The sequence below is a fragment of the Carya illinoinensis genome, chromosome 10 (genome assembly GCF_018687715.1).
Source record: "Carya illinoinensis cultivar Pawnee chromosome 10, C.illinoinensisPawnee_v1, whole genome shotgun sequence".
In the NCBI taxonomy this organism is placed as follows: domain Eukaryota; kingdom Viridiplantae; phylum Streptophyta; class Magnoliopsida; order Fagales; family Juglandaceae; genus Carya; species Carya illinoinensis.
In genome coordinates, this window is record NC_056761.1 from 487,953 (window position 1) to 616,091 (window position 128,139).

Consider the following 128,139-nt stretch of genomic DNA (forward strand, 5'->3'; position numbering starts at 1 on the left):
TCGTTCAAAAACAAATCTTCATTTTCCCAAAGTCCGAACAGATGGCACCATTGCTTGGCTGAAGCCTCATGCCCATGTTACCTCCGCTGTCACTCTCGATGACCCTTCATCTATCACTGAAGCTTCCAAGTTCCCTGAATGGAGAAAAGCTATACAGGTCGAGTTCGACGCTCTTCTTTCTAACAACACTTGGACACTTGTTCCACCCTCTTCTGCTCAGAATTTAGTGGGGTGTCGCTGGATATTCAAAACCAAGTACCTTGACAATGGCTCTGTCGAATGCCGGAAAGCACGGCTGGTCGCCAAGGGGTACAGCCAACTCGAAGGCTTGGACTACTCAGAGACCTTTAGCCCTGTGGTCTAGCCGACAACAATCAGGTTGGTCCTTTCTATTACTCAGTCTGCTAGATGGTCGGTTCATCAGTTGGATGTACAGAATGCGTTCTTGCATGGAACTTTAGATGAAACCGTGTTTATGTCTCAGCCTATGGGTTTTGTTCATCCTCAGTTTCCAAACTATGTGTGTAAATTAAATCGTGCATTATACGGCCTTAAACAGGCCCCTAGTGCGTGGTATGGTCGTCTGAGTCGTAAATTGGTGGAACTCGAATTTGTGATTTCTAAGTCTAATACCTCCTTATTTGTCTATCGGCATCACTCTACAGTCATTTATTTCTTGGTATATGTCGATGATGTTGTTCTCACTGGATCGGATCCCCACGCCATAACACAGCTTATTCAATTGTTAAGTGTTGAATTTCCTTTGAAGGACCTCGATGAACTTCACTATTTTCTTGGTATTGAGTGTCACCAAAATCCCAATGGCTTATTTTTGTCTCAGAAGAAATATGTCTTGGATCTTCTTAAGAAGACCAACATGACCAATTGTAAACCTGTTACCACTCCCATGTCCCCTTCCACAAAGTTATCTGCGTTTGACTCTACTTCCATGGAAGATCCCACACTGTACAGAAGTGTGGTAGGCAGCTTATAGTATCTACTCTTCACCCGACCTGATTTGGCATTCTCTGTCAATCGCGTATGTCAGTATATGCATGCTCCGTGCATTTCTCATTGGCAGGCTGTAAAGAGAATCTTACGGTACCTAAAACACACTTTGCATTATGGTCTGGTTATTTCGTCTTCCACTTCACCTGTTCTAGCTACCTTCTCGGATGCTGATTAGGCCAGGTCTCCAGATAATAGGAAATCTACTGGCAGTTATTGTATGTTTTATGGTGTTAATCTCATTTCTTAGGGTTCAAAGAAGCAGTCCACCATCGCAAGGTCCAGCACAGAGGTTGAATACAAAACATGGGGGCTACATACTTATCAGTAAATCCTATCATGCACTCTCGCACAAAGCATGTCGACATCGATTATCACTTTGTTCGGGACATAATTCACAATAAAACTCTTCAAGTTTCATTTCTATCAAGCAAGGATCAGATAGTAGATGTATTCACAAAGCCACTGAGCACAACTCGTTTTGGTACACTCAAGTCGAGCTTCACAGTCCTTCCAAGACTGTTGGACTTGCAGGGGGCTATAAGCAATATCACCACACCATCAGAAAATAAAGAAGGCACTTCAGCAAATGGACAACGCAACAAATGATGTCATTCGGAATAGTCTAGAATAGCTATATGTGTTTACGTGTCCCACGAATACCTTTCTGTTATAGAGAATATGTTGCACTCATTTGTGTATAAATAGACTACTGTGCACTGCAGAATAGATACGAAAAATACAATTGAATTGTTTCTCTCAAGTCTACTTTATTCTTTACTCTATTTCTCTCTGTTTGTCATTAGTTGGGAACCACCTCAGGGGAGGCAGAAGATGCCTACAATCCAAGCGGCATTGCTGGCGTGGAACTCACAGCAATGCCGTGAGCTTGTCGGGCACGTTGGTGCACATTTCTTGAATTGTGTGCATGGTCGACAACTGCTGGTAGCTGGCCGAAGCTAACAAAAGTTTTTGACCCTCCCAGTTTCAACCGTTAGAGGAGACATTAAACTCACAGTAGTTCTATAAACTTGTCGTGCATTGCTTGCGTGGTCAATAGCTACCATATGTTGGCTTTGGTGGTCTAGAACCATCCCAAGGGGGCAAACAACCTGGAGAGAGAGAGAGAGAGAGAGAGAGAGAGAGAGAGAGAGAGAGAGAGAGAGAGAGAGAGAGAGAGAGAGAGAGAGAGAGAGAGAGAGAGAGAGAGAGAGAGAGAGAGAGAGAGAGAGAGAGAGAGAGAGAGAGGTGCCACATCAATGTGTGGGATAATTTTGTAGAATTATTTTGGATCTCTAACGATTCTCTTTAAAAATAGAAATATACTCGGAACCAATTTCAAATTAAGATGGATAAATATTTGAAAAAAAAAAAAAAGCTTTAGAATCGATACAAGTGTAAAGATTATATTATATATGTGGACCACTAATATTGGAGGTCATTGCTGAGCAAAGCATAGCGCAGAGCTTGATCTTGAACTAATTAAGGTCCAAAAGGATAATAACAATAATAATCACCAAGATTAGCTCAAAAGAAAGCTGGATCCCCGTACAAGTGGGTCCATGAAAGCAACGGCCCAGCCGAAACGACTCAAAAATAATAGGCGTAAGGCAATGTATATCGAATTCGTACGTACATGAAATAAGAGGATCGATTATTAAACAAAATGTTTAGAAAATTAAAGAGATCGATGGGAACGTAGATGGGGTGAGCTGGCTAATCACGTAACCTTTTCCAAATTTCAATGGTCCCATGTAATAGGGATATGTTAAAAGATCTAATTATATTATATTATTAAAAAAATAATATTATGTATAATCTCTATTTAAATAACGGATTTAGATAATTTTATTTTTAAAATTTTTGATAAAAAGTCTACACGTACATGTCCTTCTTGAAAACTGCAAGTCTGCAAATATAATTTATCTTAAAAGAAATTAAGAATGGCTAGCTAGTCATCATCTGTACGGATAAGTTATATAAGTCATTTGTCAATGAGTGCGTATCGGATCGGATTATGTCTATATCCTATAGATATATATTAATTATACAGTCCCCACTCTCTCACATGTGCAAATGCAACCTCATTCCCTAGCTAGCTAATAAAACGCATTTTACATTAGCAATCATCGCGTACGTATAAACGTGACCATTAATTTAGAATGTCAAAAACGCATAATTTAATAAACATGCGCACTATTGAGAAGTCTCATATAGTTTAAAAACAAATTTATTTTAGATTTTATAAAAATTTACCATATTCCATTTATTAGGTCTTTTAAGAAGAGAAATTGATATTTCTATATAATATCAGACTAACCTAAGACTGATTATGGACTCATGCGACCTACCGACAATGATGATACCAGAAATATCGGCCCATACGTAAAAAAATGATTTGAGAAATCCCTCGTAACTTAGGAACAAATTCATCTTAAACTTTATAACGCTTTACCGTAATCCTCTTATTAAGTCTTTTAAAAGAAAAATTGGTTGTTTCTATACGCACCCACACAAGTTTTGTCCGTTAATTTCTTTCATTGCTATTAATTATACTCTTGCAAGAATGATTGGTCAAGAGTACTCAAGAAGTAAGCCCGAGAGGATGGTTTCGTTTATTATAAGAAAAGAAATAAAGCGCATGGATTTAGAGTCATGAAGACCGGGCCATGCATATATAATGCCATATAAATATATATATATATATATATATAATTTCAACTTGTCAGATGAAACTAGAAGACAGAGTGAACGAACCCTCATAAAATTTTGTAGAATCTACGCAAAAATATTTTAACAGATTTGTCACGTAACTAGCTAGGCCGAATTAAACTGCTATATAGACCGACCAGGCCAGGGCGCGAGTCATTGTGCAGGCAAGCCAGCAAACAATCCTGAAAAGGCACCTTAACATGGAGTATGAGGCGGCCACTGGGTTAGTCCTATCTATAATATTGCTATGTTTTGCATGGGTAATGATGACAAAGCTCCGACGCCGTCGATTGGAAGATCGACAAGGTAAGCTCCCACCAGGGCCGAGATGGTGGCCGGTGGTTGGAAACATTTTCCAACTGGGTTGGGCGCCACACGAGTCCTTTGTAAAGTTGGCTCGTAAGCACGGCCCCATCATGACCCTTTGGCTAGGGTCAATGAGCACGGTGGTGATCTCCTCCAGTGAAGTGGCTCGGGTCATGTTCAAAAATCATGATGCCGTTCTTGCGGGCAGGAAGATTTACGAATCTATGAAGGGGAATTATGGTAACGAGGGTTCCCTCGTTACCGCTCAATATGGACCTCACTGGCGCTTGTTGCGGCGCTTGTGCACCACCGAGTTTTTCGTCACAAATCGTCTTGAAGCAACGCGAGGTGGTATTCCTTTTTCTGTTTATTACCAACGCGGGTGTACTGGCTCGACCCCTAGAATGTTAATATTTGATCGTTAACTTCTATTAGCTGTAAAATCAGTGTAAGTTATTGTTTATATGTTTTCACAGCTGTACGCGGCAGGTGCATCGACGGCTTGGTGCAGTTCATAGAAGATGCTAGTGCAAATGGTACCGAAGGCATCGACGTTGGAAGGTTCTTCTTCTTGATGTCTTTCAATCTCATAGGAAATCTTATGTTCTCAAAAGATTTGCTGGATCCCAAATCGGAGAGAGGGGCCAAGTTTTTCTACCATGCAGGCAAGGTCATGGAGTTCGCTGGGAAGCCGAACGTGGCCGATTTCATGCCAATCCTAAGGTGGATGGACCCACAAGGTATACGGAGGAAGACCCAGTTCCACGTCGAACGTGCCTTTGAAATAGCAGGAGGGTTCATTGGAGAGAGGATGGAGAGCTTGGAGAATGAAAATAGCGAAGAGAAAAGAAAGGACTACCTAGACGTGCTTATGGAGTTTCGGGGTGATGGTGTGGAGGAGCCCTCGAGGTTTTCTCCAAGAACCATAAACGTTGTAGTCTTTGTAAGCAATTTCTTTTTCCTTTCATATACGCACAACATGCATATAATCCATATATAGATCGTTCACAGTTTCTTGAAGTGTGTCAAGATAGTTTGAATTAAATATATATATTCGTTTGATTCAACGCTTCATGATCAGGAGATGTTCACTGCGGGGACAGACACGACCACAAGCACACTGGAGTGGGCAATGGCTGAGATTCTCCACAACCCTGAAACTCTAAAGAAGGTCCAGGCTGAACTGAGGAGCACCATCAGCCCTGGTAAGAGGCTGGAAGAGAAGGACATCGAAAGCCTCCCGTACCTCAAAGCTGTCATAAAGGAAACCCTAAGGATACACCCACCACTCCCTTTCTTAGTCCCACATATGTCCATGGATTCGTGCAAAATGTTAGGCTATTATATCCCAAAGGATACACAGATTCTCGTAAATGTCTGGGCAATTGGACGGGACCCGACGACGTGGGATGAACCTTTGGTTTTCAAACCGGAGAGGTTCTTGGAGCCAAACACGGTGGATTTCAAGGGGCACCATTTTGAGTTCATACCATTTGGGTCTGGGCGACGAATTTGTCCAGCTATGCCTCTTGCTGCTCGTGTGCTTCCGCTGGCTTTAGGGTCTCTCTTACACAGGTTTGACTGGGTTTTGGCAGACGGCCTTAAGCCAGAGGAGATGGACATGACCGAGAGGATGGGGATAACACTCAGGAAAGCTGTCCCATTGAAGGCTATAGCGATGCCTTACAAATTAGGTGACCACGTCGGAAAGAAGTCGATGCGTTAAACAGGGCTCCTGGCCGAATTATGGTTTCATTAATTAATTAATTAGCACGTTTGGGGCGGGGGTTCATAATTTCCTAATTATGTAATTTTGGTCTTCCCTTAGTTACACCTTCTGATTGTAATATATTATTGGTGTGTGGTATTTGGCTTGGGACGCTCTAAGAATTTCCTACCTAGTTAATTAATGCTGCGAAAAATGAGGGCTGTGTACGTTAAGGTTAATATTATATCAGTATTTAGGTCTCAACGACTTAGAAAAGATGAAAAATTACGTACAAATTTTATATACAGTTATTTTTGTATATTTTTTTATATATTTTATTGATATAATTAATTATATATTAAAAAATATTGATACAGTTAATTATATCAATAAAATACACGATAAATTAAAAATATTTATTCGAACAAAGAATGATTGTCACGCAGTCCAGTTGTGCTGAGTATTGTTTGGGCCGGTCTGAGTCGTATTGGGCTATGAACATGGTATACGTACGTGATTCACAACTAGATATCTTGTTAGGCCGATTTAATGAATCATATGCCGTCGACTCGACATCCAGAGGCTTGGAAATTCTTTTATTAAGTAGATTGACTACTAGACTATGAATGGCGGCCCAAACAAGTCTGGCTACTTAATGAGTGCCAATAACTTGTACGGTTTTTAGATCAAAGTTTAGTTCAAGATCAAAAATATATATATATATAAATTCTTATCGATTTGAAATTTCCGTTGCATTTTAAAATTCTTAATGCGTTCCAATGAGAAACAGGTAGGTGCTCATTGCTAATTAAGCACTTGTCGGGCAAGAATGTCATGAGTCATATTTTGTACGGATCATCGTGCTTGCAAAACCTTATCGACACCTTTAGAATTATCTGGTATACACACAAATACATATAATAAGCCTTTAGAATGTTGTTTATGGCGGTCAAATTTCATACCAAACCTCATCATGTGGTATTGTGGTGTGTCAAATCGCATATTTTTCTCATGGAAAATGATATTTCTATCAAGAAAGGCTATTGACAAAATCTATCGATTATTTTTTTGATAATAATGTTAGTATGCTCTCTTATTTTGCATCTTTATTTTTTTAATTATTTTAAAATGTTTAAACATATTTAAAAAATATTTGAAATAAAAAGTAACAAAAAAATAAAAAAGAAAAAGTGCAATTTGCACTAGAGGGCACATTAAGTGGGTAAAGTGAGGAGATATAGTAGCACTAACATTTTTTTAACTTAATAATCAAGAATTTATTTTTTAATATGTTTGTGATTTTTAAAAAATATCTAAAGAGTTCAAAAAATATTTGGAAAAAAAAAATTACCCATTTCTGATAACCTTTCAGATTTCAAATATACCATTGGCCCGAATTTCAAGCTTAGCAACAATAGAATATCATTATAATGTTGCTACGTTTAGCAACCAATTCGACAGTCTAAATCATATTTTTTGGGGGGATAAGTAATCCGCATGATTGCTTCCTCTTGCGATAATCATTGTTGATTAAGTTTTCTAGAAGAGTAATGTTATACACCATGTTATCATCTTATTTTTATTCTATTATATAAAATATAGTATATTTATTATTATTAAATGATCATCTAATATTAATAAATATGTCATATTTTATATAATAAAGTGAGATAAAAATAAAATAGTGATGCGGTATATAAAATGTTGATTTGCAGAAAATTAGATGGCATTGTTTTGGACAGTTAAAAAAAAGTTCCATAGATTTATGGTAGATATTGTAAATTAGTACCATAAGGCCAACTACCCATGCATATATCTCTGTTTGGCATAGACTGAATTCGCAATTAACACCCTTCTACCTAACTCCTAACAATGGAATAACACCTACACAAAATGATTGTGGCCAAAACATCCCTGCTCCCCGTTTCTTGTTGTATACTTATATGATCCTAATTTAAGTGGCAAAATCGCAAAGACACGACTTTGACCATAACACATCCACAGAGTAACTGGAGTTCGATCGACATTTGTTTTGACATCGTGTCTAAAAAAACAAAAAAAGGAAGAATTGATCATATATCGAATAAATTTATAGAATATTGTTACTTACAAGTTTTAAATAAATAAATATGGTGTGGATTTTTTTGTAAAAATAAAGACTTTTAATAATTTTTTTTATAAAGAAGCATGCCTATTTAGAATTTAAACATTAAATATTTTTCAAATATGTATTGGCGAAGCATGCCTATTTGAGATTATTAGCGTATATAATGAACCCACATGGAGAGAAGCCGAAAGGGAAATCAATTCTGCATATAATATCACTTTAATTATAACTAAGCAGCTTTATTTTCATGCCGAGAGATGAATTGAAAACTGTGATCCGTGGTCCCCAAACACTTCCCCCCTTCCGCCAAATTCTAAAGTCACGACATGCACTAGAGTACTTCTTCTTCTTCTTCTTTTTCTTTCTTTTTTTTTTTTTTTTGGTAATTGGGACTCTGCAAGACCTTATAAACAATCTAGTGCATGCAAGGCGCTCGTTGGAAAACCCAGTACGCTGTTTAATTTCCTTAAAATAATGTGGAGCTAGCCTTGGCCCTTGGAACTCCATAAACCCACGTGATCATGATCACCGGAGCATCTTCCTCTTTTTCGACCTTCATGCCTTTCTGCCTCATATGAGCCAAATTCGCTGCATATATAATCGGATCGAAGTTTAAGATATTGGATCATGACTAGTTTTGAATATCTGCCTCATGTGCTGACTTTTTGTGGAACTATATATATATATATATATATGATGCTCAAATTTCCCACCTAGCCTTGAGGTATTTTTAAGGCAGAATGCTAGCTGTTGAGCAAGTCACAGTACACATATGGTCACATCTATTGCAAGTAGTTGAAAGTTTATTTAAAACAATTGATATGGGTTCTTTAGATGAACGAATGAATGAATGAATGGCATAGCCCTTCTTCTTTTTAATTATTATTCTTTAATTTTTAAATGCCCCGTGACATGCATCTATAGCTAAAGCTGCGTGTGTTAGGTGGAATTGGCCGGTTACCAATAAATATATTGGCTGAGCAACCACACCGTGGAAAGGATCGGCTGTTTCCACGAGTGGATTTTGATTTTACGAGTACAACGACTAGTTTTTGGGACTAAATGGAGTTTGACGGTGCCTACTCATTCACCATCGATCTCCAATATTCATAAGAAAAATTTATTAATTTGGAGGATTTGGGGACTGGCAAATTTATTACCGTTTCTTAATTTGGAGGATTGATAGCATGTTTAATTGATTCCATCATATCTGAGAATATCATTAAAATTGCAATTTATAATATTATTCACGAATATAGTTAATGTCCGTTTTTATATGAATTAATGTTTGAATTTATCTATTTTGGGCGCTCGTGATTTTGAAGCATAACGGATAACTAAATTAATTATTTTTATATGATGGATATTATTAACATCAATAATATTAGGCTGAAGCACCGTTTATTTAAAGAGTAATGCAAATGTGTCTCTAATTTGTATTACTCATTTTGTCTGTTGAACTTTCGCAGTGATAAAGACCTTCCTAATTTGTAATATTTTCCTACAACAGACTATGTATTTATCCTTTTTCTAATGAAGTAGTAAACTTGTCGAGTAAAAAAATAAAATACATGGTGAGACATGTTTTATTTGTCACCATGTATTTTATTAAAAAGATTATATATATATTATAATAAAATGGTATTCCAAAATATAAAAAGATTAAGATTAACAATTTATATTTACCCTAAAAATTTTTAATTTTTTAATAATAAATTTTAATTTTTTTTTAAATAATTGTACAAACTTTACGTATTAAATATGTACATAATATTACTCTGAATGGGAAATGGGAGGAGGCATTCGGTATCGTGGGTTTTTCAGTAAATTGCGAGTTCCGTTCCTGTGCGGTGCGGTCCTATAGTTAGCTAAATAGGAGGGCTACGTGGCAACCGCCCATTGAAAGATATTATTTAGTGAAAAACACCGCGACCCGCCAGAATTCTCTCTCTCTCTCTCTCTCTCTCTCTCTCTCTCTCTCTCTCTTAAAATGGCATCTACCTTCAAATACAGCTAGCGCTAAGCTTTTCAATTGAAGCACGGTTTATAGTTAACCGAGCGTGATTGGTCCTCGTCTTACTGACATATTTACTTTCTTTCAGTCTTTAGAGAATTGGACTTCCCTGCCTGCCTTTGTTTTATTTGGACAAAACTGATACGAGCGCCCTTTCTTTCTTTATTTTTTTTATTTATTTTTAGTTGTTGATATATATAATGAAAGGAGATTTTATCTAATCATATAACCTTTTTGTTTTTTAAACGCATATTATGAGTAACGGATCTCTTTTAAAAAGAAAGTAGTAAAGTAAAAAGGTAACGCATAATTTGTTTATTTGATTAATTATGGAATTGTTCATAATTTGTTTATATGAAATTATTTACAACAATTTTATTAAAGCATCGGTTACTGTGTCGATAATAATTCAAACTTCACAATTATTAAACGGAAAATCTCTTATAAACAGCTAATATAAATTTAAAAAAAAAAAACATAGAAATGTCTATGAAAAATCATTTTAAAAGTTTCTCTATTTTAAAGTTTGATTTTTTTTTAAAGCTTCAGTAAATAACAAGTGAAAAGTGACCTGATTACATGATATTTGAAAAAGAAAAAATATAATTACAAGTATAATTATGTAGTAATTTATGTACTAATTTAATATAATTGATTAAAAATAAATTTTATTAAAAATAATATTAATTTAAATTTTAAATATAAAAAATAATATTAATACGTATATTAATATACAACTTTATTTGTATATATCAAAACTATTTAAGAAATCAAACAATTGTGGATTCGGAAACGTTAAAGTTAGGGATGCGCACCCTTTTAAAAAAATAAAAATAAAAAACGGGTAGCTCAATAAAAATAAAAGCATTATTTATGGCGGATTTGCGGGTTTTAGAGCAGGATAGAGCAGAGGACCGGTCTTGGTTTGACCGGATATTTTTAATCCCGTTTTTTGGGACTCCCATAAAGCTTAGTTTGACCGGATATTTAATTCCGTTTATAGGATAATTTTTTATTTTTTAATAATAATAAATATATCATATTTTAAATAATACGATAACAAATTTTATATACTATATTATTATTTTATTTTTATTTCACTATACAAAATGTGGTATATTTAATAGTAATATTTTATTAAATGACTCTTAATTATTTAATAGTGATAAATATATCATATTTTACGTAAAGAGATAAAAAAGAAATGTTGTTTTAGTATATAACATTACTTTAGTATAATATATAACATTATTCGAAAAGTTTACATACCACACTACTATCTTATTTTCGTTCTACTATACTAGATGTGATATATTTATCACAATTGAATAATCTTTTATTAGATAATTTTTTATTAGATAATTATCATCTAATAATAATAAATATGTCACATTTTACAATTTACCTAATAAGATAAAAATAAAATAATAATATAGTGTATAACATTAATCATTATAATTACTCGGTTCTTCCTATACAAAAGATCCAATAGAGGAACTCTTATCACTATTATACCACTGCGCTTCAACACAAACTACTATTTTCCTATCTTAAATTCAATTGACCATGCTCTGTAAAAAGATATTACTATCATACTTTTTGCATGCTAAGATATTAACATTGACTCGTTATGCTTTGAAATTTTTTATATAAAAAAAATTAATAGTTTTCAATTTCATTAAATTCTTATTAATTAGTGACAAATAAATGATATAGCACAATCAGAATTTTATATTTGATGCCATTTCTAAATAAAATGCAGCAGTATTAATGAAATTTTGGCATTTTTATCGCTATTCTCGTCATGCAAACAATTGAGAGGGGGTAATTTGGGTATTATCCGTACCGGTAATCCTGCCTCTTAACTTATGTGGACTGTGGAGTATGTGGAGTCCAGTCAAGAAAACAGAAAATACCATGCCAGTTTTTTCCGGGTCATTTTCCTGCCTTCCAACCATTAATGGAGGGAACTTTTTACGAAATCTCCCACCAAAGCTAAGCTAAAAAGAGCTACAGCAAGCGGCCCTTCTTCCATACAATACGTTTGCCGCCATTTGAATGCACCCCTCCTCGTTCAAACTTCTCCTCCATCTTCCTCGATTCCTCTTCTAGAAGCATAAAACAAAACCTTCCCTATACAATCCGCTTTGTTTGTTTTTCCATTTAAAACACATTTTAAATGGAAGAGAAGGAGAGCACGGTTTCTGGATCACTCGGAAACTCGGACACAGACTCACCCCCAGCCACGTTGAGCAACGTGGCGCTACCCCAGGCGGTGCTGAACAGGCCCGGGGACATGAGTCTTGCAGTAAAAACAACCACAACCACAACCTCAACGATGCTAACATCAACAAGTACGACACCGGGGAGTGCTGAGTTGTTTGGGAAAAAGAAGAGAGGGAGGCCAAGGAAGTACGACGCAGATGGGAACCTGAGCCTGTCGTACACTGTGCCACCACCGCCAGGGTTTACCTTGTCGCCGTCTTCTCCTCCCGAGTTTTCTTCCAAAAGGGGACGAGGCAGGCCTTCTGGGTCTGGCAACTGGCAGCTTCTTGCTTCTTTAGGTGAGTTTGAGGAAGGTACAGCTGAGTTTGAGGCAGTCTTGTACTGTTTGGTTGCTGAGAAAACGCCTGAAAGAAAAGATTAGATTTTGTGGTTGGGGTCCTTGACTTTGCACCTTTCCTTTGTTGGTCAACAAAAATCGACTTTCTTTGGCTGTACTGTTTAACAGTACTGGGTTTATAGAAACTAGGACAAGTACCAAAGAGGTTCATTTTTTGCCCATTTTCTTACCATGCCGAGACCAGGTTAAATAAGGCTCATTTAAGGATTAGGAAAATTATTTCATTAGTGGGGGGGCTTTGGATCTTAATTTCAATTTTACATACTTATAAAAAAATATTCAATCCTACATAACCAGCATGGGGGAATTAAATAGATGGGGATTTATTTTTGAAATGCAAATTTGAGTTATGCTTTGTATGAAATATCTTGAGTGCTTGTGTAATATCAGTACAATTTTACGTGATAAACGTGATTACCTTGTGATGTTAAATGGGCATGCTGCTTTAGGTCTTTTTAGCTCAATTTATCTTACATGTGGTCCTGTGGATGTTCATCTGAGAAGGTGAATTGTTTGCGAACACGGCAGGAGGGGACTTCACACCGCACGTGGTCACTGTTAATACTGGGGAGGTAATGTATTAAAGATAAAATCATGTATTATGTGGCCACCCCCACACGAAATACCATCTCTGTCTTTCTGATCATTTTTCTATATAGTTTTTTTATTTTTTTAAACTATCAAAATAATAATCACAATAATAACGATAATAATACTTGAGGATCTTTGCGCCAATCCTGATGGTCTCGTGCTTACCCAATATAGATTCTACTTCATCTTATAGGATGTTGCAGGAAAAATTCTTTCATTTTCTCATAAGAGTCCTCGAGGAATATGCATTCTCTCTGCCAATGGAGCTGTTTCCAATGTTACTATTCGCCAACCGGGTTCTTCTGGTGGAATCTTGACCTACGAGGCATGTTCTGGGATTTGTGTGCGTGTGTATTTTTTATCACTATTGTTGTCAGTTTTTCTTGCATTTTCGGTGTCTTTTCGCACCTAAAAGGGTTCAGGTCGTTATCTTTTGTAAGAGTAGAGCAGAATTAGATGCATGATTTTAAGTATCGGTTTGTGCACCCTCAAGAACGATGTTGGTACCTGGAGTTTTCCCTTTGCTTACATTCAGGAGTCCCCTGTTTCATATTGTACGTTTGAGCAAGTACAGGCAAGTCTTCCATTGGTATATAATTTAAATACGAAGGTATGTTGCTCTCTTGAAAGGATGGTTGGGAGGAGTAGGGTTTTCTTGCTCCTTCATGTGTGAGTTGATAATTAGGTACCTTTCCGAGTACTCTGTCACCAGCTTTGACCATGCATACATGTTTCTAATTGACAATTTTGATCATACACAATATTCGTGGATAATAGACCTTTCTCTGTACCTGAAAATTACATAGTATATGATTTTTACCTATGCACTTGTTTCTCTCTGATGATTTTATACTTCTTATTGCCGTATATACCATCATGAAGTTCATTTTTTAACGTCTGTTTAATTCCACAACTTTCTTGCAGGGCCGCTTTGAGATATTGTCTTTATCTGGGTCGTTTACTGTCACTGATACCAGTGGTACAAGAAGTTGGACTGGTGGATTAAGCGTCTCATTGGCTGGTCCTGATGGTCGTGTAATAGGTGGGGGCATTGCTGGTTTGCTGGTGGCTGCTGGCCCTATCCAAGTGAGGCATTTCTTTTAATTTCACTTAATTCCGAAAATAGTTTGAATTATTCGAGTGTTGACTGCGTTTCCTGCTATGATTTGATAATTACGGACATTATATGGAGTTACCAACTTGTTTATTAGCTTTGACATTACTGTATTTGGGAAAGAAGCACTTTTTCAAGACACGGTTGCAATAATAGTGGGACTGTAAAAAACTGTTTACGATAACAAATAATGTGAAGAGATACTAGCCTTGTGCAATATGCACATTATGCAGTATCGATAAATTGCAGTAGCAATGCTCATGGCTGGAAGTATGCTGGATTGGACTGTTTTGGTTCTTTCTATGGTTGTGGATAGGATAATGGCGCTACATGTTGTTTCTGCCATGAATGAAATATGCAGTTTTCACGGCTCTCATGCAAGTTAATCTGTTTTTACACAGACAAAATACAACATTCCACTATTTTATTATTACCATCGGAGGAACTATAATTGTTCTGTTTAATTTGCCAGATTGTTGTTGGAAGCTTCATGCCAAATGGTTATAAGGCACATAAAAAGAAGTACCATCGAGAACAAACCATGTTGAGCCCATTCTCAGGTGCTCCAGACATGTTGACAAGGTCTATTACACCAACAAAACCTGAAGGGTCCCTTTTCAAGTCTGTAGAGCTGAAAGTTCAGAACAACGCAGAAGCAGAAGCAGATAATGGTGTGGATGTTAATCTGAATGCAAATGCCACACAGAATACTGCTATTCGGAATGGCTCAGAGCCAACCTCAGATCAGAGGCCATCTCCTGACATCAATGTCTCTGCTTTTGGTGAATAGAATTCTAGGTAGACATGTATTTTCATTACCTCTTCCTTCGATTGTTACTTAAGTCTGATGTGATTTTTGCCTTCCAGACCTAATTTTTGCTACCTTATTGATTTCATTTCAGGTGTATCTGGGATCACGGAGGATGAAGTAACAAGACGAGTTGGTTAATTTGATTAGTTACTGTGTTACGAATAGATTTAAAATTCTCAACATTTAAACCTAGGATTAGGAATTATTAACAAATTCAGACCAATTTTTGACAGCCTATGTATGGATTTTACTCGTGAGAATATTAGTACACTCTAAATTCATTGACTTATTTTAATCCTGTGCACATTTTCATATACTGTTCTTGATTGGCTGGCTATGCATGCAGTTGAAAATGTACAGCCTCCGCCAAATCCTGATATTAATGTCCTTGCGCCCGAACAAAGGCTCGCACACGTTGACATGAAAAATTTAAAGATGAATTCAGCTCGATAAAAAATTGAATTGATTTTATAGTATGCCTAGATTTCAAAAATATAATTAATGTCGGCAATCGGCATGTCTGAAATGTATTTTAAATCCCAGATGTGAAACAAAATGCTCAAAGAGAACGAAATGATGAACCGCTCGAACGAAACCAAACCAGAATGTAATTAATTAGACTAGAAGTAATTGTGTTCACTTTCACCTGAAGACAAATTATTCTCAAGTCTAAACGGCATCAGAAGCAAAGGTGTTTTGAAACTAATTTCCAAACTTAATTGGGATAGTTTATTTAGTCTGAAAACGGTCAGTGATTTTGGAATAGTATTCCCAGTCAGGATGTGATTTGGTTATTGCCGGCTGCCCAAATGGATGTCCTTTCACATAAGTAGGAACCTCCACTGCATCTGCCAGACCAACCAAGTACGCACGCAGCTGACCTTTTGGTCCTAATGGACAATATAACAACCAATGTTTAATTCAGAAATCATAATAAACTTTAATCTTCAAGGACTCGAGGGCTATAAATATTTGCTCTTTTTTAAGACATCATATGACTAAGAAATGGTCTTAAATCTCTCACCTAAAGAGACATCATTAATTTGATCGGCCTTATATTCATCATCAGGAAATATTGCTGTATGAGGCTGCACAAAAATAAATTAGAAACAAAATTAGAAACTCGAGCTATTGTGAAGTCTAGTACATCCTGAAGAATGTTGTCTGTCACATACAGGATTTAGTAGAGCCTTGTACGGCTTATCATCTATCAGCAATATGTTTGATGTAGAGTATTTCACTCCAAAAATCCCGAGTTTCTTGAAATCTTTAAAAAAGATGGGCTTGTTCCTATTCTCCAAGGTCTTGTATCCAGAATCAGTGCATCTTTCTTGGTCCTTAAAAACTCAAGGAGAAAAAAAATGTTTGCAGATGTAACCGAGGAGGAAGGAAGCTAAGAAAGGCACCAAGCAATTTCATAAATAGTTCTTGTTTCATTAAGAACGGAATTCATAAAATACAAAATATTTACTTACCCAAGCAAATAAAAGTTTGCTTTTCAACCCTTTCATTATACAATCCAAAGCGCTGTTTAAATACCATCTATTTACCATGAATTCGGATGAGGTTTTAAACCATTAGAACATCAAAATAAAGCAAAATATTATAAGAAACTTGGAGAGAAACACAATGAATTAGTTGGTGGAGCTTATGTATACTCACTCCCTTGCAGAAGACCATATCCCAACTTGAAATCTTTCAAGACAGAATCTCATGAATTCTTCACAATAAGGCCTCCTGTAAACTGATGAGAGAGGAATCGCCATATTGTGATGAATAATATTCTAAACATAACATATATAACAGACACGACATCATGACAAAAAAGACAAATCAAGAATTCTACCCAAAAAGCTTCCATAGGATGCATCAGGAATGCGGAATCTTGGAATGTTGGACTCCTCACGACGGCAGACTCTATGGCATAACAACCCTCCTAGGCCTAGAACAATGACTTTCTTTCTTGGACCAAGGTTCAACTTCTCCAGTGAGAGGCCGAAGTCTTCTTCTGCGTCGACGTTTTCATCTTCACTATAATCATAAGCAACGCATTTGTTTTTCAAGTTGGTAATCTTTTCGGCCATCTTAGTCAATAAACGAAAAGACAGATAGATGTTCAGAATTTACAAGTAATCGGCATATATAGTCGAAGGTCGCCTACTTTTGGGCTTCTGTTATTTATTACAACGCACGGTATTTCAGGGTTCGCGTATACCGAAGCCGAACCTATGCGATGGATTTTTACAGTTCGGTTGGTAATTCTACTTTGGAAATACTTCCCTCAGGCGGCAGATATATGAAGGCCTTGAATTTTATTTTGGTGACGGTTTCACTTAAAATATTAAAATGGAATATTTATATCATTTTGAAATAGTTGTTATCTATAAATTTAGAACATTTAAGTCTAATATAAGTTTTCTTAAAAAATGAGTGAATCCATGGGGAAAAAAAAATTTCATTTTATTGAAAATTTTAAAAATATTTTATATAATAACTTATATTTTAATATATTATAATTACGAATAATTAATTTAAATTCTACTTTAAACTTCAATTTATATTAAACCACCCCTACTTTCTTCGAAACGAGAGAGAGAGGATATAGGGAATGGGAAATGGGTAAAGATTCAATGTCAAAATGGGGTCGTTTTGATATTGGAGTTGGTTTAAAAACAACAAAAATACAGCATGCGGCTCAAGTGTACCCGAGTTTTGTTATACAGTTCCGACCCACGTTTATTCTGAGTCGGGTTTTATGAACTCTGCTACTATTGGTCATTTAAAAAGCATTTATAAGAGAATAAAACATTTTCTTTTTCCTTTTTACTTTCTCCAATCCAGATCATGATATATAACTAGGAAATTAATTCCTAGATCTAGATTACTTGTACATTTATGATAATGTTTGGAATTTTGATAATGGCTTTTGAGCATTTTTTATGATTATTTTTTCTTATATTATTAAGGGATTAATTGAATATTTTTTTTATAAATTTTTTAAAAATATATAAATATATATAAAATAATGAAAACAAAAAAGAGGACAAGCCGCCTTGTCGGAATTCTCGATGGCTAGCGTGCAAGTCGGTGCCACGCATATAACTCTCTCTTTTTCTCTTTACAAATCCTGCTTTATGCTTTATGCTTTTTCTGGCTAAATATATTAGACCACTCGTAATAAATTTTATAAGATACAAATTTTTATAAAATAAAATAAAAATAACCAAAATTTTATTAGATTATTTATTTTATTTTTATTCTACATTTATTTTCTATATATAGAGATTACTATTCATTTATTTAAATATTTTTTAATAATTCTCTCTCATTTCATTCTCTTTCTTTTTATCTTATTTTTATTTTAATTTTTTTTTTTATCACTTTCACACAGGCCCCACTCTCTTATCTCTCCTCTACTTTCTAACACTCCGTTTATAATCCATTCAACTTTTATGCATGTAAAATTTTTGATATTGTTAGTAATAAAGACAGATATAAAAAATGATCGAAAATAGATATTCTTTTAAAATATTTTGACATTATTTTTATTATATAATATCTTTTTTTTTTTATTTTTTAAATTAATTTATATTTTGGTTTAGCTTATAAATTTGGATTAATTTAAAATAAAACATAATTATATGACATTGTATATGGTGAGATATTGTAAATATTAAAAAATATGAGAATATCATTAGTCATTAGAGAAAATATTTCAAATGAATAAGAAAGATTAAAAAATATAATATTTAACTAATATGAAAAAAATATAAATAAATTGATCTATAGTATATTGTAAAAGTTAATATTTAAAATAAAAAAATAAATTTTAATGATATATTTTAAAGAATCTTATACATAAATTATTAGGAATGCTATTAAGAAGGTAAAGCAAGAAAAGAATAAAGATGACGACAGTCACGTAGTAATGAACACTCAAAGCATTTATAGACCAAATATACTAAAAAATTACCCTTTTCTATTTTAACAATTTATTTTTTCAAAATCTCCAACATCACACTTCCTATTTTTCCTTTATTTTATTAAAATAATATTTTTAGATTCTTTTTTATTATTTTTTCTACTATTTACTTTAACTACTCTGTTCTTTTGCCTTTCGGAAGAATCCATTTTTGTTGTGTCAGTATTTTCGACTTTTCATTTATAACAATATTTTTTTTTAAAACTATTTACCTCTCTAAATGGTAATGTTTTCAAAATCAGTGAGTTCATAAAAAAAAAAAAAAAAAAAAATTATGATAAAAATGGATGAACAAATATGATTTAAAAAAAAAAAGAGGGATCATCTTAATAATGTCATTTTTGTCAAATTTCAACTGTAATGAATAAGCGCATAAAAAATATAGATAATTAGAAGAAGAGTTTGTTTTTGTAAGACAAATAAAATATTTATAAAAAATAATTTATAGATAAACATGAGTAACTCTTAATATTTAGAGACTTACTGTTTAAATGTCAAAAGTTTCCTGAAAAATAGTCATGGAGAGGCTTTATGTCAAAAGTTAAATATTATTATTAAATGATCGTGCCAGTGGGCTGCCCAATGTTCATCGTTAGGTGTACCACTGGTTGTTTTGTTTTTATTTTTTTAAGTATGTTTTAAACATTCTTAATAACAAAAATATATAATTTAATTAATAATTACTTCTTTAATTATTAATAAACAGTAATATTAAGGAAGGAAACTCACCAGAATATCTAGCATTTTTCTTTTACTAAATCGGCAAGGAGCTCTTATCCTCAGCCATATGAGAATGCAATTAGAGCCATGCGAGCAAATAACTTCAAACCATCTCGAGACTTGCACATTCCGGCGAGATATATAGTCCATCGTTGCATATTCCCATGCTACTGGAGGTTGCATGGGTAATAAGTGCAAAACGGGTGAAATCTTGTTTTGGAATTTTGATTAGAAAGCTAATTTTACCTTAAATAAATAATGCCAAGGAATAAAAAGTATATGAATGGTGTTCATTTTAATTGAAATAGAAAGATCCTCTCTCTTTTCCTATATATATATATATATTTATAACGAAACATTCATTCATTAAAATCAAATAAAATCCTTAGAGCACCCAAATCCGATTCCTCATATCTTCTCTATCTTCAAAATTTAGGAAAAATTTTAGGGTTAACCCAAAAACCCCACTCTATCCGGTTGCCCATTATCCGGTTGCCGTTTACGACGTCATGACCGATTTCTCTTCTCCTCAAGTCTGTGAGGGATCTTTTTCGAATTGAAAAATTAAGGGCCGAGCTAGATCTTGGTCTGAATATTCTTTCACAGGTATGAATCTCGATCGATAGTTGAAGATTTGAGATTTTTTGCTGCAATGGCCAAATTCCTTTATCCTTGGTCCGAATCCTTGCATCATGATTTCTGATGTTTTGGAGATTTATTTGATGTTTTGGAGATTTATTTGATGGAATCGTTTATGCTTTCTATTTGAATCATATTATTGTTCACTTATTGCGTTTGAATACCTTGCGAAATCTATTGGGTTGTTGTTTTGGTATCTCTGTGCATTTTCTCGGTTGTTGTTTTAGTATCTCTGTGCATTTTCTCAGTTGTTGTTTTGGTATCTCTGTGCATACCGATTGTTTAGATTTTGGTTCACTGTAATTGTGAGATTGTGAGAAATTATAATAAATATGTTTGGGACTCTTGTGATTGTTGTTTCGATTATTTCCAATATGCAAGAATTTTTAGAACACTGCTATGTAAAATTTGTAGTTACTTTTCCATAAACTGTCAATGCTTTTTTGGTTGAGAAAATGCCACAATTATCAGCTATTACCACGAGAGTCTTGCCTGATTTTTGTTTTGCATATTTATCATTTTATTGTAAATGTACAAAGATAGATCATCAGCTATTGCTAGGACAGATCTTCTGTGAGGCTCCCCCGTGGGGCCAATATTGTTTCTTGGTTGGAATTTGATACTAGTATAAATGTTTTCATTTTTGTTGTTCTCATTTTTTTCCCTTTCATTGGTATTATTGTGGTGGATTGCTGCCATTGATGGCCATGAGACTGATTTCTGTTACAGGTCCCATTCCCAAAACTGTAACTTGTTTGGTAATTAAAAAAAATCTGTTATGTACTGTGATGTATAGACATTGAAAGAGGCAGAAAATTCTTTTGAAGGATCTTCCATATCTATGATTTAATGCTAGACCCATATACTATTGTGTAGGGATATTTTTTTGTACTTTTTGGTTGGTATTATTTTGCCGATCAGCCATTTAACATTTTATAAAATATTTCAATATGGTTTGAAACTAGTATAACACATTGGTTGTTAGTATTTAAGCTTGTGTGCACTGCCTCATAACAAGGTTTTCAATAATAGATTATTTTATCAAAATGGAACTTTATGAGTTGGTCTAATCACATATTCATTGGTCTAACCTTTTGTCACTTTGCTATTCCTTAACTATAATATTACCATTTGTTGGTCATTGAGTAATTTATTCGTTGTTGTTTGGTCATTTGCAGTGTTTCATGTCATTCGGGGGAGGGGTGAATATAATTAGGCTGTGATGATAGGATTAATTCATAAGTGTAATTGGGGCCCCATCGATATGGTGGGGTAATCGTTACTCGAATAGGCCAAGTTGCAGTTTGTGGTACTCTCCATAAACTGCAATCGGGGTTCGGGTGATGTTTTGCAGCCGATCGATGCTGGACTCCTTGATTATCCATGTTGTCAATATTTACACCATTCTGAGCCATTTATTGTCTTATTGTCTTACGTGAGTGGCTATTGTCATGCTGCCTCGATGACTGTCTATTGACCTCCTCGGTATGAACATCCCTATCATCTTCAGAGGATATGTATGTCAATAATTTGCGAAAGAAGGTACGTGCCATTTGATGAAGGCTGTGGGAGATCAAATGATAGAATAAAATCTCTGTTCTATAAATGAAATGAGAGTTGAGTTTGTAAGAATGTGAATGTTAGCAATATGCGTATTTATAGAGGAAAAAGTTACCGTTACACTATAAACAAAAAATGTTACCGTTTGAGAGAAGACAAAAAAAGTTACCGTTAGAGAAAAGACAAAAAATATTACCGTTGAAAAAATGACAAAAAATATTTCCGTTGTAAAAAAATAAAAAATATTACCGTTGAAGAAATGACAGGTAATATTACCGTTACAGCCAAGTAAAAAAATTATATCATCAATACGTGACTACGGATCCTCATTAATCTTTAATTGATAAAGAATACTCTTCTAAAAAAATTTGTCATCACGTTAGAAAATGTATTAATTTATTAATCAAATTTACTATTTTTATAATACGAATTTTGGTTTGAAAAAATACTGTATTGGTTAGTCAAAATTATATAAATATTTAGTAGAAAATGATATTTGAAAAAAAGATAATAAGACAAAAGAATTAGTAGTTAAGATTGTAATGGAAGAGAGAAAAAAATTAATAAAAAAAGAATAGAGAAATATTATTTAATAGAATAGAGATAAGGATGTGGAATGAGATGTAGAAAGTTTTTAGAAGATGAATAAAATTTAAAAAAAAATTTAAAAAAATATAATTTTAAATTAAATTATAAGAATAAAAATAGAAAATCAGATAGAGATGCTCTTACAAACATTATTGTTATCAAGCCAAATACCTTGAATTACAAAAACAAGCACACAAATCCCATCACATCTCTATATTATTAACACCTCATGCATGTCTTGTCAACTGATGCGTAGCCATATTTCACGGTCCATGCACATGCAAAGCTTGAACTTCTTGGGAAAGTCCCATTATTCTTCGAATATCTTGAGGTAGGAGTTCAGAATCTGTTAGAAACTTGGAGAAATTGTTCAAAACATTAACAAGAATTGAAGACTCCTTAATAAAGCTGTTGCCTCAATAAATTCGGCAGAAGAAACTTTCCCACTTTCCCACTTTGCTACAAGCTGATTGATAATGAAAAAAAGAAGCCCCATCCACATTTAGCTTCAAGAAATCTGTTGGGGTGGTTTCCAGCACACAGATTTAATTTTATCACAATGAGAAGCATAAAAAACTTGTAGCTGTTTATACTCAACCTGTAATGATAGTGCATGATTAACCACAACTCTATTTTGCAAGGTAGTCTGCTCATAGATAAATTTATTCCTTTTATGCCAAAGGCCTCAAGCAATACAAATAAATCTGATTAACACATCCTATATATACAACCTTATTTTCAAATTAATTTGTAACTCTTTTTACCATGGTTCTTTATAAAATTAAATCTAATTATAAAAAGAAATAGACACGTCATATGACAGTTATTTATACACATTCAAATTAAAAAATAGTCTTTCTCATAGGGAATGCATGAATTACTCATGTTAATGTTAAAACTCGCTTGTCGTTGGAGCTCTTGTCATGAGGTTGAATAAGATGAAGAAGTGGTCAAGTTCCCATAAATCATCTAATCATTTCTTTTTATATGCCTCCTCTTTTCATGTGTCTTTAAAGAGTGATGAAAATTAATTACATTTTCCTTATATGTCTAATATTTTTTATTTTATTCACTCTCTTTTAACTTTCGTGTCCACCTACCCTTTTATTCTAACGCCATCTTTCGTCTCCTCCTTGATACTCATTCATTTCATTTTCTTTGTTCTCAAGTGGTGAGAGTTGTGAACAATGTTTTAAAAATTGTACTGGCTGGTATATACTGTACTAGTCACTGGTCCGATTTAGGTATTATACATATTTTATATTGGCCTAAATATCGGCCATACCGGTTGGTACAACTATATCAATCAATATTTCGACATGTATCAGCATACGTACTGACTGATATTTCGACCTTTATTTTTTATTTATTTTTTAATTTTTCAAATTGAAAACTTATTTTTTAACTCTAAATTCAAAATAGACTATTTATGATTTATATATATGTATTTATATATAATTTATTCATATATAAATTATTATTTTAGAATATAATTCATATATATATTTATATATAATTTATTCATATATCAACTATTTTAAAACAGTATATAAAATAATATTAATCTCAAAATATTTCATCCTAATATTTTAACCTAATGTCAGGTATTCAAAACTTTGATCGTGAGACGGCTCTCCTTGGACTGAGCTTAGTGGGCTTACATACATTTTCCCATCAAACTGAGTTATGAAATACTTAAAATGTTATTTGTGCAGATTTTTTCAAACAACAGGAACTTATATAGGGTGTAATATTTGACCATTTAAATTGGTCTAATGTTAAATATAATTATTAATTATATAAATAATACATACTCAGCTTAAAAAAATTTATTATTAAAAATTTCATATTTTTATATAAATTTTATAGTTATTAACTATTTTTAAAAAATAACGATCCTTGCACACTGCAAATATCAATTTTTAATCACGTTTCTCTCGTACAGAAGTAATTCAAAGAGAAGTACGTGTATGGTTTAGTCGCTGCTGAGGTTCGTGAGAGAACCTTCTAGCACCACCTAGCAGGCCCATGCATCTCTTCGATCGTTTCCATCACCTTCTAGATATCCAGTTCAGCTAGCTGCTACCTCATATTAATATATATATATATATATATATATCTCACCTCATGATCGACCATCACACTTGACTCTGACCATTAAGATATAATCTAAGCATTCTTCAGCTGATCAGAGAAATGAAGCCCGTAGACGAGAAGATTAAGGAAACGGCGACGATCAGAGCCGTGAGCCACGACGAGGAAGGCCGAAAGAGGGTGGAGAAGACGGAGGCGAACATCCGCAAGATAGACACCCTCAAGTACATAGAGAAGAAGCTCATAGACAAGGGCGTGCAGCGCATGGACCGCCACCCTGTCGACGGCATGGGCGGCATAGCCAAGACACCGCCCAAGTCTGGCCACGGCGGTAAGTACACGTGGGAGGGCCCGAGCGACTTGGTCGAGGCCGAGTTGGAGGAGGTACCGCCGGCAATAGACGAGAAGGACCCCAATTACGTGGATGAGGAGGTGGAGGAGAGGATTTTGAGGGCAGAGGACAGCGACGTAGCGGGCTTGGTTGTGGGCAGGGTGGAGGTGCCGAAGGCTGCTGAGGCTAGAGAGGGTGTTGCTAGGATTGACGTTGATCCTCAACTCATTGTCTGATGCTGTGGCTTAATTTGCACGTTAAGTAGTTTCTCTTGCTAGCTTGTTGAACACGGGAACTGGGTTGCTAAGAAATGGGATCCTCTATGTTCAAATTATGTGTTAATCTTGTGTTAAATTCTAATAAAGTTTTTCGTCTTTCATTCAGGCTTCGGCACCTCCACCCTGCTCGTGTTACACTAATTATCATTGCTCTCTCTCTCTCTCTGTGTAATGATGGTTTCTTAATTTAAGAGTTTATCGGTGTCTGATCGTTCTATCTCATGAGCTCAGTTTCCAGTGCTAATCAGTTCTTTTATTTTTTTTGGTAAGCTTTGTAATTACTATCCATTTTATCAAAAATTAAATCAGGATTATTATTGGCACGTACTGGCAAATATAATTTTTTTTTTATAAATTTCCGTTATACAAATTCAGTGCAACTCAATGTCCAACTTGGGCTCTCATTCAATATTGGGCTTTGGTTTGCGGCTTTTAATCTGGACAAGCTCGTTGATTTACAAAAGAAAAATTTTAGTTATAAGTATAAATATATACTAATATCTGTATTAATTTAAAAAATTAGTGAGACAAACAGTATCTGACAGAGTGACATGGACTAGCTGACAATATATTCTACCTACTTTACTGTAAAAAATAAATTACGTAATATATTTAATTAGTTGAAATCTATACAATGATAAATTAAATGTTAAATTGAAATTTTATTATTTTTAATTCATATAATTGTTTTGTGACTTGAATCAATGGGGGAATGCTTGTAAAATTCTTTTTTTTACCATGAAAGCAAGATATGGAAATTAGTGTTGTTCTAAATTCTGCCTTGTTCCATTCTATGAAATTAAGGTCTTGCTGGTTTAAATATCCTACACAAAACGTTACCTTCTTTATCTCTAAAGATAAGGCTGTTTTGTGACTTAAATCAATGGTAGTGGTGTACAAAAGCAATAAATATATACTATTAACCCAAAATGGTAACACACATTGAAATGCGTAAGCAAAAGTGAAGATGAAAAGTATGAGCTTAATCAAGAAAATATCAAAGGTAGGTCGAAAATGATCAGCATGGCATCCGGTTTTGGAGTCTTGCATGGTCTTGCAGATAATGAGAATGATTAGGCACATAGAAACATTGAATGGATGTTAAAAAGGTGTCAACAAGTATCCAAAGCGAAGACCTCCAAATATGCTCAAAGGATTTGAATGAAAGCTAAAGGACTGGTCCCTAAAGCTGATATTTGTAACATAATTGTTATGGGGGATTGCAAACAACAGGAATTCAGCGCGGCATATAGTTGGTACAGAGAAAGTGGTGGATGAGGATTTCCTGCTTACAGTCTATATAATGCAGTGGGATCACTGCTGGTCTTCAGCGGGAGGCAAGAGGCCCAAAAACTCTGCTCCGAAATGAGCATTTGACTAAGTGATGATTGCAGAACTAATATGGATCTTTCCTTTCTTGCTGCCAAAATGCAGAGGGAGTCTTGGGCGCTAAACTAGTTAATGTAAGCTTGCATGATTGAACGTTGTTCCAAGAATTGCTTTGCTTCGTATTACGCTATTGTTTGAAAACAGAGCACTTTATGTGATTCGTGTTCAGAATATACTGCACTGTACGCATCTTAAGGTTTGGCAATGGGTTGCAAAATCTAGCACGCAAAACTCAAATGTGTCGTATCATAAGGTTAAATCCTACTAATTCAATGCATAGAACCTGTAATTAATCAGTGCCAACATTTTCCAGCAATGGCATAAATCACATTCTCAGGTCCCATAAGTTTTATTACCAAAAACAAGTCCAGCCACTGAACCAACAAGGAACAAGTGAGTCCCTAAAATGACGACAAAAAAACATCAGAGAGAGAGAGAGAATAAGGGGTTGCAAGCTGACCGGATTCAAAGAGCTTTGAGAATATCCTCAGCCCCGCTGAACGTAAACGCTCCGCCTTCCTCCAAATTCAAGAGCTTGACGATCCCATCTTCGGCTAAGAGCGCGTACCTTCTGGACCTCACACCCAACCCCACAGGCTTATCGCTCAAATCTAGTTCGCACCCAATAGCCTTGGTGAAATCCCCATTCCCATCGGACAGCAGGAGCACCTCGTCGTTGATCTTGAGGTCCTCTTTCCAGGCCTTCATGACGAATGCATCGTTGACCGAGATACAGGCGATGGTGTCTACGCCTTTGGCCTTGAGCTCTTGGGACTTCTCAACGAAGCCGGGAAGGTGCTTCTGGGAGCAGGTGGGGGTGAAGGCGCCGGGGACGGCGAAGAGGATGGCCTTCTTGTTCTTGGTAAGGTCGGAAATGGTGGTGGTCTGGAGCTCACCGGAGGCGTCAAAGTAGGACAGTGTGGCGTCGGGAAGCCTTTCGCCGACCGCGATAGAGGCGGAAATTGTGGATTTGGTGGTGGTGGAGAACTTGAGGGGTTTAGGGTGGTGATGGAGTTTGAGTGGGAGCGAAGTGAAAGATGGTTTGGAGGCGAGGGTTTTGGCGGTGGGGAAGAGAGAGGTATTGGTGGAAAGGGCGAGGGTGTTAGGGGAGGAGACGAGGAGTCTTGAGACGGAGAGAGAGGCGGCCATTGTTTTGTCTGTGTATGTGAGTTTGCTTGTGTTGTGATTGCGTTTGTATTAGAATTTAGAATACGCCAAGACGGAGAGAGAGAGAGAGAGAGAGAGAGAGAGAGAAGGGGGGTTTTGTTTGTTTGTTTGGTTGGCAGTTTGGGTTTGGGCGGAGGGAACAATGAGGGGCTGAGATTTGGGGAGTGATATTTCGAGGGTATTTTATTTTGTTTTATTCAAGGGCTGTTAGGCTTTTTGGGTCCAAAGTGGCAGACTGGCAGTGGAGTGGGAGTCGGGAATGTTAGATGAGATATTTTGGTTGGAAAGGCGTAAAGACACTTTGCCCAACAGACCATGGTTACTTACCACCATCACTTACCAGTCTGTACCTTTAAGAATTTCACTATTTAGTTTTAAATTGTTAATAGCCCAACCCAATCTACTTTGATATCAATATATTTTAAGGATCCATTAAGAAGGAAAGAAAAGGGAGTGGGCTTGAAGCCTTGTAGTTGAACAAATTCTTTTCATGAGCCGACCAAAGTTCTTTATGAACAAATTGGACTGTTTGCAGCCCAATAAGTACTCAGAAAAAAGAAGTGTTGTAGGATGACTACATTACCCATAATTTTTATTGCGTATTTGTATTTGTTAATGCAAATGGCATCTTTTTTAATGAAGGGTGGATTCATGCAATTGACTTATATTATGGTGACAGCATTTCTTACACGTACATGTTCAATCGAAGAAAAATAGAGAGTTCATAATGCCGTCCCATGCGCAGGGTCCAAACGTCATGCTTGCAATAATGTTTTTGTTTAAGGCATGCGATGAAACTATGACGACATTTTAGGCTTATTCAACATGTATTAATCTTGTTTAAGTATAGAACAATATAAAACGCCAGAAAAAAGAAAAAAAATATTCCTTATTTATGACGTACTTGATATTCTTATTTAGAAGCTCCAAATATTGCAGCAACTAATGAGATCCGTGACGTCTTATAACATAGACATTTTAGCAACTGCAAAATGTTGCTGTCATATGACAGTCAACTGTTAGCAGGTCTGAAGAGGTGCTCAAAAACCAATATATAACAATTAAAGTTAATTGAAAATGAAGGGTTGCACAAATGGAATATGCTGATTCTTTCTTTGTGGTCCTGTCCTCACATTAAGATCATACGGTCTTATGGCTTTCAAAATTGCAAATGTCAAGTCCTATCATCCGTTCTAGCTCTGTTGAAATGAAATTACAGATTGTAAGGAGAGTGGATTTCTCCGATGCTGTCTTGTCGTGGACTATTATGTTTCAACTTAAAACCAAATCATTAACAAATGCAAAATGCTTGGTACTCACGTCAACACTAAATAATATACGCATCTGTGTACACATCAAAACTCTTAACAAATAATAAATATACCACATTAAGAAATTTCCCTTCATTGTTTTGTCTTCGTTCCTGCTTGACTTCCTTTTTTTCATTTTCTTTTAATAATCGCGTGTGATATCTGAGAGTCCAGGAAAGTCAGTATTTAGTTAAGTACACCAATTATTTACTTATTCACGTGTTTCGGAGTTGGCTAATCGTCTAACATCTTGTTTGGATTCGAAACATTCCATTTTAATTTATTTTATCGTTATAATTTTTTTAAATTTTTATATAAAATATAATATATTTTTTATTTTATTTTATTAATATGATTAATTATATTTTAAAAAAATTTAACAAAATCAATCACATCAATATAATATATAAAATATATATAAAAATAACTATATATAATATTATTTAAATAATATTTTATTTAATTTTTATTTTTTTATCTACAATCATCTCATCCTATTTCTAGATTTAATTTGACTTTATAAAATTTTCATCTTTCTTAATTTTTTTAAATTTTAAAATAATAATAATATTTTACCTTAAAACATTTCCGTTTACCGAACCCAAGCTAATCCAAACCTAATTAATCGTACGGCTTCGATCGACCCATTCTGCTCTACAAATAAGTCAAACCAGCATCGTGGATTCACCAACTCCCTCAGCTAAGAATCACCGCCACTCTAGCTTCTCTCACTATCTCTCTCTCTCTCTCTCTCTCTCTCGGCTCACACACTCTCTCAGTCGCACAGATCTCAGCTATGGCCACCATCCAGCTCGTCAAGGCACGACAGATCTTCGACAGCCGTGGCAACCCGACCGTCGAGGTTTCATTCTCCTTGGATCATATCTCTCCGATATTCACTTTTGATAGTATTTTTATTAGGTTTTCGACTCCGTTTCCAATTCTCTGTTAACTTTCATGCAAATGAAACGTTTCCTTTGGTTATTATAAGATTGAGTGCTTTTCTTTTACTAATTAATTGATCCATGCTTCATATCCATTTATGTGACTTATTTTTGGATTTTCCAAGCTCCTTTCGTGATTTTTGAGGTATACGCGAGGTTCGAATGCGTTTTTAATATTTGTGCTTATCACTGTAGGTTGAAGTGACATGTTCACATGGCATTTTTGCTAGAGCCGCTGTTCCAAGTGGTGCATCCACTGGTATGTTTTTTTGTTCTCATACCGACACTGTTGATTGATCTTGGATGTTGCTGAGATGTTCGGAAAGTAGTTTAGGATCTGACGGCTTGTGTTATTGGTCAAAATTTTCCGACAACTTTTTGGTGGAAAAATAATGACTTTCCCGTTAATTGCATCTTTTTGATTCCCTTTTTAGGAGTTTACGAGGCCCTTGAACTAAGGGATGGAGGTTCAGACTACCTTGGAAAAGGGGTGTTGAAGGTGAGTTCCGATTTACCGCTTGGTGGGTTGACATATATATATATATTTCTATATTTTCTCATATACTGGTCCTCTGTATGTGTAGGCTGTTGAGAATGTCAACAAGATCATCGGCCCTGCCTTGATTGGAAAGGTTGGTTGGATCTCGTTCTTTCCCTGAATTTCACCCCTCTTGTTTGTTTTGTCAATCTGGTTGACTGCATATTAACAGCCGTATTCAATTAATTCTTTGGACAGGACCCAACTGAGCAGGTTGCTATCGATAACTTCATGGTTCAACAACTTGATGGAACTGTTAATGAGTGGGGTTGGTGCAAACAGAAGGTACAATACCAGATTGCTTTTGTAATTACTTCATAGTGTGAATCATATGAATCTAATGCCCCGTGTGGTGTTTTAGCTTGGAGCAAATGCCATACTTGCGGTGTCTCTTGCAGTCTGCAAAGCTGGGGCTATTGCTAAGAAAATACCTCTTTACCAGGTATATCTAAGTCTGTTGTTTAACCATGTATAGCTCTTGCATGCTTCTTTAACCACTTGTTATGGGTATATTAAGGTTTCGTACTTTCTACACCTCCATAATCTCCAAATTTGGCTCTTAAGTAATGTTCAGTGATATATATGCTGTTAATCAGCAGATAATCTTCTATGGTTTTTTTTTTTGGCTTAGCTTGAAGCCGAATTTGATCATTGTATTACTGCCTCTTCTGGATGCAGCATATCGCAAACCTCGCTGGCAACAAGAAGTTGGTGTTGCCTGTTCCTGCTTTCAATGTGATTAATGGTGGATCACATGCAGGAAACAAGCTTGCAATGCAGGCATGTTTCTTGAAATATTTTCCTGTTATATTGTAACAATGTTCATTGATTATGAGTTTCTGATCAATTTGCGTCTACAGGAGTTCATGATTCTTCCTGTAGGTGCTTCTTCTTTCAAGGAGGCAATGAAGATGGGTGTGGAAGTATATCACAATTTAAAGGTTGGTTATATTTATTTATTTTTTTTTTGGGGGGGGGGGGGGGGAGGGGATTGCATTTGCGTTTCTTTGGTTAATCACTCAGGAATCATGTAATGAGTCTCTTGTTATTCCAATTATTTTTTGTAATAAAAAGTGTTCTATCTGAATCACCTAAGTGAACTGATCCATATGGTCTTCTTGTTTCGTAATATTATAGTTTTTAATTGAACCGTTCCTTATACATGGAATGATTACCTTACATGCTCGCAAGGATTATAGCTGTTGCATACATAAAATCTGTCTTGTTAGTGGTCATACATAATTTCAAAATTCACTTCTACTCTCTCGTACTGACTATTTTGTCTTTTGCTTTTCAGGCTGTAATTAAGAAGAAATATGGTCAGGATGCGACAAATGTTGGTGATGAAGGTGGCTTCGCTCCTAATATTCAGGTGAACTTCATTGTTTGATAGACAGTCTGGGCATTTAATCATGTTGCTTGTTTAATTTTCATGGTTCTAGCTTTTTCACATTATTTTCTCTGCAAATCCAGGAAAACAAGGAGGGTCTTGAATTGCTCAAAATAGCCATTGCTAAAGCTGGTTACACAAGCCAAGTTAGTTTTTCTTTCTTTTTCGTTACAGTTGTTTTGAGGCTTCAATATATCAAGAGATTATAGCTTATTGACAATTTCCATGATTATATTAGGTTGTCATCGGTATGGATGTTGCTGCATCTGAATTTTATGGACAAGATAAAACATATGACCTGAACTTTAAGGAAGAGGTGAGTGGGTGTCATTCTCTAGGTGATTGCAATGTTTGAAATTTGGACTAAATCTGGTTATCAGTACATTTGAATCAGATTCAGAGCCAGACTCATTAGAGTCTAGAGACTTTAAATATTTGAGCAATGAGGTTTGAGAACTGAGTCTGTTAATAATATTTGGAGCTTTCTAGCTCGTGGACTTGTTTAAGCATAAATTCCTACATCCCATAGTTTACTTTTATATTTAGCTTATTACTGTATCCTGGATTTTTCAACACTTACTCCATGTTACCTGACTCTGTTTGCTTGACTTAGTAGGAAAAGGGCCATTAGGTTAAACTCCTGTAGGCTATATACAAATTGATCAATAATGGTTGGGTCTTACCTTTATCTGCTTTGATCAAATGCCTTTGTGGTTAAAAATCTATATACTAATTCTTATGTTTAACTGCACAGAACAATGATGGTTCACAAAAGATCTCAGGTGATGCTCTAATAAATCTGTACAAGTCATTTGTGTCTGAGTACCCTATTGTATCAATTGAAGATCCATTTGACCAAGATGACTGGGAACACTACTCAAAGCTAACTGCTGAAATTGGAGAGAAAGTGCAAATTGTTGGTGATGATCTTTTGGTCACCAATCCCAAGGTTAGTATGGTCTACTGATTTCCTAAAACCTTTTTTTTCTTCTTTTAAACTTATTTTGTAATGGTATAAGTGAACAAACTGCAAGGACCTTTTGGTTACCAATCCCTAGGTTAGTAATTATATTATGATATTACTAACTGGTGTAACTCTGAAATGAAAAACGCCTTTAATGCATGCAGAGGGTTGAGAAGGCAATCAAAGAAAAATCTTGCAATGCCCTTCTTCTCAAGGTGCCTTTTGAATCTCTCTCTCTCTCTCTCTCTCTCTCTCTCTCTCTCTCTCTCTCCAGTGGGATCATTGGGGTTTTTTTACGACCATTAACATATCTATGGATCACTCCCTAATGTGGTTTGGGAACAGGTCAATCAAATTGGATCTGTAACTGAGAGTATTGAAGCTGTAAAAATGTCCAAGCGAGCTGGTTGGGGAGTGATGGCTAGCCACCGCAGGTATGAAGTCGACCATGAATGTTGCAGAAGATAGTGTTATCCAATTGTCGTCATTGTATCCATTGAAGCAGTGACGAGCATACATTTTTTTTTTTATTTTTGGGTTTTTGGCGCCCCGGGGGGGGGGGGGGGGGAGAGCATGTTTAATGTGACACGAAAATATCTAGAGTTTACATAAAATTTAATAAACTAGCTTACACATTAGAATGAAAAATGACATTCTAAAAGATCACTTGATAGATTTTATGAATCAAATAAATTCTAGATATTTCATTATAAAAACAAAGAGTTATGCTATATACAACCATTGTTGCGTACTTCTTGCGCATTCTATTGATCTGATTGGACAAAACAGTTATTTTATATTAAAAATAAAGTGATACGTCAATCACATTAATTGAGTGTGTAAGGAGTACACAAAAGTGACTGCACATAGAGTTTTTACAAAAACAATAATGGATAAATATTATTTCATGATACATTATCGTAAAAAATCTGAAACATATAATAAAGACATTTTTAGAATTTTATTTCTGTGTATAGTGCAAATTATCGAGATCTAATTTTATATATAGTTATGTTTTTATGATTTTTAAATCTTAATGTATCACACATTAGAAAATTTGGCTCACTCTCAGAAAAATTGCTGGTTCCGCCACTGCATTGAAGTGGTAGTTACTAATATAGTTTACTCTATCCGATTGCAGTGGTGAGACTGAGGATACATTCATTGCTGATCTCTCTGTGGGTCTGGCCACGGTAATTATGTGCTCTGAGTTCTAATTCTGAGTACCTTGTATTGTTAAGAGTCTTGATTTGGCTCTCTATATAAGGATTTTCTTATGATATATATATATATATATATTTTTGACCAGGGTCAAATTAAGACAGGAGCCCCGTGCAGGTCAGAGCGTCTGGCAAAATATAACCAGGTTAGCATGCTGGGTTTGCACTACCAGTACTTTTTGCTTCTGATGTCACAATATTATACCATGTTTATATAATTTTCTGTAGAACTTGAACAAAATGTCTTGGGATGGTTCTTACGTTTCTATTTTATTGTGTTCTGTAGCTCTTGCGTATTGAAGAGGAGCTTGGTTCGGAAGCTGTCTATGCTGGAGCAAACTTCCGGAAGCCTGTTGAACCCTATTAGAATTTTCAGGGTGTTGGACGAGAAATTGGTGTTTACAACTTTACATGGGACTTGAGAGCAAATGGGAGTTCCCAATGCAGCGAATAAGTTTATACGTAGAATGGCTGTTTAGTCATATGAAACTTGTGACCTTTTTCTTAATAATTTTCACGGCTGTTTTGTTACGAGAGCCTGAAACAAATGCTGTACTGAGAAATCTACTTAAGTTGAAGCGTGTTTAATCATAACTAGATTTGGGTTTGCTTTGTTTGTTGGCCTCTTGTTAACTTTTTGGAAGTGTTTCGATATCCTATTAGCTTTCACTTCCTTGAGAGCTACTCTCCCAAACATGAAATGAAACATGCTCGAAACGTCATGGAAATCAGCTCACCTGGTGAATGCATCTGCAATCTGCATATTCTGTTGGCCTCAGAAAAAGCTTCGGCCATCTAAATTCCAAAGACAGATATGTTGTGAAATTTGTGATATTGATTGCACTTAATGAGACAAAGGATTTCTTTTGTCTGATTGCAATAACACTTAACACGGCACTATTGATTATAAGTGACAATTAACAGGCTCATTGAGTTGAATTATACATTATCTCGAGTAGGGGTGTGCATCCGAACCCATCCACCTTTACCATGACTACCAATATTTCTACCCTCGTATCAGCTAACTTGTTGATGCGCCATTGTCACCTCCTAACACTTGGAAGGGCAATTTTTGTTGCTTTGATCCATGTAGAGGTTGGGTTAGAGTACAAAGGTACACCATTTGACTAAGACCAATTAAGCTGCAAAGGGGGGGGGGGGGAGTGGAAAATTAGCTGAAGCTTTCACGATCTGTTCTGTTGTTTTACGTGAGTAATGTCAAAGTTGTCATTCATTCAAGTAAACCATGTACAATACATAAAAAATCGTAACAATTAAGAAAAACTCTATTCGGAGGAGAAAAAGAGAAGTATAGAATCTTTTCTAATTAGTTAATTGCAGGCTGTGGGGTTCGAACCCACGCGCACTTATGTGCAGCAGATCTTAAGTCTGCCCCCTTAACCTCTCGGGCAAACCTGCGGTTGTTGTCATTCTTGCCCATTTTATAATTAAACGTTAAAATAGTAAGTACAGTGTTTTTTCCTAAAAGGCTTGAGCGTTGGTTAATTATATAAAACCCTAGATCGATCGATCGACTAGAATTGACTCGTTGAGGGAAACGGGGAGAGACTATTAGAGAGAGACGAAAGCAGAATTGAAGAGTTCTTTTGGTTTTGGTATTTCTTTGTTTCAAGTCGGAAGAAAATCAATCAGAGCAGGGAGGATGGCGGAACACTTGGCTTCGATATTCGGGACTGAGAAGGACAGGGTGAATTGCCCCTTCTACTTCAAGATCGGGGCTTGCAGGCACGGCGACCGGTGCTCCAGGCTCCACACCAAGCCAACCATCAGCCCTACCCTCTGCCTCTCCAACATGTACCAGCGCCCCGACATGCTCACCAACCCTGCCCCACAGGCTCAGCCCAACCCCAACCTCGACCCCGCTCACATCCAAGAGCACTTCGATGATTTTTACCAGGACCTGTTTGACGAGCTCTCCAAGTACGGCCACATCGAGAGCTTGAACATCTGCGACAATTTGGCCGATCACATGGTCTCTCTCTGTCTCTCCCCCTCTGTATCTGTCTGTCTGTCTGTCTATCTTTTGGAAAATAAAATAAATTAATTTTAATTAAAAAACGTGTGTTTGTGGGCAGGTGGGCAATGTGTACGTTCAGTTTAGAGAGGAAGAAGACGCCGCCAACGCACTTCGGAATTTGACCGGAAGGTTTTACTCAGGTTTTTATTTATGCCCTAGGGTTTTCCTTTTCCTTTTCTGTTTAGTGTACGCAGACACGGATGATAGATTACTCAGTAGCGTGTAACATGGATGATGTATTAACTAATTGATGCTCGAATTACCTCACCTCGTTCACGATTCATGACTGGTGGACTGGTTTTGGAAATTCTTTTCGTCCTTCAAAATTTTCTTTTTGGACATTGTTATTTGTTCCTGTGGACGATAATTAATTAGAGATCTAATTATTAAAACGCTCGTTGTGTCTACTTTTTGTCAGTTTTTTTGTAAGTACTTTTTGTTAGTTTTTAAAACTTTTGATATCTGAAATTCCTCAACTACATGGGAGGAATTCCATGCTAAGAAGTTTGGCTGCAACTGTAAGTTATAGTTTGGCTCTAAAATGATTGAACGCGAGAACACACCACAGGGGAATCAGAGGGTTGAAAAAGAAAAGAAAAGAAAAAGGAAGCTGGAAATGCATACTTCTGATATATAGATATGAGTAATCGCTTATAAAAATTAAGTGGCTTAATTTTCTTGATTGGCCGTGGCTTTTGATGGCCTACAGAATGTCGGTGGTGGATCTAGGCCAATTCCCAAGTCCTCAAATTACGTGATCTACAGAAGTTTTTTCCTGCCCTCAAAATCTTTCAGTTATGTAATCTATAGAATGCCTTTTCAGCACTTGTTCTGGTTCACTTACTGGAAGATTGAGTTGTCTCATGGGATCTTCACCACTGTTCCTTAACTATTTCCCGCTCTTTACTTGGTTTTACTGTCATAATAATACTAGTACTATTATAAGTAGAAATATTCTGTTATTTTAATTTCGTAAAAATAGTATTTTGACAGTTTTGTTACTATCCAATGTACTAGGGCGCCCCATTATTGTGGACTTCTCTCCGGTCACAGATTTTCGTGAAGCTACATGTAGACAGTACGAGGAAAATGTTTGCAATCGTGGGGGCTACTGCAACTTCATGCATCTGAAGAAAATTAGCAAGTGAGTTTTTTTTGTTATAAAAAGAAGTATGTTGGTCTCTATACCTAGAAATTATTTCTTGTTGATTTGGTTGCTTATGTTTTTTTATTTATTTTTTTATTTTTTTAAATGTAAATTTTAGGGATCTGAGGAGGAAATTGTTTGGGAGAAACAGACGACGGCGTAGCCGCAGTCGAAGCAGGAGTCGCAGTCCTGCTAGGTACCGTGGTTATGAGGAACATCCTCGTGGCGGTCGTGGTTTTGGTAGAGGTGGCGGTCGTGGTTATGGTAGAAGAGACGAAGACAGAGATTTCCGCTACCATGATAGGGGGGGCAGGAGGCCTAGAAGCCGCAGTCCTGGACGTAGAGGGGAACGGAGTGGAAGCCCTGGGGGAAGGAGGAATAGGAGTCCGGTCAGGGAAAGTAGTGCTGAAAGAAGAGCTAAGATTGAGCAGTGGAATAGGGAAAGGGAACAGGTGGACTCTGGTCCGAAGAACAATGAAGGAAGAATTGACGATGACAGGAATGGCTTTGCACAGAACAGTGATGAGTATAATGACCCTGAGCAGCAGCAGCGTGGCCAATACGATTATTAGCCAAATTGGGCGTTTCTGGTTTGTTCCAGTTCTCTTTTTAAAGATTGATCAGAATTTTTGTTTCTTGGACATAGAATATTGTTTTATCTTATACAGCCTATTTAGAAAATGTAGCTTACTACCCATTTCCACTGTGCAGGCGGAGTACAGGTTCTCTGTCATGTGTTATTGAAAGTAGAATTCTGTTTCTTTTAAAGTTTTTCTCCCCCTTCTATACAAAAAACCAAAAAGAATCAAATAGGTGATAAAATATAGAATTATGATTTTGGTGCTGCAATGCGTTTGTTATGCTTTAAATTTCACTTCCAATCTTAATCAGGTAATTGCATTCGGTTTCTTCAGTTGAATGCTACTTTTATGCATGTTTTATGTGATTACAAAGTGATTTCCCCTCTAGCTTCCAAATCTTTTTACCCCTTGAATTCATTAGCTTCCCACCAGTGTTTTTTTTTTTTTTTTAAATGCTAAAGGGAATACATATGTTGCTAAGTAGGTTCTCTTCAAGATGGCCTCTGTTAAAAAAAAAGGATATAGTTCCTGGAGCAAAATGGAAAGCACTTTTCAAAGAATTATTGTTATTTTTTCCTGGTGTTAAGCCGTTACATGCGGGAAAATTTTATAAGGATTCTTTTTTTATTTCAGTGTGAAACTCTTCAAACAGACATTTATAAGGTTTTGAATTTTTGTCCACCCAAATGTACTCCTATGAAAATTTGCAATCTTACCACTTTACGAGTTTTGCAGGTTCAGGTGTTCCTGCTTCCCAGGACCGTGCCTCAGTTTTCTCAGGCTTACCATGATATTTGTATACAGGTTGGCTATTGTCTCGGGAGGATGTTTGCAGGACGTAAAGTATGTGATGTGGAAGCATTGCTGACTCTCTTGGAGCTTCTTACGAGAGAAGGCATGTTTTGTCAAGATTTCTATCTTTTGGAGAACAGACTTTTAAGTTATGTAGGACTTGGAAACAGCAATGGTTTAAATTTAATGGGAGGTCATTTGGCATAATGATTAGTTTTCTGACTATATATCGTGTATCTCTTCCAGTGATATTCTGTTGTTGACAAGAACTAAGAAGTATTGTTTTGTCAGGGAGATTTTCTTTGTTAAATTATCTTTACGTCCAGTATTATTAATTATATATTGCTTTAGAGGATGATGTATGGCTGGGGATAACCAAAGCTCCCAAACAGAGCCACCGTTTGGTGGTAGTAGATGGCTTGAAATCTGAAAGATAGACAGAAAGCTCTTATGTGGATGATTAATGATACATCTACATATCTTTTTTACAACTAGCCATCGGTGAATTCGGAAGTCATGAACGGAAATACAGCCTTCCCCGCTCGTAAGTTCTAGCGATGAGGAATCAATAATCAATCACCTTATTCTACTGCATATACTTTCAGCTTGCCGGTGTGCAGAGAATATAATAAAGTATTTATATTATATAATTTGAATTTTATAAATTAAATTATAGATAGTGAGTTATATATATTATCAATAGAATAACTCTTTTGGCAACAAGTAATGATACAATTTAAGAATGACCCGACCGAGAGGCGCTAAAGGAATACCAGGTCACTGCTGCTCTTCAGTCTACCACGCAGCTCCAGAAAACCAAACAGCCATTTGAATTTTGAAGTATACCAAAGCTCACAGTCTGCCTCATAGCACTCGGCATCAAGTAGGCGCAAAGTGGTGGTGTTTCAGTGCTATTCCCTTTGAAGAAAATCAACAAACACAGAACATGGATCTGGATTTTCTTCCCCACGCTCTAATTCCCTCATGGACCTCGTCACCTCAGTGAGTAACCCTTACTTTGAATCAACCGCCACAAGTTCGTAACATACCATATCTAATCCATTGATTATCTAATCGTTTTCTTATACGCTTGGGGCTTCAGGTCGCTATAGCTTCATTCTTTACGTACTTGGCCATCTTTGGATCTGTAGTAACTACTACCTAGAAAAGCTGTTCCCGGTGTGATTTTACAGAACGGCGCCCGTGATCACTATTGTTGCAATGGTCTGTGCTTACATACATATGCGTTTCCATCGGTGTATCTAATTTTTCTTGTGTCAAGATTCTGAGGTTCAGCGTGCCTGTTTATGAGTCTTTTTGCTATCCTTTTCGTCCCCGATCAAGGTTTGCTTTTGCTTATTGAGCTGGTTGGACTTCTTGCAATTGGTGCAAAAAAGAATTACATGTCACCCACTGTATGTGTTCATCGCTTTCAATTGGTTATTCGTTTTTTTTTTTCACCAAGTATCACTTCCAATTTCTTCACATCTGTCTTAGGACTAGAAGCATTTGACTAAGCTCTAGCTTCCCATGACGGGAAGAGAATATGTGGTTTTGTACCAGAAATAACTGTAGAGTTCTAAATCAAATTAAATTATTGCATAAAAAGAAAAGAAAAGAAAAGAAAATGCTCTCCACTGATGTGGTCCTGTTCTGATTTGTGAATTGTAGATGCCCAAAACCCTGCTGAAAAATCCAGTAGTGCATTATATGCATATTAGGCGTATCCCACTTCCAAATAACAATTAGGTTGTCAAGCAGTCGTCTACATTTTGTTTGCCATAAACTTCTATGGATATCTTGGTTGCTCGGATATACTAGGACCAATTCATAAGAAACCACTACTAATGCGTCATAGCGTCCAGTTTTGAATGCTTTGCAGGAATTTTTTTTGTTTGGTTTTCTTCTTCCCAAAGTTAAACATAAATTGAGATTACACTTTTTAACTTACTGTGCATGTGGATATAAACATGATAACAATGTTTGCCGGTGATATCATGCAGAGGGCATGAGCTGCTATCTGCAACTTTTGTGCTCAGTTTCTTTGCAAGTTAAAATTGAGAATTATTATTTTTTCCTATTCAGAGGCTGAATTTTTTTGAAACACTCATTGCAGCTCAGAGTGTTCAGCTGTGATAAACTTATATTACAGTTGTTGAATAGTACTTCTTCGATCTTCTAATGTCTATTTGTTCACACATGGAAGAGTCTTCATAGTTCATCTATATGGCCATGGGATCCTCAAATCCGTACAGACTATTGCTTTAGTTATATTTACCTCACCAGGTCAAAGATATACCTGTTATTTTGATATCAAGAGACACCAATGGGGGGAAAACCCTTTGCCCCTTGAATCTACATGTTGATTGAAAAAATAGCAGATAATGACAAATATAGTTTTACTCATTGAAGGTTACCAGCACTCATAAGTTCTGTTGTGGTCGTCATACACAGTAATTCAGAAACTCATCAGATGACCAGATGATTTTTTGAAGAATTGGGGTCCCTTGGGGTGCGGTGGGGGGTTGGGAGAGGGGTTTGGTCTTTATCTCATTCAGTCAATGGAAGTCCATCCCTTTATTGTTTTGATAAGTAATAATCTTTATTGAATAGAAAGAAACTAGGTAATGCCCAAGTACACAGGAAGTATACAAAGTGAGACACCTAATTACATTCTAGTAAGCTTGAAAGAAGATAAAAACTCATTAACATTCCCTCCCTTCAAAACAATAGCAGAAAACCATTGGAAAAGAGAGAATACAAAAAAATTCCAGATATCCCCCACTACACGCTCCTTCTTGTTAAAACACATATCATTCATTTCCGACCATAGACACCACATTAAACACAACGGTATCATCCTCCACACTGCTGCCAGTTGAATGCTATCGTGAGGCCTATTCCAGCATGCAAGTAGATCCGCCACACTCTTAGGCATAACCCAACTCAGCCCGGCCCTACTAAGGATACCAGCCCATAGCTCCCCAGCCACCTCACAATGTAAAAGCAAATGATCTATCGATTCCCCACTCTTTTTACACATGTAGCACCACTCCATGACAATCATACCTCGCTTTCTAAGATTATCAACCGTTAAAATCTTCCCATGTGCAGCTGTCCAGGTAAAGAAACCATCCCTTTATTGTCATTGCCATTCATGATGATTATTATTTGATTACATTGATGAAAAAGTACCGAAAACTCTTGCTCCTCATCTCTAGCCATTTAAATTATTTTTGCTCCTAATCTTTTAACATTGAGCTTTTTATTTTTTGTTTTATCTCATCTGTTCATGCATTTACATACTTTGTTTTTTTATTTTTATTTTTTGATGTTAGGTGACCTTTGTGCTCTATGCTGCTGGTTGCGAGTCAAGCAGTCTGGGTTCTTTCCCTGAAACCTTATCGTACTTTTGAAACCACTTATCTTTTTTGTAGATAAATCAATGTAGGTCTGAGGAGCTGTATATAATAAGGTAATAGACTCTGGGTTGGTAATGCCCATAAGTATTTTCTGGCCCATCGTCGTAGCTCTCTTACATGCAGTGAGTAAAAGTTACCAGCAATTTTTCCTCAGTAACAAAAGCTTTGTGTTAGGAAAAATTGGAACAATTAACTTTATGAAGGCATGCTAAACTTACAAAGTACGCTCTTATCCTCTCCTCAGATGTAATGGTTAAAAATCTATTAACTCTCTGGTTGCAGCGCCCAAGAAGAATAACATCCTGTGCTTTCATCCAAATTTGAATTTTTGAATCCTGCTTTAGCTATAGTAAATGAAAGTTAATTACATTCAGAAAAAGAAATATTGTACATGTGAGATTGAGGGGTAGGGTCGGTTTACCCATTTCCATAGGGTTGATTATTACATAAATTTTCAATTATATTAAGCTAATGAATACACAAGTGATCTTCCACCGGCCTCTTGGATGGCTTAATATATAGATGAGTACATAATTTTATCTTAATTGCATCATCTCAGCAACCATTGAGACACCAACCCCCCCCCCCCCCCCCCCCCCCAAAAAAAAAAAAAAAAAAAAAAACAGAATTACCATTTTTTAATGATGAAGGGTTAAGAGTCCATGTTGTTTGCTTCATTCCTTGGAGAAACGTTTTGAGTAATTATCTTATATTGCTATCCTTTATGTCATTGAATAGGTGGTTTTGAATTCAGTTGAATCCCTGGTTTATGGGCATTGACCTCAAGTACGTGATTTGGTTATCATTTTTCTGGGGATATTCTTCAATGGTCAACAAATGAGGTTTTTACTGTATACATATGAATTTGACTTTTGTAATGACTTTTTATTCTCCACGTATGATGGCGCTCTCTTTCTTGCCTGTGCACTTGAGAATTGGGCCTTTTTTAATTTCTTGCCAGTATGTGAGTTCATTATTCGTAATCAGTTAATAATAACATTTCGACTCAAGCCCCTTGTTCAACATCATGAGTACAATGGCTTAATTTCTGTTATTATGATCACTGGTGACCATAACATTATATGAGTACTGAAGGATTTCATGACATTATTTTAATCAACATTGTTATAATGTACAGTCTTTTTTGTTTTTGTTATTGTTTTCACACAATCTGATTCTCCTGTAGATTTTTCTTTGTTAGAGCTTGAATGATGGCTGGCTACTTATCAACCTATCAATTCTAGCAAGAAGCATTCATGATGCTACCATGGGTGGATCAATGATCCTCTACCAACTTTTCTGTACCAAAGAACAAGACAGAGTTAAGGACAGTTTTGGAGATTGAAACAATTTGTACAGTTGCTCTAATTGCTCCTTGGTAAAAGGTAATGCATCCAAGTTGGTAGAAAGCTACTGAAGCTCTTCAGCAGTGGTTTGGTAGGCGCAACCATCACGTTTGGATTTTGGCTTCCAATTTACTGGTTTACCATGAAGTTTCCAACACGTCTCCTTCTTATGCCACGGTTTTTTGCAGTGCTCGCACCATGGTTTATTACGCCTGTCATTTTCAGAATCAACACTTCTTGACATGAGCAGAATTCTCAGGTTCCAGGATTAAAGCAGTTTCGGTATTGCGCAGCATGATTGTTCTCCTTGACTCCTGATGTCTAACTTCAGAAAAAACTTCCCGAATAGAGGGCAATGGTTGCCTGCGGAGAATGTGGCCGTGAACCTCATCCAAACTTCGATTAAGTCCGGCTAAAAACATGTAAACCATCATTTTCCTCTCTCTTCTTGTGATGAGCACAGTCATTCAAATTTTCCCAAACATCATCATAACACTGATCAAGTTACTGCCATAACATTACCAATTCGTTATAATAAGTAGTAACACCGCGATCATTTTGCTTGGATTTCCAGAGTTGAGTTTTCAACTCAAATATTTGAGAAGAATTCTCCAAGTTCGAATAAAGATCTCAAACGGCCTCCCAGACAGCTTGAGCAGTGGGAAGAAATAGGTGAGGTTTTCCAATGGCAGGTTCCATGGAATTGATGAGCCAAGCAATAACAAGAGAATTTTCGGACTGCCATCTTTTTTTATTAGGGTCACCAGTAGCAGGTTTCGATATTTTGCCAGTCAAATGCCCAAATTTTCCTCTGCCATTGATTGCCAATTTTTAAGGATTGAGCCCACTTGAGATAGTTGTGCCCATTGAGTTTTGTAGCCGTAAGATAAAGGGCTGAATTCTGGGAATAGGAATCAGTAGATACAAGTGTGGGATTGGGATTGGGTAGAATGTTTTCTGAAGTACCAGACGAGTCAGAAGAGACGGTAGGATTTCTTTGGGCGCCGATCATCGCCGACTTATACAACATCATCAGAAGAAAGAAGAAAAAAGAGAGCATGAAGCTCTGATACCATGTACTTTTTTAGAGAAGAATTATCATTCTTATTAATCTCCAAGAGAAATGATTACAAGATAAATAGAAGAGGAAGGCCACCAAATCAGGAAGGCCATAAAATCAGCAAATCAAATTAGCAAATATCTAGGCTAGAAAACAGGAAACAGAAATATCTTAAAATCTGAAATAGTAATTCAAATTTTATCTAAAATAGGACTTCCTAATTTATCTCTTAGAAATCTGACAAAAACCTATGAAGATATTGATTTGGTATTCGCATATCATTTACTTCATGTATCTAACCTTCTTATACATTATTTTATTTTATTTTTATAGATGGGACTTTTTTTTAAAGACTTATCATACAGATCAGCTAATTGAAAAAGGGGAGGGGGGGGGGGGGGGGGATCTTTCCCACTGTGAAAATCTAATAAACATGATGGAATTTTTATAAGAGGGATTTTTCCAAACTTGTTATTGGAATATGCCCATTACGCAATGGAATGTGCACATCGATTTTGAGATCGATGTATCTTGATTGCTTTCCATGCTTCAAAATCTATTAATAGGAACCTTGTGTCTCTTGCTATGCCTTCTGTTTCCCAATTGTTTGCTTTGTGAGGTTGGTTTATACTTGAGATGGCATTTGAGGAGTTCCCTTCAAGAATGATTTTTTTTTTATCAGCTATGAATGTGCTTCTTGCACTCCTATGTAAGCCACCATTATCTTTCCTTGGTTGCGATTAGTGCTCCTCATGAATCTGGTTATCACAAATTGTATGGATCCACTATGAGATTTGCAAACTGCTGCTGATGTGTTGCCTTCCTTTCTAACTGCAACATCAAATGTGATAGAAAATGTGTCTTCTGATGCAGGTGGAATCCATTTGGGAGTGATTTTTGCAAATTTCCATGTCCAGGCTTTGCAATGCCCTTTATAGATATATATATGGCCTTTTTGACAAAACTGCTTTATGGTTGGGCTCTTGATATTGTGAGTTATCTGATTCCTAGTGAACTATATATTGTCCATTGCTAAAGTTGCAAAAATCTGTAAATGATGAGATTCACTGGCCAAGAGATTAGGACCCATTTGGATAGTGAAAGTGTTTTATCTCATCTCATCATTACAACTATCCCAAATTTTCACAAAAAATATAATAAACAATTCAACGTTTTCAAATACCAAAACAATAATAATATTAAAAATTAATATTCTAACAATATTTTATTTAACTTTCAACTTTCATCTAAAACCATCTCATCTCATCTCACTATCCAAAACTGCACATAAGCTTGCTTGTGGGTTTCAGAACCAGGTTTATCCAGTTATTGATGCCAAGTTGCAAGAATGAGGTGATGCCCAGAGGCCATGGAGATTGCCTCCACAGAATTCTTGAGAAGGGACAATTCAGGAAAAGATGATCTGTGGTTTCTACTTCCAACTGACAGGTGGGACAAAGTTTTTGGTCTTCTGAGAGTGAAATACAGTTATTAAGTAATGACTTAGTAGGCAAGATATCATTTAAGATTTTCCAGAGGAGTAGTTTTAAGTGATCTTGCATTTTTAAAGACTAGAGTTTTTTCCGAACAGGAGAGAGCTGGGCTGCATTTTGGTCAATTGATTGGACAGTGATTGCAGCATAGACTGACTTAACAGAGAATTTACCTGGAAAGTGATGAATCCATTCAGGGATGTCTGGTTGATTATGGAAATGATATCGAGTGAGATGGATTTTTTGGATTTCTGCTACTGGTTCTTGTGAGAACAATGCCTGAAGGAGGCGGGTGTTCCATCTCCTAAGTTTCTCCAAGGTTAGTTCTAAAGCTCTCAACTGAGAGTCTTGTATTGTGTGAGGGACTGTGGTGCAGGAGTTGATGAGTTTAGTGTGGGGATCCAGGGTCAACCCTGTTGTTAATCTAAAAACAGATACTAGAGATTTTGAAATCTTTTTGTTTGATCAGGCCTTTCCAGAGTCTGGATTCAGAAGGTTTTGCTGTGGCTGTTTGCCAAGAGGAATTGTTCAGATATTTTTGTGACAAAGCCTTTTTCCAGATGCTGTTTTCCCCACTAATGAGATGCCATCCTAGTTTGCTCAGTAGAGCTTTGTTGAAATTTTCTACTAATCTAATGCCTAGACCTCCTACTGACTTGGGTTTACAAACTGAGTTCCATGATTTTGGAGTGAAGTTATGGATGGGACATAACTGCTGAAAGGTTGGGCCTCACTTTGGTACTTGAAGATCTAGTGTGGATCCTTTTAACTTTTAGCATCAAGGCATGTGACCATGAGCTAAAGCTAAGATAATATGGAAGATTGTTTCTGTTTCTCTGTACAAGCAGATACGCAGCAGATAGTACTAGTGCTATTGGTTAAACTAGCAATTTTGAATTCAGATCAAATGATTGTTGTTAAAAACTACGTGGTACATACAGCCTAGTCAGATTAATTCTACATGGCAACTTAGGAAAAGAAACTAAAAAATAATGAATGGGAAGTGGAGATAGAAGTTTTGATGTTACTGTAACGAAGGAAAAGATATTCAAACTGCTTAATTGTTGAAAAGATATTCAAGAATGTTGCTTTTATTCCCAGGTCCCCAGAAAAAAAGCAGAACAGTCTTACATTTTGCCCATTGAACCAAAACAAAATCGTAATCCATTCATACCGTACAAAATTGAATGCGTCTAATGCTTTTATAAATGGGCACTTTGTTGATGGTTGGAATTTTGTCTTGCTTGATTATTATTATTGCTCCTGATAACCCATGTCTTTTCATTCTCTTTATAGCATTTTTCTTCATCTTTTTGCATGATCACCAATCGTAAATGTCAAGTCGCCTTGAAGCCTAAACTTTAGTGTACTTCTATGCATGCTTCAACCACACAACCACTTTTGCAAATATTCACATTATCATCAGATGCACATCTAATTACGAAGATCATTTAAACATTATTCATTTGATTCTGTGACAGGGTTGGTTGCTTATGATTAACAAGCCTGAGTTTATGACAGCTGCTGTAATAGCCAATTGCACTCCTTATAACCGGGCAGGTACATGGCATTTAGATGAGCTAACAAGCAAAAACATGTATTTAAGAAGAATTCCAAAGCACTTATATGAGGCAAGTCTCCAAAGGTCATTGGGGGGAAATTCCTTGCTTCCAGTTTCTGGTAAGACTGCTGTATGATTAAATTGCTTACCGTGGTATTGTTCTTTTCTCCTCATCACCAACTTTTTTACACCATTGATTTCAATTATTATCAATAAAAATCAAGGAGAAACTACTATCTATCATCGCTGGTGCAGGACCCATTATTGGAGTCAGCATTGTCTCTTACGTGTGGCATTGTTTCTAGCTAGGATATAGTGGACTATCCCTAAAGCTTAGAGATTTTTTTCATTGTTCCACCCCTCAAGGGACAGGAGAGGAGGTAAATAGAAAGAGTATATCGCATCGCATCACATCACATTTAATACTAGAGTATAGTATCTTCCCTTAAAGGGGACAGATTGAATTCGTGTGTCATACTGATATGTTCATGTTTAGTACATTAGTGTAGAAATCTCCATCTCCTTAATGGCGTTATGGAGATTAATCCTGATGCTTTATGTCTTAAAACTTCCCGACATTGTGATTGTTCTGTTGAAGGGGAGTTGCAAGGCACTGTAATTTCCTAGGGGATGTGCTGCTTGCTCTTCCTTCAATTTACCCTGTTGGAAAAGGTATTTCATGATTCCTTTACACAATGTCTTTCCTTGGAATATATTTGCATTTTGAGATATCTGTCACTTTGCAGCTCCCCAATTCCATACTTTTATCCCGTCTATCTTCTTATTCTGTTAATTTGGAGAGAAATGAGGGATGAACAAGTCTAGGCAGAATACTGTAGACTTGTTCCATGGAGAATATTACCAATTACTTCTACTAGCACTTGGAATTTTTGATCTATCAAATATTGCCGGGTGCATATTTTTATGTTGTTTTTATCCGTACTTTTTAGTTTTCCTCGTTTTCTTTTTCCGGCCTTTGAAAGTGGGACTACTAAATGAGAATGGTTCTTGTGAGTTTATTATATACGACACATTTGACTAAATTAGATCAAGGTATTAATGAATGTGTAGGTTATAAAAGGAGTGGAACTTCTTTTCCTTCTTCAAACCCCTCTTCCGTGGAGGTGTAGATGAGAAGACTTTACTACAAGCTTTCACATTCAAAATCCCACAAGTCTCTTTGGACGCGTAAAAACATATGCAAGCCATTTATGATCCGGATAATGTGTTAAGAGAGTATCTTGCAATTTTTTTCACTAAAAATAGTTTATAAACACGATATAAACATTCAGCCATGGCTCATGGTCATGAATCCCCAGACGGCCATGCGTGCCGCTGATTCAATTAAGTTTCATGCTAATTCCGTCCTGACAAAGCAAACATGAACCAAGCTAAGCTAGCTGGCAAAACTTGGATCTAATCCCACTTGGGGACTATGGTACAGAGAGACTATTCTCTATCAGAGCTCAGAATCTATGGGCCTCCTCAATAATGGTTTTTCTTGCTCCAATCAAATCCAGGGGAGGTTTTAAAATAATAAGGTTTATGGTTGGGAACGTGGATTAATACCGTATGTTTGGTCTGAGCTGCAAGACGGCTCCCATTCGGGGAGAATATTTGTCGTCTATCCAAGCCAAACCAACAACTGTGAGTTATATTTCATTTTCTATGGGGCACAAGTTCAACGAACATTGGCATTTGATCAGAGGAGCTACTTGCTCTTTTTTTATATAGTTATAATGGTACAAGACGGGCACGAGCAATAAAGCTTGCTTGATATCTGTTAGAAGATCCGTCCTTGCTTTGGAACTGACTCTAATATATAATCTACTTTATAATCAATCAAATTATCGAATACGAACGCGAAGGATAGAAAGGGGACAAAAATACATTGATTTACGATGTCAATATTAATTAGAATAACATTAAATTACACCTAGTTGGTGGTGTGTGGAGTTTAGATATTGTATCTGATATGATTCTAGTGCTCACCAAACAAACCCTTTCAAATTATAATTTCATACTTTATACTTTAAACAATAATGCTATTTTTTTTATTTTTATATATATATTAACGATTGATTTGAGAAGTCACTTAAAAGTACATCACATTAAACATTCTTGTATAATTGAAATATATTATTAAATTCACTATTTCATAATAAATTATTTTTAATTCAAAATAATTATAATCAGAAGAATTTTGCATTTCGTTATCGTAATCCAATGCTGGACTCGGAGTACTACAATGTTTTATGATCTACGAAATATTTATTTATTTAATGCTAACATGTATAGAAAAAAAAGGGTGTATCCCGATTAAAGACAAGATAATCTTCTTCCCGATTTGATTTTGTCATCGGGTAGATAAAGATGTTTTTTAATACAAGCACGCAGTACAGCCAAACCATACAGTGATGCGCTTCAATTGGGGTTTCAGCACTCACCGTCACCAGACTGTCAAAATAGTTTCTATTGCTTCGAAAAAAAAAAAAAAGAAGCTCAAAAAGAATATTACAGTTACGCCACCAGATAAAAGCGCACCGCTTTCATTTTCTCAATCCTGGCAATTGAATTCTAGAGAGAGAAACACCGAAATTCTAGAGAGTGAACCTTTACATCCTTTCCAGCAATGGCGGGTTCCAGGGTTTCTAATTCCAGGGTTTTGTGAGCGCCAGAGTCTGAAATATCTCGATGGACATGCCCGCTAGAAGATCGAACTACACGCTCTTGAGCCAAGTCCCCGACGACCAGTTCGGCGCCGTCCCCGGAGCTTCGACGACGTCGTTCTACGAGTCGTTGTCCGGAGAGGGCAAGAACAACAACAAGGGGAAGGTGGAGAGGGGGCTCGATTGGGACGCAGTTGGCGATCACAGGGGTAACCGGATCGGAAACGTCTACTCGTCGATCGGGTTGCAGAGGCAATCGAGCGGTAGCAGCTTCGGAGAGAGCTCTCTCTCCGGGGAGTACTACGCGCCGACTCCGTCTACTGCTGCGGTGGCGAACGAGATCGAAGGCTTCGGTTACTTTCAGGAGGACGTGCTGTCCAGGTTGGGCGGCGGCGGCGGAGAATTGAGAGCGAAGGCGGTGGGGACCACGGGAGGAGGGTCGTACTCTGGGAAGAGCTGGGCGCAGCAGACGGAGGAGAGTTACCAATTGCAACTGGCTCTGGCACTGAGGCTTTCGTCAGAGGCGACCTGTGTCGAGGATCCTAATTTCTTGGATCCTGTGCCGGACGAATCCGCCCCGAGGACGAGTTCGATCGAGGCCGTGTCTCATCGATTCTGGGTATGGTTTATCGTTTTTTTATTTTTCTTGTCTATAGTTTATGTTTTTTCGATTTGGGAATAAGGTTTCTGATTCATAGAGTTAGTGAAATCTATGCTTAGGGATTTCTGTTGACATGTTGAGGAGTATGCGCATTTTGTAGTAATTGATATGCCTATTTTTGAGAGTGGATTTTTTGATGACTTGCGATCAGTGGTTCCGTAATCGCTAGCTTACCTTTGATGCTCATCTAAATCCCGTCCTGGGATTTTACAACTAATATTGTTCCTCGTGTTGTTAAATCTTCATCATAGGTCTTCATCACCCATATTGTTCTCACAAGGGGAAGAGGTGCCATTTGAACCAGAGCTCGTTGGCAAATAATAATATAGATTATATCAATCTATATGGAATGAACCTATAAATCTGCCTGCTCTAGTTGAGTTGAGTTTCGGGATCTTAGGGTTAAAAACAAGCTTCTAAGTTCCATTTTCTTTTTTCTATATTTATTTGCAACCAAATGAGGGTAAGGATGCATGTATCTAATACTTAACAGATTTGTTTTGTTAATCTAATCTGCATCAGGTGAATGGCTGCCTGTCATACTTTGACAAAGTCCCTGATGGGTTTTATTTGATTCATGGGATGGATCCATATGTATGGACTGTTTGCACTGATCTTAAAGAGAGGGGTCGTATTCCATCAATTGAATCCCTAAAGTCTGTTGACTCAACCGCTGATTCATCAATTGAAGTGGTTTTGATTGATCGACGTAGTGATACAAGCTTAAAGGAACTCCAAAATAGGGTTCTTAGCATTTCTTGTAGCTGCATAACCACAAAAGAGGTTGTCGATCAGCTTGCAAAGCTCGTCTGCAACCGCATGGGGTGAGTTTGCTGATCACACTTTCTATCCACAAATTCCCAGAAGAACTCTTCCTATCATACTTTTGTAACCACAATTCTTTATTGCTGTTACAAGGGGTTCAGCCTCCACAGGAGAAAATGATTTTTTCCCCAAATGGAAAGAGTGCACTAATGATTTAAAGGATTGCTTGGGATCTGTTGTCATTCCAATAGGTAATCTATCTGTCGGCCTCTGCAGACATCGTGCTATATTGTTTAAGGTAAGGATCAAACGTATATCATTTATTCAATTTTCTATGTATCTTCATTTAATTTAAAATATATTTTTCTTCCCTCTGGTTACTCTGTGTACTTGTTCTCTGAGGACTTGTGGGGTCTTTTTTTAATTACTGTATGAAAGGATTTTTTAATACGATTCTGCAGTTGCTAGCTGACGCAATTGATCTACCATGTCGAATAGCCAAGGGCTGTAAATACTGCACAAGAGATGATGCTTCCTCTTGTCTTGTACGGTTTGGGCTCGACAGGTATGCTTTGTCTGTATCGTGTTACTTGATCGTATTATAAGAAGGGTTAAATACCTATGATCCATTTTTTGAAGTTATTTTTTCAAAAAATATTTTTGAAATTATTTAAAGGTGCTATTGCTCTAAGATTATTTATGCAGTGTTGTCCTACTTCAGTTTTTTGAGAATTAGATTTTGACTATGGTGGAAAACATCTCCTCTCCCCACCACCTAAAGAAAAGACTCACTTGGCCTGATTTAAGTTATGTGTTTTTGTTTATGGTTAAATACTCAATTGGTCCTTTTGTTTTTCCTTAAAATCAAATTCCTCTGTGTTCCTTCTGTGAATAAAACTTCTTGATTAACTATCAAAAAAATTCCTTGCCGCACAATCTTTTCGAAAGAGTGTAATCTACTATTAAAAAAATTAGATTTTTATCATGTGGGTCCCATATTTACTCAATTTTTTCAAAGGGATTGCGTGGCACTTGCACATTCCACGATTGTAAATATCATTTGTCTTCCCATTTTAAGAGTTGATCAAGTTGGATCCTATATCAAAATTCTGTTAGTAAACCAACTGCTAGACATGGTGATGTGGCATGCCACATGGCGAAAAAAAGTAAAAACTTTTTAATAAAAATACTCTAAATTATATATATATATGTTATTTTAATGATTTTGGAAAATTTATATTACTTTAATTTTTTCTTGGGGGGCTTGCCACATCAAATGTCGAATGGTTTACAAACAGAACTTTTAACAGAGGGACCAATTTGATCAATCTTAAAAGCATAAAGGGTGAAAATTTCAGTAAGTTGAAAAGCCTGAGTAATTTTATTTTAAAGCAAAGGACAGAGACCACTTTAGGATTTAACCCTTTGTTTAGTTATTTGATGCCATGGATTTATTATAACCTTTCTTATTGGTCCATTACTAATTGAAATCTATATTTTTACTTTCCTAACCCTATAATAATATATACAATATTCTTTATATATATTATGCAGGTATTTTTTTTTTTTTTGATAAGTTATGCAGGTATTTATTATATCTGCACACATGTGCAATCTATTTTATGACGCCTAATGAGGAGGCATATCTTTTTATATTTCAGGGAATATCTGGTTGATTTGATTGGGAAGCCAGGCTACTTATGCGAGCCAGATTCCTTGCTCAATGGTCCTTCTTCCATCTCAATTTCTTCGCCATTGCGCTTTCCACGACTTAAACCAGTTGACCATACCATTGATTTCAGGTCACTGGCCAAGCAGTTTTTCTCAGACTGCCAATCACTCAATATTGAATTTGATGATCCATCCACAGGTGGAGGTTGTCAAAGCACCAAATTAAATATATATGAGTGTGTGTATTTATATTTATTTATTAATTCTTCTTACCTATCCAAAATATATATATATATAAGCACACACTCATATCGTTGTATTCTAGCTGCTTTTCTTTGGATTTGGTATACTTTATAGAGACTTGTTTATTGCCTATAATGATCTGCTAATATTAAGAATGTTGTGGCTGTTCATATATGCTTTAGTTGTCTATATACTTGGTATTCCGATCAAACTGTAGTAAGCTAATTGTTTACAAAGGACTCCTCATATGGGCATAGAATTTTTTTTTATAAGTAAATATATGGACATATTTTCCCTAACATAGCAGGAAGAACTGAACCATTTATAGGTCATTTTCAAGTTAGCATCTAGGTTGTATTATTAGATTTGATATCCAGCTGTTCTGCTCAACCTTTTACCATGATTTATAACGTGTGTATGTTAGGGGCAGTAAAGTTTGAAATGGAATGAATAACTGTATAAGGTCATATGCCATATGGAAGGCACATGCATCACAACTACATATCATGTGCTTACATTTGAAACTTGTATTTACATTTATATAATTTATCTTCAGATTTTGGTTTCTTACGGCCATTTATTTATAAGATGAGAGGCATAGATGAAAACTTTTAGGTTTCTGGTGTGAGTGTGCTTGATATTCAACCCTGATGTCAACTTGCATTGACACTCGTGCTGGATAGCTTATGAGCCTAAGTTGATGGTTGTTAGGGAACTCAAATTTGAGCTCCAGATATGGGCTATTGGAGAGTGTCTGCTGGCTCACTTCATATATATATATTATAGAGTTTGTAGTAACCTTGTAATGACCATAATACTTGACTAAGCAATTGTCCACTATTAATTTACATTAGTTTGGTGTTTCCATAAGGTTAATTGATTCTCACTTTATTGATATCAATAATGTACAGAAATACTTGTAATTTCTCGTTAAAAATTTAACTTATGAAGTCCAATGAATGTAAATGAGCATGGTGGCCTCTGTACATAAGATATAAGTTTAAGATCCTTGCTCATTGACCATAGATGGACAATGCAGGCCTATGTGTTGCTCGGTCGCATTCTTTGATAATTCTACGCTTGTCTGTCATTTCAATTGTGTAAAGGCCTTGGGCTCAAGTGGTAAAGGCCTTGGGCTTGAGGGTATTCTCCCCCTAGGTCTAAGGTTCAAATTGCCTTGAGTGCAAACAATCTCTGGGGGTCATCTAATTGGGGGATTTTCCATTTGAATTACACGGGGTGCACTTGTAGGAAACTTTTTACCGAGGGCTTGTGCACTCCCGGGATTATTCAGGACGTTCCTGGACACCTTGTGCCAATCCAAATATATATATATATATATATAACTTTGACAATTACTATATTGTAGTTAAGTTTCCATAATTGATATTGTATTTTGGTTGATCTTGTTTAATGATTCCATTTCACAACCAATTGCCCTTTATCATCACAGGAACTGTTGTCGATGAAGATCCTGGGGTTTCCATGCGTCCCAAGCAGCATGATGTGAAGTACACTGATGGGAACGAGAATATGCTAATAACGAGTGATGATCGTGAAACTTCTCGTTTTAAGCTGCACCCTCCTCAGTCAAGTGCCGAGGATCAAGATTCTGAACTGTTCAAATCTTGTAATCCTGCTCAGAATATTACACACTTGACTACCATGGCCAAAGATACAGCCCATCTTAAAAATGTTCCACCAATTGGGCGGAGAGAGGTTCAACCACTTTTTGTATTGTCTAATTCAAGGCTGGATCCTGTTAAGGATTCAAGGTTCATTGAGGGAGGTCAGCTCGTTCCTGGTAAATCAAGTGCAGATCCTTCTCTTGATATAGAGGATTTCAACATACCATGGAGTGCTCTTGTTCTAAAAGAGAGAATTGGAGCAGGTATTTTTCTGACCTCATTTAAAGACAATCTCAAGTACAAACAATATAATTCTCTAATGCATGGAGAGGCCATATAGCCATCCTGCTATGCATTTGATTTTAACAATTTTGCACAAACAGCACTTAGATTAACTTGGTTTTCAGGTTCTTTTGGAACTGTCCATCGTGCTGATTGGAATGGTTCGGTAAGCAAATTATCCTTTCATTATTATATTTTATGTAAAATCTAGAGATGCAAAGACTGGTTTACATTAAATAAAGTTGATATCAAGGCTTATTTATTTCCTAGAATATTTTGTGTTATGTAAAATCTAGAGACGCAAAGACTGGTTTACATTAAATAAAGTTGATATCAAGGCTTATTTATGTCCTAGATTTTGTGTTTGCAATTCAAATGTGTAATTATGTTGACCATGCCTACTTTCTGTCATCAATAAAATTATTATTTACAGAAAAGAAAAATTATGTTGATTTTTGGGGTTTAGAGGTCCGGTTGAGGATCAAGATACTATTTCAATGAAGAACCATTTGTGTATGGAAGTGAACTTCTAGATGCATGCATGGCTGTTCAATTGATTCAGAGAAATTGTGAAAGTTTCAGGATTTCTATGTTTTTAATGAATATTATTAATTTAGGTGAAGACTTGTTAAGAAATAAATGAGATGAACGCCGTGATGGTTTGGGTTATTTGTTGTATAATTTTGTTGCTATGTCTACATTCTGTTGACAATAATCTGCACCTTTATAGTCAAATTTGTAGTTGTATCATTTAGCCATGTGATCTGTCATAAGTTACTAACTTTTGGAGTTAACAGTATTTCACTATATATATTGGCTATGCATCTATTTTTGCTGGGTGGCACATCCTGATGTTGTATAGGCTAACGGTTTGGTTTGATGGTGAAGATTGCATCTTCTTTTGCATGGCGAACATCCTATTTCAGCTTTTTCATGTTTGGGTTTTTTGACATGGACTCTGCTTTCAGTATTTTCCTGAAGTTCCATTTTAAGCTAATAATCGATATCTGATCCATTTTGTATTGTGTTTCCTGTATAAATTTGGTTGATAAATAGGGTTTGAAACTACATAGTTATTATCCTATCATATTTATCACATCAAATTCTACATTCCAGGAAGTTGCTGTGAAGATTCTCATGGAACAAGACTTTCATGCTGAACGATACAAAGAATTTTTGAGGGAGGTATGTGCTTCTAAAAGTTTGAACAGATTTTACTCTAATATTGAGAATTGCGTTATTAGCCTTGATTTGAGATATGAATTCTCTTCTTTTGTTTGTTAGGTTGCAATAATGAAACGCCTACGGCATCCGAATATTGTTCTTTTTATGGGTGCGGTCATTCAGCGCCCAAACTTGTCCATAGTCACAGAATATCTATCAAGGTTTTTTGAAGAGAGAGAATGAGAGAGAGGAGGGAATGTAAAGTTTGGTTAAAAGGCATCGATTGTTCAATGAACTAAAATATTGACTTTAAATTGCAGAGGTAGCTTGTATAGACTTTTGCATAAGCCTGGGGCTAGAGAGATGTTGGATGAGAGGCGTCGGTTGAGCATGGCTTATGATGTGGTAGGCATTTCCAAAGATTGGCATTTGCTGTTCTTAAGTTCTGTATATTCTTCTGTTATCTCTATAAGCTCCTGATAATCATTGGTATGCTGTCAAATACAGGCAAAAGGAATGAATTATCTTCATAAAAGCAACCCTCCAATTGTTCATCGAGATTTAAAATCACCCAATCTTCTAGTTGACAAAAAGTACACAGTAAAGGTAGGAGTGAAAAAGTATTGAAGCTTGCCAATCTTCGCGCCAATGATTAATCAGCTTGGCAATATAACTTTAATTCTCTTGTTTTCCTTTGGCTTCGAGTTATTTTTTGTTGATATGAGCTTGTATGAATGAGATGCAGAATATTCAGAGCCATATCTGTTATCTGCCATTTTATGTCTTCCTGTTTACACTATCTTTTCTAGTTTGGGTGCTTTCTCTTATTTACACCTTGTATTTGGGCTTCAGCCCTCTGCACTTTTAATAAAATCGACTGACTTATCAATAAACTTGTTATCTGCTTGGTTCTATATTACCGTTTGTTGATATTGGTCATCAGTGCTTTCTCTTATTTACACCTTGTATTTGGGCTTCAGCCCTCTGCACTTTTAATAAAATCGACTGACTTATCAATAAACTTGTTATCTGCTTGGTTCTATATTACCGTTTGTTGATATTGGTCATCAGTGTTGTCTTTGGTTACCATCCCTGGCTTCTATCTTTTAGGTTTAGAGCCACAGTTTGCAGAGAAGTTTTTGTCTTTGTTGCTTCCACTTTCCACTTTTTCCTCACGTTGTTTGTATGATTCTTTTTGGTTAGGTTTGCGATTTTGGTCTTTCCCGACTAAAGGCAAACACATTTTTGTCATCGAAGTCAGCCGCTGGTACTGTAAGTTCTATTGAACTTGATAACAATACTTTAGCTGATTATTATTATAAAGTCACATAAGCCATATGGCTGTAATATGTAAAGTGTAACGATCCTTTTTATGTGTTACTAGCCTGAGTGGATGGCCCCAGAGGTTCTTCGTGATGAGCCATCAAATGAAAAATCCGATGTTTACAGCTTTGGTGTAATCTTATGGGAGCTTGCAACATTGCAGCAGCCATGGAGTAATTTGAATCCAGCACAGGTCCGTAATATGTATGTTGTTGCCAAGATAGATTGTGGAAAGTGAATTCGTGGAAAGTCTATATTAAGCTATAGTTTCTGTACTTCTGAGTCAGATGAATCTATAAATAATCAATTTGTCCCTAAAGTTGATATTAAGGAGGTTGGCTGTGATGCTCTATTCCTTTGGACATCTTCTGTAGATTTTAATGGGTTCAATTTCCATGATTTTTTTTTCTCTTTTTCTATCTCTAATTAGGTGTTTCTCTTGCGTTGTGCCTGTTGTTTTTTAAGTAAAATCTTTGATCATGTGTTTTTTAAAAAATCTTTTCAAAGGATAAATTTGTTATCAAATAAAAGCACACATTGGGTCTACTAATCATGTGGCTTAACTTGCGATACCTCTTGCATTTTTTTTCCAATTAAATGATTTAAATCTGCACTCACTTGCAAGATGTTTGCCTGAGCTCATTTGTTTGATTATTCATGGCTTAATGTTTACTGCTTTGCAGGTTGTGGCAGCAGTCGGCTTTAAGGGGAAAAGGCTTGAAATTCCACGTGATTTAAATCCTCAAGTGGCTTCAATAATTGAGGCGTCCTGGGCCAAGTAAGTTCAGCATTTACTTGCTAAATGCTTAGTGCTTCAATTTTCCTTCGCTTCTTCATTAATAAATGGTTTTGCAGTGAACCCTGGAAACGACCATCCTTTTCCAGTATCATGGAATCTTTGAGGCCATTGATTAAACCTTCCACGCCTCAACCAGGTCCATTAAGTACCTGAAGGGGCAAAAGATGTGAGAGGACTTATTCATGCACATAATACAGCATTCTTTTGACTTTTGATGTCTGCCAGGCAATACAAGCTCTTCATATAGTCTCAGGTCAGGTGCACCTAAAACTTCAGCTTTTGGTTTCCAAAATTTAGTGGTGCCCAAGATTTTGACCTCCCTGTAGCATATAGATATTATCAGGTGGAAAAGGGGGCCGAAGGCCTTGGAATCTTAAGCAGCCTTAAAATATCAACTTTATGTGAGATTCCAGGTCTGCATTTTCTTTTGCCTCTGAAGTTCTTGGCAATTAGTGAAGTGGAACCGTGTAGCTTACAAGGAACTGCCTGAACTTGAGGTTTCCTCTTCAAGTGATGTGTGACACATCTTATTTGGGAATGGCTCATGCAGATGGGTAATTGTTTGTTGTACTCGTACCTGTGGAAGCCACCTGGCAGTGGCTGCAATGTTGAATGAAATCTAGGAATGGCATATGCATGTTGTAGGGGTTTGAATTTCATTGTTGGTTCTTGAGAATAGTAAATGTTGGCAGTCTTAAGGCAATATGATAACGGTTATTTTCCTCTGCCGCCGTAGGGTCGGGTTGGGTGTTGAGCGAGTATATCCTGGTTGTCATTTATTTTTGTTTATGCTTAATGGCCATTTTTTAAATTCCTGATGGATTGTATTGGTTTGATTGTTTGCAGAATCTCTGTTGTACATGTCTTCTAATTGGTAATTGAGAACCCCGATTTTTTTACGCAAAGCAAGGAACTGCCATCTACATATTATTGTTTGCAAGGTCATTCTGTTGTGCCATAATGGAAAACTGTACAAATACTTTCATAATTTTGTATGTAAAGAGTTAGAATTAGTTGATGGGAAGCGACTTTGCCGGCGTTGTACACCAGATGAGCTTCTTAACATGTATTTACTACCAATTGTGAAATGCAGTCAATTGGTTAGCAGATCTTCCATGTTTTTTCCCTATAGCACTGCCTTCTAACTATAAAATTATCGCCAAGTCTTTATCAGCATATTTCATAAGGCTGATTGCCACATATGCACTGTGAACGTAAGCATCTTTTAAACGCTTCCTTTTTGGGCAACTGCAAGGTCGTAAAATTTCGTGGAAACAATATTCCATGATGAACATCATCCTGTCTCGTGGCTCAGGAGACAGGACGATGTCGCAGCTTCCGAGTCATGAGGGTGTGAGCCCAAGTGAAATTTGGCGTGGATGCGGCAGAAAACAAATGTTGGCATGGCTGCGACAAAGACAGAGTGGGACAGGCTGAAAGGAGCGAGAGGAGCTGTAGTTGCTGTATGTTTTATCACCCACGGAACCTTTTTACGTGATATGTACTATATAGCTTCCGACTAAGCAAAGGGCAAACCTGACTGACTAGCTTCTTGGCGGCTTTCTACGTACTAATTAATATTTTTAGATACAAACAACGATACGAGATTGCCCAACAAATTTGAAATTATATATATATACACATACATTGCAGTAAAAATTCTCTAATTATCCGACTGAGTTTGATGGTCTAGATATAAATCAATAGATGTTTGTCGCATTTACATTATAAAAAACTAGACACAAACGACATTATTGCGTCTATCTCTTATCCAAATTAGTCCATCTAAGTCGAACAAGCAATTAAGAAATATTTCTATTGTATTATAAGATATGTTTATTTATTTATTTAAAGAAAGGTATCATGCCATTATTTCCCAATTATATACAAGTCTTGAAACTCACATACATTAAATTTTTTGAAGTAACCTTTTACATTAATTTATTATTGTTTCAAGAAAAACAAACATTGGGTGTCTCTTCTTTACAAAGGACGCTGCGTTAGGGGATGGGGGACTGATTTTGATCAGGTGCATACGTGCCTTAAGATTAAAAATCCAATTCCATGTCTTCTTGAACAAAACTTTCTTCTGCATTTTTAAATCACAATTAATATGATAGTAAGAACCCAAATTCTTGAATTGAAAACTATTAAGACACATTAAAAAGAGAGAGAGAGAGAGAGAGAGAGAGAGAGAGAGAGAGAGAGAGAGAGAGAGAGAGAGAGAGAGAGAGAGAGAGAGAGAGAGAAAATCTCGAAGATTTGATCACGACCATCGAATCTCAATTTCTTACCTTTGACGCGGGTAAGTGCGGGCAATCAATATGCTGGCTTTTTTCCTTTTAATGATTGGTTGGACCTGAGGTCATACTGACGCGGCAACAGCGTTGTGTGAGTCGAAGTCCCCAATCTCAAATGGACTCTCTTCCCATTTCCATTGGCCACTGAGTTCGCTTCGTTCCCAAGCAATTTCAGCTCAGACTCTCAACAGTAAAACCGGCCTACACAGCCGCAGAAAAAAAAAAAAAAAAGGAAGCAACAGTGACAAAAATATCTATGGAGGTCTGGGCCCCAACTATCTCTTTCCACCAGATGTCCACACGGGAACGACCTTTCAACGAGCGGAACTGCCTGGAAACCTTCCCAGCTCCCTCAAAAGGTCGGTGCTCTCTCTCTCTCTCTCTCTCTCTCAACTAGAAGCAAAAATCAATGGCCCGGAAATACCGACGAGACAACCATAGCCGTAGAACTAGAAGACGAAGAAGCAGAGGCCAACCTCCACCGCCTTTCGACTCTTCCAAGATTTTTTTATGTAGGTATAATCCCCCGACTCCCCTTATAAACCCTTCTACAACCCTCATTTCTCATTCTCTCGCCGACTACACAATTTCTCATCCCTCAACAGAAACGTGTTCTCTGTGGACCATATCAACCTTATACGCACATATATATATATATATATATGCACACATACATATGGATTCGATTGGCGGACCTTTATCAAAATCTCCACCCAGAACTCCCGTTAAATCCACGGGTAAAGCTTCCGTTGGTGCATCCTTGTCTTCTTCAGCCCAACCGGAATCTGAGACTCCTGGAATCTCTCCTCTACCATCCGAAATAACGTCGCAACCTCTTTTGCCCGGGTCTTTCTTTATGGACGCTGAAGCTGGTTTTTTCATGGAGAACATTGGGTTCTCGGCATCTCCTCCCCTGACGGAATTCGAAGCCTTCTCAACCATAAGCCCATCGTCTTCTTTCTGCGAAATACCCCGAACGGTACCGTCGAGTACTGGAGGAGGAGGAGACGCGGAGAATATCGCCGTGCCTCAGCCGCTCGAGCGCTTACAGGGCAATCCTACCCCGCCATTTCTGTCGAAGACGTTCGACCTCGTGGAAGACCCGGCGCTTGACGCGATCATATCATGGGGCGTCAGCGGAGAGAGTTTCGTGGTGTGGGACCCGGTGGACTTTGCGAAACTGGTCCTTCCTTTGAATTTCAAGCACAACAACTTCTCGAGTTTTGTTCGCCAGCTTAATACTTACGTGGGTATTACGGTAACACCGCCTGTAATGGTTGGTGTGATCTGTATGTAAAATGTTTTTACCTGTTTTCTGTTTCCTACTGTTTTCGATTGTATTTTTCTCTTCTTTCTTTTTAGTATTTTGTTTTTCTTTTAGCTGATGTTTACTCTGTAATTAGGTGTGTAACTGGATTCAAATGTGTAAATAATCTCCTTTTAAATCTGTTGGCTTTCCTATCTGGAGGATCTGCTGCTGTACATTTGTTTGTTCTTAATTCGTTGTATCGGATTTTGGATTGAACTAGTTTCTGTTGTATAATTTATAATGTCTTGCATTTAAATTATTTATCCTTATTGTTTATTTTGTACCGTTGAAAGGATGAAGATGCGGTATTCTTGTGATCTCCGATAAATATTTTCTGATTTAGATTAGTCTACTCTACTGTTTGGAGTTTGTGTATGGTGGATTTATCTAAGAAAAATGTTATCTCGAGGTGTACTTTCTAAGGATCGTGTTCATGTAGACTTTAATTATCTGTTTATGAAACTTAATATGGTGAAGACTGAAGGTCTTAGTAATGGTAAAAAGGTTAATCCTTCATCGGCTCATAATTAGGGCTGAGAGGCGGCATGCTCTAGTCTTCATTCCGCCAACAAAGAACATCTTCCCCTCGTGTGTACCAGAGTGGGGTGTTCTTCTTCTGCAGGTAGAATTTCAGGTTTATTGCATCCATTTGTTTCTGTCCAAGTTAGTCAAGATACTGCACATTATCATCTGAACCATCTTTTTTGTGTTTAGGGAAGTTGATTTTATGATTTTACAGATTATATTATAAAGCAATTCGGCATCTTCTACCCATGAAAATTGACAGCTTCAGATTTTATGTGTGATGAACTACTGTATTACAGTGTTAATCATCAAAATTTTCTGTTATTTTCTGGACTTCTATGCCTTCCTCATTCATTTTAAAAATCAATTTGGTTACTGTATTCAGGGGTTCCGCAAGATTGATACTGATAGGTGGGAGTTTGCCAATGAAGCTTTCCAGCGAGGGAAAAAACATCTATTGAAGAACATTCAGAGGCGCAAATCATCTCAGTCCCAACAGATTGGGGTCTATGTTCAGCCTTCTACTGAAGCTGGGAGGCCTATTCCGGAAGGTGAGATACAGAAGTTGAGAAAGGAGAAGGGTAGGTTGATGCAGGAGGTTGTTGAATTGCAGCAGCAGCAGCAAGGGACCCTTCACCATATGGAAGCAGTGAACCAGAGGCTCCAGTCTGCAGAGCAAAGACAGAAGCAAATGGTTTCTTTCTTGGCGAAGTTGGTGCAAAATCCAGCATTCTTAGCCCGGCTTCAACAGCAGAAGGTAAATGGAGAAATAGGTTCTTCACGAGTGAGGAGGAAGTTTGTGAAGCAGCATCAATATGAAATGGGTAAATCAGATTCTTCCATGGAAGAGCGGATTGTGAAATACGAACCAGACTGGAGTCACCTCATTACAACTTCTGTAGCCCAAGATTTGATTCCAGTTCCTGCTGGAAAGTCTCAGGATTTTCTTTCGCAAGATACGGTTGCTATGATAGAGCAAGCAGGATTAAGTGTTGAAAGCATACCATTTGGATCAGATGAATTGATCATGCCAGAAGATCTACCAGTACTGCAGGGATTTAACAAAACCCTCGAGCAGGTGGGAGAAGGGTTGTCAAGGTTGGGGAATCAAGACCTGAAAGGCAAGAATATCATAAGCTCACCAGAAGAGCGTAATCCAGAATATGTTGTATCTTTCCCAGAAGAAATAACGAAGGAGAAGATGATATCTGAGTTGTCTCCAGGGATTGAAAGAATTGTTAAAAAAGAGGATATATGGAGCATGGGTTTTGATGCGTGTGCCAGCATGTCTGTGCCTAGCAATGAATTGTGGGGAAATCCAATCAACTATGAAGTTACTGATTTGGAAGTGACTGGCGGATTAACAGATATCTGGGATTTAGGCTTCCTGCAAGAGATAGAAGGTTCGGGTATTGATCAATGGACAATTGACAAATCCCCCTCTGATGAGCCTAAGAGTCGAGATCACAAGCCCAAAGATGATATACCCGAAAATATGGATCCATAAGGCTTCATTTGCTTCTGCACGTGGTGCCCTTGTGGATCTGAGTTCATTTAGTTGAACAGATAAACGTTGGACAATTTATTGACAAATATATTCAATTAATTGCAGTGTTCATTTTTTCTCTCTAAATTTTCAGCTTCCACCCCAATAAATTTAATTTTTTTATATTGCTATTCATTTTTTTATTTTTTATTTTTTCAGATAGTCTGTCTATTTATTTCTATCATCAAGTTCTATCTTATGGTTTGTATTACCAATGCAGGGTTTTCTTGCTGACAAATACATTTCAAGTTATGAACAATGCAGGTTTGTGAACGTTCGGATTGAGTATCATGCTTCCCCGGGCTTGGTTTCATATTCTATAATGCTCATTCTAGCATTGTATGGTTTGGGTAAGATGTTTTATTCATAAAATGGTTCATTCTTGTTGGAAGGTTAAAATAAAAAAACTCCATTTGTCCTCTTGTTGCATACTAAGCTGCTCACTATTACAAAAGAGGATGATCATAGAGCTTGGCTGATGCCTGGTGTCGGGCTTTGTAAATCCATCTTCATGACTTTAGTTCACTGGAGACACTTTTTGGTTCTACAAACTTGGCATTCAAATTATTTGAATGCAAGGACGTTTTGTTCTTAAAATCTAGATATATTCAGCAGCTTCGACTATATCATTTACTTTCTGAAAGGAGTGAAACAAGCTGCGCGGAAATAATGGTAGTGAGAAGTCTGTTTTTCTGCTCAGTCCACCGTGCTTGTGGTGGGTGCTTTGACTGGGCAGGATTTTGAAGCTGTCTAGCCTGCAGAGAGGCCAATACTGTGAAATCAATACCTCAAAAGCCTGCAATCTATTGTGGATGTGAATTATTGGACAACACAAAGTTGACCATAATTTTTACATTTCCGTGCTCATCTTTTTTCTTTTTTTCTTTTTTCACTAAACTCGATTAAAAGTGTCATGACTAGGCTTCTTGGACAAGTCTGTTTTGCAGGGTGCTTAAGCTCTACTGATTTCTTGGTATATCCATGACTGGAATGTATGTGGAAAATCCGTTACTGTTGGCGGACCTCAAAACTTGAATGCGATTGCCTCATGGGGGACTCCGTAAGCTAACTTACTTGCATTGCATATAATTCATGCAGCGTCTGACAAAATTGGTGCTCTGTGATCCTCTTTGAAGCATCGCTTACTGAATTAGCAAGTTTGGGTCGGCCAGTCTGCAGGATGGAGGAGTGAGGAAACTGTTGGGTGATTGCGCAGACAGCCGCAGGGCTGTATATTTCTAAGTATGAGCTTTTCACCATCATCTATTTCCTGTATATATAGATTGATAATGATATCCAACCTTCGATACCTTTCTACCGTTTTATGATGTAATCCTTGTGGGTTTGATGGCATGCTAGTTCGTGTGAAAGGGCACCTGCATGCCATTTGCTTACTCATCGCGCTTCTTTTGACAAGTAACTAAATGCCAGAACAGATCACCAATGGCGCCGGCAGTGTCTAAAAGGATTTAGGCAGGGACTGATCTTTACTCTTCCTGTGTACGTACATGTTCATACTAAGGCTCGTAATATAAATCCGTGCTACAGCACGTGAGTTTTATGATATACGTAATAAGAGTTTTGCTACACATTCGCCTACTGTTCACGGCACACTGCTGACTGCACACTTGTTGACATGTTTTTATTTTTTTTCTTCTAAACACGCGTTTCAGTCCTACCTCTCCCATTTTGTATTTGAAATTTTTACCCCTTCCTCCCGCGTCTCCCCACCCTGCGTTCTCCCCTTCGCCAATCTCACCTGACCGTCTCGAGCTGCCGAGGAAAGGGTCGACACAGAGAGAAACAGAGTCGATGCCAGATTTGTTGCAACATCGCCACATGCAACCCGAGAGACTGTTTTAGGAAGTCAAAATAGAGCAGGGTTTCTTGCACCGGTCTCAACCCTCCATCGTGCACCACCATAGGGAATCACCTTGAAACACCTCTTAGTTTCTCCCATTCACACCACCACTACACAGCAACGGAAACAAGAAGTTGAGACACCAGCGACATGAATTTCAGGAGCAGAAGAAATGAAAAACCAATCAACCACTTTCTGCCATCTTGCGCCATTCCGGTAAAGCCACGCCGAGATCCTTCCTCTTCCTTTCATCATTTCTCTGTTTCTCTTATTCGCCATGTTTTCTCAGCTTCACAACACCATTCTGGGATCATAACCACGTTCAGAGACAGTCTATAGCTTCATTGCCATGATCCTTAACTCCGACCACCCAAATCCCTCGCATTCCTTTGCCTCTCTCACTTGGATCTGCTTCCTCTTCCTTATGAAGTCTGAGATCCTGTTGGGTGTTGTCGAGATTCTTGAACTTAAGGAGGGAGGGAGAGAGCAGATCAGGGAGGGATGGAGAAAATATCCTCACTTTCGAAAGGGAGTATTTTTCTCTAAGAGAGAGAGAGCGTAATAGTGAGGAACTTGGGAGGGAGGGAGTAAAACCGTGAGCTGGCAATGATGGACCAAGTTTGTCTTGGGTGTGTGGTGTGCTTTTTATTTTTATTTTTATTTGAAGGCGTGTGGTGTGCTTCTAATAAACCGGTTGCAAAGGGGATTTTCTCATGTGATAAATGAAGTTCCAAAATATTCGATATTGAACTCCCCGTTGGGACTGGGAGAAGCCAACATTCAAGATTTACACTTTACATAAGCTTGGCATAGAAACTTCTCCAGCATCTACTCCAAGTAAAATCTGAAATCGCATCTTTTTTACACTACATTGAGGCTAGCAATGGGAAAACAGAACCATCTGTTAATCGAATTGGTGAACACTCATGCTTATGTTGCCCGTCATACACCACAATCCCACCCACCCCAAAACGGGTAACATGGTTAGGCGAAGAAATTAAAAATTAAAAATTAAAAAATATTTATATTTGAGTAATATTTGAGAAGTAAATAAGAAAAGATGAGACGAAACAATTTCTATTTCTAATCAATTATATAAATAATGTAGGATTGGCCTGAAGTTGACAAAAATATAAATCAATAACTATAAAACTCATCTTACAGTAATTACTGATATAAATTATATAAATAAATTGATCAAGATCATGTTTATTTAAAATGTTCGAATGAAGTAGAGGATGAAAGATATGTTGGAACACGTCCCTTCTCAAATTGGATGATTTAGTGAGAGGTACATAAATTTTATAAAAATAAATTAATAAAATGTCGTGACTTTTATGTAAATACCTCGTATCTATTTAGAAAGGAAAGAAGGCAGAAGTGGGCTGTAGCTAACGCTGATGCTTGCCGTGGTAGTGTGTCCAAAGTGTCTACAAGTGGGCCGAAACAGCTCATGTTAAAAAATCGCAACAAAAACGCCGAAGCCAGCCCACCACAACCCACCTCTTTTCTCCGTGACATCGAAACCCACACCAATATGAAGGTTTTAACGATCATAAAAAAACGCCTCCTTCTCGCGATCCATGAATACTTGCCGTCCCAACCCGAGCTTCTAGCCCGTGTATGTCTATCTCACACATTTCTTGCTAACGCACCCAAATCCCAAGCTCCTCTCTCTAAAGCTCCAATTCTCTTCTCAAATTCATGAATATGTGTCAGAATTCATTACTAGGGTTTTAATTTCTATCTTTAATTTGATTTTTCCTTTTGGCTTGTACAATTTAGGCTATGGTTTTTCTCTTGTTTTCGTTTTCTGGATTTATTAGATATCGATGAACTCCACGTAAGAGGAGTATCGAATTGACAGGAATTCACTGGATGTATTTTTTTTTTTCTTGTTGGGTTAGTACGATGTACTGAATATAAATAGTGGATTAGGGTTAGGGTTTTAATATTGGTCTTGTCTTGTATCGTAATGGAAACGCGTAGATCCTTCGATAGATCGAGGGAGCCGGGTTTGAAGAAGCCCCGATTGGCCGAGGAGATTGAGCGCGGTAAGAACCCGAACGGGAATGGCCGCCCTTTCGTTCAGAGATCAGTTGTGGTGCCGCCGCCAAGGTTCCGACCGAGTGATAGAGATTCCGAAAGCAACGACTCTGGCCGAGGGGGTTATCAGCCTCAACCGCCGCTGCATCAGGAACTCATCAGCCAGTACAGGACTGCGCTCGCCGAGCTCACTTTCAATTCGAAGCCTATCATCACTAACTTGACTATAATTGCTGGGGAGAACCTCCACGCTGCCAAGGCAATCGCCGCCACTGTCTGCGCCAATATTCTCGAGGTGAACCCAATTTTTTTACGATTCTTTTGGGTGTGGCGCCAATTTTTGCTTGAATTGAATTGTACGGGATTTTGGCATAGAAAAGGAAAAGCAAAAAAAAAAAAAAAAGTGGGATCAAAGAAAAACTACATGGTAATGCAGCTAGAATAGTGTTTCGTCGAAAGTAAAGATAGTTATATTGTATGTGTAACTTGGGGTTAATGGAATGCTTATGGTTTTGAATTAATGCCCCGGTATTTTGTGTATAAAGTGCTTGACTTGGATGTGCCATGTGGGGTATTTATGTTGCTCACAAAGTGGTGGTATGGTTTCAAAATCAACGCAATCTAACTTACTGATTATTCCTTCTCTTATTCCCTTCTATTTTTCCAAATATGTGTGAACGATGTTGATGTGCATTTCTAAGCTTTGCATCCAGTGCGCGAGGTAATATTTTTATTATGGTAGTTCGCAAAAAAATATCAATGAAATCCACAATCCGTGTATTTATGTGTGATAACGGTTGGAAGATATCAGACTGATGTGTGGTATCGTTGTTTCAGTCAAGGCTTTGGTCGGCAATCAAATGTGATGGGGGTTTGCAAGTTGTCTCCCTTGTGATTTTCTTTAATTCCACTATTTGTGTACGGCTTCCATTTTATGATGTTTTGGTTGCCTGTGCCAACTCTTAAATCAATGGCCCTATTGTCTCTATATTATAAAGATATGAGATAGAATGAATAGTGAACAGCTTTACGGGAACTTTATTACAAGATTGTATGCAAAGAGGGCTGCATTCTGCAAGAACATAGTTACTGCTGAATATGGGTTCTACCAGCTTTGGGACCAAATCATTATGTTCCATCCTTATGATTTGTGGTATACTCCCTGTGTACTTGTTCTAATATAATTTTATTTTACTTTAAAAAAAAATGATTGTGCACGTAATAATGCCGTGTGGCATTCTGCCAATTTTATTTTATGATACGTTTATCGTATAATGTTGCAGCATAGCGTCATAACTGTATAATCATTACAACTGAAACAGACGATTTTGTCACATTTTAGATCTTGCTTTCATATATGTCAGTTGTGTTCCTTTTCTTGATCATGGGTATTAGATCCCACTACATGTAGCTGTTCTATGGAATCAGGATGTCATGTCCAATGCAAGAGATTTTACTTTGTCACAGGTTCAATTATTCTGAATGCAACATCACTTTTTGGCTAGCATTAATTCTGTTATATGAAGTTTTTTTGTCAAGGAAATATGGATAATGGCGGGAAAAATAATAATATTAGACATTTTCATTCCTTTGATTATAAAAGAGATTATCATTCCTTTAATGAGGATCTACTTGGATTTGTGGGTGTTTCATACTTGCAATTATATTCAGTTGATTATGAAGATCAAAGCACTATTGAATCTATACATGGGAGTCATTGTCGAGCCTATGATATATTATATTCCATCATGAAGCATATAACAATACATAACGAAATAAATCAATTGCTGAAAGATGGTCAGGTTTAGAGTTTGCATTTGAGCAATTAGTGCAGAAGCCAACACATAATAAAGTTTTAACAATATTATACCCAGTTACAACCTTCTTTATCAGGATGAGGATGTTGCTTCGGAAGCAAGGTGATGTGGGGGTGGACAGGACAGGGGTGCATGGGTACTTGAATATTGAGTGATCGAGCTGGTAGAAATAGGATTTCTTTCTCCTTATGATAATGAATTTAGAACGGGTGGCTAGTTCTTTAGAAAGTACAGAGATAATGGGAAACATTGCAAGACATATCAAATGAAGTTACTTCCACAATGAATGTGATAATGAAAAAGTGCTTTTGTGGGAGGGATAAGAATTCATTGTTGACATGATAAAGCAGTATGGGAGGCAAAAGATAGTTGGGACACTTCACAGGATTTGGTATTGGAAAATTTTCTTACATGAAGTGGTGTTCGCTAAGAATTGCATGATCCTGATTTTCGGTGAGAGTTGAAAGGTTTGATTGTTTCTTTTTTTGCCCTTATAGGCATCGTTATTATTGAATCTCTTAAGTTATTTGGTTAATTTTATTGTTACTGAAGTGTTGAGAACTTCCACATAGCTGCCTCCGTGGTTTTGGAGAACACTTGGTTTGTGAAGATGATGGTACCCGCTGCGTGTTGTTTGCTGGTCTTATTTTTTCTTGGCTTTAGTGGATTCAAATAATCAGATTTGAAGCATCTTTCCTTCCCCCCTTTTTGGGTGGTGGAGTTTCTGGTTTTAGATCCTTGCATGTTTAGTCACTTTTTTGTTGAAAGGAACTTGTCTGGTATATTATAACTAACTATTAGTTAAAATTGCAGGTTCCTAGTGAGCAAAAGCTGCCTTCACTCTATCTTTTAGACAGTATCGTAAAGAATATTGGGAGGGATTACATAAAGTACTTTGCTGCTAGACTACCTGAGGTCAGATTTTTATCTTGTGCGTAGCTTTTCTCAATGGAGGTGCTTTTCTGGTTACAGCATAGGCATTTAGGTATTGTGCCTATCACAAGGAATGAGAAAGAGATTGTTGTGATGTTTAGGCACTACTCTGAAAAGAACAATGGAATACTTTATGTTATGATGTTTTTATGTGAATTGTACATTAAAGGAAAGAGATTGGAACTATTCATACTTTTTTCATGCATTCATTCATTGATCATACATCTGCCTGCTTCCAAATAAAAAACAATTCTTCGTATGTATGATGTGGGATTTTTTGCTTATTACTTTATAGTTTTCAATTCTTATCTGCACTTCTAGGTTTTCTGCAAGGCATATAGGCAAGTAGATCCTGCTGTACATTCGAGTATGCGTCATCTTTTTGGAACTTGGAAAGGAGTCTTCCCTCCTCAGGCACTTCAGATGATTGAGAAAGAACTTGGCTTTACTCCCATAATCAATGTTTCTTCTTCAGTAGCTACTACAACATCTAAGCCAGATTTGCAGTCTCAACGCCAACCACACAGCATTCATGTAAATCCCAAGTATTTAGAAAGGCAGCGGCTTCAGCAGTCTAGCAGGGTATGTGGAATCATGTTTTACGTTTAGACTTTGGAGTAATTATCCTAGTGTAGCAAAGCTTTTCTGAGGTATTTTGTCATTGAAACCATATGATCAAATGTTGAGTGGAATGTGCAAGAGAACCTGCATTGAAAGTTTGGGCATGCAACATTGTGCTGGATAACATTTAACATGATTATTATCTCCCTTATCTGGAATTTAAGGATTGCATGTCCTGCTTCCATGCATGCAAGTGGATTTGTAGTTTGATGAAAGTTGTCTGGATCCTTGAAATGCAAGTGGTTACTTTCTCCATGATGCTAGGGTTCCATCATAATGGCTGCTGTTGAACCTTGCTTTCAGTTTGTCCTATTATCTGCATTGTCAGTCTCATGAAAAACCTATTCATTATGCCCCCATCAAAGTTTTGTTTATTGATATATCAGTGAATATAGAAGTGGAAGCCAGTTTACTAGAAATACCTTTATTTAAGTAAATTTATTTTTAATAATATGACAAAACAGTATATATTTATGACAATGTGATTTTCCCTTGCCTATGCTCACAAAGATATTTGTTTGTGTTCATTCTCACTATACCTCATAGTGCATCTACCAAATCATTTACCGTGCTTTTGTTTTCCCTCTTTACTAATTAGCTGGAAGGAATAATGTTAGTATTTACCTGTTCTAGTAAAGTTATGAAGGCCGAAAGAATGCCTGTTGACTTGACTGGGCCTATAGTAGACTCAACCCAGAGACACGGGTGGATCCATAATGAGTGCTGGCCTTTCATGGGTAGATCTTTTTTTAAGAGTGCCTTTGGTAATTTTTTTAAGGCGTAAGTTTCCCCTTTTATGATTTCATGATATTGTATCCTTCATTACTACTGTCGCAAATTTTGTAGAATGTTCAGCGAACTAATAGAGATGGACCAAGTGAACCTGTTCATGAGAAGAGCATTGGTGCTGCATTTGGAGACTATGAATACTCTTCTGATCTTTCAAGGAATTCAGGCTCAGGAAATGAAAGAACTGGTGGGAGGATGACTGAGCAAGGACATGACAAACCCTGGTATGGAACTGTAGGAAGTGTTGCGGAGACAATCTCTAGCCAGAAGAATGGTTTCAATATCAAACAAGGATTGCCCAACTATCGAGCACCCAAATCTGCATATGCTGATGCACAACTAAAGCCAACACAGAGTATTGCACATAGGAGTAGCACTGTGATGTCTAGTAGCTGGAAGAATTCTGAAGAAGAGGAGTTCATGTGGGATGATGTGAACTCCAAATCAACAGCTCATGGAGCATCCGATATTCCTATTGACCCAAGGAAAAATCATTCAGAAAAATTGGTAAGTTAGCGGAATTGAACTTTGAAAATGAGTCTGATGCCTATTGATGGTTTGATTTGAGTGCCAAATGGAAACAAAAAAAGGTAAAAAGAGCAAAAATAAAAAGCACGAATTTATTATTACTTGGATGCAGATATGTATTTGTAGTTTCTTTTCAGAGACTGAATCCTTTTACAGCCTCAGATTGCTATAAGAACTTCTTTAAAGATAAATATTGCTTAACCACAAGTGCATGTAATGTATTTGCTATTGAGGGGCAAGCTGCCTTCTTTTCTAAAAAGCACTGCTGGACTTTGGACCATCTATGACTTGTTATGACTGATTTTTTATGTGCAGGGGTTTGAATATCACCTTCAAAAACCACGCAGTTTAGATGATGTTGTGTCAAAGGTCAATAAGGAAGTTTCCACTGATTTTATGTATAATGGCCAGAAAGATTTTACTTCTTTTGGGAGCCGGACTTCATCCTCCTGGCCGTTGGAAGAATCACAATCCATTGATGGGTTGGTCCATACTTCAGGCCACTCAGAAGGCTTTGCTACCACTCTCACACAGTCGTCAACAAGTGTAGCTTCTTCAATATCAAGAATAGGAGGTCATCAGCAGATGGGGGGCCTTGGGGTTCTAATAAATGCAGTGTCGGGGTCCACTGGAACAGTAGGACAGCAGCGGTTTCAGTCTCAGGGAGCAGCATTACCATCTGCACAGTCACCCATGCACCAGCATCCTCAATCGCCTTCATTGGTAGTACGCCCTTCACATCATCAGTTGCAAAATCTGTCTGAGCGGGAGCATCCACAGACTCTGTCCCTGCCTCGACCTAATTTAAAAGGAGCTCAATTTTTGGGCCAGTCGAACATGGGGCCTTCCAACCAATATGCTCAGGATTCATCACCTTTCCAGCATCCAAATGTTCAGCCAGGACCCTTGCAAAAGCTGCAGCCCCGAGGCTTACAAGTTTCTGCTTCAGTGCCTTCTTTTCAACCAAGACACCATGATGAGCAACAATCAGACTCCATGCCTTCTGGTGAGATTCGAAAGCCAATCCTCCCTTCAGTCTCTGATACTGGGTCTCCCTCAACAGTGGGGAATTCTGCATCAGACCACTCAGATCTTGCCACAGAATCTCCAGGACAACCAAGCACAAGTAGTTTGTTAGCAGCTGTTATGAAGAGTGGAATTTTCTCTAACAATTCTATTACGGGTAGCCTACCTAATCTGACTGTCCCAGACATCGGGCAAACGCCATCACACTCTGGTATTCAGCCTCCCCTGCCAAGTGGGCCTCCTCCAGTGCAGATTACATCCTCAGGGCCCAGTGTTGTGTCAGCAACTTCATTAGGTTCATCAAATAATAATGCACCAGTTCCTGCCAGTATATTTCAAAGAAATGCAGGACAACCACCTTTGCCATCTGGTCCACCACCTTCATCACTTGCAGGTAGTGCATCTGCACCAACCTCAAGTGCTGTGAACAAGGCCTCAGATCCAATTTCAAACCTTTTGAGCTCATTAGTTGCTAAAGGTTTAATATCGGCTGCAAAGACCGAGGTGCCGACTCCTGTGCCAACTCAAATTCCTAATCAATCACAAAAGAAGAGCCCAGGCACCATTGGGAGTAGCTCTCCATCAGTTTCTTCTGTAACTGATTCCCCAGCCACCCATCTTCCGATGACAAGGGATGGGGTATCCTTGCCAGAACCTGCCAATCAAAGTTCTCCCGTGATGCCTCAATCCATCCCAATGGAAATCGAAAACCTCATAGGTTTCAAATTCAAGCCAGATGTAATTCGAGAATTCCATCCATCCGTGATCAATGGACTATTTGATGACCTTCCACTTCAGTGCGGTATTTGTGGTATTCGACTGAAGCTTCAAGAATGTCTTGATAGACACTTGGAGTGGCATGCTCAGAGAAAGCCTGAACCTAATGGTTTAATGAGCACATCAAGGAGATGGTATACAAACTCAAGTGACTGGGTTGCTGGGAAGGCAGGACTTGCATCTGGCATTGAGTCGTCTGACTCAGCCTATGAGTCTAGTGAGACCCTGGTCGAGGGTGAGCACTTGGTTCCTGCAGATGAAACTCAATGTGCCTGTGTTTTGTGTGGAGAGGTGTTTGAAGATTTTTACTGCCAAGAAAGGGATGAATGGATGTTCAAAGGAGCAGTGTATATGACCATCTCATCTTGTGCTGGCGAGATAGAAATTTCAAATGACAATGCAGCTAAGGGTCCCATTGTGCATGCAAATTGTATTTCAGAGAGTTCAATTCATGACTTGGGACTGGCTAGTGGTATTAAGATGGTAAGGCTCGATATTTAACTAGTATGTCTTGTGCTGACATCAGGAAGGATCAGACCCACCATTGTTCCTGCTTTTAAAAATTTTTGGAGACTTTGCTGTATTTTGTTTCTAATTCGTGGAAGGATGTGACTGATTAGATTTTCTGATCCGGCACTTTGGCAATTGAGATGTGTGCAAGTGGTGGGCCTGATACTAACATGTGTTTTACTCAAAATTATTAGAACCTACACCTGCATCTCCCAACTACCATTTGTTTGATTCTAACCTTTAAGATATGAAACATGGCAAAATCTTGATTCCCATATCTTAATGGAGGTTGCTATTTGGCAGTTGACTCTAGTTGGAGGGTGCAGTGTATCGGTTTTAATAATTCGGGGCCCTGTAAAGTACTTTTTAAGTTTTGAGGGTGGAAAATGTATTTTTCTCCTGCTGTTATTTGTTGCATTGCAAATGAATAGCCCACTCTGATGCATGTTTGATGGTACTTCTTTTGACAGGAGAAGGATGTATAAATTCTTTTGAGGCAAGTTAGAGCCTTCCATAAGCCAGATTCTTTTAGTAGAAGCTGACGATGGAAATCCAGGTGTACTATACATAGCTTAAACGTGCAGGGTCCTTGCACGATAATTTTGTTGTGCCTCAAAATGGTGCTTAGGGCTCTTCATTTTGTTGTTCCTGCTCACATTTCTTCTATATATATTTTTTGCCTATTGTCTTTATCCCGTTTAATTAAGTTTGAAAGCAATACATATAAATGTCAGTAAGTGCATTGCACCCCAACTTTGCTCACTAATGTGGTTGATGTGTTGGTCTATTATTTGTTTCTGATTTCCTCAAGCGGCAGGCTCTTCACACCAGAATCTGATGGTAGCAACACAAGGAAATGCTCATTTCGACCCATGTCCTTTCAATCTCAGCAATCGGATCTGCTCTCTGTATCATTAAAATAGTAACGAAGTTGGTCTTTCTTACCCTTTTCGGTGTGGTTGTGAGCGTCATTTCTTGAATCATTTGGTTTCTGGGACAGTAATGGATCGTCTTTTTTGTTAATTTGAAGTAAAAAAAAAATCTGTTTCTTCCCCAATTTCGAAAACAATTTTTTTAATTGACCTCTTGGGTTTTTACACCTTGAATTGGTGTTGGATTGTTCTTACTTGGATGTTGGGTCTTTGGATTGCCCCCTTTTGGTGCTTTGGTAAACCTGAATGAATATATTATTACAAGCTAGGTCGTTATCTTATATGGTGTAAATGAGAGCATCCTTTAGATTTCAAGGTTTTGTTGTGATGATGGAATTACCCCTACCAAGCATTCAAGTTCATATATTCCTTTATGAATTAGTAATTTGGATCCTTAATCACCTCCAGAATGGTTGATGATCATAGATGCTGTCACCTAAGTAGAGATATGACCCTTGATTACTTCGACAACCGCAGCGTAACAACGGTTTGGATAAGATTTTATTCATATGATTTTTATTTTTTATATTTTTGCCGAATATTCTTCATCTGATGGGTGATTGTGGTGTTATGCCACGAGTGAGGACTTTTTAATAAATTTACAGCCTCTTCGATTAATAATAATAATAATAAGGATAATCTGATGGTTGGAATATCTTGAGTTGGTTGTCTCTGCAGCTCTTCGGTTGCACGCCAGGATTACACAAATTCAAGATCTTCGGTTTGGGTCATAAGAGGGGACTTCTTGGATTAATTTATCCCCAAATCATTATGTCTGGTCTGTCTTAACATCTCTGTTTCTAACATCTTTGGTACAAAATCAGGGCGTGGGGAGCCCCAAGAATAATCCCAAGAAAATTAACACCAAATAAAGGAAAAATAAGGCAAAAGGTGCCAAGATAACGATTATATTCAATTGGATTTCTTGGATTTATCAAAATCTCTTATTAGTGACGACCATGCAGGTCTCCCCTTTTTGTTTCCCGAATTTTCGAAAAGAATGCTAGTGTTGTGTTTACTCGTGCTTCACATACCCATCCGGGCCATCTCACAGTCGAACCCGCTGAACTGAAGCATCAATATTATTCAATACAATAATATTTTGTCCAGAAAAGTTTATATGGTGATCCGTTGGGAATCAATATTCATTACAATTTATAATAATTTTTTTTTTTCTAGAAAAATACCTGTAGATTAGCCGTTTTTTATATCAATTTTCTTACACGAAGTGGTATGTAGCTTTTCTTGTTCTTCCAGGTCCCAACCTGAGTTTATATTACTCTCTCTCTCTCTCTGTGTCGTGCTATATTCTGTGGGAAGCCCTCATAACACGGCCTGGTTAATCTTGCTGTTACTCATGATATAACTGGTTAATACCTCTCAAAATGGCAAACATAATCAAGTTTATTTATTATAAGTATAATTATCTGCTAATGATCATATATAATCAAGTTTAGAAGCACACGATCAAATACAAACTTTGTTACCTCACAAGTACTTGGATGTAAATAGTTACATATATGGGATTTCTTATCTAAATTAAAACTTCTTTGAAGGAGCTGATCATGAAGTGCGTGTATAACTTGAATGCATGGGTTGTAATTACGGCTTACGGTCCTGGGTGTAAATATAATCCAAGTGAGCCTCTGCAATCATCCTTCCATGCAAACATTCATCATCTTTGTCATCACACTCCTCTAATCCCATCAGCTGCAGAAAAATAGGTCACCCATAAATTTGAGGAAAAATCAACCAGCCAAATTAGTTATATTTTCACATGAGACTGAGAGAGAGGTATAAGTTAATTTACGTCGGAAATATCTTCCAAGTCTATTAATGACCGGTCAGCAGCATCATGAGTACTCATAATCCCTTCAACCTTCAACCCCTTTTCACCTGTAAATTAGAATAAATAAAGTTCCTGAGCTTAAAAATCTAATAATTAAGATCTGATAAAGAGGATCGAAAACGTTGTGAGAATTAGAAGCTTTGAGCTATACCTGGTTTTGGTGTTAGGAGACGAGAAGATGTTAGAGAAGTGCAAAGAAGAAGAACAAAGATGAAGGAGACACGAAAATCTTGTGGCTTCATTGTTTCAGTACTAGTGTTGATGATGATGATCAGTACATAAGTCGTGTGTGGAAGGATGGTGATAATTAGAGGGTATAAATAAGATGAAAAAAGGTGGGTAGGGCTGTGACCTAAGTCACATGGAGACCCAAAACAAGGCAGTTACAAAACTGACTAAAATAGTTATTGGGTCCTACCCATGATTTCCTATATGCACTCGCTTTAGTTAGGCTGAGTATCCTATATATCTTTATGCGATAATTAAACTACTACTTCTCATCACTTTTTACCATATTTTACAACGTCGTGCAGAAAGTAATGTGCGTGTTCGTCCGTGTCATTGCCGTGGTGGTCGAACGGAGTTCGAAAAAAGAAAAGAAGAATGAGAATGAGGACGCCTTCCTCGTTCTTTCTAGTTTGCTAACCTTTCTGATCTGCTAGGAAAGTGAGAGAAAAATACCGGATGTTTACAAAGCATCAACATGTGGACTGCCATGGCCGACAGCTGTTTCCCATTTTGATATTTAGTCACTTCCAGTTTCCCACGAGCTATACACGTAGGACAACTCATGTTATTATTCCATCGTAATTTATTTTCGTTTTATTTAAAATATTTTATCTCATCTTATATCATCATTATAATTTTTATAAATATTTATATAAAATATAATAAATAATTTAATTTTTTTAAATTCTAAAATAAAACTAACATTAAAAAATTATATTATAATAATAATATTTTATTTAACTTTTAAAAAAAATATCATCTCATCTATATAATCAAACAGGATCTAAAGATTTTTATTTTAAAATAATATACACATGACAACATATTTTTACAATATATTTCATAATAATGTTGTAATATGAAAATATTTTTTGTAAAATGATGTTAGTTTTATAAAATATTTTACGAAAATATCTTTCATTTACAATATAGTTGTGTAAATTATTTTCTTTTTTTTTGGGGGGTGGGGGAGATAATGATTTCGTTAAATGATAGGATATAGAAAATGACTCTTCCAGCTGGAGCATTCTTTGGAATTTTTTATATTTTATTTTACTTATACTTTTTAATAATGTTGTAATTTTTTTTTTAATAAAAATATTTGAAAATGTAAAAAAATACATGTGAAAAAAACGCACAAAATACATTAACGAGAGCCCCATCGGTCGCTGTAGAGCCACCATATAAGATATTGCAAATGGTACTGGACACTGGACAGGTTGATCGGTATTCTAGCTTCTCTCTATTCTATACATAGTTGATATATAGTATTTATTTAACTGAAAAATAAGCCCACAAATCATACACTACATTTTTTTTCTTTTATTAAATATTTAGTATATAAATAATGAGTAGAAGAATTTAATTAATTTAAGAAAAATAAATTCAAAAAATAAAAAAAGTGCAGTGTGTTGGCTTATGTGTAAGCAAAGCTCTTAACTAAATTATAAAATGTTTTAAAAATATAACGACAAAATTAATACTTCTTGTTTCATATTAAATAGATAAATACGATTTCTTTCAACTTTCAAGTACGTAGATTGTAGCTAGAAGATCTCATTCGTAGCTAGAAGATCTCATTATATGGAAGGGGACCCAATAACCATTTGAGAAATCAGTGGAGAGAAGCTGGTAAGGAAAATAGATCCATTAATGTCATTAGAATAGCTAGCTTTCGACATTCTATAATATAATATGATAATATTTTGACAGGAATTGGAGTACGTAGGACTTTTTATATATGCATAGGAAGGCGGATAATCGTTCACACTCGAATTCTTGCGCCTCCGTTCGACAAATATTATCCTAAAAACCTAGTGCTAGCTTCATGACTTTCGATCTCTTTGACGGAGATCAGGATCATGATATGACAAATGAAAAGGCTAGTGCCATAATAATTGCTACCATTGATAACAATTAAAGAAATGGCCTAATTCCGACTTCCTAATTTCTATGCTACTTCATCGCTTGGTCTTTGCCGAGTTCAATTATTCCAAAGTTTTGCCGTACTCGGTACGCTCTAGTTTTAACTTCTGGCCCGCATGATCATCAGCTTGAAATTTCTCTTCAATTAATGGGGTTTTATTTTTAGTCGGTGAGTGGAACTTCCACTTTTGCGATGAAAGGGAGAAGAAAAACCCTCGATGATCTTTAGCACCCACTTTTCTTTTTTCTTTTCTTCATCTATTGTCATCTGTGCACAACCATATAAATTTCTGCGAAGTTTCTCTGCTCCCTCCTCGTTTTCTGAATAGCTTTCTTGCCATTAACATGGTATCTTGTACACAAACTATGAATATTCTCACGTTAAAGAACTTTGTGCCCAAACATGGCAAGCTAAAGTTGCTTTTCCCAGTCCACGGGGTCAAACTTTTGCTTAAAATTACTTCAATTAATATACTCAGTGGTTGAACTCAGAGAAAGTAGACAGACAGAGACAGACACGCACAATGCATTTCAAAACGGTTCTTTTTCCAGTACTCTGAATGGACTTGTGCAAATATATATCCTTCCACCACCTCAAAATGTTTACACTGATTCACTCTTATCTTGTTAGGTTTGTCTGAAAGGAAAATGCAGGTTTGATAATTTAAAATATTCCATCGCTTAGCAGCTTTATATATACAATCACAATCTAGTAAGTACTGCAAATTTTTGTGCACAACCTCAAGTTTTACCAGTGAGATCATCCCCAACTGTCTCCTACAACGCTTACATATACCATTAACCCATCTTGAAAATTCGAGTCTTATAAGCAATTATACCAATAAATGATTAGAACATAATCGCTCGCAGACCCGTTTATAAAGTCCTTTTCATGATCTCGATGGCCAATATATATGTAGCTAGGAAGATCATTTGGGTGCGTGGTGGTATACCATGGCATGCATTCATCCTAGCTTTGGTGGATCGAGATTTGACCTTTGGTAGACTTGATTCCCGAATGTTGCATGTTTCCTTATCCAAGATTGGAAAATCACAAGCTATTGACAAAATGCATTGCGTTATTGGAAGTTAAAAGTTATAAACCCCAACCGATCACTTCAAAGAGATGTTACTTGTGGTGATTTTGCATATATATTTTTTACGACTTCAAACAACAATTGTAGGAGCTTCGTTGTACGATACGGTTCATGTGTTTCCAAAAGGTGTTTCCAAAAGGTGAAGAATAATTAACACTCTGGAAGCCTTACAAACCAACGTTGAGATGGCCGAGTTGGTCTAAGGCGCCAGATTAAGGTTCTGGTCCGAAAGGGCGTGGGTTCAAATCCCACTCTCAACAAGCATCTATGTTTTTTATTTTTATTTTTTTATTTTTTTTCTTAATTCAACAATCAGTTATTAGGCTTATTGCAATACGTTTTCTTCTTGCCGACCCAAAATATTGAGAGAAACTTTTTTTTTTCCTATTTTTTATTATTAAGATTACAAACCAGTTCATATATTATTGTAAGAGTAATGATATCTACATAGACATATTTCATAACATATTGTAAAATAAGGATATTTTTGTAAAATGATGTTAGTTTTATAAGGTATTTAAAAATACTCCTCATTTTAAAACACTGTTGTGTAAAATGTTGTGGAAATCTATGTGTAATTATCATTTTTCTTATTTGTAAACTTTGATAAACTTATGATAATACGAGTTGTATCTGAAACAATGCGACAAAAGCACAACTCGATCTGAGGCTGAAAATGTCTTTGTAGCTGCGAGCGAACACCAACAATAATGCAGTAAGCCTTCATTATCTGGCCGATTGCGTAATCTGTGGGTAATACTATTATAGTGTTATGCCTAATGGGCCGGAAGTCGACAAAATCATGAGCCCATTAAGATAACCCACTATTGGTAGCAATGAAAACTCTCTAGCTGGTACTATATATAAGTAAACTTCTGTTTGGCTACTGAAAATTTTTAGATTAGAATTTTAAATTTTAAGATTAAATATTAAAATATTATATTTTAATATTATTATTGTATTGAGATTTTAAAAAATTAAGAAAAAGTTAAATTATTTATTATATTTTATATAAAAATTTGAAAAAATTGTAATGATGAGATAAAAATTTTATATTTAAAATTAAAATTTTATGAGCCAAGCAGAACCTATCCAGGCGATGAACACAGCAAGTCTAATTGAATTGGTAGAGATCATATAAATATATATATAGTCCGTAGATGAAGTATATAAGAAAGAGCACGAATTCTGATCTAACTAATGACACGTATTTATCTTCCTAAGACGTCGATATGACTGCTTGATTAAGATGGGCTCAGATTCCAAGATTGAAGGGACATGAGACAATAAGAGTGATCATCAGACAGCACGAACCTTTGAATCATTGAATCTGGTTTAATTTATAAAGCGTGAACGACAAAAAATAAACATTTCATCGGGAATAAAACTTTAATAGGCTTTGTTACGTACCGTCGGTAAATATGGTTAATGTGCAGTCGGTTATATAGAATAAATATTTAAAAAAATTTATATGAATAAAAATAAAATTCATATAAATCTCATATTAATTTATTCTTTTACAACTGACTGCACATCAATTATATCTGTCGACTGTAAAAAAAGTATTTCTCAACTTTAATTTACTGTGAGATATGTGAAGTCCGGCCAGCTGGAGACCAAATATTCTTTCCAATTCAAGTAAATATTATAAATGATACATGGATGGGCATGATTTTGTACGTTAATGTGGGCTTTAACCAGCCGGTTTGTTGGAGTACTGGACCGGCCTGTATGCGATCGAGCCTACAATATATATGATCAGCTCGCCATGCAGGACAATTATCTGCTTTAATTCGATATTGCTTTATCCGTCTTTATGATCTCGAGATCATGATCAGAACAAGAAGTACTACTTTATCAGGATTAGGTTACATTTAGATTAGAATATCATTGCTCACTGTCAGATTTAAATAATTTGTTCAAGCGGGAGTATTGATCAATTGAATACGCATGCATGGAACAATAATATATAATTATATCATTAGGACAAGTTGCTAGCTAATTTGTAGATCATCATGATGAATAATATAAATATATATATAAACTGAATATACTAGCCATTACTATAATTAATTAAAGGGAATAACGGGTTTGGAGAACATTATATATGGGGATTCTTTGAGTTGATATTATCTTGATAATTAAATTATCATATATAAGATATTTCATATACGTACGTCTAGAAGGAAAGTGACAAGTTGGAATATTATATCTCTTGTTAATTATCAACCATACCATATTTTGGTCTTTCTAATTATGTATTACAAGAAAAATGACTTTTTGTGATCAATTTATAACAATAAAAATATTATTAACAACCAATTAAGACTTCCTACTGGCAACTTAGACTTCCTAGCTACCAGTTTTTGCGAACATATTTATTTGATTTCCTTTTGAGGCACCATTATTTATTAGGCAACGTTTTGATCTCTATCTCTCTCCAAATGGTAAAGAGAGGCAAAAATATTATTTTTTCCCAGATTTTTATGGAGAGTTGGGGGCCATGATCACCAGTGCTTACGGCCGGCTTCGCCTTCTTATCAAATATGTCATTGTCGAGGACTCACGTACGGTCGACTGATATTCGAGGATATATAACATTACGCGCGCAGATGGAACTGAGTCGCGTCTAAGAAGGGTGAACGTACGTACGTAATAAATGACCAAACAATAATTACGAGTATCAGCTCAGAATTTACTAACTACAATCTCCAGTGCTATCTTCATATATATATATATATACACTAATTAGCATTGCTAAATGAATGCCAAATCGACGAAGTCTTTGTACCCGAGAGGAGAGAGACGAAGAGAGGGAAGAAAGAGTATGTGAAAACTGACAAGTCAAGATGTAGATGATCGATCAGAAGGATATGTATGACTTTATAACACTACGTGAAGGTCAAAATCATAGAAATGCAAACTCCTAGCTAATTTCTCAATGTCAACTAACATGCACTCTGTCCGTTGATAAAGAGCTAGTATGAATGACAGCCTTAAATTGTTCCACGTTCTCTTCACACTCTCAACTCTTCAATTAAATGCGTTACTCTAATGTCAACCTAGCTAGCTTCCACTTGTTCGAAGAGCTACTCCACTCCATGTGCCATATATAGATATTGATATATACGTTGTTGTTTATAATTGAATTATTTTCCCAGCTTTTTCTTCGTTTTTAAAAACTATTATACGAACAACTTAAATGACCCGAAACTGCATTTTCGTTGTATTACCTCATCTCTTTATTGTAATGCCGGGGTACGATTTCTGGCGGTTCGTAGTTTCTACTTTCTAGAATTTCAACCATATCTATTATCTGATATCTGTAATTAGCCTTCTTCATTTGTGGAAATCTATTTACTATATATTATGATACGGATTTCAACCAATCTCGCGCAGCCTGGAGACTTATGTTTTCTTCTTATTTTTGGTAATCTATTATTTAGTTAATGTCGAAAAAGCTTATGCCGGTGCCGGTGGTATGGTTGATGTGACTGCAACTTGCGGCGGTCAAAAGCTTTTTGTCACTCTCAGACTTTAAAGAAATTATAAAAAAAATATCTAATAATTTAAATAATTTTACGTGATTCACTGAGTTTATTTTATAATAAAAATAATTTTATAATATGACGAATTGTATAAAGACATATGATTATTTTGTATAATTATTTTTATATAATTTATTTATGACTAAAATATTTTCTTCTTATAAATAAATGGATATATGAATTAATCTCCTTCTAAAATACTAGATATACAAAAATATCTTATATGTATATATATAGTTTTTGTTAGATACAAACGAATTCATATACTAATCTATATATTAATATTATTATCTTCACATTTAAAATTTAAATTGTTATAATTTTTATTAAAATCTAATTTTTGGATTAACCATATTAAATTAAATAGGTGCACGTATTCGCCTGTGGAATCGATTATAACTAAAATTTTATTATATATATATATATTAGTCTTTTGCATTTAAATTGTCCACTTTGGGTTCATTCATCTAGCCCTGCCTGCTAGCTATCTACCAGACGAAAATGAATTGTCATATCAAGTGCGTCTCAATATTATGAAGGCTATTCGTCGCTGTTTCTGAAAATTGATCCTCACTCAATCTGCATTATATCTCTATCTCAAGGGATGAACGCACTCGCCAAATCGGTGAATCGTCTACGTGAAACTTGGCTCCTCCTTTTCACTGCCTATATTCTCTTCACGTCCATATGGACGCATATTAGCGCTGGAGCCACCGCCCAGGAGCTTCTCCGAGGCTTCAAAGCCACCCCAGACCCTAAGGTGTCGTCGTTCCAACCTCTCCTTAACGATTCCACAGGCAATTTTTCACTAGCTTTCCTCCGAGTCAACAAGAGCCAGCTGGCCCTCGCCGTCCTCCACCTGCCGTCCTCCGAATCACTCTGGCTCGCCAACCTAACTAAGCTAGCTAGCTGGTCCGATACCACGCAGCTCTTCTTCAATGGCAGTCTCGTTATTTCAGATCCTCTCTCGAATGTGTTTTGGTCTACTCGGACCGACGGTGACCTTGTCGCGCTCCTCAACTCCTCGAATCTCCAAATACAAAAGCTCGACGAGCACCCCTCGGTCATCTGGCAAAGTTTTGAGTTTCCCACTGATACCCTCGTCGAGACCCAAAATTTGACCGCCAACATGTCTTTGATTTCATCGAATGGGCTTTACTCGATGCGCTTAGGTTACGACTTTTGGGGCTTATACGCGGACTTTGGATCGAACTCTGATCAGATATACTGCAAACACACAGCGATGGAGGCCAAAGCAGAGGTAGTCGAAGGGCAAGGACCGATTTACGCCCAAGTAAACACAGACGGATATCTGGGCATGTATCAAAATGGAAGCAAACCAGTGGACATACAACCCTTCAGCAGCTTTCACAGACCCATCAATGGATTCCTCCGGCTCAGGTTAGAACCGGACGGGAACCTCAAAGGATATTACTGGGACGGATCCGCGTGGGCCTTGGACTACCAGGCGATCTCGGACCCATGCGAGCTCCCAAGTCCGTGCGGTTCGTACGGTTTGTGCAGACCTGGGTATGGTTGCTCATGTTTGGACAACCGAACGGCGTTTCACTCAGATGAGGAGTGTTTTCCCTTGGAGACCGGTGACTTTTGCAGCGAAGAAGTAATCAAGGATAACTTTTGGGTACTGAGGAGGAACGGCGTGGAGTTGCCGTACAAGGAGCAAATGCAGTACGAAACGACTTCCTCGCCTGGAGAGTGCGTGAGTCTCTGCGAGAACAACTGTAGCTGTTGGGGAGCACTGTACAGCAACGGGTCCGGGTTTTGTTACATGGTGAGCTATCCGATTCAAACGTTGGTGGCCGCCGCAGATGAGAGTAAGGTGGGGTATTTCAAGGTGCGGGAAGGTGTAGGGAAGAAGAAACGGAACGCAGCCGTTCGAGTTGAATATGTACTTGGGGGTCTGGCGGCGGTGGTCTTGATTGGTACTATCGGAGTTTGGACGTACAAGATGTGGAAGAGGAAGACCCGGGCAGAGGAGGGTGAGGTCTCACCCGGTCCGTATAAGGATCTCGGGTCGGCAAGCTTCAAGTCCATCGAGATGTCCAATGGAGGATGATGACGCATGGGATGACATTTTTTGCAGTTTGGGGTATGGAAGTTTGACTGACAGTGATGTTTTACTTTTCACTTTTTATTATCGGTCTTTGTCTTATCTTTCTTTTTCATCTTTCTTTTGGTTGGAATTGTGGTGGGCGGCCCGCCTCCATAATTATCAACTGGATATAAATTGTCTGTACAGTGATGTTTTTAGGGTCCGTGAGTTTGTGTAGGTTAGTGTGGCCATGACATGCCCCACTTGCCTACTCCTTCAGGGTTTCAGATATTCGCCACTGTATCAATCAATTAATGGGGTTCTACATTTTTAATGACCACATCCCCCCTAATTGCAATTTGAAAACCCACCAAGATTGCACATCCCTCTTTAATCAAGTCCCTCGACAGACCTGGTTCATTGAGCCCGTACGTGATTTGTATTACACACACACACACACAAGTTAAACTAAATTAATATATATCATATATAAGCGTTTCTTTGTTGGAGCATGGTCCAAAGATTTTGGCACACTATCTTGATTACTGAAGGATATAACGTACGTACATGGATTCACAATTCAAAATGCATGCAGGAGTACTTGATATCCTCATATATATGCATTGTATACTTCGGGGATCATGGTGACGTTGGGACAACTGCTTCCTATCATTCTCTAGTACTAATTGTATACTCAACATTCGTACACACTTTTGTATGAAACATTCTTCAATTAATATGATATATGGACTGCTTCTACTTTTTGCCTTTTGGTGGAGAGAGGCCACCTTGGATCTGATCAGGTCGTCTTGTGCTGTGATCTGGGCTCCATATATATAAAATTTTAAAAAATAGATAGTGTATGGTGTATGGGCCTATGTTTAGAATTTTTCATATAACAAAATCTCCAGCCTGCAAGCCGTGACGTAAAGGATGACAGTGCTACTTAATTGGATTGGCAATCTCTTAACAAGTTGGGGGAATTATTTAGAAGAAATGTGTCTCAGACTCTCAAGTCTCAACGGCAACATAGCGCAATTTAAAAGGTCATCCTTTCAATCGTTGTCTCGTTTGATTTTATATAAGAGTTTCCTCCGGATTTCCAGTTAGAAGCCACCTACAGGTAAGTAGGCAAATTTCATCTCATAATATTTTAAGTGTTGTTGCCAACTTGTATGTGTTGTTTTTCTATTATTTTTGGGTAATAGTTTGTAAGTACGTAGCTTGATGAGGAGATCTTTGACTAGTACTTTGCCTTTGCATTTTAATTTCGTTGGACATGGGGACTCCCACTCTCTGTCTCTCCTTGTTTTTGTTGTTTCATAAAATTACAAATCTCCAACAATAGCACCAAAATATTAAAGGAGCTAACCGTATTGTTCCACTTGCTTCCGTATTTGAATTTTTACGTACGTGTGCAGGGGATGAACTTTTGGTTCTCCTGCATTAATTTTTGTAAGGGCAAGATTTTTGTCCCCACGGGAATATACTGGATTTGCAACGGATTCATCATCTTAATTCCTTGAGAAAATGTCAATTGGGCTTCTGCTCTTAGTTTTACTAGGAAAAGGAGATTTCTTGGGTTGCGAAGGCCCAGCACCAAGGGGCCTCATATTTTGCGTCGGGCCAAGTTGGGTTGTTGCGACAACTTATCATTAATCTCGTTCTATCAATAATGGTGTTTTTCTTCAGGAGATTGATTCAATTCCTGTAGATATAGCGGCCGGGACTGTAGATTACTAGATTATAAAGGCTTACCAGGGAATGAAGAATAAATTAAACGGTTATGCGATCTTCTTGGTCTCTTTTTCCATCTGAAATGGGCATGATATAACTAACTACATGCACGCTTTCTTTTTTAAAACACACGTACGTACTTTAGAAAGTGAATTTATCGTGGGAATTAAGATTGAGTTCTGGAAGAAAAAGCATGTTTCCGTGTTGTCTTGCCAGGAGTCTGCATTAGCTGGATATTGTCTTTGGAAAGTTTATGCCTTATATATAAGATACTTGACCACTTCAAGAAAGTGTCTGCCCGATATTGAGATTATTATTCCACACGATTAACTTACTTGTTCGAAGATGGGTATAGGCATGTAGAGTTCAAAGGTGAAGCCAGCCAATTGCCTAATTCTCGCATAAAGAAGGGTTGCTTCATCACCTTTGAGAAGGGAATTAAGATGGAACTTTAGCAGAAGAAAAGAATATTCTTATCTTTCATATATTCTGCACGATGCATATGTATTATGTACGCTATTTGGTGTTTGGGGATTGTTTATCTTCTCGATCAAGTACTGTCGGATTCAATTATTTCCCTTAACCCTAGTCTCCACAATATGGAAAGAGAGGAAAATGGAGAAGTTAAACGCTACTCTGTCTCACGATGGTAGAGTATGAGTTCATTTGCATTTGCAACCAGTTCATTGGGTACAATGCAAATAACAACCCAATTCTAATGAAAGTTGAAACGCTTATTTGCATTTGCAAGTACCGTTCTCTGTTGGAAAAAGATGGGCTTTTGTAACTGAGACTTTGCATGGCTAACTCCAATTAAGGATATTGAAGAGGGGTTCTATGGAAAACCCACATTCATCTTGGTCTTCCAGTGCCAGCAGGTGAAATGATGAATCTCAAGCCTCTCTTTAATTCGTGGGACCGACTATCCTTAACATCAATTCATAGTCATCACCATCACATCAGCTCCATAGCAAGTCATCCACATACACGTGTTATAACGTATGTTGAAAGATATATGCTTGTTTGGCTTAAATCTGCCGCTTGCTTTCATTCCCACCTATCGAACGTACTCTTCTTAAAATAAAAAAATCCATTAATTTCTTTGAAATTAACATAAATCTATGAGTACTCCAACGAAAAGGAATTAAGAAAAAACTTGCACATTTATGCATTCCTAGTATAGATTAGATCAAACTTTGTTTTATGTTAATATATTTACTTTGCACTAACGACACACAGGAAACTTGGTCATATCTTCTAAGTTTTACGAGATAAAATTTAAGGCTGTCATTATGGAACATTCAATTTGAAGGTGGATGAGCTGGCGATCGAGGAACATGTTTCATTTTCTAACGTATTCCGTTTTTCTCTCTTATTAGGAAATTCAGATTTTGCTCCTCAAATTAAATGGAAAAATAGAAACAGTAAGGTATCTACTACACTTGGAAAATAACACCGAGCAAAAGTGTCCCGTCTCTTGTCAGTTTCACCCTCCAATCTGTCAATTTTCTTCTACAGCAGAGCAAGGAAGAGTAACGGATATTATCACCTTCCTTCATTATCCCGTTCAGATTTTTCTCCTAAAATTAAACGGAAAAATAGAAAGCTACCTACAATGCACACTTGAAAAGACCATTGAGCGGAAGTAATCCATTCTTTGTCACCTTCAGTCTTCTCATTTTCTTCAAGTAAAGGATATTAGAAAGATCTGTCATCGCTCGCTCTCTCATAACAAAAACACATCCTCAATCAGTTATCATCTTCCTTTTAATTTCCTTTCTCTAATCTGCTTCACGATGATCATGAGGAGCATAGCATCTTGTTACAGCGAACACGCCATAAAGATTTCCGATTCATATCGTTCAGGCCATTCAAACCAGCCTAAACTTTCTACCAACCTGATCCCTTCAATCCCAAATGCAATCACATGTATATACAAAGCCAAACTCTCAACGCAAAAGGAGCTCCTGATCACACTCACTTGGTGCAGAAACCTAATGGGCCAAGGCTTCATTGTTGACGTCGGTGATCACAACACGTCCTCCCCCTCGAAGTTGAATTCCAATTCCTACCGACTGCAAAAGAATAAAGGCACAAGAACATTCCAATCCTGCAACTCAAATATTGAGGTCTTCTGGGATATTTCCGAAGCCAAATATGATGCTGGACCTGAGCCGATCGATGGGTTTTATGTCGTGGTTTTTGCCGACTCAGAGCTCGGTCTGCGCCTTGGAGACAAGGATGAAGAATTGGACGAGAAGAAATACAAAACAGAAACCCCACACCCAAAGCTCTCATTGCTTTCTAGGAGCGAGCACTTCTCTGGGAATGCTGTTTATTCAACGAAGGCACGGTTCTGTGACAAGGGAACTCCTCATGACATCTTGATCAAGTGTGTTAGAGAAGAAGGATCAGAGAGCCCGGTATTGTCTGTTTGCATTGACAATAAAGAGAATTTTCAGGTGAAGCGATTGAGGTGGAATTTTAGGGGGAACCAAGCCATCTTTGTAGATGGATTGGTGGTAGATATGATGTGGGATGTTCATGATTGGTTCTTCAATTCAACATCTGGGTGCGCTGTTTTCATGTTTAGGACAAGGAGTGGGTTGGACAGCAGGCTGTGGTTGGAGGAAAAGAATTGGGAACAGAAGGAACAAGAGAAATTTTCGCTGTTAATCTATGCTTGTAAGAGCCCTAGTTGATTCTTTGTCGGCAACTTTTTTTTTTTTTTTTAAATTCTACTTAATACAAAAGGTACACACAAGAAAAAAAACAAACTAATTTTTTAATTATTGCAATGATTTTAACATCCGGAAGAAGGCGAATGATTACTTGTAAAATATGCCTTTCGTTGGAATGGGAAGAACTGCGATGTGAGGTTTAATTGTTGTCAATTCTAAATTGTAGATGAAACATCTTTTTGAATGGATTCTAATTTCTGTTCTTGCTTCTCTATTCTAATTTTAAAATATGCCTTTTGTGGACCTCTTAAGAATACAAGTTACTGGACTTTGTGCAGAGAAGCACATTTGGTTTGGAGTCTCACGTGGATACCAAGCTAGGCAACCTTTATTTTTCAGCTTTTTAATAAACAACTCAAATGATTTCTTATAGGTCTGAGCTTAAGCTACGTTCGTGCCGGTGGATGAAAATACATTTGAGAGAATGAAATAAGGGGATTTGTGTACTGTGTAATGAAATGCCCATGTTATATAATCTATGTTCTAAGAGGATTAGTCAATAATACAATTAGAATTCTATTTAAACATTATAAAGAGCGACAATTTTTCTAATTAATGTTGTGGTACTAACTCCAAGTATATCTCTCCTACTTCAACTATAAAATTAAGAACAATAAATTAGAAAATTATACGCGTTTTTCACTAAAGTGTGTTATATTCAATTTGGTGGGAAATTAAAACGGAAGAAAGGAAAGAATTAAGAGTATAGATGAATTTGCACTGTATCATTTATATACTGAGTAAGCATTTATTAAGTGGGCCAAATTGAACATACCGATTAACTTTTCTTCCATATTATTTTCTAAAATGAATCTATCACCTTTTATTCTCCCATACGTAGAAGGATAGTTTCCATGGGTCCAAATACAAAGCATCCCGAGCCCTGTCTGCTTTCTTCAATTTCAGTTCTTCCACCCAACAGTCTAGTTGATGACAACCGTTGGGCTTTGGTACCAGCCGATTGATTGGGTCTGTCTTCAAAGCCACATGCTGCATGCCCCGGCCATCATCGTCTTCCACAGTTAAAACTTTTATTTTTAGACGCATTCCACAGTTAGTAATTTTATTTTAAAATACTTTTTTACTGTTGTTTTGTTTAATAATAGAGTTTAACTTTTAAAATCTCTAGAGGCATTTCGGCATTTCTTCCTCGACCTTGAAAAAAATCACTCTAGATCTCTTCAAGATAACAATCTCGAGCTCTTTCGTTAAAGGAAGGGGATAAGAGTACAAAATTTTTTTATAGAGTAGTTAATTCCCACCGAACAAATAACGTTATTAAAATTCTTCATTCGGAAGGTAGGTCCTTACAGACATAGTCGATATTAAAGATCACATTGTTCATTTGCACTTTTTTTCTATGGTGTAATTGTTATTTCTTTTGTAAGCCAGTTTCTAAACATACAATCGGCCTTATAAAAATCTTTTGAATTTTGTAGAAAATAATTATATAAGAAAATTCTTTGGTCAAGTCACACATGTTATAAGAAAATATCGCGTTTTAATAAATCAATGGTTGTATCCAAATTGATCACATTTTGTACCATTCTTCATACAAACTCTGTAAACGCAATTAATATAAATGTTAGGTTAAGATGCTAAGTACTAAGAAGGAAAATTAGACCGAGCTACTACAAAATAACAAAGAAAAAACTATATTTAAATGAGTTATTCAACTTATTCTTGTGTTTTTTGTGACAGAAAGTGTGAAATTATTATTTGTGCAAAAAATTTAAATTTATGAAAAAAATAGATTTAATTATTTGTATTGTATTAAGTTTACAATATATTAGAATTTCTTTCCCTTCTATTCACACCTAGTTACTTAATATGGCAACATTAAGGCTGTGTTTGGTTATTAAATTCATTTCAATTTATTTGATCTAATTATTATAACTTTCTCAACTTTTATCACAAAATATAATAAACAATTTAATTTTTTTAAATTTAAAAATAATAATAATATTAAAAAATAATATTTTATTCCACTTTTAATTTTTATTTCAACTTATTTCTACTCAACTTAATACTAAACCGGCTTTTAACGCAAAACAGAAAATATAAGATCATTAATACCTGAAGCACACCACTTTCCCGTGAAAGCAGGGAGGTAAGGGCGTGAGTTTGGGTGGAAATGAACTTTCAGGCATTAAATCTGAGTCTTTAAAAAAAAAAAGAAAGAGCTTATGCCGCAGGTCACGGTATTCTTTAGTAAAAGGCGAAAGAATAGTAGACTCTGTGTGCTCAACCCCGGCTGGCGGCTGCACGCGTACATGAAACATTGAAATCTGAGGTTCATCTCAGCAGCCTTGGGATGTTTAGGAAATGAGATACACGTAATAATTTTATAAATAGTAATAAAATAATTTATAAATAATAAAATAATTTTTTAAATTAAATAATTTTTAAATTTTTTTAAAATTAAATAAAAATATTATAAAATTAAAATATTATTAGATATAAATTTTTAACATCATATTTTTATAAAGTACGTTAGTGCTCCCATTCAATGAGAGTACCTTTTTCTCTGCCTAACGTTGTTTGAAAATGTTAAAGACTTCGGATAGGAGTTATTTGATGGCTACCCAACAAAGTCCTCAATAAAGAATTTAAAGGAATTTGATTGTTACAATATTGGTTAAAGAGAAATGATATTTCAAATTTTAAGATATTTAAATTTAGTACATTATTTTAAAATATTGAAATTATATTTAATATTACTCATTGTTGAATATTGCTTCAACAAATGCTCTTAAGAGGAGTTGGATTATATTTATTTTTCTGTGTAGTAATATCTACTTCTTCAAGGTGATTATTAAGATACGTTATTCTCTAGTGAAGTGTTTTTCCTTTTATTTTATTTATATGGAAAATGTTTTGCCAATAAAGGAGTAATGTATGTTAAAGTGAGCCACTAATGATGCTTATGTATATATTTGGTAAGGCTGGTTAGATGATGTGTGTAGATTATTGTTTGACTTATAAGTAGGAAATCCTTCGTAAAAACCAAATACAAAGTGATGCCATATCGAGTAGGATTGGTATCAAAATAATGCAATAATTAGCAAAGGGTGTGTATGGTTTCGATATTGGGCCCAACTACATGTTAAAATCCTCGTGAACTTGACAAACTGTAAGCCTTCGTATGTTTTCAGAGATTAGATAATATGAGTTGAGATAAGTTAAATAAAATATTATTAAAATATATTATTTTTGTATTGAAATTTAAAAAAATTGTATTGAGATTTAAAAAAGTTAAATTGTTTATTTTATTTTGTATGAAGATTTGAAAAAATTGTAATAATTAAGATGAGATAAAAATTTTATAAAAATGAATAAAAATCAAAATACATGAAAGAAACGGAATGGAAATGACACCAAAAGACAGAAATTATGCCCATTACCAAACCCATAACCAATAAAGCTCTTGAAAGTTAGAGATGAAGAAAGCCCCGAACCTAACCGGAGGTGTAGTGTAGGTGAGTTACTCCTTCAAACTTCCAACTAACCCCTACGAGAGTTCATTATCTGCCTCGTACAATTAGGTTGGCTGTTTATTTCAAAATTTTTAAAAATATTTCACCTTATTTTATTTTATTCTTATAATTTTTTAAAATTTTTATATAAAATATAATAAATAATTTAATTTTCTTAAAATTTCAAATTATAATAATATTTAATTTAATTTTTTATTCTTTTAACTCAATTTATCTCATCTAACTTATTTTATAAATGTCTGCACCAAAATATTCGTAAATTTTGACCCATCCATCCTTCCCCACCTAATCCAACCTCAGCAGTGGTTTTCTCGTGAAACTTGGGTACCCCACCATTTTTACTTTTGGACACTATTTTATTGATTGTCAATTCTACCCTTCCTCTACAGAACATTTGGCGTTTGGTTAATCAAAATTAAAAATTTTATCTCATTTCACCTTAATTCATTATTATAATTTTTTTAAATATTTATAAAAGAATATAATAAATAATTTAATTTTTTCAAATTTTAATACAAAATTAATATTAAAAAATTATATTATAATAATATTTTATTTATTATTATTTAAAATATTTTATCTCATCTTATCTGTATAACCAAACATGACCTAAATAAGATTTCTAGTTGACGCTAGAGCCGCGCGATAGAGAATAAAAACTTGTATCCGAACTTGATAGTGAAGGTTGTGATTAGTAATTAAACATTGTTACTAATTTTATTAACTTAGAACGAATTATTTTCTAAACAAACACTTCATAAACTAATTAATAATATATTATGATAAAAATAAGTTAATGATATAATTTTTAAATTTCTTAAAAAAAAAAGAAAAAAAATCCCCCGCACGATAAAAGAGAAGAAAAAATCTTTACAACCTCCTAACACTCTACACTCTACATTTTTTTAATTTTTATTATTTTATCTTTTATTAAATATTTAATATATAAATAATGAATAAAATAATTAAATTAATTTAAAAAAAATAAATTCAAAAAAAATATTAAAAAATTAAAAAAAAGTGGAGTGTTGAGGTATTGAGAGGTTGTATAGCAAAACCCAAAAGAGAAACATATGCTGCATATGGCGTTGCGGGATCCAGTTGGGCCGTGGAAGCGAGTACTGCTCCACACAAAAACTGGCCCAAGGGTGAAAAAGTAAAACCAAGGACATAAAAGAGCAACCTGATCGACAACGTTGCTTGCGAAAAAAGCCGAACCTTGAAGCGACAATATCGATGACACCCCTTCAAACCCAACTTACCTTTCCTCCCTCGCCTAAAATATAAACCCTGTAACCCCTCTCTACTGTTCTGCCTTCGGCTCTCTCTCAACCCTTTCCATCCCTCCCTCCGTCTCTCCCTCTCTCTGAAAAATATTTTCTTTCAGTCTCTATTTATAACAAAAATGTCGGCTTTCAAGAGCAAATACCAGGGTAATTACTCCTCATGTTTTCTCCCTGTTTGTGCTTTTTGTTTTTTACATTTTCCACCTATCGCACGGCTCTGGTAGATCTAGAATTTCTATGGGAGGATTGCTCTATTTGATGCTGTTTTATTCAGTCAATTATTAATAAAATTCCCGTTTTGTCGCGAAAGATCACCCTTGTTGTTAGTTAAATTCAAATATAGAACTTTCAGATAGGAGGTCTTTGAACCGATCGTTGGCCGCTCTATTTCAATGAAATCAAAGTAGTCCCTAATCGCCCAAGATCCTTTTTTTTTTTCCTTTCAAAAAATGATTTTAATTCATTTTTTATAACGGTACAACTTCTGGTTAGGATGTACTAAATCGAATATTAACTACGCGGAGCAGAGGCTGATACGTTTTTTAGTTTATTTCTTAGTGTCTTAATTTAGTCCAGGGGAGATCTAGAATTCCCCTTGCGGAGGCCACAATGAAGGGGGAGAACACCCCCCTCGCGGTCTTCCTATGGAGAGGCTTGAGGCTGGTGCGGAGAATTCTCCCTACCTCGGTTGTGGCCTCCATACTCTAAGAAAGAGGGGCAGATTGCCTTTCTCTTGGCCTCCTCATGCGGACGGGCCGAGAAGGGGACATCTCTACCTCCTGGTCATGGTCTCCCTGCATAGAGGCAGCTATCAAGGGTGGGAACATCCCTGGCTGCCTCCCCTTGTGGAGGGCCCATACAAGTCAACTGCGATCGAGGGGAGGACTTGGGGAGATATCCCTCCCTCGATCATTGCCTCTATGCTCTGAGATCTCATTTACTCGTAGCGGATGTCGTGCAAGGTGTAGATCCACCAGCAAGTGGCAACTATGCTTGTGGGGTTGGGGGGTGGGAGAGATTGTCCCCCTCACAGCCTCTTTGTGCGAAAGTACTTGGGTGGATCACCCTGCCCTAGCCCGGCCATTTCGCCTCGCCAAGGGTGAGGCTGAGTTTCTCTTTTGTCAATTAGTTTGTTTCTTTTTATCATTTTTGTTCTTACTGCGATACATAGATTGTCCCCGTCAGTTCTGTGACATATGCCACATCAATTCCGTATTCAGTCTGTAAGGGCATGTTGCAAATGATCTGGTAGTAACCCAACAAGACTCTTTGAACCATGGGCCCATAGAAATATTGAATAACCAAAAAAATTGGTTTTTGAATTGTGTTTGTTTGTTATGTTGTATGAGTTTGCTCCATAGATAAATAAGGAATCTAAATAGTCATAATTCATACTATAATTCTTCTAGATACTTGCCCAAGTTTACTGGTTCATCGAAGTAAATGTTGAGAGTTATTTGAACTGCATATAATTAGTGTTTTAAATTTTTAACCGCCCAGTTAATATGCTGTAGATGGCAATGGATTCTTGGGAGTGGTTTATTAAGGCTCCTTTTGGATGCTATTTGTATCTCAGATCATCTATGAATAGTAATGAAATATTTTATTAGTAGTGAAATAATTTGTGAATAGTAGTGAAATAGTATTAAATTGTTTGTAAATAACAGTAAATTGTTGACCCTTAGGGGTTGGCTCAAGTGGTAAATACCTTGGATTTAGGGGTATGCTCTCCCAAGTCGAAGGTTCAAATCCATTTAGGTGCAAACAATCTCTAAGGGCCATCAGATTGGGAGATCTTCTTCTTGAATTACCCAATGTGAACTTGCGAAAAACTTCTTATCGAGGGCCTGTGCACCCATGGGATTAGTCGGGATGTTGTTTTTGGACACTTGGTGCCAAAAAAAAAATAGCAGTGAACTGTTTGTGAATAATAGTGAATTAGTCTAAAAACGGTTTAGTTCCCAAACAGGCTGTAAGTCTAATAAAATTTAGCAGCTAACAACTTGAATGTCCTTTCTTTATTCACTAAGGTTTATTTATGTATTTATTTATGAGTAATGTTAGATACAGTCCTAGGATGTGCAAGCACCATTCACTCCATTTGGAAAAAGGTAGGGTCCACCATTAAAAAATATATATATTTTTCATGTGGGTTCCAAATTAAGCTACTTTTTTTAAAAGAAGTACATGGCGCTTGCACATCATAGGATTGCAAATATTGTTTCTCTTTATTTATTAAAAAAGGTTGAAGTTGTTACGTGTTTTTTAAGTTTGTAATACGCAGTTGTTATCCTTTGTGCTCATGTTGCCCTTAAACATGAATCAGTTTTTAAACTTGAAAAAAAATTCAAACTTGATATTTATTACTTTATTTATATGTTTTTTGGTAAGTCTTTATTTATATTGAGCCTCTTGTCTCTTATTTGTGGTGATTTCAATATATTTCATTTGTCTTCACTGACAGTGAAACGATTATTTGTAATCTTCCTTTTTTTTTTTTTTTGTAATTTTCTTATTCTTATAAATTGTTATCAATGTTTCTTTGAGTAACGTCTAATTTTTTCAGATGAGCTTATTGCTAATGCTGCATACATTGGCACCCCTGGAAAGGGTATCCTTGCTGCTGACGAGTCAACTGGCACAATTGGCAAGCGTCTTTCTAGCATCAATGTTGAGAATATTGAGGACAACAGGCGTGCCCTCCGTGAGCTCCTGTTCTGCACTCCTGGTGCCCTCCAATACCTCAGTGGAGTAATTCTCTTTGAGGAGACGCTCTATCAGAAGACAGCTTCAGGTGTTGTGATAAACTCTAGTTCTGTTATTGTGAATATGATAAATCATACTTTTAAGTTTCTAATATTCAAAATTGTGTTTTGGTTCAACTTCCAGGTTTGATTACAATAATTGAAATTACTGTCATTGAAAGATTTTGGAAGTCCTTTTTAAATGTTTCTTTCCCTTGAATATAATTCCGTATACTATATATACTTTGCAGGTAAGCCCTTTGTTGAGGTTATGAAGGAAGGCGGTGTTCTCCCAGGCATCAAGGTTGACAAGGGCACTGTTGAGCTTCCGGGCACCAATGGGGAGACCACCACCCAGGGTCTTGATGGCCTTGCACAGCGTTGCCAGAAGTACTACGAAGCTGGTGCTCGATTTGCCAAATGGCGTGCTGTGCTCAACATTGGACAGACCGAGCCATCTCAGCTGGCCATCAACGAAAATGCCAATGGATTGGCCCGTTATGCTATTATCTGCCAGGAGAATGGTCTTGTCCCCATTGTTGAGCCTGAGATCCTTGTTGATGGACCCCACGATATTGAAAAGTGTGCTGACGTGACTGAACGTGTTCTAGCTGCGGTCTATAAAGCTCTAAACGACCACCATGTTCTGCTTGAGGGAACTTTGTTGAAGCCCAACATGGTGACCCCTGGATCTGAGGCGCCAAAGGTTGCACCAGAGGTGATTGCTGAGTACACCGTTAGGGCACTACAGCGAACTGTGCCTCCTGCAGTTCCTGCAATTATGTTCTTGTCTGGTGGACAGAGTGAGGAGGAGGCGACACTCAACCTCAATGCCATGAACAAACTCAAGGGAAAGAAGCCATGGTCTCTTTCCTTCTCCTTTGGGCGGGCCCTTCAGCAGAGCACTCTCAAGACATGGGCAGGAAAGCCAGAAAATGTTAAGAAGGCGCAGGCTGCATTTCTTGCCAGGGCCAAGGCAAACTCAGAGGCAACTCTGGGAATTTACAAGGGTGATGCAAAACTCAGTGAGGGTGCCTCCGAGAGCCTTCATGTCAAGGACTACAAGTACTGATGAAATTGAGGTTCTGGTGGTTTGTGTTTTGTTTTGGAGAGTTGATGCGGTGTTTTTAATGTTGCCCTATTATCAGTTATAGGGTTAGGACACTTTCTCAAAGTTCTTTTGTTTTCTCAGCCATAGTAGAACGGTGGTAAAGTAATAAAGCTCGGGAAACATTCCCAAGCTGGGGTTTTTAATCTGAGAACTGCTTATATTTCTATGTTATTTTAAAAGCAAGTATTAGGAAACAATGAGAATCATTTGATTCTGCAAATTACTGAAATGGGACTGGGCTTCGTTTTTTTCCTCCCCTTGTTGGAGGGGTATAAATTAGGCGCGTGCAACGGATCGGGTGTTCTTGTCGTTGTGCACCTCTGTTTTAGCCGTTGTCAGTCGACACTCTATGAGGAACTGGGAAGGTCTATAGCAACAACACGGTTTCTAATGTAGGGGGTTCCCTTTTTGAACGAGTTCCAGCTGAAAAATGGTAACAAAACCTTTTCATTTGGAAGAAGACTGCTGGCTCAAGAGGGATTGATGCCTTAGTATTACTAAGGCCTTACTGAGCCCCGAGCATACTGTTGCAGTTTCACCGCCGTCGACTTTCCACTCTGAAAAATAGAGTTTTATTAAACTTCCCTTCCATCCTGCTTTAGTTTTACATAGCAATCCTGGAAGTTAATAAAGGGGCGACTGATGAAAGATAAAGCGGGCCGTCGAGTAGTTCTCCCGAAGCACCACCATGAAATCGGGAATGAGTTTTATTATTACGTGAATAGACTTTGCTTTGGAGTACTGCATTGGCTTAAAATAATTTTTGGAAAACGAAATTTAATTTGCACTCTAAATCGTCATTAATTTGTCATTCCTGATGGAATTCCTAAAATTCTTGAATTAAAATTTTAAAATATCTTTAACTTTAAACATAAAAAAAAATGTAATTAAAAAGAATGAATTAGAAAAAAGAGAATCGCTACTATGTCGTTGCAATTATACCGCTCATTTTGTCTTGTCCTCTTGACGTGACACCACTAGTTCTTGTGCTACATGGATTATTATATATATATATATTTATATTTAAAACAAAATATGTTTGAAAATATAAAAAAAAAAAAAAAAAGATTGAATCCTAGGTTCTGTCTACTCTTTTTATATTTGTATTTTTAATTTTTTTTAATAAATCACGTGGCATGACGACATAGTAGTGTAACGTCAATGGGACAAAATGAACAGTATAACTAAAGCGGCGTAGTAGTATTTCCCAATAAAAAAATGAGAAATTTTATATAGAAGCTGTATATCACACACATTCACTTAATCAACATGTAATTTGTTATTTTTTTCTTATCTATCTTAAAGTTTAAATATGTGCGTGTTTAAATAGAAAAACAAAAATGACAAGTCACATATTGATTCGGTAAATATGTGTAGTGTAAGAGTTTCTTATAGCATTTCTATTAAAAAAATACCTAACTCGATCGTGGCGATCAAATCCTCTATTCCAGCGACATTGATCTCATTTTCTATTTTATTAATTTTTTAAAATAATTATATTTGAGTGGTGGTCATTATCCGACATTTCGTAGATGATCCAAATTTTTCCACCCACGGGGAAGCGCCAATCAATCCAAAAATATGTCTCATTTCTCCTTAAAACTATTGTATTGGACTAGTTAAAAGGAAGAAGTTGAATCGTTGAGTTACAGTAAATCAAAAGGGAAGGTTATATTTGGCATTACACTGTTCATAGGCAAATAATTATTTTATTCCAAATATTGCTCCCTCCATCTGCTCCAATTTCATTTCCCTGATCATGAAGGCTTCTGACTCCTGACAAATTATTAATTATTAATAAAAATTAAATTATTAATTAACATATACTTAGTATAATTATAAAATATGAAAAAATTATTATTATTAAAAAAATAATATTTTATTATTATTTTAGGATATATAATTTAATGTGGAGTTATATCTTGAATGATAAAAACAAAAGATAAATAATGTGAGTTTAGATAAATTTTATCTTAACCTTTAACTAAACTATTGCCATTACTCTAATAGAATGATCAGGTCAAGTCGTAGCTTTAAATTTATTACACTTTTCGTACCATCGATCGCCACTGATTTCCCGGTTCTCGTACCGTCTCATCGCTACCTGTTTTGTGCTTTCAAGCCTATATATGCTACTACATGCTCCAAAATCTACGACGACAACTACATCCTCTTCCTTTTTCTTACATTAAACTTGAAATCCAAGTACTCACACATGCAAAAGCATGTTGGTTAATCAACTTCATGCAACATTTGCCATTTTCTTTCCTACATTCTCCTCTTCTCCTCCTCCTCCTCCTCCTCCCTTGAGTTTATGAATTTCCAATATTTGATTCATATATATTGTATGTTTTTTATTTCTCGCTTCTCTAGATAGCAGTCAGGAGAAATTTATGAGGAGGGCAGATGAGTTGGTCATTTGGAACTGACTGATCGCTGCAAACGTTAGCTTTGTGGAGTGAAGTTAATAAAAAACATAACTAGCTAGCGTATGCAAGATATCGGTGCTTGAATTGGCAGAAAAATGAAAAGTGCTGTTATTCATGGCAAGTGGTCCTATTCCTTGGGATTGCTCTCACTCGCAGGAGGATAACGATGTTTCCTATTGGGCCATGGAGCAGAAATCTTACTCATTCCCGGAAACCCAAAAAAACAAAATCTTTTAGCAAAGGACTAAGATTCAATACTCTGGCCCATATATATAAGTAAGCAGTTGAGGAGAAATCAAAAGCCTCCATAAACGTCATAGGACGATACCTCTTCGGATTCAACACCCTATAAGGTTAAGCTTTTGCTTAATTTGTTAGTTGTTTTTTCATGTTTTGATCGATGATAACAAAGATAAGAAAAAAAATCTAGCTGGTCTAGAACCCATTAATTACCTCCGAGGCCTCTCCTATTTATTATTTCTTACTTTCCCTTTGCCCTTTTTCTTTTTCTAATTTTTGAACGCCACTATAAGTCTGAAACTTATCATAAAAGCACGCAATTTGGTGTTGTTATTGAGGAAAAGAACTCTAAATCAAAGAGTTGATCGATTTTTCTATTCTAGAGTGAAAGAAAGAGAAGCTGATGGTTGCCTTACATGGCGGAAGGAATTTAAAGGCTAAAGCATTGGCGTTTTGGTATATGTTTTAAAGTAAGGAGTGGCAATTTTAATATTGTTGTCTCAGTACTTACCAGTCTAGTCGCATCAGACTTCAGTGACATCACCAAAAGCCGATCCATTCGAAATTATTTTTCCCATAATTGATATTAATTTCGTTTATTTTGATTGCTAATGACTAAAAAACTGTCTCTAGGGTTTGCACAAGGAACCTCCCTGGGCTCAAAACCCACGAGAAGAGAGAGGAAAAAGATAAACAAAAGCTGATCTGGTACTTGAGTCTCTCTGACAATGACTGCAACATCTCTCCTTCTTTTGTTCCCCCTGGTGGGAAGCTTCTTTACTCCTTCCTAAGTACGGTCAGTGACTGTCTTGGAGTGTAACATGTTGACACATTTTCTCTGGATTGTGATAATAAACTATGCATGCAGAATGGTACCTCGACGTCTATTGCGGAAGGAAGAGTAAGGTTGCAGCAAAAGCCACCATCCCATCTTTCTATCTATCCAACTTTTTTCTGTCTTTATAGGGCTAAAGATATCTCATTCACCACAATATTTTCGAATTTCAAAACTTGTTCTTTATACAGGCACCTGTTTTTAAATTGACTAATCAATGGATGGTGCGACGTCAACTGGGTTTTAGTTTAGAGAATGAATAAAATAAGTCAAATCAGTCATTGATTTTGGTTCTCTATATGCATGCGTCTTGAAGATGCCATTTTCATGAAAATTCCTTTACAAAGCATTACCAATGCCATCAATCACTCATGATTATTATAACTTATAATCAGAATTCCAAATGAAATCTAATTCTTTTCCTTTTTATTCTAAATACTTTATATATACACACATACATGCACCATTTACTCATCTGGAGTCCGGCAGGCAAGGTCTAAAGTAAGATTGAATGTAAATCATAGTAATAATATATAGTTAATTAGATCCAAACAACATAACTAACGTTAATTAACAGCAAGAAAATCAAGCACAATTCAGTTGCATATTACCAATGGAAATATTCATATATAAATATCATAGCAAAAATATGATAGTCATGATCATCCTTAATTTCCTCCATATAAATAGCTGTTTTGAACATTTTCTTTCTGACAGGCAAACCTCATTAATACTGATCTCTTGGTATATATAAAGGACAAGTGTTCAAAGAGAATGCATATAGTGCTTAGTTAAGTAATCCGAGAATTCTAAGTCGAACGTGATCTCCTTGATCTTTTCCCCACCATGGATGAAAGCGCAAGCATGACAAACTACAGAAAACTGTCGTTGCCATGTTTTAACTTCAATGACAAGTTCTTTCATTATCTTCATACTATCGATATAACGTTTGATACAGTGTTTGAAAATTGCAAAACGAAAGCTTCTAGTAGTTTGGTATGCTTGACTGCGTAATCTCAGTATTGTCTATTGAAGATCTAGCTACCATCAACGCAACGTAAATAAAGGTGACATTATCCTTTATAATTTCAAGGCGTTCATCATTTTATCTGAAATCTTGTTTCCGCTATGAAATTAAGTAGTTGTTTTGATTAAAAAAAAAACCTCAAATCTTGTTTCGGCCTAAAACTCTTAATTAATTAACTTCTATTCCCAGCTGCAAATCACTTTCAGAATTATGACATGCAAAGTCAAGACTACTTTCTACTCTTGAAATCTGATATGAATTGTCATGTCTCTTTCCTTCCTTAATTGCTCTGACCAAACTTACTAAATTCCTTTTTTCACGGTAAAGTACTCCATGCACTGATCAATAGTACTTGGAAAATAAGTTTAATGCTGATTGCAAATCAGAGGACGAAGTATATATACTTGGACATAATTTTGTTCATAGCTAGGCTGATGGTATAACATGATGTACATCCGCTAGTAATTAATTAATATCTATCATTTCTTCCCCTCTCTAGCGCTCCTTCCATCGATTAAGAAATGCCAAGAGAATTATTATCCAAATTCTCACAAACGTGTTGATCATCCAAGACACATCCGCAGTTAATACGTACGGCAGGTGTTAAGAAATTAGCGAATTAAAAACAGAAAAAATTAATGATGGAAGTGATAAAAAAAATGTCGGATTGAATAATGAACTACAATTATCATACAAGTTGCATGCACAAGAAGGAAATTCAGCACAAAATGGAAATCTTACAAGTGTTGAGATGGTAAGTACCGCACCACTTTGAGCAACATCATATCGCAACATCCCGGCTTCCCCAATCAACTGATAAAACACAAAACGCATTATTTTGATCTTAAATGTCCATATTCGGAAGTTCCAAAACCAACTAGCTAGATATCAACCCCTATACATAATTAATGATCCTCAGTCAGCTCTTTCCTTTCACAGTCCATTTTCCCATGGCCTATATTTTAATTCAAGTCTCTTACCTCTTAATTAATAAGTCAAATACTTCGCCCGCCCAGCTTCAGGCCGGTTTCCTCGCCAGCTGCCTATCATGCGCTTTTAGTACTTACTGGTTGTATCGCCTTTGTTGACCTTCAAACCATAGTTGTCCCACAAGTTCTCCCCATCGCCCAACAAGAAAGGAAAGCAGCTCTCATGCACAGAATTTCCGGCATTGGAATTGGAAGGGGAAGAACCATCATTTCCTTGTAGTCTCACCGCCTCTGGCTCTCGTTCGCTGATTTCACAGAAGGCTCCTCCTTGACTGTATAAGGACGATCCACTGTTCTGAAAGTAAGCACAGCCTCGTGAATTCTCCTTGCGCTTCTTGTGACCTGCCTTGGTTTTTCTCGGATAACTATTGATGCTCTCCCATTTCTCTTTGTACATTAAAGCACTCCTTTCATATCCAAAGCAAGCCATCTTTCCTGCTATTTCCTCCCACAGAACCTCTTCTGAACACCCACTTGGCCCAATTCTTAACTCAATGGCATTTCTCAATTGTATTAGCCTCGAAATCTCGGATTCCGGCCAGCTTTCACCTTTCCCACCATTATTTAGTATTTCACTTCCGTCCTCATTCTGGTTTTCACTGTGGTTTTGGATTTCAGCGGCCATTAGACCCTCAGACGATGAAGCCTTTACTTCGCTTCCTGTAAGTTTCTGCAAGGCATCCATTAAAGCGGCATCCCTTGCTTCAATCCAAGCCCGTTCTTTAGCCAAAAACTTGTGCTCCCTATCTATCCTGTCTGCCTCTTGTTTCCTCCACTCTTCCTCTCTTAACAGCCTCTCCTGTTCCTTCTGTTCAAGAGTTCTCATCAGCTTCTCTAACCATGCCTCTTGTTTCTCCATCAACTTCCTCATCTGCGAGTCAATGAAGCCCTTTATTTTAGCCTTCCAGCTCCTTCCACCTTTCCTCTTCCTCCGCTTCTCCGCCGAATCGTTCTCCCTCAGCACCGTGGTGCTGAGATCATTGTCATTGGAGGAAGAGGTATCGTACTCACAGGAATTAGAGAGGCTAAGACTTTGATCACAATGCTTTTGAGAATGAAATGCCTCTTCATTTGCTGGAGTTGTGTTCTGGCTTGTGTTATGAAATCGAAGACTATGTCCAGCAAAATGGGTTTCGGGGACGGGGGTGGTGTTGCTGGTTTCTCCATAGAGAGCTTCGAGTTGGCGAAAGAACCTGTAGTGCTTACCGTCTTGTCTTCCAGCCTTCCCTTCCTTTGTCTTTTTGTAATATTTGTACAAGTTCTCAAACTTCTCCCTACATTTTTTCCCGCTTCTTGGGTAACCATGTTCCTCAGACATGATCCTGCAAAAAAAGTTGAAAAGAGAGGAGATAAAAATGAAACAAAGAAATGGACATTAACATACTGAAATATGATTTGTATAAGAAAATGCATATTCATGATAGGAGAGAACCCTAGATTGCATTGTAAGGAAAAAAGAAGAAGAAGAAATATCCCATAAAAAAAAAAAAAATCATGTGGTGATGATGTTTAATGATGGTGCTGCGAATCTCATAATATCCTTTCTTTGCTGAGTAATCACAGTTGACCTAATTTAGTATATTGACCATTCAAATTGCTAAACAAGGATAGGTCTCAGATATGAGAGTTTTTAGCAGTTGCGGGTGCTTAAGCAATATCCCAAGCGTCGTCCACAATTTTCAAATCATCCAAAAAATAAATAAACACTTTTCCTTCGAAAGAAAGGTACTACACATTTTCAAAACAGATCATAACGAGTAACTACACAGACGATCAGCCTCGAATTTTCTCAAATCGAAATAAAAAAAAAAAGTAACACATGACACGGGTCTCCAACTGAAGCTCATTTTGCAAACTCAAAAACCGGATTATAAAGCCTTATATCGCTTCCAAAGTTTTCAGATGTAACTGCCGAAAACACTAGCAGCAGTCCTCTTTCTTTATAATCCTCAGTGACATTCAATCCTTCATCGACATCATCAACAACAGAAGAAAGAAACTTGCACCTAGACCCCCTCCCCAAACATATATATATACACAATATATATGTATATGGAGAGAGAGAGAGAGAGAGAGAGAGAGAGAGAGAGAGAGAGAGAGAGAGAGAGAGAGATTTAATGATAAAAGAAAAAGAAAGGAGAGGACGATTAGGGCTGAAATATATTGTATATACCTTGAAATTTCGTCCCACAAAGGGCCCTTTTGATTAGCCTCTTTGAACTTGGGATCCAGTCGAGATCTGATCTCAAGAAGAGTGAGAGTCTCTTGTCTAGGCCATCTTCCAGTGCCGCCATCACCTCCTAAGCACCCTGCAGTCTCGGCCTCAAACCCACTGAACGAATGAGTGGACGCAGAAGTGGCGACAGCATTGGTGGGAGTAGTGGCAGCGACACTTGGAGCAGAATCAGAGCGAAACTCGGGAAGACCACGGGACAACACATCGGCCCCTACTTCACGACCCATCATCATCATATTGTAGTGGTGGCTGGGTGAGAGGTTTCGATGGTGGCTAGAGAACAGCTCTGGGGGCTGAGGGATGGACGGGAAATGGGACGACCTCCCGTTCATAAGTTGCCTCAGATCAGGCATGCCGTACTGATCCTCCATTTCCATAGGGTTTGAAATACGAGAAAAAGGAAATAGAAAGAAGGCTGAGAATAAAGATAAAGGTATCGAGGGAAAGAGAGAGAGATATGAGCGTCAGACTCGGATCGTGTCGTCCTCGAAAAGGCTAGAATTTATGTACAGAACAATGGTCCCATGCCCCGTATCAAAGCGTATGTAACGTGTAAACTCTTATTTCTCTTTATTTAGAAAGGCAATCTAATAAACTAATCGATCCAAAGATATACAATAAATTATTTAGGATGAAAATGATTATTTATGATAAGAATATATATATATTTTGATAAAAAAATAATTAATAACAAATAGCAGTTTTTTTTTTTAATTTTTTTTATTGTGTAATGTCGTATTATAATATCCATACAATGAGGATTATATAGCAAATTAAGGAGAAAGCGAACAAACATATATATATATTGTTGTATAATGGTAACAATAAAATGAAAATTAATGAATTTTTGAATTTTAATTGTTTGCAAAAGACTTCTTGGAATTTTCTTTCTTTTAAGTGTCAAAAAGAAATTAAAAACTAAAACAAAAAATAAAACATAAAGAATAACTAAAATTAAAAATGAGAAAAAAATTGCAAGGCTGGGCAATCACCATCTCCCAGTGGGCGGCTGCCTATACATAGGTCTCACCCCATGGGCCATTACGGGATGACATGGCATTTAAAATGCTAAATTTATGCATTTCAAGTGTGAGAGTAACTAGTTACAATTTTTAAATGAACAAATTTTGAGTAGGGTTTTGTAAAAAAGTAAATCTCATTAAAATGAAATTTTTTTTCGACACTTTTTCTAGACATAGTCTATTTTTTTACAAAACTTTATATGAGAGTTGTTTATTTATAATTTATACAAATCATTTCTCTTTTTCTATCTTTTATTATTATTTAAATAGGTGGATGACATGGCATTTGATGCTATCTTTTGATTTTGATTAGAGACAATGTTAGGGTGACTACTAAATGTACTTACTAAATATACACACTAGTAAAAATGAGTTTTTCTTTTCTTTTTCTTTAATTATTTTTTAAACATTCTTAACTATTAAGAAAAAACTAAAAAAATATAGAAATTCACTAATTAATAATTACTTCCTTAACCATTAAAAATAAATAAATAAAAATATATGAGTGGACAAATTTGGTAGACAAATTTGGTAGTCATATTATCATTTTCTTTTTATTAGTTCATACGTAAAATTAATGCTATGCATTTGACAAACTGTGCGCTATTTAAAGTTTAACGAGAGCACCACAGAAAGTCCTAATGGAAAGTTTATGAAAAATTAAATACAATGTAAAAATTAAAAACTCGTGAAGAATTTTTTAAAGATGAATTATATTTGCAGTCTTAAGATGCATGTGCAAATCTCACCCTTTAAAAAAAACAAAAGTGGATAAATCTATGAGTCACGTGAAAAAATTATTTTTTAACGGTGGATTTCGCTTTTTTCAAATGATCGCAGAGCTTGCATATCTTAAAACTAAATCTAGCATTACTCTTTTCTATGAATGTAATCTTAAAGACCAATTTTACATTTAATCAGTAATAGTAACTTCAATTAGCTAGGGGGTTGTGAATGAGAGACACGTGGCTTAGGGCAAGACAACAAATGGATAGGAGTTGCCATCGAAAATGATGTTTGTAACAAGCTAGGGATAACATTCGCACAACATAATTTTTTAAGGTTGAGATAGCATTCATTAATATATTTGCCAACCTCAATAGTTTAACACGAATGTTACAGGAACGTAGCATGACTTAATCAGAAGTAGATTTGTGTCATTGGAAAAATGCACAATTCCTAGCTATGATTAATTCCTTTGTCGATCCGTCATAGCTCTCAATCATGTGAGTACTGTCTCATCTGTGAAAAAAGGGGGAGTTCTCTCATGTGCACACACAAAATGAACTGTTAAGTGATTACGCCACGTCACATCATGCTGCTTAAAGGATATCGTTCATGTTGTGAGAAAAGGAAAAGAAAAATGGAAAATCTGGGGTGGAAAAAATCTAAACACACGATTTAGCATACTCTTTGTGAACGAATCTCACCTATCGTGTATGGAAAATAAAAAGGGGCATTGTATTTGAAACTAAGAAAGGGCACTCTGGGGGTGCTATGCGAGATTTAGAACAAAAAAACAGTGCGTTTTGGTTTTGACGGTGTTGGAAGGGAAGGGCTATAAAATGAAACGGTTCGTTCTGGGAGAGTAAAGTGAAATGGTGTGTTTCCTTTGAATTTCCCTTCTTCGCATTTCCTTTCTCTCCATTCTCTACCATACTCCCATTTTTTGTTCTAAACCCTAACCCTAAGCCGTCACTTCTTCTTCTTTTGTTTAGCCCCCACTTCTTTATCTTCACCTCCTGCAAATCATAGATGTACTCTCCCTCTTGTCTATGATTTGTTGTCCAATCCATATTGTCAATCCTGTGCCTTGTTCTCACCACATATATATCTATCTCTTTGTAATTTTCGATAAATTTAGGTTGATTAAGTTTGCATTGTGAATATAGTTTTATTTTATTTTTTCTATCCGGGATCATGTAAAAGTTAGGTTTTTAATTTGTAGCTTTGAGATCAATTTATGATAAAAAATTTCATATATGGGACAACGTGTTAAAAATTTAGTTGAAATGTTTTCTCTGGTTGTTTCCAACTTTAGTTTATCTTTGGGTTGGGCACAACCTTGAAGTTTCTTAATCCCAAAACGCATCCTCTAGTTTATTAGATGAGGCTGCAATGTTGTTTGCATTAGAGTTTAAACACTTTAGCAACCAATCATAGATTTAGTCTTAATTTTTATTTTATGAATTTTTTAGGAGTTTATGAATTTTTATTTACATGATCTAGTCTTAATTCTTCTTCTACTGATATTGAAGATTTACTTATGGGAGTTTTATTACAGATGCTTGTTTGCATTATTAGTCATGTCAGATTGCATTACATTTATGGCTTGTTGGAATGGGTTGCTTACTCTTTCACTAAAGTACCCATCTAATAATTTAGTATTATCGTGGCCCTTCATTTGAAATCATCAATTATTGACAAGGAAATTAAACAGGAAGTGATTGAAATCTTGCATGCCTCCCCCCTCATTATTTTGTTAAAAATCCTTGATATAAGTCTATGAATCACTTGGATTTCTTCTTCTTCATAACAATACCCCAACCTCTAACTTACAAATGCCATATTGGGTTGGGCACAACCTTGAAGTTTACACATTTTAATTATGAAAGCACTAATGCATATAAAACCTTTGATCTTGACTAGAATGCTGAAAATTAGTTGTTTCCATGCTGTTTGCTACACTATTTGGGCTATACCTACCTTTTTCATCAATAAAATTCTACTAAATGATAAAAGAAAAACATAAGAAAATATGAAATATCTATTTTGATGTACTTTCAAACAACAGTAGCTTAGTATGTTATTCTCTTCTCATATGTCTCTGTAATACTCCAAACAACATTAGTCATGAATATAAGGATTGGGATGTTAATAATCCCCATATGTTTCTATAGTTTGATACCTTATGTCACAATGTACTTTCTTTAGTTAGTTTAGCCTAAATCTTCCCCTTCCACTGATGGATATAGATGATGCATGTAAGAGTGGTGGAAAGTGGCTATCGTGATTTAGATCAAAACTTTTGATCCATTCGAGAGGGTAAAGAGTGGAAGTTTTCAACTTTGAGTGAACTACCAGACTTGGTAAAGAAGGGATACAGTAGTTGTAAAGCAATGGATGAAGGAGTGTTGAATGCTATTTTCCTGGTTTTAACTTTATTTTTTCTGTTTGCACTCGCTTAATGTCAATAGAACAGGTGTTGTAATTCCTTATGATAGATTTAGAATGATATCATCAATTTCTTCATCTTCTCTTATTAGTCGTACTTCAAAGACCAACCCAACATGCATTTGTAGTCATAAATCTTCACTTAGAATAGCAAATACTCCAAGAAATCCTAGTAGATCATTTGTTGGGTGTCCAAAGTACATATAAAGGTACAACATTTTTTCATTACTTTGACATTTCACAAGTTTGTACAAATTTTTTCTCTAACATACTCGTCGTTTGTTTTTGTATATTTAGAGATTACCATATTGCAACTATTTCAAATGGTGGGCAGATAATAGTGAAGATAAAGAGAAAGAACTTGATTTTTGTAAGGATAGACCATGGTAGTGTGTATTTTGAACCGTTAATACTTTCAACATCCTATCAATCAACATAGCATTTATCTTCACCTTCTAGTTTGTCTTTTATGTCAGATGTGGCCTTGCAACATTTGATGTCTGGTTCTGTGTGTTTCCACCATGAGCACAACCCTGCATGACATATCTCACACTCCCATCCACATTCCTCTTACTCTGTTGTGTCATTACCTCGAAATCACATTGTTTCTCATATCCCTTATAATAAGAAACTAACTCTTACTCGAATTTAAACATCATCTCCAACTTGCGCTCCTTAATACTATCACCTTCACTAGTCTGCATTGTATTTTGTGTCCTGGACGCATCGTCATCTCTAGATTCAGCAGTATTACGCACAGAGGGCGTAGACAAAGTCTAGGCCTCCCCTAAGTCAGGTTTTGGATTTTGAATTTTTTTGACATGGCTTGAGCTTGCAGAGTTTAAACCAATTAGAGGGTAGTAGAAGAGTGAAATGGGGATACAAGATCTTTCTCTAGTTTACAACAATACAAATCTATGTGTAAATTGATATAAGCATGGTGAGAAATAAGCACATATGTTAAAGAACGAATCTATCACCTGATGCATCAATAGAGATGGGATGGCATTAGGACGAGGAACAAAGGGTGGTAACCATGCATGTGACATTGGTGCATGGGAACCATGCATATAGTTTGAAAAATCTAGCTAAAATGGTATTAGTATCACCTAACATATAAAACAGTAATGATAATGTGCCAAAGATAAAAAATAAATATAGTCATTAACATTCAAAATTAACATTCAAAATGCTTGCATTGTTGGATTGGTTGATGGATGAGTGGTAGGCAGTGCTGAGAAATCCGGATATCATGGTGTTGGTATCACCTAACATATAAACCAATAATGATAATATGCTGAAGACCTAAGATAAACATATTAATAGAACAATTAAATGATGTGCCAGATTTGTGGTACGAGGTGTTGAGAAATGTGGATAATATGGTCTTGCCATCACCTAACATATAAGCTAATCATTCTAATAATGAACCAAAACTTACATAATAAATGTAAACATTAAGTGAAGCAGTTACACTAAATTTTCCAAAATAATATTCTGAATACCTGGATCGTTAGATTCGTTGATGGATATGTGGTAGGAGATGTTAATGGAGATGGGTGCTCTTTCCCTTTCCCATCTAGACAATATTTATCTTAAAAAAAAAAATAGTTTGGCAATGTAATGACTATGAGGGACAAAAAGAAATAGAAGAAAATTTTCCCAAAGAAAACTGGTGTAGTTTGAAAATATTATCATTCCATAGACCCTAAAATGGTAGATCCTGAATGAAGACATGAACTACATGCTTTTGGACTCATTTCTAAAATCTCAAGCAACATTATATTTCTTTTTAACATAATTTATGGGGAAGTAATATTAAAAGGGTTAATATGTTTGATATCTGAATCCCATGTGTGTGTTAGCTTGAAGTGTTAAATTTCAGGAATTGTGCATCTAATACGAAATTTCTTACTCAGTATATTACATGTGGGTGATCCAATATTTGGTCTGTTCTTTACATTAGTATTGGCAGCAGCATGACCACTCATCTGCTGGCAGTCAAGACTTGTTAAGGATTTCTTCATATTACACGTCGATGATTTATTTGGTCTGTTCTTAGACTTGCTCAGTTGAGCTGAAACATTGAAGTGACTTTTATGCTCATGAGACTCCATGATCAAAGAAATATATCCACCCTCCTGGGGCTGGTCTGGAAAAAAGCCTGCCAGCCCTCGTGCAACCATTGGTGGTGTCTTTGTAGTATGGTTTCTAAAACTATTTGACAACTTTTCCTTAAAGCAGTGCCCCCAACACAACAAATTGGAGTTTTTGCCATGGGTTCTTTTTACGCCATATAGATTGGTGACAAGAAGTGAGCTATTGTCACAAAAATTAGTAGTGGAAGTAAAACTAGACTGTTTTCCATGAGATTATAGTGGTGGATAAGAATTAGTGAGAACATATCTTTTTTAACGATATAATAATTTTTCTTCACGAGTTGTCTTCATGGAAGTCAAAACTGAGATAAACTTTTGGTAGTGATGGGTATAAGCTTTTTCCCACGAGAAACTCATGTAATCGGGGCTATTGATTCTGGCCGCAAAAAGTAAATGTAATATTTTGGTGCCCACCCCGCCCCCGCGAGAATCTCCTATTTGGGTAAAAGTATAGACGTATGTTCATGTATTTTTCGCCCCTCCTACCGGCTCTGCAATTACCCCTGTCTTCCCCCTCCCACTCTCGCAGCCAATATCCCCCCGCCCCCCTCCTTTCGTCGCAGCCGCTGATCCCCACCTCCTCCCGCTCGCGCTACCACGAAATCTCCAAACCCTCCCTAGCATACCCAGTGCAGGTAGGGTAACCCATTTCCCCACACTAACCTCTCCCTCCCGTGCAGCCCCGATTTCCCCACCACCCTTTCATGCAGCCCTGTTTCCACCAAGAACTTTACTTCACGCATGGATTTGCTCTAAACCAGCGCCCACCCCGACACCCATTGTTTGTAAGTTATCAATTTCTCCCCTAACCGATGTAATTTTCCACTGAATATTAGGGTTGCTTTTCCCATATATATTGTTGCATTTTAGGCGTATTATAAATGAGACTATACGCACTTTGTGGTAGCGATTTATTTCATGTTATTCTGCTGCATGGATTTTGCCCCGTATTTTTTTCCCCTGATAATGTGCTGCTTAGTTTGGGTGATGATTACTCTAGCATGCCTGATTTTCATTATTTGCTGCATGGATTTTGTGATTTTATTTCAATCTATTCTTTTACTGGTTTTGATTGTCCTTCATTCATGTTTTTGAACCTTTTTGTAGTAGCTTTGACTGAATTATGCTGTCATGGATTCCCGACTAGTACCACTGGTTGTCATCTCTTGCTAGAGTAAGTGATTTTCACAAAATCACTAATTGAATACAACAGAGCATATAATGAATTAAATTTGGTTTTCTGTCTATATGGTTAATGATAGCTTTAGGATATTCTACTACCGGTCCACTACCCTTCCAAATTAATTTGACACATTTTCTTCCTATCTTCTGTCTTCTCTGATATCCCTCAAGGAAACACCAGCCCAGACCCCTCTCTCTCTCTCTCTCTCTCTCTCTCTCTCTCTCTCTCTCTCTCTCTCCCCAACTCATGCTTGCCCCTAAGACCCATAATAGTGGATACCCAACACACTATTTTTGAATAACAGTGAGGTCACTGAGTCCTACCAGGCTTATGATTCCTTATTAAATAATTTCCCAAATATCATATAAGGGAACTGATTTCTAATATATAGATTTCATAGGGAATTATTTAAGGCATATATTATGTATTCGCTAATTGAGGGCTCCAACTCCTAGTAGGTATGATCGAAACAATGCTTACATAAGGGTCGAGATCAATTGTAAGATCCAGCCCCTTCAAACTCATCCAGTCCCAATTTATTGCCACTTAATTCATCCCCTAACTCTAGGATACATATTAAGTCAATCTTAAATGCATGAATGAGGTTTTTATATTGTTTTATAGCCATTCTCATTCACCATAAAACTGTATGCTCTTGGGGTCCCCACCAATCTTGCAATATTGATGGAAACAAGAGCTATTGAAGATATAGTAATAGTTTGTTCTCATATTCTTCTATATAGAGGGGAAGCCCACTTGCCTTCCATCCACTTAAGTTTGATGCCAAAACCAACTGTGGCATAGTTGCGTAACCCCTCCTAATGTTATAATCCTTTAGTCACCAACACACTAACTAGATCAACAGTCTACAATATTGTAGAATGTATATTGTATATATGTTATATAAAAACATGTAAGTAAGTGATAATTCAGCATATAACTCCAGTGTATTCAGTATTCGTTTTTTGTACAAAAAGTATTCTTAACATTTTATATTTGGGATAGAATACATATGCAAATTCAGTATTGAAACTTGTGGATTCAATGTAATTGAAGTTAAATATGGATATTAGAAAAATGCATGTTTAGCTACTGAAACTGTAGATTTGCATCCCCACTGCAGCTAAGAGGCACTACCAGTGGACCAAAAAATTCCTTATCAATTATGCATTTTAGATTATTGCTAACTACTACAATCAGTTTTGAATACTTGATTGACTTGAGAATATTCAAAACCATATTCTGGACATAAGCCAAATGGGGCAACTTTACATTATGCCATGAATTACCTATAAAAAAAAAAGAAAACTAAATTGGGTAAAATCCCTTTGTATTTGTTCTCGACACATCAATCCCAACATTGCTTGAATTTTGAATCATGCATGCCCTTTCAATCTACCCTGTTTTTAAAGACTAAAACTCAACCATCTCTTTCATTTTATTTGCATTTGTTGATCACCTTTTTAACTGGGTATCATACTCTTTTTGTGTTCAACAAAACCCATAAATTTTTTTTGAAGTAGATAGCATTAGATTCGATCATTCACCCATTCATCATCTTTGAATACATACGTTCAGACACATGATTGAGTACCACTTAATCATGTACTAACTTGTATTTTTTATGAGAATCTCAGACAAGCCATAGAATTTATCTTCAAATTCAAGGTACTAATTGTGGTTTGTTAAGCTTTGAATAAACCCACTACCAAGCAATACTGGCATCATTGCAGCTGAATAATAGGGGATATTAGATGCTTTTAACTTTGTGGACTCTCATAGAATCATGTTGGACACCACCCTACTTGCAATTTTGATTAAAAGTCCTTTGTATACACCCTTAACTATTAGTTTTGTGGCTGTAAGCAATATAAGTAGGTATAACTTCTCCCATTTAGCCTCAACGCCCAAATGTTTATCCCAAAAACCAACAACAATACTTTAGATTTCGATTAATTCTTTGTCTTGGGAACTATTACATCAAGAGATGTTAAGGTCCCTTATAAAAAATCCCACATATAGTTACTATATGATCAGTCCCAAAACCTGGACTTCTGTTAACTCAAATATATAATTTGATCCCGAGTTATGCGTACCCCCTCCTAATAGTCTAAATCTTTAGTCACCAAACTTACTCCCTAGATGAATAGTCTACAATATTTAATTGGTGTAGCCCTTAATTTTTATAAATTAATGTATTCAACTATGAAAAGAATTACTTACAAAGAATGCCCTTATGTCCTTATCCTTGCCTCCTCTGAATAGTTGATTCTATGAGCAAATGTGTTCCTATTATTGTTGAACCATGGATAACCTACTACTTACCATATGTACTCTTCTCCATGGTGAGTACATATAGACCTTAATTTCCCTTTGTTAACTAATTCTAAAATTCCAATAGAATATGACTATTGGAAGCATAAACATTACTCACGTTTGTGGGTTTGGAATCTGTTTGTAGGTTACAAGTATATGATTTCATGTACTTTAGCTTATCCTTGGAATGTGACAAACCCATTAATGAGATATCACTTAGTTATCTCATGATTATAAGAATTTTCAGATACTACTACTGGTTTACAGCACTGTGCGAGTTAATTAATGTAGAATTTATGATGGTATTCCAGTATATAAAGCACATCATGCTATGATAGAAGACTAATTATGATTTAATTTTCTATTCGAAAGTCATTATGTCCATGTGCCAAAGCTATCCTAATTAGCCTTGTGCTCAATATTCACCTTGATACATAAGATGGATAAGTCTTGGGTGCATATTGAAGATAGATTGCATTCCACTGAGTATGATTAAGGTTTTCGACAATTCTTAACCATGGCGCAAGCACATTCTTCAACACCAAATCAGATTAGGTGTCCATGTAAGAAATGCCGGAATAGAGCTTTCCACTCTATTCGTATCGTAGAAGATCATTTGTTTTTAAGAGGGATTGATCCAACCTATACAATATGGATTTTTCATGGAGAAGAGGATTCGATCCTAAATTCTACATTCTCTGAAGATGTAGATGATGATGCATCTCCTTCCAATCACTACATGGATGATGTCGATGAGATGTTAGATGACATTTGGCATGGGTCGTTCATGGATAATTCAGGTAGCAATGATGGAAATGCCCACAACTTTGATGTTGGGTCCACCTCTGATGCTCCAACCAACTATAATTTCGAGGAGTTGGTTGCCGACGCACGAATGCCACTTTATCCTGGATGTGCGAAGTTCTCGAAGCTATCATTCATCGTCAAGTTGCTTCACATCAAGAGCATAAGTGGTTGGACCGTGAAGTCCTTTGACATGGTACTCAAGCTTCTGCATGCTGCATTTCACGACGCTCATTTCCCAGATTCATATAATGATGCTCGTCGCTTAAAGCGTGGCTTGAGCTTCAGTTATGACAAGATACATGTGTGCCCAAATGACTGTATGTTGTTTTGGAATTAAAATGCATCGTACAATGCTTGCCCTAAATGTTCGGCATCTAGGTGGGTTGTAAGCACAAGTGAGCAACGAATGGTACCACAAAAGGTTCTTCGATACTTTCCCTTGAAGCTGCGCTTGCAGAGGTTATTTATGTCAACAAAGACTGCCCGAGCCATGAGATGGCATGTCGATGCACATGTTGACGATTCATCATGCATGCGACATCCAGCAGATTCAATGGCATGGAAAGACTTTGATAACAAACATCTTGCTTTTTCCCAAGATCCTCGCAATGTTCGACTCGGTTTGGCGAGTGATGGGTTGGATGTGGAAACACTTTAACCCACTAAACTGTCCATAAAATGATGCATGGCATCAAATTTTTCCCGACTACTGATTCCATGCATATAGGATTTTTTATCACCAAAAGTTTTCAACCCAAATTTAACTATATCCAAGAGGTAGTGGATGGGAAAAAATTTTATGTCTCTAAAATTTCCACAGAGTTATTTGTGGATAAAAGTAATTACCGACTACTGCTCGCATGGAAAAAAGCTCTAATTGCACCACAATAGTGATGGTTGGCAACATAGTTTCCCACGGAGGAAATTACCTTTTCACACTATTAGTTTTCATGGAATAAACTTAGTTTTTGCCACGAAATGAGGAAATGGTGGGTAAATTATCTATGCTCATGAAGTATATGCCACAAAGGAGCCACCAGAGGAATTGGTGGGAATAATTTTTATCTCATGAATGCATTACTTATTCCCACCAATACCTTTCACGACAAAAATAACAATCTGTTGTAGTGCCTGATAAATTATGTGAATCCTGACTTATATGAGGGACCATATAAAGATGGCAGTGATAGACCTCATTTTGAATATTAATAGGAGACTTTAGAAAGTGTTGGAAACCTTGGAGTTAAGAGGGCCGAGATGGGATTGTATAGGCCCTACTGGCACTGATACGTCTTCATCTTTGTTGACTACCATCAAATTCTTCCCTATCAGCTTGGGTGCATGAGCGTTAACAACACTGCTGAGAGAGAGAGAGAGAGAGAGGAAAAATAGTTACTGGGCATCTATTATCATGTTTACACCTATTATATTTTCTTTAACATGACTTCTCATTTGCACTAGCTCACTCTTCACACCTGCTCCACTCATATTGCTTGCAAAAAAACTTCAACTATATATTGGCCTAAAAGGAAGGGAGCTTCCACATGGACTAATCACTACAAGAAAAACGAGCTTTTGCGACTAATTTATAGTAACGAAAAGACTATTAGCAATCAATTTGAGACCAGAAAATGTTGATATAGTACACTGTACTAAGTCTAGTGCTACATTTCCTTCTCACTCCAACCAATCCACCATTTTCTCCTACAAAATCTAATTAAAGTGGAATACCATTTTCCTCCAGAAAATTGAAATAACTAGTTTCCAAAAGTTTGATTATTTGTAATGTGATAATTTATATATGATTTTTAGACCATATAATTAATTACAGGTGTAGCTCAAGCCTTAAAATCCAACATTTTAATCTTTTTTTCAAGATATTATTAAAAAAAAAAATCAGAGTAAATCTTCTTCCTCAATTCGAATCACCTATTCTAATACTGCATGCAACTAATATATAATTGCTAGAGTAAAATAATGGTGCATCTAATACGAAATTTCTACCCTTTTACAGCCTAGAAACAATGTGAATAAACGCTTCATCAATACCAAATATTCCTACCAACCAACCAGATCTGATGACGTCTAGGAGTGGCGAGCTTCTAGCTGATCACGTGGGTGGCGGAGTGGAGCAACCGAAACCAAGGATCTGAGAGAGAGAGAGAGAGCCTACCTATACATACGTACATACATTAATACATGCTGTATTTATATTATATATATACAAACACTGCCTACACACTACACGCGCTCAATGTACTCTACGGTCGATCGCTAGCTACAATTAATGACTTGACTGTTTCTGCGATCAATGGCCGCTAGTATCACCACCAATTAAGTATTAATATCAAGCAAATAATTAATTTCTTGATATGATCAATAATGTATTGATCATCTTGCAACGCGGCAAATGTCTACACATATGTTACGCCTAGCTAGCTAGCTACGAACGTACATACTACGTGTATCAGTCTGGTAATTAATTATTGTTTACGTACGGTGATAGCTAGGATTGGATTCTATATTCAAATTCAAAACAATATTTATGAATAGTAGTACTGTTTCTCGGAAGCTATGAAATTTGGACCGATCTTAGATAAAAACAAACAGAGATCAAAGACGAATAACGCGAAAAAATTAATCCTGCACATTCCAGAGACATGATAAGATTTACATGATGGCCCAAACAGAAAGACCTAGCTAGCTACAAAGGTAGAGTACGATCAGTACAGCGATTTTCATGTTGAGAAAAGCTCAAGCATTAGTCCCCACTACGTACGCCTAATAGCCTACCAAGCTAGGTATATCTTCAAAGACTCCCAGTGATCATCGTTATAACTTAATTATATTCATCTTCTGGTACTGTACGTACGTAGGTCTTTATGTCTGGATCAGGTCCGATATTGAACCAAAGCTCTTAAAACTGTTTGGTCACGAATAATTTTTATCTCAAATATAAAATTTTAATCTCATCATTATAATTTTTTTAAATTTTTATATAAAATATAATAAATAATTTAACTTTTTTCTTATTTTTTTAAATTTTAAAATAATAATACTATTAAAATATAATATTTTAATATTTAATTTTAAAATTCAAAATTTTTATATTAAAAATCTCAGTCACCAAGCAGAAAAATGACTCGAGACCTTTGACTTGTAATTGGACTCAAGCTGCCACTGATCTTTTAATTTGTTCTAATATTTATAAATAGGCTTATTCATCATTTAAACAAACCGGCCTAGCTAATTACATATATACTTCTAAACTACCTTAAATAGACCTCAATCAAATTGAAACGCGCAGTGGCCTTCATGTCTTTTTCGATTAGACAATTATCAACAGTTTGCTTGTGAGCTCAAGTCCGTGGTAGTTAAAAGGGTAAAGCCTTAAATTGATCGAACTTTGTAAAATTCTAATAGCTAGCCTTTCTAGAACTACGGAGCCTAAAGATGCAAAAAAGTTTATTTGCCTTGCAAGTCCCGGGTCTATTACATTTAGATCGATCATCACTTACTTATGTCTGTAGGTAACAAATTAATATGATTGCAAAGGATGTTTTAGGTTCCTTAGTTTTCAAAATTTTCAAATATTGCTTCCTATAGACATGAAAGTGACAAACATATATATATGATTTGATTCATGATCATAAAGATTTCCTTTATCCGTCTTAAAAATCAATTGATTTATACATAATCTGATCTGTTTTGTTGGAAGAAGCTTATGGATAAATTTTTGGGAGAGTACTGTATGGGGGCTGAAAATTTTTCTATACGTTGTTAATTAAAAACAGGGAAAAAAAAAAAACTTGATCAAGACATGGGGAAGGAGAAGAAAAGATCGCTTGTTAGTTTGTTTCCGAATATATATATGTATATATAATAATCTTCGTAATTATACAGCCTTCTTCAATAGCTATGTATTTGCTTTTAATTACTCTGTTGCTGTGGAGAGGGTTAATGATCTACCAATTCGAGAGGCATTATTCTACCTATACAAGCGTGTTCGAAGTAAGCTTGTCGAGCTTGTCTGTTCTGCTATTTTCTCTCCGTCTATAGAAGCAACGCGTCTTCCGTCTTAGGGGATCAATATCTGCAAGCCCTATTTCTCTATAAGAGTACTGGTCTTTCTCAAGTCTACGAGAAAGCAGATGGTAAGATCCCTAAGGATAAGGCCGTTATACATTTTCTCCATCTGCATTTCCTGGCTCAGTAACTCCACCAGAAGAGAGCCTGCGTGGAGGTTACCTCATGAGAAAGGAGTTTTTCCTTTCTCTACGTTAAAAAAATGTAATCCCTACGCAAATCTGCACCATCCTTATGTTTATATGATGTATGCATATTAATCTGATTGTTTCGTAGTCAACGTAGGAAAAGAAAAAAAAGGGAAAGAAGGAAAAAAATAAAAAGGCATAGTGAATCCTATTCCAAGAAAAAGAATTGATCAACAATCAACAAGGTGAAAGTAATGAGGCTGGATAAAAATGGAATACATGGGCACGGACTCTACAGAAGCATCTCAGTCCCCCCCCTCTCTCTCTGTGTCTTGAGTCTCTGACTCAGATTCAGAACAATCAGAACCTCAGATCTGATAGCTTGCTTTTGAAGGAGCAGAACGTTCCATCCATGCATACGCATTGAAACAGACAACAAGAAAAAGGGTGCACGAGTGGCCCATTCACCACGCTGATCAGGTACGGCATACTGCTAAAGCCTAATTTGTTAAGACCCATTCAGGCAGGCTCTCGACATGGCAACATCAAGACTCAAGCTGAAACCCTCTAATTGGGACTGGATTATTTGAGGAGGAAGGGCTCTTTTCTTGACAACATCGGAGAATGTGAATGGGTCCGACCAACCTCTTTTCGATGGGTGGGCCATCATGTGGCCTTCTGCTAATATGATGGACGGATAGCAATAGACTGATGGATGAAAGCAGTTGACTTTTTGGAGAAAAAGAGAGACGGCAAAGATAAGATAATAGACACTTTCGTTTCGTTTCATGAGATTGAGACAGGTTTATACAGTGAGATGAAATGAATATAGATAAAAATTAAATAAAGGACAATGTTATTAAGTATAAAAAATTATATGTGCAGTGAATTATTTTATCTATTTTAATAATATGATTAGTTGCATATTAAAAAATAATTAATTCAGTCAATTATATCAATAGAATATGTATAGAATACATAAAAGTAATTGTATGTAACATTACTGTATTAGTATTGATGGACAACTGATGAAATAAATTGATACAATGTAAATGATTTATTTTAAATATTCTTTACATAGTTTTAAATATTTTTAAAAAAGAATAAAAAATATCAATTCATTAATATTCACTTCTTTAATTATTAAGTAAAATTAAAAAATAAAAATATAATAAAAAATTCAATCAGTCATTTTTATCGATCAACATTATCGGTTTAACTAGCATTTTTTAAAATAAAATATTATTAAATATTATTTTTTAGTATTATTAATATTTTAAAATTTTAAAAAGTTAAATTGTTTGTAATATTATATATAAAAATTTGAAAAAATTCTAATAATGAAACGAGATAAGTTGAAACTATCTTATTATCCAAACCCAAACCTAGTCTAATTCATTCTATTTCATTATTATAATTTTTATATAAAATAAAATAAAAAATTCAAAAATTTCAAATTATAAACAAAGATAATATTATAATAACATTTTATTTAACTTTAAACTTTCATCTAACCTCAACTTATTATTCAATTCAATTTTCATTTTAGGGTCTGTTTGGATTGCTTATTTTTATTGCTTATTTGATACGTGGATCGAGTTGATAAACCTAAATTATATTAGCTTTCAGATACGTTTGGATGGGGAGATCATTTTAGATGATTTATGAATAGCAATAAAAAATAGTTTGTGAATATATAGTATTGATCAACTGCTTGTAAATAGTAGTGCAAACACAGTGTTATACTACTCAACCTTTAATTACATAAAAAATTATTCACTATCTTTTTAATATAATGTCAAATAATTTATAAATATATAAGTAAAATATAATATATAATTTTTTAATCATTTCATGTAACATCATAATATAACATAGGATTATAAATAAAATGATAATGAATAGCATTATTCTTAATTGAAATTCTTAGAAGTAATTTTGCCTATCAATCTCTACAGGTCACGTAAAAATCAAGACTATCAAGCAGATAGACACGGACTAGGTATATAATTGTAGTTAATAATCTTATTTGGTAAAATGAATCATGACAGGCCGTATGCAACTATTATATCTAGTGGGGCTTTAGACCACTATCATATCCATGACAGGGTCGTATGCCACTATTATACCCATGATAGAGCTTTAACAGAAACAGAACAAATATATCATTGGAAACAGATCATATTTAGATGTAAAATCAAAAACTCATGCCAAAGTTTTTCAGCTTACACATCATATCAGAACAGAATACGGAATGGCTTCAAATCATTTTATATATTCAATAGAACAAAATCAAAGTATCTTCATCTTAACCATAACAAAACTTTAAGAATCTTATTTTCGTTCTTTTTACAAAGTTCAGAAACAATATGCTAAATAAGCTTATGTCTATACCAGTCATGACAAAAATATTTTCTCCTTCGTATAGAGTTCATGAGTAATGCCAATCAAATAACTAAGGTCACAATCATGCATGTTTTAAAAGTCAACATTGTTTCATTTTATTTTTATCCAAAGTCAGTATAGAAACGACGCTTACTTGAACATCTTAGTCTTTTAAAAATTCCCCTCAACAGTGCCAAATGAATAATCAATCATCACTTATAGAAAATTATATAACTTGAATAAATCTCCAATTGAAAACGTAACTTATAATCGCACTTGAAATACTCAAATTGCCTATTTTAATTCCTCAAAAACCTAAAATTCTCTTAACCCAAAAATATCACCACTCTCCAATTAGTTTATATTCAATTAATTTCTCCAACTACTAACCTCTAAATTATTTACTACTGAAATGTAATTATAAAAATTTAATGCCAACTAATATAATTTAGAACCATAAATATTTCTGTTAAACAAATTTTGGGGCTAACTTAGAGTGAGATGAAGCCCTCTTAAAATATATATACACAATAGTTTTCTATATACCAGCTTTCATAAAATCAAGCCAACCGAAATATATGTTCAAAACACCTTATGGTTTGGCTTGTAACTCAAAGGGTGAAATTGTAATATCATTAAAAAATAAATCTTCTCCACTATCAGCGATTTAGCGTAAGAAGCTTTGTGGGAAACTTAAATAAAACACTTTATGTTTTGAAACTGCATGCTTATTATGTGTAGCAGAGGCGTGTGTGGCAGAGGCTTACCAAAAAGGAAGGGAATATTCGACGGTGCATGAAGTTGGGCAGCTGAGCACTGAGAGAGAGAGAGAGTGATGAGAGGAGGAGAGAGAGAGAGAGATACGTGAAAGAGATAGAGTAAGCCGAGAGAGAGCGAAACAGAGATGTTGCCAATGGCTTACTAGAGGGACACAACAGACTTGGAGAGAGAGCGAAATGGAGATGTTTCTAGTGGCTTATTAAGAGGGACACAACGGACTTGGAGTGGTGTGGAGTGCCCGTTGAAGTTTTATGTGTCGGTGCTAACAACATGGAGGGGGCTAAGACAAGGGATAAACAGCTGGGTTTCCGTGAGATGGGGGGTGGTGGCGTACTGGGTTAGGGTGACAAAGTCTTTGCGAAGGAGGACTTGGTCTTGGGCATGCATTGGTTTGAGCAGCTAGGTACTGGCGTCGATGGCTTCTGCCGTGTATGGGAGACCTCAACATGCTGGTTTCTCATGAGTTGATGTGGGTCCGGGTTGCTAGATGCCGTGCGTGGAGCTTAGTAGAGGCTATCTTAAGGTGGTGGTGGGGTGGAGTCTCGATTTGGCCTTCTATGATGAGGGGGATGAGCGGCAACTTAGTCTAGGGTTGAGGATGATTAAAACATGCATGCATGAGTCCCAGTAATGTGCATATACATATGGTGACATCGTGTACCCTAATGGATGACGTGCATGCAGAGGAAAATGTTGCGATGAAGGCAACCTTAGTTTGAAAAAAAAAACTGATACCCAACTGCTCATCGAGTATCAATCTATTATACAAGCGGTTGCCAAGAAAGTAGTGGGAAAAAAAAAACATGCATGGAGTGGAAACCAATGTATTTAATTTCGTACTGTACTGGCCAGTATATGCTGTATCGGCCATTGCATCGATACAAAAATTCTACCTGTTTCGTACCGGTCTAAATACCGGCCGTACCGACTGATATTTCGGCCTGTACCGGATGGTCTTTTGGCCTCTATTTTTTTTTCATTTCTTCAAACTACAAACTCATTTTTTGACCCTCAATTCAGATAAGACTATTTATAATTTATATATATGTATTTATGTATAATTTATTCATATATAGACTATTATTTTAGAATATATATTTATATATATATATATATATAATTTATTCATATATCGACTATCCCGAAACAGTGCTGGTATCGAAATATTTTATTCCAGTGTCTTGACCGGTACAGCATCTAGTACGATATTCAAAACATTGGTGGAAACCGATGTGATGGAGCCGTGCGAGAAGAGGAGTCTTGCACGAGATTGATGTTACGGGCTTGGGCTTTTTCGTAAAAACAAACCCAAGAAAAATTTAGAAAGTGGGCTTGGCTGGCCCTGGTGTTACACATAATTTATTCCTTATCAAGATCATCTAGAAATATAGCATCCAATGCTATGACTACTAAAAGAAAAGAGGAGATACAGTCTTCCTGTAGCTTAATTCTTGTGTCTGATGAAACCGGTGCATGGTTGCCGTAATACATCATTAGATTGTAAGAGGCCATAAAGAGATAATAAAAAACTAGAATAAAATAACATTAACTCAGGAAAAATATTGTTGAAAAGTTTCAACCGCTGAATCGCATTAGAGATAAAAGAAAGCTTGAGCGTTTCTGCATGGACTTAGGCTTTCTAAAGCAGTTGCCAGTACTCCTAATCCGAGATCATCTGGGCAGCTGGTATATATCATGCATGCATGTGTGTATGTATGTATTTATGTATCAAGGATATCTATAATCTGTTGTGCTAATTTGATCGGAAATTAGTAGCATTCAATCCGCAAAATTATTCAAAACAAAAATATGCATGGTAAGTGTATCGAACAAAACCTGCAAAAATCCAGATGGAATACCTTTTTAAGTGTATTTCTTTTCCAAATAAAAATAACCTTTGTGGCGGAAGAAAACCATGATAACAAATTAAGATCACTTAACCAGGTCGGTCACAACGAAGATCACATGGTAAGTGATCTATTTTATTTAATTTTATTACCCGGCCTCACGCTTTCCATGAGATAATATCAGACCAGCAACTATAAATCAACATCTCCCGCTTATGGCTCCCAGATTGACCAAATGGTCTGCAACTTGGTTCACCTTGCGGAACACACGGTGGCATGAGATAGATAAATCTCGTTTAACCTCTATGATTTTACGTACAGATCAGTAGTACCACTTCATTTGTTGATTTTTCTCATATTTGAGATTGGACATTACATAAATCTAATTCAAGATTTTAAATTAAAT

The 128,139-nt window shown here is 36.4% G+C and overlaps 16 protein-coding genes, 2 non-coding genes and 1 pseudogene across 34 annotated transcripts; 13 read left to right on the top strand and 6 right to left on the bottom strand.

The window, feature by feature from the left end:
- Window positions 1-3,821: 3,821 nt before the first annotated feature.
- Window positions 3,822-5,942, top strand: LOC122278883 (cytochrome P450 76A1-like). Its single transcript, XM_043089093.1, has 3 exons — window positions 3,822-4,374; window positions 4,503-4,969; window positions 5,108-5,942. Exons 1-3 carry the CDS (start codon window positions 3,921-3,923, stop codon window positions 5,750-5,752), a joined length of 1,566 nt encoding a protein of 521 aa, XP_042945027.1. The 5' UTR covers window positions 3,822-3,920; the 3' UTR covers window positions 5,753-5,942.
- Window positions 5,943-11,748: 5,806 nt separating this feature from the next.
- On the top strand, window positions 11,749-15,289 carry LOC122278280 (AT-hook motif nuclear-localized protein 1-like). 2 transcript variants are annotated; one of them, XM_043088462.1, is made up of 6 exons: window positions 11,749-12,419; window positions 12,983-13,050; window positions 13,263-13,394; window positions 13,994-14,155; window positions 14,656-14,981; window positions 15,086-15,289. In XM_043088462.1, the coding sequence occupies exons 1-5, from the start codon at window positions 12,035-12,037 to the stop codon at window positions 14,971-14,973; spliced, it is 1,065 nt and encodes a 354-aa protein (XP_042944396.1). In that variant the 5' UTR covers window positions 11,749-12,034; the 3' UTR covers window positions 14,974-14,981; window positions 15,086-15,289. The 2 variants fall into 2 exon arrangements, with proteins under 2 accessions (XP_042944396.1, XP_042944397.1); XM_043088463.1 differs by having other exon boundaries at window positions 13,007-13,050.
- Window positions 15,290-15,568: 279 nt separating this feature from the next.
- LOC122279697 lies at window positions 15,569-17,242 on the bottom strand. The gene is made up of 6 exons (XM_043090477.1): window positions 16,841-17,242; window positions 16,657-16,738; window positions 16,470-16,536; window positions 16,170-16,331; window positions 16,019-16,082; window positions 15,569-15,884 (listed from the first exon to the last, which is right to left on the bottom strand). Exons 1-6 carry the CDS (start codon window positions 17,076-17,078, stop codon window positions 15,724-15,726), a joined length of 774 nt encoding a protein of 257 aa, XP_042946411.1. The 5' UTR covers window positions 17,079-17,242; the 3' UTR covers window positions 15,569-15,723.
- Window positions 17,243-24,593: 7,351 nt separating this feature from the next.
- On the top strand, window positions 24,594-25,430 carry LOC122278871. Its single transcript, XM_043089083.1, has one exon. The coding sequence runs from the start codon at window positions 24,680-24,682 to the stop codon at window positions 25,142-25,144; it is 465 nt and encodes a 154-aa protein (XP_042945017.1). The 5' UTR covers window positions 24,594-24,679; the 3' UTR covers window positions 25,145-25,430.
- A 1,434-nt stretch (window positions 25,431-26,864) lies between these two features.
- On the bottom strand, window positions 26,865-27,855 carry LOC122280157 (peroxiredoxin-2E-2, chloroplastic-like). The gene has a single exon (XM_043091160.1). The coding sequence runs from the start codon at window positions 27,722-27,724 to the stop codon at window positions 27,041-27,043; it is 684 nt and encodes a 227-aa protein (XP_042947094.1). The 5' UTR covers window positions 27,725-27,855; the 3' UTR covers window positions 26,865-27,040.
- A 1,868-nt stretch (window positions 27,856-29,723) lies between these two features.
- Window positions 29,724-34,724, top strand: LOC122279402 (enolase 1). Its single transcript, XM_043090044.1, has 17 exons — window positions 29,724-29,914; window positions 30,192-30,255; window positions 30,431-30,495; window positions 30,581-30,628; window positions 30,733-30,819; window positions 30,896-30,976; window positions 31,213-31,314; window positions 31,395-31,475; window positions 31,832-31,906; window positions 32,008-32,070; window positions 32,163-32,240; window positions 32,679-32,873; window positions 33,053-33,103; window positions 33,234-33,322; window positions 34,030-34,081; window positions 34,198-34,254; window positions 34,395-34,724. Exons 1-17 carry the CDS (start codon window positions 29,849-29,851, stop codon window positions 34,473-34,475), a joined length of 1,335 nt encoding a protein of 444 aa, XP_042945978.1. The 5' UTR covers window positions 29,724-29,848; the 3' UTR covers window positions 34,476-34,724.
- A 720-nt stretch (window positions 34,725-35,444) lies between these two features.
- Window positions 35,445-35,527, bottom strand: TRNAL-UAA. Its single transcript has one exon. It is a non-coding gene; the product is annotated as a tRNA-Leu (tRNA).
- A 102-nt stretch (window positions 35,528-35,629) lies between these two features.
- On the top strand, window positions 35,630-38,976 carry LOC122279403 (splicing factor U2af small subunit B-like). 3 transcript variants are annotated; one of them, XM_043090046.1, is made up of 5 exons: window positions 35,630-36,101; window positions 36,205-36,286; window positions 37,164-37,290; window positions 37,412-37,883; window positions 38,610-38,976. In XM_043090046.1, the coding sequence occupies exons 1-4, from the start codon at window positions 35,772-35,774 to the stop codon at window positions 37,863-37,865; spliced, it is 993 nt and encodes a 330-aa protein (XP_042945980.1). In that variant the 5' UTR covers window positions 35,630-35,771; the 3' UTR covers window positions 37,866-37,883; window positions 38,610-38,976. The 3 variants fall into 3 exon arrangements, with proteins under 3 accessions (XP_042945980.1, XP_042945981.1, XP_042945979.1); XM_043090047.1 differs by lacking the exon at window positions 38,610-38,976 and adding an exon at window positions 38,005-38,428; XM_043090045.1 differs by having other exon boundaries at window positions 35,631-36,101; window positions 38,679-38,976.
- Window positions 38,977-42,681: 3,705 nt separating this feature from the next.
- LOC122279404 lies at window positions 42,682-48,484 on the top strand. 5 transcript variants are annotated; one of them, XR_006229600.1, is made up of 6 exons: window positions 42,686-42,930; window positions 43,275-43,856; window positions 45,368-45,485; window positions 45,805-45,943; window positions 46,086-46,306; window positions 47,469-48,484. XR_006229600.1 is itself a non-coding variant. In XM_043090048.1 (4 exons), the coding sequence occupies exons 1-4, from the start codon at window positions 42,926-42,928 to the stop codon at window positions 47,851-47,853; spliced, it is 372 nt and encodes a 123-aa protein (XP_042945982.1). In that variant the 5' UTR covers window positions 42,682-42,925; the 3' UTR covers window positions 47,854-48,484. The 5 variants fall into 5 exon arrangements, 2 of the variants coding, with proteins under 2 accessions (XP_042945982.1, XP_042945983.1); XR_006229601.1 differs by having other exon boundaries at window positions 43,290-43,856; XM_043090048.1 differs by lacking the exons at window positions 43,275-43,856; window positions 45,805-45,943; window positions 46,086-46,306 and having other exon boundaries at window positions 42,682-42,930; window positions 47,469-47,667; window positions 47,804-48,484.
- A 1,601-nt stretch (window positions 48,485-50,085) lies between these two features.
- Window positions 50,086-59,862, top strand: LOC122278776 (serine/threonine-protein kinase CTR1). Of its 5 annotated transcripts, none has more exons than XR_006229341.1 (16): window positions 50,087-50,836; window positions 51,401-51,702; window positions 51,797-51,941; window positions 52,105-52,208; window positions 53,305-53,519; window positions 55,011-55,448; window positions 55,593-55,633; window positions 56,584-56,652; window positions 56,752-56,852; window positions 56,952-57,036; window positions 57,139-57,237; window positions 57,835-57,903; window positions 58,016-58,147; window positions 58,638-58,732; window positions 58,810-59,006; window positions 59,080-59,862. XR_006229341.1 is itself a non-coding variant. In XM_043088971.1 (15 exons), exons 1-15 carry the CDS (start codon window positions 50,243-50,245, stop codon window positions 58,904-58,906), a joined length of 2,586 nt encoding a protein of 861 aa, XP_042944905.1. In that variant the 5' UTR covers window positions 50,087-50,242; the 3' UTR covers window positions 58,907-59,862. The 5 variants fall into 5 exon arrangements, 2 of the variants coding, with proteins under 2 accessions (XP_042944906.1, XP_042944905.1); XR_006229340.1 differs by having other exon boundaries at window positions 59,600-59,862; XR_006229342.1 differs by having other exon boundaries at window positions 53,305-53,513; window positions 59,600-59,862.
- Window positions 59,863-61,302: 1,440 nt separating this feature from the next.
- Window positions 61,303-66,046, top strand: LOC122278777 (heat stress transcription factor A-3-like). 5 transcript variants are annotated; one of them, XR_006229343.1, is made up of 3 exons: window positions 61,303-62,299; window positions 63,273-65,675; window positions 65,793-66,046. XR_006229343.1 is itself a non-coding variant. In XM_043088974.1 (2 exons), the coding sequence occupies exons 1-2, from the start codon at window positions 61,463-61,465 to the stop codon at window positions 64,392-64,394; spliced, it is 1,959 nt and encodes a 652-aa protein (XP_042944908.1). In that variant the 5' UTR covers window positions 61,303-61,462; the 3' UTR covers window positions 64,395-66,046. The 5 variants fall into 5 exon arrangements, 1 of the variants encoding a protein (XP_042944908.1); XR_006229344.1 differs by having other exon boundaries at window positions 63,273-64,783; window positions 65,369-66,046; XR_006229345.1 differs by having other exon boundaries at window positions 63,273-64,783; window positions 65,381-66,046.
- A 1,772-nt stretch (window positions 66,047-67,818) lies between these two features.
- Window positions 67,819-76,103, top strand: LOC122278774 (polyadenylation and cleavage factor homolog 4). Its single transcript, XM_043088970.1, has 6 exons — window positions 67,819-68,635; window positions 70,971-71,072; window positions 71,412-71,672; window positions 72,558-73,007; window positions 73,344-75,314; window positions 75,812-76,103. Exons 1-6 carry the CDS (start codon window positions 68,270-68,272, stop codon window positions 75,824-75,826), a joined length of 3,165 nt encoding a protein of 1,054 aa, XP_042944904.1. The 5' UTR covers window positions 67,819-68,269; the 3' UTR covers window positions 75,827-76,103.
- Window positions 76,104-77,659: 1,556 nt separating this feature from the next.
- LOC122279746 (putative phytosulfokines 6) lies at window positions 77,660-78,453 on the bottom strand. Its single transcript, XM_043090552.1, has 3 exons — window positions 78,274-78,453; window positions 78,084-78,169; window positions 77,660-77,983 (listed from the first exon to the last, which is right to left on the bottom strand). Exons 1-3 carry the CDS (start codon window positions 78,362-78,364, stop codon window positions 77,876-77,878), a joined length of 285 nt encoding a protein of 94 aa, XP_042946486.1. The 5' UTR covers window positions 78,365-78,453; the 3' UTR covers window positions 77,660-77,875.
- A 3,099-nt stretch (window positions 78,454-81,552) lies between these two features.
- Window positions 81,553-81,633, top strand: TRNAL-AAG. The gene has a single exon. It is a non-coding gene; the product is annotated as a tRNA-Leu (tRNA).
- A 3,731-nt stretch (window positions 81,634-85,364) lies between these two features.
- LOC122278756 (PAN domain-containing protein At5g03700-like) lies at window positions 85,365-87,314 on the top strand. Its single transcript, XM_043088948.1, has one exon. The coding sequence runs from the start codon at window positions 85,526-85,528 to the stop codon at window positions 86,996-86,998; it is 1,473 nt and encodes a 490-aa protein (XP_042944882.1). The 5' UTR covers window positions 85,365-85,525; the 3' UTR covers window positions 86,999-87,314.
- Window positions 87,315-90,084: 2,770 nt separating this feature from the next.
- LOC122278757 lies at window positions 90,085-91,866 on the top strand. The gene is made up of 2 exons (XM_043088949.1): window positions 90,085-91,396; window positions 91,731-91,866. Coding segments are annotated over exons 1-2 (891 nt in total). The 5' UTR covers window positions 90,085-90,507; the 3' UTR covers window positions 91,733-91,866.
- A 1,726-nt stretch (window positions 91,867-93,592) lies between these two features.
- On the bottom strand, window positions 93,593-93,700 carry LOC122280280 (annotated as a pseudogene).
- A 2,459-nt stretch (window positions 93,701-96,159) lies between these two features.
- LOC122278758 (fructose-bisphosphate aldolase 6, cytosolic) lies at window positions 96,160-100,319 on the top strand. The gene is made up of 3 exons (XM_043088950.1): window positions 96,160-96,382; window positions 98,802-99,029; window positions 99,231-100,319. Exons 1-3 carry the CDS (start codon window positions 96,355-96,357, stop codon window positions 100,049-100,051), a joined length of 1,077 nt encoding a protein of 358 aa, XP_042944884.1. The 5' UTR covers window positions 96,160-96,354; the 3' UTR covers window positions 100,052-100,319.
- Window positions 100,320-105,256: 4,937 nt separating this feature from the next.
- LOC122278191 (trihelix transcription factor PTL-like) lies at window positions 105,257-108,317 on the bottom strand. 2 transcript variants are annotated; one of them, XR_006229310.1, is made up of 3 exons: window positions 107,784-108,317; window positions 105,602-106,932; window positions 105,257-105,434 (listed from the first exon to the last, which is right to left on the bottom strand). XR_006229310.1 is itself a non-coding variant. In XM_043088311.1 (2 exons), exons 1-2 carry the CDS (start codon window positions 108,221-108,223, stop codon window positions 105,678-105,680), a joined length of 1,695 nt encoding a protein of 564 aa, XP_042944245.1. In that variant the 5' UTR covers window positions 108,224-108,317; the 3' UTR covers window positions 105,257-105,677. The 2 variants fall into 2 exon arrangements, 1 of the variants encoding a protein (XP_042944245.1); XM_043088311.1 differs by having other exon boundaries at window positions 105,257-106,932.
- Between the last annotated feature and the right edge of the window lie 19,822 nt (window positions 108,318-128,139).

Excerpts from the sequence above, each read along its gene's own strand:
- LOC122278758 (XM_043088950.1), top strand. The coding sequence starts at position 96,355 with ATGTCGGCTTTCAAGAGCAAATACCAGG. Across the intron at positions 96,383-98,801 it reads TTTCAAGAGCAAATACCAGG|ATGAGCTTATTGCTAATGCT; the intron begins GTAATTACTCCT and ends TAATTTTTTCAG. Across the intron at positions 99,030-99,230 it reads CTATCAGAAGACAGCTTCAG|GTAAGCCCTTTGTTGAGGTT; the intron begins GTGTTGTGATAA and ends TATACTTTGCAG.
- LOC122278776 (XM_043088971.1), top strand. The coding sequence starts at position 50,243 with ATGGACATGCCCGCTAGAAGATCGAACTACACGCTCTTGAGCCAAGTC. Across the intron at positions 50,837-51,400 it reads CCGTGTCTCATCGATTCTGG|GTGAATGGCTGCCTGTCATA; the intron begins GTATGGTTTATC and ends AATCTGCATCAG. Across the intron at positions 51,703-51,796 it reads CTCGTCTGCAACCGCATGGG|GGGTTCAGCCTCCACAGGAG; the intron begins GTGAGTTTGCTG and ends TGCTGTTACAAG.
- LOC122278777 (XM_043088974.1), top strand. The coding sequence starts at position 61,463 with ATGGCCCGGAAATACCGACGAGACAACCATAGCCGTAGAACTAGAAGA. Across the intron at positions 62,300-63,272 it reads TTCGCCAGCTTAATACTTAC|GGGTTCCGCAAGATTGATAC; the intron begins GTGGGTATTACG and ends TACTGTATTCAG.
- LOC122279402 (XM_043090044.1), top strand. The coding sequence starts at position 29,849 with ATGGCCACCATCCAGCTCGTCAAGGCACGACAGATCTTCGACAGCCGT. Across the intron at positions 30,256-30,430 it reads TCCAAGTGGTGCATCCACTG|GAGTTTACGAGGCCCTTGAA; the intron begins GTATGTTTTTTT and ends TTCCCTTTTTAG. Across the intron at positions 30,496-30,580 it reads TTGGAAAAGGGGTGTTGAAG|GCTGTTGAGAATGTCAACAA; the intron begins GTGAGTTCCGAT and ends CTGTATGTGTAG.
- LOC122279697 (XM_043090477.1), bottom strand. The coding sequence starts at position 17,078 with ATGGCCGAAAAGATTACCAACTTGAAAAACAAATGCGTTGCTTATGAT. Across the intron at positions 16,739-16,840 it reads ATCCTATGGAAGCTTTTTGG|TTTACAGGAGGCCTTATTGT; the intron begins GTAGAATTCTTG and ends CTCTCTCATCAG. Across the intron at positions 16,332-16,469 it reads GCAAACTTTTATTTGCTTGG|GACCAAGAAAGATGCACTGA; the intron begins GTAAGTAAATAT and ends TGAGTTTTTAAG.
- LOC122278757 (XM_043088949.1), top strand. The coding sequence starts at position 90,508 with ATGATCATGAGGAGCATAGCATCTTGTTACAGCGAACACGCCATAAAG.
- LOC122279746 (XM_043090552.1), bottom strand. The coding sequence starts at position 78,364 with ATGAAGCCACAAGATTTTCGTGTCTCCTTCATCTTTGTTCTTCTTCTT. Across the intron at positions 78,170-78,273 it reads TCTCCTAACACCAAAACCAG|GTGAAAAGGGGTTGAAGGTT; the intron begins GTATAGCTCAAA and ends TCTAATTTACAG. Across the intron at positions 77,984-78,083 it reads ACTTGGAAGATATTTCCGAC|CTGATGGGATTAGAGGAGTG; the intron begins GTAAATTAACTT and ends ATTTTTCTGCAG.
- LOC122278883 (XM_043089093.1), top strand. The coding sequence starts at position 3,921 with ATGGAGTATGAGGCGGCCACTGGGTTAGTCCTATCTATAATATTGCTA. Across the intron at positions 4,375-4,502 it reads TCGTCTTGAAGCAACGCGAG|CTGTACGCGGCAGGTGCATC; the intron begins GTGGTATTCCTT and ends ATGTTTTCACAG. Across the intron at positions 4,970-5,107 it reads CCATAAACGTTGTAGTCTTT|GAGATGTTCACTGCGGGGAC; the intron begins GTAAGCAATTTC and ends CTTCATGATCAG.
- LOC122280157 (XM_043091160.1), bottom strand. The coding sequence starts at position 27,724 with ATGGCCGCCTCTCTCTCCGTCTCAAGACTCCTCGTCTCCTCCCCTAAC.
- LOC122279404 (XM_043090048.1), top strand. Across the intron at positions 45,486-47,468 it reads ATGGTTGGGCTCTTGATATT|GGTTGGTTGCTTATGATTAA; the intron begins GTGAGTTATCTG and ends ATTCTGTGACAG. Across the intron at positions 47,668-47,803 it reads TTCCTTGCTTCCAGTTTCTG|GACCCATTATTGGAGTCAGC; the intron begins GTAAGACTGCTG and ends TCGCTGGTGCAG.
- LOC122278191 (XM_043088311.1), bottom strand. The coding sequence starts at position 108,223 with ATGGAAATGGAGGATCAGTACGGCATGCCTGATCTGAGGCAACTTATG. Across the intron at positions 106,933-107,783 it reads TTGTGGGACGAAATTTCAAG|GATCATGTCTGAGGAACATG; the intron begins GTATATACAATA and ends CTTTTTTTGCAG.
- LOC122278774 (XM_043088970.1), top strand. The coding sequence starts at position 68,270 with ATGGAAACGCGTAGATCCTTCGATAGATCGAGGGAGCCGGGTTTGAAG. Across the intron at positions 68,636-70,970 it reads TCTGCGCCAATATTCTCGAG|GTTCCTAGTGAGCAAAAGCT; the intron begins GTGAACCCAATT and ends TTAAAATTGCAG. Across the intron at positions 71,073-71,411 it reads TTGCTGCTAGACTACCTGAG|GTTTTCTGCAAGGCATATAG; the intron begins GTCAGATTTTTA and ends CTGCACTTCTAG.
- LOC122278871 (XM_043089083.1), top strand. The coding sequence starts at position 24,680 with ATGAAGCCCGTAGACGAGAAGATTAAGGAAACGGCGACGATCAGAGCC.
- LOC122278756 (XM_043088948.1), top strand. The coding sequence starts at position 85,526 with ATGAACGCACTCGCCAAATCGGTGAATCGTCTACGTGAAACTTGGCTC.
- LOC122279403 (XM_043090046.1), top strand. The coding sequence starts at position 35,772 with ATGGCGGAACACTTGGCTTCGATATTCGGGACTGAGAAGGACAGGGTG. Across the intron at positions 36,102-36,204 it reads ACAATTTGGCCGATCACATG|GTGGGCAATGTGTACGTTCA; the intron begins GTCTCTCTCTGT and ends GTTTGTGGGCAG. Across the intron at positions 37,291-37,411 it reads CATCTGAAGAAAATTAGCAA|GGATCTGAGGAGGAAATTGT; the intron begins GTGAGTTTTTTT and ends TGTAAATTTTAG.
- LOC122278280 (XM_043088462.1), top strand. The coding sequence starts at position 12,035 with ATGGAAGAGAAGGAGAGCACGGTTTCTGGATCACTCGGAAACTCGGAC. Across the intron at positions 13,051-13,262 it reads TCACTGTTAATACTGGGGAG|GATGTTGCAGGAAAAATTCT; the intron begins GTAATGTATTAA and ends TTCATCTTATAG. Across the intron at positions 13,395-13,993 it reads GTGGAATCTTGACCTACGAG|GGCCGCTTTGAGATATTGTC; the intron begins GCATGTTCTGGG and ends ACTTTCTTGCAG.